The following is a 135,845-nucleotide window of genomic DNA, read 5'->3' on the forward strand; positions in this document are numbered from 1 at the left end:
CAGAGCAGGCACATCTGCAGTAGGGAAGGGGGTTAGGGTTAGGGGAGGAGGTAGGGAGCCACAGCTGATGGAGACTAAGTTTCTTTTTGAGGTGATACAAACTACTTATATATGCAACACCGCGGAGACCTGTCAAATGCAGCATGCTGGGTTTAAGGAGCGGACTCGGACGGCTGCAGGTTGGGTGATCCTATTTTTACGACTTCCTAGGAAAGGCCGAACTGGGAGCCCAGAGCAGCCCCTCGGTTGCAGGGGCTGGTAATGGGGAGAGCAGGCTGACCAGGGGCAGCAGGGGGCTTCCGGGAGGATGGACCTACTTTAAATCTTGATCATGCAAGGACTCAGAATGGTATCTGTTTGTCAGGACTCACGGGATTGTACACCTAAAATGCATGAATTTACTCTTTGTGAATTATACCTCAATAGAACCTGGCTTTAAAAACATAAATATGAGGTGTTTAGAAAAAACACGTGCTCTATGGTAGAGAGACAATAGACCACAGCTTGTTGTTACCTTTGTGGCTGAGTGTATAGGAGTGGCCCCGGATCCCATGAAAGTGAAGATGCCTGGATTTGGAGCTTGGATGCTGGGACACCTACAGCACCCAACACACACACAGACAGACGCTCCAAAAATATGCACATACATACCCACAAGCGTGTGTGAGCACACCCAGAGGTGCAAACACACAAGGCACCCAAGCACACATGTGTACATACATACAAAATACACATGCATAGAAACACACGTGTGCCCATACACATACAGCATTCACACAGCACATGCACACACTTATATATACGTGCAAACACCCGCGTATGTGCACACATACACAACAACATGTCCGCACACACAGAACACACACATCCACCTCGATACACACAGAAATATATGCACGTGCACACAGGCAGGTCGCCTACGCACACGTGCATGCACTCCAAACACACATGGGCACGGGCTTGCACACAGTCACTCACTCTCTTGCAGGCAGGGCAGTGACCCCAGGAACCCCACCTGAAGGCTGGGAAGAGGGCATCCGCGACGGGAAAGAGCCAGCTTGCTTCTGCGCGCACCGGATCGGGCCTCTGTAGCTGTGTGTGTGTTTCAGGGCCTCCTGCCTCTCTGCCTGTCTCCAGGACGCAGACAGCCCCCCCTCGAAGGCCTCCTCCTCCCAGTGCAGTCCCCCACCTTCCTGTCCCCACCCCAGCAGGCAGCCGTGGGAATCTACTGGTTTGGGCTGCAAAAGAATGAGAAGGAAAGTGCCCCCCCTACCCCGCAGAGCATCTGCTTCTCATAGTCTGCCCCTCCCCTCTCCAACTCCACAGGAACACCCCCCCCTTCTCTGGGCCTCAGTTTCCCTGGCTGTAAAATGGAAGGATGGTTTTTGGGAATATCCAGGAGCCACACTGCCAAGTCCCCCAACCTGCATGGCTCTGCCCTTGCCAACTCTGGCTGCATGTTTTCTGGAGCCTTCTGCAGACAACAGCCGAAGCCCTTAGGAGAAGCCCAGATGGTGGAAACTCCAAGCCCTGGGGCCACCTGATAACAGAGATGTTTGGGGAGTGGTGTTCGAGGCTCACTGTGCCCTGAGGAATCTCTCGAAACCAAGCGGTGGACACCCAGTGGCCTCACGAGGGGAGGTCAGGAACCTGGGCGGCTGGGACGGTTAGTGCAGGCAGATTGTAGGGAGAGAAGAGGGATAATCATGTGCTCAAAAATGCATATCCACGAGGGCTGTGTGTGTACACCTGGCTCTGGTTTCTGCGGTGAATGAATTAAAGCGGACTCAATGTTTCCTGATCGAGGCGCATGGTGTCCACAGGTTCGGACAAGTGTGAGCTTATTCTCATCCCTAACTATGGGCCTAGAATGTCTAAGGATCTTTTTGTTGCTCCTGGACGTACAAGCGCCCAGTGCAGCTAGACACTCGGTACATAGTTGCAAAGTGATGCGTCCCTTTATCCATTTGCTCACTCCACAAATATTTACAGAGCGCCAACCAACTGTCAGGTGCTAGAGCAGAGCAGTGAGCAAATCTGACAAGCATCTCTGTCCTGTGGAGCCTAAGGGTGAATATGGATCCCCAGAGCCATTGCTGTGTTCTGTGGCTCTGGTGCAGCCCACAAGTGCAAGCCTGTGAGCGTGCACAACCACACACGTTTGCATACAGGGTGCAGGATTAGCACGGGCATGGCCCACGCAGGCAGGTGTGTGTGCACAGGTCCTCTGGTGGCTCTGTGCGGGCATGTGCAGTCTGGGGCCGGGCTTCTCCTTGGCATTACCTGCCTGCCCCGCCCATCTGCCGAGAGTGCCCGGGGCCAGGTGGGGCCGGGTGGGCCGGAAACCTCTCCCAGCTGCTGTGCCCAGTTTCAGGGAAGCCACCCGCTGGCATCCTGCCACAGAGCCCGCCTGCCCTTGCACCTGCCCCCTGGGCTTCCAGGAAGGTCCCAGGAGGCCCTGCCTCCAACCCTGCATGAGTGAGTCCTCTGCGCAGACCCACACAATGCACGGGGGGGGGGGGGGGGGGGGGGGGGGAGGGGTCCAACCCACTTCCTCCCGCACAGTCAGAGCCCCTCACAACCGGAGCCAGAAGAGAATCAAACAGCAAAGTCTCTCCGGATGGGGTAAACTGAAGCATACACGAAGAACAACTGGAGAGGGTCTCAGCTCTCCGTGGCCGCCCCGAATGCTGCTCCCCCTAAATCCACTGGTGCAGGCGGTCTGCAGAGAGAGCATTTGAACTTGGAACACGTTGCGCTCTCTTGATGACCACACAGGGTGCATCCGGCCGCAGGTGTGCATGCATTAGGATTTTCACTCACATGTGGATACCTGCACAGATGAGAGTAGTTGAAAATAGGGGATTTCTCCACAAATGGACATTTGTGAGCATGTCTATGCCCGTGCACAGTGGGTTCATGCACACACCCCGGTGCCACACACAGTAGGTATTTGCACGCGTGAGGACATCTGTTCGCCGTGGGTGTTTGTATGCAGATGGGGGTCTGCCCACATGGGAATTTTCACATAGGAGAGGGACTGTACACAGGGTCTTGCACACAGTAGGTCCTGCACGTGGCAGAAGTCTGCACATGCGCGTTTGCATGTAGGTGCGGGTCTGCACACCGTAGGCTTTGCATTCAGACAGTGTTCTGCACACAGTCGGCCCCCCACACAGTCAGGGGGCTGCACACAGTAGGCCTTGCTGCACGAGGGTCGGTGGCGGTGCAGCCCGTGCCGCTGAGCACGCACCCGATCCCCGCGCCGCCACTGCCCGGCCTGCCCACGCCCGCGCCCGGCCAGGCAGGTCAGGCGGCTCCGGCGGGGCGTGGGGCGGCCAGCGGGGCAGGGAGGCTATTCCGGGCGCTGGCGCGGTGCCCGGGCCCTGCGCGCCAGGCCGCCCGGGGAAGGCGCCGCTCACAAAAGGAGGGTCTGTGCAGACGCCCCGCCCTCGGCCGGGCCGCCCGCCGCCAGGGGCTGGGGGAGGGAGACGCCGCCGGGACGGCCGCCGGCGCAGAGCCCCCCCACCCCACCCCCGGGGCGGCCGCAGACACCGCGCCTGGCGGGCACCAGCGGGAGGCTGGCACCGCCGGGCGCGGGAGGGGGTCGGCAGCAAGCGCGGGGGCTCCCGCGCGCACGGCAGCGCGCCCAGGGCGCACACGAGGGGGCTCTGGAGAGGGTCGGGGCCCCTGACGTGGGGAAACTAGAGGGACAGGCCCCTGCACTTCGCCCACTCGGGGATTTCTCTGGCTCTCGCACACCCGCCTCTGTCTCCAATTATCCAATTTTAAGTACCGAGGAATTCGGGACTCCTGCCTGCTGGGTCGGGAGGGGCGTCTGGGGCCAGGGTCAGCGCCCCTCTCCACCCCCAGAGTGTCTGGCGGGAGGATGGGGTGGAGGGAAGGCGTGGTCAGGGTTCTCAAGGCCGAGCGTTTTGCAAAGCGCTTCCGTGCATTAAATGGTTTCACCTCGCCACGTGGGAGGGCGATTAGACTTTCCCTTTTATGGAGGGGGAAACTGAGTCACGCTCGCTGCGCGCCGCGCGCGGGTAGATGGTAAGCCGCCGAGAGCCGACTCGAATCCAAAGCTGTGCGGCTGCCCCTCTCCTCCTTCCCCCTTGCAGCCACCCGAGGAATTTATGGCGCTCCTGCTGTGGACGCCGCGGCACAAACGTCGCCCCACGCGTGCACGCACGTGATCGCACGCTCCCGCTCCGACATGTGGGTGCTCACGCATGGGGCGAGAGCAGCCCCGTGTGCACGAGGGTCTTCGGCTGGGCCTCGGCCGCCCGGAGCCGCCCCTCATCCCACCCCACCCCAGCCCCAGAGCCTGGGAACCTCCGGCGCCCGCGCCCGGGAGGAGGGGGGTAGGGTGGGAAAGAGGAGGTACGAACAATGCAGGGAAAGGGCAGGGAGGGGCTTCTCCAGATGGAGCTTCTGTGTGTCTGTAAGTGTGTCTGCCGTGCGTCCTTGGGGGAGGGGGTGGCATTCGGGCTGTGCGTCAAGCTGGGTGGTTCTGGGTCTCCGGAGGCGGTCGCCGGCCACCGTGGGTCCCTGGCACACATGACCTTCACCAGCCCGGGCTGGCGGCACGCAGCTCTCTCCCTCGTCCTACAGCTCCAGGGCTGTCTGTCATTCCCAGACTGTCCCCTTCCAACAGATAAAGCCAAGCTCTTGGATCGCCTCCCCACCTTCACGTGTGCCCAGCCACGAGTTGGGCACCACCGGTACCTTGAAAATCTAGCAGAAACCCACGCCCCCTGCCTGGGGATCAGGGTCAGGAGAGAACAGGAAGGATGAGGCACCAGGCAGGACACCCCAGGCTGGTGAGGACTGTGGGGTTTGGGGAATGCTTGCGGTGGTTCCAGAAGGAAGGGAAAAGGTGAAGGCGGGGGTGGGACAGGCCGGAGTCCCGCCCTGACCCCTGGGAGGAAGGAGGAGAGAAGTATTTTGGAATGGCTTCCTTCTGCTGCTTTCCTAGAAGAGGGCACATCATTTCCGGAAAAACACGCCCCCACCCCTCCCGGAGCCGGCTTACCTACTGGAAGGAGCCAGAGGTGAGCTGGGCCCAGCAGTTGCCCGCGCAACTTGCTATGGGAGAACCCGGCAGGGATGCTACCCGAGTGCCCCTGAGCACCCCACAGCGGTCACCTGCAGTGATTCTCAGCAGCCCCCAGCCTTGCCATAGGGCAGGACCGCTGCAGGACGCCCTCAGGGGAGGCAGGAAGGACTCTGGGACACATTTGGTGGATAAAGAAATAACTCTCCCCCTCCCCTCCCTGGTTCTGGTGTGAAGACCTGGGGGCCCCCCGGATGGGTGTCCTTATTCATTTCCTGGTCATTGAGCCCCGGCTGGGAAAGCCCAGAGAACCAGCTAAAGAGGGGTGTGTGTTGGTGCGTATGCGTGTGTGCACACATCTGTTGAATGGGAGGCCGGCTCTCATGTGTCTACATGTGTGACTGGGAGGATGTGTTTGGGTATTTCTGTGGGGGGGGGGTGACGGGGTGAACTGTGTCCGCGCACAGGAGGTTGAAGCCCTGGTCCCTGGTATGCTTGGATGGGACTTTATCTGCAGGGAGGCTGTTTGCAGACCGTAGAGACGGGTCCATGAAGGCGGGCCTAACCCCATACAGCTGGTGTCCCCCCAAGAAGGCGTCCTTTGGACACAGAGATGCACATGCATGGAAGCCGATGGGAGGACTCAGGGGGACCACACCCAAATCCCACCAAAAGGAGAGAGGCCTGGAAAGATCCTCCCTCCGAGCCACAGAGGGACACTTTCAGCTCACATTCGTGGCCACCAGAACCAGAGGCCAGGCCATTTCTGCTGTGGAGCACCCCCCCCCCGCCCCGTCACTTTGTTACAGGAGCTCCCGGACACTCCTACAGCGGGCACAGCACGAGGTTAAGAACAGTGTGTGTGTGTGTGTGTGTGTGTGTGTGTGTGTGTGTGTGGCCACGCCCATTTGCAAGTCTGAGGGTCTGAGTGTATGCTATTCCCATGCATAAGCACACAGGTGTGCGTGTGCACGTACCTGCGGCCATCCACGGCTACAGCTGAGCACAGTCCTCCGGCCACCAGCCACATCTGCTGCCCCCCCAGAACTTACACCCAGAGCCACCTTCTCAGGCAGAGGCTCCACCATGTTGCAGAATCAGCAGCTCCCAGCCCTGGGGAGGAGGGAGGGGTCTAGGTATAGGTATAACCTATAGGTTATAACTGTGAGGTATAACCGTGAGACCCCAGTTGGTTAGGGGTTCTGGGTGCCCACGACTCACAGGTAGATGGACAGACACCTCGTTCAGGTAGAAAGACTCCTGTAAATAGTCACATACCACCGACTCGTGTAATAATAGCTAAGTCTTCTGGAAGGCTCCCTGCTGTTCTAAATGCCTTACATATTTCAACCAACTAATGCTCACAACAACCCCAAGAGATGGGCACTCCTGATTAGTATCCCCATTGCACAGATAAAGAAACTGAGCCCACAGAGGTGAAGCAACTTGCCTTAGGGCACACAGCCGGCCGCCCCCACAGGGCCGGGTTCCAGCTTCCCTGCCATGGGTGGTGTCACTCAATCTGGTCAGGACCCAGCACCTGGCAGGCCAGCGTGCGTCCCTCAGGGACAAAACAGTCTGTCCTAGAGAAGGAGGTCATCATCAGTGGGTCAATCTCTGTACACAACTCAGAAGTCTCTGTGCCCAAGCATTTCCAAAGTGTCAGGGGGTCACAGGCAGGATAAAATGTGTCCTTACAGGGCGCCTGGGTGGCTCAGTCGTTAAGCGTCTGCCTTCAGCTCAGGTCATGATCCCGGGGTCCTGGGATCCAGCCCCGCATCGGGCTCCCTGCTCTGCGGGAAGCCTGCTTCTCCCCCTCCCACTCCCCCTGCTTGTGTTCCTGCTCTCGCTATGTCTCTCTCTGTCAAATAAATAAACAAAATCTTAAAAAAAAAAAATGTGTCCTTACACACAAGCAGGTGCTGGGAACCTGGAAGGGCGGAGCTGGAGACAGGAGACAGGCTTTCGGAGGTCCTGTGTGGAGACCTTCCCCAAAGAGGGGCACGTCTGACACGAGAACAAAGAAAGCTGAGCCGCAGTTCGCTTGGGGAGGGATCGTATGAGGGGTTCAGAGCAGAGCGGTCCACGTGTGCCCAAGGCAGAGCTTGGACGGCAGGTGTACAAGCAGGGTCTGGGCGTGAGGTGTGGTGCAAAGCCCCACCGGGGTGCTTGCTGATGTCAGCCGCGGGCAACACGGAGTGCCCTCCCGTGTGTCCTTGTCTACACGGAAGGATGCTCGCATGCACACATGGGACAACAGATGCGGGGCAGGCTATCCAAGTTTGACAGTGACACACACACAGCATGGATGAACCTCCAAATATCATGCAAGGATCAGAAGCCAATCGGGGCTGTGATCCCATTTCTGTGAGATGTGCCAAACAAGGCAAAGCCACAGAGATGGGCAATGGATTCATGGGTGCCAGGAGCTGGGGGAGGGGCTGGGGAGTGACTGCTAACAAGGACAGGGCTTCTTCTGGGGTGATGGAATGTTCTGGAACTAGACAGGGGTGGTAACTGCACAAATCTGTGTAGTATGCTAAAAACCCCTAAATAACCCTGTAAAGGGGTACATTTTATGGTTTGTAAATTATATCTCAATTACATAAAAATAAAAATATAAACAGATATAAAAACCTAGCTCTGCATCACACAGGCCTTGGCTTGGTCCCTGATCGTACCACGGTCCCGTTGTGTGACCTTGGGCAAGTTACTGCACTCTCTGAGCCCTTGTGCTCCCTTTCTGTGAAAAGCAGATAATGACAGGAGCTACCTCGTGGAGTTGTTTTGAGGCTGGACGGAGATAACAGGGCAGAAGCTGCCCCAGGCAACGTCGGCTGTTCTGACACTGATCTCCGCCTGGCTGCCATGTTTGGCCATCTTCCTCCTAGGCCCCTGCTTGTCCTCAAGTCCGGGGCTATGTTACGTGTTTCAGGACATGCTCCCAAGGCCAGCCCGCTTCTCTGGGCACAGAGCGTTCAGGAACTAGCTTAAATCCTACACACTGTTAAGACCTGGGGGCAGAGATGACATCTGTATTTACATACTTATCAACATGCACGTAACCCTGTGCCCACGTCCATTTGGGCGGGTGTATGTACACACGCAGACAGACGCTCAAGGGAGGCTATGTGTCTACTGGACCAGCGTGGACAGGGAGCTCAGAGAAGCTAAGCGACTTGCCCAAGGGGGTGGGATGAAGCCGGACTTCCAGCCCTCTGCCCAGGAGCGCCTGGGTGGGCCCGAGTGGGTGACAGTGTGTCTGGGGCCTGGGGAGCTGCGTGCACATGTAGCCGCATGGGGGGGGGGGGTATGCACCTGCATGCGTGCCTGCCTCAGGGCCACGGGTGTAGGCATGGACAGAGGCGAGCTTGGGTACCTGAGGCGAACCTGCACCCCACCACGCGGGTCTGCCTGCACCCTCCTGCTGATGTTGCAGTCTCCTGGCCCCCAGCCCCCAGCCCCCAGCAGTGGAAGTCCAGAGGAGTCACCTGCAGAGGTGACCTGGGGCGGCTTCTCTCTGGCCCTCTCTGGCGTGAACTGTGCGGGAGCGGTGTCCTGGGGACCGTGCCATCTGTCCCCTCACCCCCAGCCTGCATTTTCCCCAGGGGCTGCCTAGCCCCTTGGTGACAATTCAAGATCTTGGCCAGTCTGTGCCTCCTTCATGTTGGGCCTCATCTCCTCTTCTGGAAAATGGACTTCCTACTCCCCGTTAATGCACCACCACCACCACCACCACCGAAGAAGCAACGGAGACAGTATCCGGAGAACCACTGCTGGAAACTAAGAGCCGCGACCCTCTGCGTCTGTGCAGGGGAATGCCCAGAGAGCTGGGGTTTGAATCCCAAGCCTTGGGTTCCTCTCTCTGATCTGGGAGGCCACACCCCTCCCCAGCCTTCGATGTTCACCCGCAAAGTGAAGGAACCAAATATCCGAAGTTTAAATGAGACCCAGGGTCAGGAAAGGAGAGGCTCTGGAGCCTGAGACAGAAGGAGAAATCAGCCACGCCAAACCTACTGTAATCTACGACCCTGTTCACGAGCAAAAGTGTCCTGCCCTTTCCTTGCATTTGAGTTTCTAAAATATTGCTTGAAAATAGTCTTCAGTTTGCTGAGTCTGGGGCACCCGCTTTCTTAAATTTTGCATGGAAGGCTCACCCTAATCTCGGCTCTGCTAACTCACAGGGTGGAGTAAGGAGATGATTCTAGAAATGCACTGGGCATAATAATAGTGCTGGGATAGCAGTGCTAATGGCCAATCCTTCTTCTACTTTCTATGTGGGAAGCCCTAATCTAAAAAATATTAACCCTGTCAACCATCTGTGAGGTAGACAGCATTATTATCCCGATTTCCGGGCAGTGGGGCAGAGGCACAGAGAGGTTGGGGTACCAGCTGAGGATCACACAGCTGGAGTCCCATCCACGCCTTGTATGTCCGTGGGGCCCGGAGGCCTGGGGCCTCGCCCTGCTGGACAGAGGACCTAGGGACGAGAGGGTCAGAGGTCACAGCCCCCTGGGTGGTCGGAATCAAGATGAGAACAGAGAGGCTGCCCGGTGCGGATGAGCTTGCAACACCAAGAGCTGCCCCTTGTCCCCACTAGTCCTTCCCCATCAAGCCCCCTCCCCCTGAGGTGGGGGGGGGAACCCTTCAGCCTCTGCTCCCCTTCCCAGGTTCCCTCCCCTCTGGGCTCTGTCTCAGGAATTCGCCCTCCCCATTCCCCCCCCTCCTTGGAGTCCCCCTCTTCCTTCTCACCTTCCCCCTGGGGCTCCCTTCATCTGCCCCCTTCCCCCTCCTCGGGGCTTGGGCCTCCCCGCTCCCCTCTCCCACCCGGTACAGGGGTCCTTTCTGAGCGCCCCCCAACCCCCAGGTCCCTCCACACCTCCCCCTCAACACCCAACCCTCGTCTCCAGACTCCCCCCTCCATCCCTCAGGGCTCTGGCCCCTCCCTCACTTTGCATCTCGCCTCCCCCTAACCTCTGAAGATTCCTTCCGCCGCTCCCCCCACGGGGGTCCCCACGAGGGCTCCATCTCGGGGCCTCCTTCCCCCCCTCAGGGATCCCATCTCCCCACTTCGGCTCTCTCCTTCCTCCCACACCCAGGAGGAATCCCCGCCCCCCCCTCCTTCCCTCTGGGACTTCCCCCTCCATCGTTCTCTCCCTCCCATCCCCCCGCCGGGGCTCCCCCCAGCCCCGTGACTCCCGCGGGGCCGCTGGGGTTTTCCTCCCGCGCCCACGTAGGGCTCCGGGGAAAGGTCGCGGCCTGCGGCGGGGCCCGCCCCTCCATCCCCCTCCCCGCGGGGCGCAGGGACACGCTGCTGCCCAGGCGCCGGGAGCCCACCCCGCAGACCTGAGGCGGGAAGACTGAGGCGGGGCTCGGGCTCCCAGCCGGCGGCCGGGGAGCCCCCGCGCCTGCAGCTTCGGGAGAACCGGGAGGTGGCCGGCCAGGCCTTACAGTTTCGGTTTAGAGGCAAAGCGCAGCACCGTGCCAAGCCCAGCTGGGCTGAGAGCAGGACTTCCTTGGGTGTTCTTTGCTTGTTGATCTTAGTTTGGGGAAAGAAAAAAATCTTTTTCTAGTGCAATGAAGAAGCCTATCCTGGGAGGGAGAAGGCTTGGGTGCGGTGGAAGGCCCCTCCCTGGGGGTTGCCCAGAGGCGCTCTTCCTGCAAGGCCAGCCCTGCTAGGGCAGCTCTGAGCCCTGAGCACCCCGGGGTCCAGGTGCCCCCCTTGACCCCTCTGGACCTTGAGTTGGTGGCAGCGGGGCAGGCAGGGGCTGCAGCCAGCTCCCCAGGGGTGCGTCTCTATATGCCCGGAGCTTGGAGTTGGCTCCAGCATAGCCAGTAACAGGGGTGGTACAGCGGCCAGGTTTCGTAATAAACCGGTCTTTTAATTGCTATGGGGCAGGAGGAGGGAGGGTAAAAAAAAAAAAAAAAGAGGCAAAGGTTTGTTGGGCTTGGTTGGCGCCGGCTGCAGAGAGAAGAGGCACTGTTTTTGCAAAGGAGCCTGGAGCTGCTAACAGGGACTTAAGTAACACTTCCTGGTGAGCCTGCAGGAGGAGGTTTGGGGGGCAGTGCCGCTGGGGTGTGGGGAGCGGGGCAGAGGTCCTGGCCCCTCTCCGGGGTGACAAAGACACAAGAACCCAAAAGCTTTAGAAGTTTATTACAAGGTCATCGTAGAAGTAAAAATATATGTATCTGTAAGCTTCCCCATCTCTCTCAGTGGTTCAAGTAACAAGTGCAAGTAACAAAATAGATTGTCTATTCCCTCTGCAAACTGGGAGTTCCTGGGTACAGAGAGCAACATGAGCCCCAGCTCCCAAGTCCCAAAGTCTAGTCCTGGCAAGGGTGCAGAACCCCGCTCAAGCGAGGCCCATGCAGATGTCAGCGCCGGTCTCAAGCAGGGTGGGGGGACACAGTAGGTCTCGCTCCACCCCGAGTGTGGAGTCCAGGCCCTCCACTGTGGGGGAGGCCGCAGCTCCCCAACTCCAGCTGCTCTGTTGCAGAGCCTGAGCTCCAGGTTCCCCTCTCCTGCTGGCCCGGGGCCCCCTCTTCTCCTCTCCCAGGGGGCCGCAGCGGGGCGCTGCTCCAGGCTCACCGCCCTGGGGGCAGCCGCACGCTCCCCTCTTCTCCAGTGATTCTGCCCCCATGGTCTCACAGGTTGGGTCGTTTGGGGGGGTTGTTCTGGGGGGGAGGGGTCAAATATTTATTTTATTTTTTTTTTTCGTAGCAACCCAGCAGGTTCTGATGCTGGGAAGAGTCTCAACGCTCCTGGAGGGAGATGTAGGGGACCCACTGGTTGTTCCCTCGGCTCTCTTCGCAGTAACTGGCTACCTCCACCAGGCCGTGGCTTTTCCAGGCGTCTGTGTGAGGGTTCTGTGATGGGGGGAAAGATGGGGTTCAGTGGGAGCCTCAGGAGTGGGCAGGGAGCCTCCCTCTCCCAGGGCCCCTCTGGGGAAAACAGGCCAGCTCAAAATAGCTCCCCCGGGAAGGAGGCCCCGCCGTGCTGCCCACGGAACATGCCGATCATGGCTGAGCGCTGAGCTGGTACGAGAGCGGCCAGCTCAACTTTGTTGACAAACACGGGCCCAGGTGCCCGGGCAGAGGGTGGGGCAAGTCCCAGGCCCAACTCACCGTGACCAGGAGGCAGTGCAGGTCTCGGGGCTCAGTGGTGCCCTGGGTCTCCGCTGGCTCACCCAGCAGCTGGGCCAGGCGCTGCATGCCTGACACCCGGACGATATTAATGTCGTTGTCACAGCAAAAAGACTGGATGAGTGTGAAGTGGATCTGCAGGGCGATGTCATCCTCCTCGTCTTCGTCAATGGCCAGAAGGCACAGGACCACGCTGTCAGGGTCCCTAAGGGAGCCGCAGGAAGGAGACGGGTCAGCTGGGGGCTGAGGAAAGGCCGCTGTACACAGGGGAGTTTCGAAAAGCAAAGAGAAACCAAAGGCGCGGAAGGGATTGAGGGTGCATGCAGCTGGGCGGGGGGAATGCATGCTTCAAAATATTTGGGGGTGGGAAGGCCGGAGCAAATATGGTGGTGGGCACTTGCAAACAAACGCAGCAACGTCAGGATACTGCAACCTTCCCCCCCCGTCCCCCGCCGCCGAAAGCAAGCCTAGAGGCCCTCCGTCCACAGTGGGGACGCTTGGGGAAATCCTAGCCCTGTGCGAGACAGAGGTGCCGCAGGGAGTGTGCAGAGCGGAGGGGGTCCCCACCCGCGCCCAGTCCGGGGACGGGGTGTGACTCACACATTCATCAACTTGGCTGACTCGTACACCCCCACGGTGAGGCGGTCCTGGCGCTGCGCGGCCACCAGGAGCTCCTCTACAGCGGCGCTCACGGTCTGCATCCTGGGGTCAGGAGAGAAGGAGGGAGGGTCAGCGCTCCGCCCGGCCGGGCACCGGTCGCTCAGGTCCCCGCCCGGCCGGGCTGCCCTCAGGCGGCCACAGCCCCGGCTACTTACTTCTGCGCCGCGTTGTCGCACGCCACGAGCTCTTCCAGGGTCATGTTGCAGTTATAATCCACAGTGGAAAGCAGCCCCACGACAGTCCCAAGCGAGAAAATGCAAAATCCGAGGCCGGAAAGCCCAAAACCTTCCCACGGAGCCCGAGCGCTCGTTCAAGACCTTCGGAAGGCAGCGAAATCCTCCCCCAAAAAAGGAAAAAAAGAAAAACGGCAAAAGCCTCAGCAAGAATAATCCGCACGGCTGCAAAGAAGACGATCGCGTCCACGACTTCAGCGATCTGAGCCTGCGGCCGCCGGCGCACACATTTATAGACTCGTAACCAGAGGCGTGGCCTCGGTGGCGCGTCCGCCCCTCCTATTGGCGAGCCAACAAAGGCGAGAGAAAGTCGCGCTACGGTTGGCCGACGTCGGGGAGCGGGCGGAGCGCCGCGCGGGGGGCGCCCACGTGGGGGCGAGAGCCGGGAGGAGGGCGCGGGGGGGGGGTGGCGGGGAGCGTGAGTGCCAGAAAAGAAAAAAAAAGCAGAAGTTTTCCTCCTGATTTCCCGGCAGCTGCACCGCGTTTCGGGGCGCGCGCGGGATTTCCAGCGCGCAAGGCCGGCTCGGACTTTCGGAGCGGGGGGGCCTGGAATCCCCTTCTGGTCCCGGGAGAGTCCCCGGCCCGCGCCTTTCCCAAGTTCTGCTGAGGGCTGCACGAGGGGGGGGCCCCGTTTGCAGCCTGATTCCTCCTCCCCCCCCCCAGGTGGTGGGTGTGCGGGGGGTGGGGTTGGCGGCGGGGACCCCAGACCCTGGGTGACTTAACTTATCTGGGGCCCTGTGTCCCCACCTGTCTAATGGCCATGCAACGGCGGCCGCATTGGTTTGGAGGGAGCGTTAAATAAAATAGAGGGTACATAGTAAGTGTTCAGTAGACGGTGGTGGTTGCGTGAGGCCGCCGGGAGGCCCCTAAAATTGCAAGCTGCGGAGGCGGCCTCTGTGTCGCCACCTGCCCCCTGAGAATGCACACCAGCCTCATGGAGTTGCAGGAAGCATCAAATAAAAGAAGGGGTACACAGTAAGCGTTCAATAAGTGTCACCCGGTGGCAACGGCTAGCCGCCTCGAGGTCCCCAGAAGTAAGGGCTGCACAGCCGTAGGCACTCTAGGGACGAGCCCGGTCGCCCCCTCGTCACCCCCCGCGAGTTTCAGGGTGGGGCGCGCGCGTGGGAGGCGCAGGTGGCTGGGCCCGGCCGGCCCGGCGCCCCCTGGCGGCGCCCCGCGCTTCAGCATCTGACCGCACCTCCGCACCTGGCGGCGCAGAGCTAGCTGTTGGCGGCGGAGGAAGCCAGGGCGGGATGGTTCTCGCTTGCGCTGCACCGGGCCGCTTCGGGTGCGCTGGCAGTGACAGTGGCCACTTTTAGTCCTCCTTCCGGAGTGGACGCTGATATGCATGGAGCGCCTACGGTGTGCCAGGCTCCCGGTATCATGGTTCATTGAATTTTCAAAGACCCAAGAAGCAGGGTCCATACTTATCTGCATTAGACAAAAGGGGAAACTGAGGCTTAGGGAGGCCACGACTCCCGCAAGCCACCGGCCAGTTGGTGTTGGAGCCACACGTGTGCGACAGGCACGGCCGCACTCAAGAGACTGCCGCCAGCCTCACCGTCTCCCCGGGAAGGCAGTTCACGAGCCTGGCGGGCAGGCCAGCGTGGGAGTGCCTCCCACGGTCGATCGGGGGCTCCCGAGTGACTCACAGCTGCGTCCCCTCCCCCGCCAGCCTGGGGTCTGGCCTCAGCCCCGCGCTTCTGTTCCCCTGGCTCCCGGGCCCGCGGTCCCGCTGACGCATCGCGCCGCCTCCGCGCCGCCCACCGTGGGGGCGCGAAATGTCCCGGGCGCTGAGAGGCGTGGCGGTGCCACCTGGTGGCCACACGAGGTCTCTGCGACCGAAGCGCCGGAAGGGAGGGCCGGGGGCGGAGGGGGGGCGGTGAGGCGAGGAGGGTGAGGAGGACCGACACTGGGGTGACAGTTGCAGTATTTTATATACACAATATTTTACATGTGCGACATAGAACCTTAGAGATGCCATGTCTTTTAAAAATCAGAGACAACCTACTGCCCGGGTGTACCTGGTTTGTTTGCTTTTTATATTACGGTAAAATACATTTTGATCATTTGCAAATGTACCATTCAGCGGCATTAAATATATCCTCCGTGCTGTGAAACCATCACCCACTACCTAGATGCAAAACTCCATCCACCACTGTCTAGATCCATCCTCTCCAACATAAACTCGGTACCCATTCAACAGGAACCCAGACCCTGGGACCCACCATTCCACTTTCTGTCTCCGTGGATTTGCCTATTTTAGACACCTCCTGTTATTGGAATCAGACAGTGTTTGTCCTTCTGTGTCTGGCTTATGTCACTGAGCACAATGTCCTCGAGGTTCATCCACGTTGTAGCGGGGGTCAGGATTTCCTTCCTTTTTTCTTCTCCTTCTTTTTTTTCTTTTAAATGTAAGCTCTGGTGCAAGGTGGGGTTGATCTCATGACCCCCAAATCAAGAGTCACATGCTGTATGGACTGAACCAGCCAGGTGCCCCAGGATATCCTTCCTTCTTTTTTTTAAGATTTTATTTATTTACTTATTTATCAGAGAGCATGAGCAGGTCGAGGAGCAGAGGGAGAGGGACAAGCAGACCCCACACTCAGGGAGACCCCCACTCGGGGCTTGATCCAATGACCCTGAGATCATGACCTGAGCCAAAATCAAGAGTTGGCTGCTTAACCAACTGAGCCACCCCAGCACCACTTAAGGCTGAATAATATCCAGTGTTTGGACGGACCATGATTTGCTTGTCTATTACTCCATCGATGGGCACTTGGGTTGCTTCCCCCTTTTGGCTGTTGCGGATGCCTGTTTTCATCAGTAAAATCTTAGTGGAACCAGGGCATGGGATCGGGGTAAGGAGCTGTGGCATTTGCCTCCGGCACAAATTTTAAGGAAATGCCACAAAACTCAGCCATCAAGATCAACAATATTCTAAAGCAGTATTCTTTAAAAATCAAAATTTATGCAAAATAAAACACCCCACCTACGGCGAACAAAATGTCAAGATTTTATTTTATTTTTTAAAAGATTTTATTTATTTCTTTGAGAGAGAGAGAAACAGCATGAGAGGGGACAAGGTCAGAGGGAGAAGCAGACTCCCCGCCGAGCCGGGAGCCCGATGCGGGACTTGATCCCAGGACTCCGGGATCATGACCTGAGCTGAAGGCAGTCGCTTCACCAACTGAGCCACCCAGGCGCCCCAAAATGTCAAGATTTTAATTCAATAGGGCCAGAACTGGGGGTAGGGCAGGGAAGTGAGTTGTGTAGGTACAAGGTCAGACCCTTTCTTTATTTACAATTTTCGTCTTTCGTTCACCATAGATATTTTGGCACTGATTTTGATTTTTTTTAAATATGTATCTTGATGATTGAGTTTTTGGTGCCCCCTTAAATTTTGTTCCTGAGTCACCTTACCCTAAACCCAGCCCTTGAGGATGTCCCTATCTGCACCAAGGAGGGGTGATTGCATCTACTGGGGGTGAGACCCACAGCCCCCCCCATGGGAGAATATGTGAGTCAGGGACTTCCCCAGCAAGGGAACGGGCATATCCATACCCACCTCAAAAATGAGACCCTTTTTTAAAAATGAGACCCTGGGGCGCCTGGGTGGCTCAGTCGTTAAGCGTCTGCCTTCGGCTCAGGTCCTGATCCTAGGGTCCTGGGATCGAGTCCCACATCGGGCTTCCTCCTCAGGGGGAAGCCTGCTTCTCCCTCTCCCACTCCCCCTGCTTGTGTTCCTGCTCTCGCTGTCTCTGTCTCTGTCAAATAAATAAATAAAATCTTAAAAAAAAATAAAAATAAAAATGAGACCCTTTGCCTCAAGAATCGATAAATGGAACCACATCTTATTTATATATTTATTTGTCAGAGAGAGAGCAAGAACAAACAGGGGAAGGGGCAGAGGGAGAAGCAGGCTCCCTGCTGAGCAAGGAGCCCCAGGACTCCGGGATCATGACCTGGGTCCCAGGCAGATGCCCCACCAACTGAGCCAACCACACGCCCCTGGAACCACATTTTTTGTCATGTTGCATTGCACTGAAGGTATGAATAAGACTGAACTTTTATCAGGTGCTTACTACGTGCTGTGCATTTTGTAAGCAGTCTCTCTTCTGGGGGTTCACACCACGTTCACTGCCCACAAAGTGGCACTTGGCGGCTGTGCCACATTCACAGAGGAAGGAATAGAGACTCGGGAAGACAGTATTACTAGTTCAAGGGCACAGAGCTCAGAGTTCCCTGAGGATATCCCCAGATACTCCAGATATCCCAAGGTCCCAGGGGTTAGGACTGGATGTTTGGAGCCAGACTGGGGAGGAGACAAAGCAACATGAGTGCAGAAGGGTGAGTGGGTGTCTTCCTGGTGAAGACGGGAGGAGGCCTGCCAGGCAGAGGACACAGCCTGGCCTTTCAGGAGGAGGCTGATACCCAGGAAAGGTCTGGACACAGATTCTTGGAGGCTCTGCTTTGCTCTGGCTAAGGGGGCAGAGAGCATTAACACTTGGGGTGCAAAATTTAAGGGATCAGCAAAAAACTCAGTCATCAAGATAGCTAATCTTTTTTTCTCTCATTTTTTAAATTGAGACATAATGCACATACCATAAAACTCACCCTCTTACAGTGTCTGGTTCAGTGGGTTTTGTATAGTGACAAGCTCGTGCAACCATGGCTACTGGTCCAGAATGAGGTAAATGTTTTAATGCGATAGTTTAACTCAAACAAATGCCCCCCAAAGTCCATGATGGACGCAATAGTAAAATCTCCCATCAAGACAGGATCAAGGACTGCCACACCAAGCCATCTCGGAGCCCCAGCCAAAAGGAAAAAATCAGTATGACTGATTTGCCCCGATTTAAAATTTTGAAAATATATCCGTGGATTTTTTTTTTTTCCCATTTGCTTTACCTTCTTAAAAGCATCGCATCGAAATAGCATTTCTCATCCTGACTGAGTTTCTGCTTCACCCAAGTCCAGGCCCTGCTTCTTGGGACCCTGCCTTTAAAGCCTCCCTCCCCTCCACCCTCTCCGCACAAACCTGGGAGCCAGGGGGTTGCTCTCAGTGGATGAAGGAAGAAAGCAAGGAGGTTGGAGGGTCGGCCTGCCCAGGAGGGGGGATCCAGCATGGAGGCTGGAATGCCCCGTTGGAGAGGCAGGCCTAGGGGGGATGTGGGAGAGGACAGGGTGCTGCCTGGAGGCCCTCTTCATTACAGGAGGTGCTAGGGACCAGATGTCTGTGTTCTGTAAGCCGAGGCCCAGACCTCCATTGGGGTGGTTCTTGGAGGTGGGGCCTCTGGGAGGTGATTCGGGCTAGGTGAGGTCATGAGGGTGGAGCCCCGTGGTGGATTAGCACCCTTATAAGGAGAGAAAGATAGATCAGCCCTTTCTACACCATGTGAGGGCTCAGTGAGAAGGTGGAGGCTGCAGTGGGGGAGGCCAACCCTGCTGGAGCCCAATCCCCGACTGCCAACCTCCAGGACGGTGAGGAGTCAGGGATCACGGCTCGAGGCCCCCCAGCCTATGGTGTCTTGTTATGGCGTCCTGAGCTCAGCAGGAGGGGGTATGAGGGACAGGGTGAGGAGCATGGGGGGCAGACAGAGCCCCCCCAAATGGCACATGGAAGGGATGAGATGACCAAGGAGACTTCTGATTGCTTGGCTTTGCATTCCCAGCTTTCTTCCCGGCCAGCTGTGTGAACTTGGGCACGCCTTTCCCCGGCTCCACTCCCGTGCCTCAGTTTCCCTCTCTGCTAATGGATATAATAGCATTATCCAGGATTGTTCTGAGCACCGAACGAGTTCCTTCTGGTCCACACTTAGAGGAGGACTCTGTGGGTGCAGCAACTGCCTCTAAATAGGGGTGCTTTCTAACTTTCAGGCATTGATTGGAGGCCCAAGGGATGCTGATACGGTGCTGGGGTTGGGCACTCCACTTCGGGTGGAGTGGTCAGGGGAGATGACACTTGAGCTGAGATCTGAGTGACATAAAGAAGCCAGGCTTGGGAAGCATAAAGCGAGAGTGCTTCCAGCATAGCACGTGCAAAGGCCCTGAGGTGGGACCACACCTGGCACGTTTGAGGAGCCCCCAGGAGGCCCAGGTGGCTGGAGCAGAGTTAGTGAGAGGCGGCGGGGGGCGGAGATGAGATCAGAAAGGTGGGCCTTGGGGGCTGCGGCGAGGGGGGGGAGCGTCTGGGTGTCACTCTGGATGTGCCAGGAAGCCGCTGTCAAATTTGAAGAAGGAGAAGCTGGCCTCTGACATCATGTGTTTTTTTTTTGCAGAGATGAACAAGACGTGATTCCTGTCCCTAAGGAGAGGCTTCCGGGTGGATGTGAGTCATCATCTGAAGTTGGAGATGTTGGTAAGACAGGATGGGCTGGGAGGAGGCGGGGATGATCCTGCAGGTGGTGGAGGTGACAAGGGCAGAGGCCTGGAGGTGAGAAGGACAGGCAAGTTTGGGAACTGCTGAGGAGGAGGGGGGGGGATGGCGAGTAGCAGGTGGCCTGGAGGCCTGCCAACTGCGACATCCTAGCGAGGGGTTGAGGGGGTTCTTTTTTTTTATTTAAAGATTTTATTTATTTATTTGAGAGAGAGAGAATGAGAGATAGAGAGCACGAGAGGGAAGAGCGTCAGAGGGAGACGCAGACTCCCTGCTGAGCAGGGAGCCCGACGCGGGACCCGATCCCGGGACTCCAGGATCATGACCTGAGCCGAGGGCCGTCGCTTAACCGACTGAGCCACCCAGGCGCCCTAGGGTTGAGGGGGTTCTGCTCTGAGGTCACACTCACCTGGCTCAAAACCCACCTGTAGCCCTGTGTGCCCTTGACTTGAGGACTTAATCTCTCTCTAACTCCTTCTTTTCGGGGAAAGATCAGACTAGTGGAAGGCTTGCAAGAAAGGATGACCTAGAAGGTATCTGGCACCTGGGAAGAGCTCCCTGTACCCCTCCCCTGCCTGGGACCTGGCAATCCCCTGGCAGCCACCCTCTCCCTCCCTGGACCCCCACGCTCCCCGGCCCCCTGCTGCTGCACTCAGAGGGTCCCGCCTCTGCTCACCCTCCGCAAACGAAACACCACAAGGAAACCCTCCCTGCTGCCCTTGAATGTGCGGGGCATGATCCTGTACCCGGGCCTTTCCTCTCCCTGGAACCCCGTTCCTGCCCCGGGTCATCTTGCCCCTGCCCCCCTCTCAGCGGGGCTTCCCCTGGCCTCCTGAGATGTTTCACACACACCCCTCGCCCGCCCAGTTCATGCCCCCCCTCCTTCTTGGCGTGTAGCACCGTCGGACACGCTGTGTGTCTTCCTTTTCCAACATAATTATTATCGCGCCCTTTGCTAGAATGTGGGCTTGACCAGAGCAGGCGTTTCCGTGTCTCCCCACGGTGTTCCCAGCACACCGCAGGTGCTCAATAAAGGGGTGTGGGTTGAACGACTGAAGGAGTCCCCTAACTAATGAAGGGACCAGTGAGATGTCACACCTGGCGCAAAGAGCTCAAAGGACCGCACGTTCCTAGGCAACGAGGTGCTGGAGTAAGTGTGATGATCCGAGATCATCTTCAACTTGGCATCCTTCGCTGGAACGTTTATACTTCTCTGGCGCTTAGCCAATCGCTTGGCTAGAGGTCACAGGTCCCTGGAGACCGCCCTCACCTCAGACCCCAGCAGTGAGCTGGGGGTTGGGGGGCGCGACCCCCCAGAACCTCGGGGGCCTCGGAAGAGTGCTGGATTTACACTCCTAGTGTAAATACCGCCCCCCCCCCCCGCCCCGGGCAGCTTCAAATGACAGGGATCTATTTTCTCCCTGTTCTGGAGGGCAGAGGTCCAAGGGCAAGGTGTGCTGGTTCCCTCTGGAAGTTCCGAGCGAGAATTCATTCCTGGCCCCTCTGGCAGCACGGTGCCGCTTGGCTCACAGATGCCTGGCTCCCATCTCTGCCTCCATCTAGACCCGGACTTCTCCCTGGGTGTCTCTGTGTCTTCACAAGGACCCCAGGAGTTGGACTCAGGGCCCACCCGCAAGCCCGCCTCTAACGTTCGTGGGACCCAGAGTAAGAATTCAGGGGGGGCCACGAAACCCACATCTCAGGGTTCAAAAAATTACATACCAAGTAACAAACTGCTACACAAGCGTGTTCTATCCACCCATCCGGACAGATGCCCCGCGGGATTAGAGACCCGCGCATTGGACCGCAAGCCTCACGCCCATGAGGGCGGTTAGGACCGGAAACACAGATAGTAACAAACGCTGGTGAGGATGTGGACACCCTGGAACCCTCACACGCGGTTGGGGGGGAATGTAAAATAGCGCAGCCACTGTGGAAAAGTCTGGCGGCTTCTGCAAAGGGTGAACACGGAGTTACCATCTGACCTGGCAGGTCCACCCGGGAGAGATGAGAGCCGTGTCCGCACAAAAACCTACTCATGAATGTTAATAGCGGCAATGTTTATAATTTCCAAAACGGGGAATCAACCCAAATGTCCATCAGCTGATGACGGATGAAAACGTTGTAGTTCGTCCACACCCTAGAATTCAGTCACCTGCGGACAGGAGCGAGGCGCCCCCACGCACGGCCCCGGGGATGGACCCCGAGCCCACGACGCTCAGGGAGGGAGCCAGACACGGAAGGCCACACGGGGTGTGCGTCCACGTGGGTGACACGTCCGGAACAGGCTCATCCGCGGACGGGAAGGGGGCTCGCGGGGGCCCAGGGGCTGGGGGAGGGGAAGGAACGGGGCTTCTTTTTGGGGGGATGGAAGGTTCGAACGTTGATTGTGGTGGTGGATTCACAAAGCTGTGAATATAGTAAAAAGAAAAAAACCCACCGAACTGTGCACTGTAGGGTGTGAATTGTATGGTATGTGAATTATATCTCAATAAAGTTGTTAGGAAAAAAAAAACCCAGCTGCAGTTCCTGGACATTCCTCCGGTTGGCAGATCCAGTTTCCCCTCTCCTTCAGCACATCTGGGCTGCATCTGTGACTGGCTGACTGATGGGGCGCAAGGGAAGGGACCCTGCCTGCTGCAGTCCTAAATTTCAAAAGGCCTGCAGCTCCTGTCTCGCTCTCAGGGAGTCCTGAGATCCCACCTAAGAAGTCCCACTGTGCTGCAGCCGCGGGGACGTGCGACCACACAGAAGGGGAGAGGGGCTGACCCACCAGCCCCCCTGCAAGTTAGACGCCACCAGTGACCCCTGTCCACCCCACATGGGACAGAAGAACCACCCAGCTGAGCCACATTCCCAGCTCACAAACCTGTGGGCAGTAGTAAAGTTTGGGGGCAGTCTGTTACGCGGAGGTAACCTGAGACTCACACCTTCAAACCTTCCTGGCAAGCCCGCTTCCTGGTCAGAATTCTCGGGCTCCTGGCGGCTCTGCCCTGGAGGTGGCCATGTGGGGAGAGCCAGCCCTAGGTCTACACTGCCTGCCTGTTTCTCTCTCCCTGCGGTTTGTATTCTATGATAAGGGTCCTTGCCTGCACACAGGTGGCATCTCAGCTCACAAATCCACTCCTCCCCCCTCAAAAAAAAAAAAAAAAACCCACCCAGCTGCCCTTTGCTACCTGAGTCCAGGGAGGGTGCTCACGGGGTGATGGAGTGCCTTTGGGACGATGCTCCAGAGGGTGAGATCTGCCCAGGTGTTTGGAAACAGGTGATTCTGAGTCCTGGGTATTGGGGTCAAGTCTAGAAAAGGAGGTGTACGGAGAGGTCCAGAAAGGGGGACAGGCTAGGTCTTAAGTGCAGCACCAACCCCCGCCCAGGCTACTGTAGGCCCTCACCTGGGTGAGTTTCCCAGCATCCTCTTCACCTGTTCTGGCTGGTGGAACAGCTGTGTGCGGCTACTGAGCCTTTAAAATATGGCTGGCATGGGGCACCTGGGTGGCTCAGTCGTTAAGCGTCTGCCTTAGGCTCAGGTCATGGTCCCAGGGTCCTGGGATTGAGCCCCGCGTCAGGTTTCCTGCTCGGCGGGAAGCCTGCTTCTCCCTCTCCCACTCCCCCTGCTTGTGTTCCCTCTTTTGCTGTCTCTCTCCCTGTCAAATAAATAAATAAAATCTTAAAAAATAAAAAAAAAATAAAATATGGCTGGCATGACTGAGAAATCACATTTTTTTTTGTTTTTGTTTTTGTTTTTAAAGTAATCTCTGCACCCAACATGGGGCTCCAAGTCATGACCCTGAGATCAAGAGTCACATGAGGCCAGCCAGCCATCCTGAAACCAAATTTTATTTTATTTTATTTATTTTTAAAAAAGATTTTATTTATTTATTTGAGAGAGAGAGAGAGAGAGAGATAGAGAGAGCGAGCACAGGGGGAGAGGGAGAGGGAGAAGCAGGCTCCCCACTGAGCGGGAAGCCTGACACAGGGCTCAATCCCAGGACCCTGAGATCACAGCCAAAGGCAGATGCTTAACCAACTGAGCCACCCAGGAGCCCCAGGGAAACCACATTTTAAATAAGATTTAATTAAAAAATTATTTTTTTAAGATTTTATTTATTTGACAGAGAGCACAGAGTAAGGGAGGGGCAGAGGGAGAGGGAGAGGCAGACTCCCCACTGAGCAGGGAGCCCGACGTGGGACTCTATCCCAGGACTCTGGGATCATGACCTGAGCTGAAGGCAGACACCTCACTGACTGAGCCACCCAGGTGCCCCTAAAAATTTTTTTTAACGATTTATTTATTTACTTGAGTGGGGGAAGGGAGGAGCAGATGGAGAGAATCTCAAGCTGACTCCCTACTCAAGTGTGGAGCCTGATGCGGGGCTCTATCTCATGACCAATGATATCATGACCTGAGCCAAAATCCAGAGTCCGATGACGCTTAACCGAGCGAGCCACCCAGGCACACCCCTACAATATTCTTTTTTTTTTTTTTTAAGCTTTTATTTATTTGAGAGAGAGTAAGCACGAGTGGTGGGGAGGGGCAGAGGGAGAGGGAGAAGCAGGCTTCCCCTGATGACTGATGTGAGGCTCGATCCTAGGACCCTGAGATCATGACCAGAGCTGAAGGCAGATGCTTAACCTACTGAGCCACCCAGAGCCACTATTCTTTTTTTTTTTTTAATTGAGATATAATTGACATATAACATTGTGTTGTGTAACCGTAAGATGTACAATGTGTATTGATTTGATACATTTATATATTGCAACATAATTACCACAGCAGCTTAGTTAACACCTCTATGAGTCACATGATTACCATTTTTTTTTAAAGATTTTATTTATTTAACAGAGAGAGACACAGCCAGAGAGGGAACACAAGCAGGGGGAGTGGGAGAGGGAGAAGCAGGCTTCTCGCTGAGCAGGGAGCCCGATGCGGGGCTTGATCCCAGGACCCTGGGACCATGACCTGAGCCGAAGGCAGACGCTTAACGAACGACTGAGCCACCCAGGCGCCCCGATTACCATTTCTCTTTTGTGGTAGGATATTCTATTTCTATTGGGACCACATTGTTCTATACAGCAGTCCCAAGGAGGGTTTTTTTTGTTTTGCTTTGTTTTCATTTTTAAAACATGAAATATATCGAACACAGAACAAGCATCTATAACTTATATGTCCAGCGTATAGACTAGAGACTTCACAACCAGTAGGCTTATAAAATCGAATGTGACCACCACATTGAAGCCCCCACCGTCTACCTGTCCTCATGTGCCACCAGACAAAACCACTGTGCCGACTTCTGAGTAATCATGTGTCTGCTTTTCCTTTCAATTCTGTCACATTTGTAGTACCCCCTAAGTGATGGATCGGCTGGGTTAGCCAGGTTTGGAATTTCATAGACGTGGTAGAATAGTGATGGTATTCTTCTGCACTTTGCTTTCTTTCAGGATCTTATGTCTCGGAGGTCATGCTGTGGATGGGCGTCCCCTAGGTGCATTCGTCTTCACCGCTGTATGATATTCCACCGTGTAAATGTACATGGAGCTGTGGGTCCGTTGACGGATATTTGGGTTGTTTTTGTTTTCTGTTTCCCCATTGCAGCAAGCAGTAAGGGTTCAAAACCCAGATCTTCTGTTATGTGATGAGGCCTTGAGACAGCCTTTGGACAACAGCTTGTAAGAACCTGACACTCTCAGGCCTATACCCTGCAAGGACTTGAATCCTTCCATCAAGAGAGCTTGAAGTAAATTTTTCTGAAGCCTCGGCCAGAGGACCCAGCTAAGCCGCACCCGAATTCCTGAGGCATGGAAACTGAGATAAGAAATGAGTTGCTTTAAGCCACTTCATTTGGGGCTATTTGTTACACAGCGACAGATAACTATACACCAATGTCTGATTACATATTTGTTTCCCTCTTTAATATCCGTCTCTGAAACCACTTAAAAGCATAAAGGTGAAAAAAAATAAAATGGCTTCACTAAAGCTTCAGCGAAGCCTGATTTTAAAGTAAGCTTTTCCTCTCTTCTGCAAACCTCCCTTCCTCCCTTCCTATCCTTCTGTCTCAGGAACCCGGTACCACCCTAAAGACATGATGAACAAAGCTGACAGCACAAACACAAAAAACCCCGAAATGGGCTAGATCCTGTATTTCCCTGTAAAACTCCCCAGCACCTTCCTTGGGGAGGACCTGCAGTTTCTGAAGCCTCCTTTGCCGGGCAACGCAATAAAGCTATTGTTCCTCTTTATCCCAAACTCTGTCTTGGCGTTACTATTGTGGCTCCGAAGCTCCCAGGTCGATTTTGGACATCTCCACCCACTGGAAGTTCTCATTCCTTTCTGCTTCCTTCAGGCCTAGAACCAGCGCTGGCTGGTCCCTTTCCATGGGAGGCTCTCTCCCCACCCGTTCACGAGGTTGACCCCCCTCCTCTTTGAGTCCTTGCTCAAGTGTCAGCTTCTCCAAGTCAAGGCCCAGCCTTTTGCAGAGGGACCCACCCTGTTTAAAAATGTACCCCCCTGCCCCACCCGCTCCCAAGCCCCTTCACCTCTTTTACCACCTTGCCTTCCCCCACCCCATGTCATTTGCTTATTTGTGGTGTGTGTCGGTGTCCTGTCTCCCAACTCCTCCCATGCCATCTGCCTCAGAGCAGGGATCTTTGTTGGGGTCACCCTGACGCAGCTCCCGTGCCTGGCTCGGGGGAGAAGTTCAGTCGATATTCGTCCGTGTCTCTAGTGCATTCCACTGCCATCACCAGCGCTGCCTGTCAGCCTCAGCATCCCCCCTCCCTCCCAAATTCCACTTGCGATTATAGGTTCCAGCCCCCCAGGTTCCCGAATTCTGCTCCCAGCTCCTAGCGCTTGGCCCACAGGCTCTGGAATCAGGGGTCCGGGATCTCCACTCCCCTCCGGGCTCGGGAATACGCGGCGCCCCCCATCCAGGGTCCGGAATCCGGCCCTTCCCTAGGCTCCGGAATCCAGGCCCCCCAGATCCAGGCTCCGGAATTCAGGATCCAGGCTCTCGAGCCGGGCCCGGAGCCAGGGGCAGCCGTTGGACTGAGATTTTTTGAAAGATCTGGCGCCAAACCCCGCGCGGGATGAGCGCGGCGGCGCGAGGGGCGTGGAAGGAACGGTCGGGACCGGGCTGGCGGGCTGGACGGTCCCGGGAGCGGACCCTCCTACCCCCTACCCGCCCTCCCTGCCCCCAAAGCAGACAGCCATCAACTCTCCTGTGCCCCGAGGCCAGCGGGTCCTGCCTTTGAATCCCGCCTGCGCCCCGTCCCCGCTGGGGGGCCTCGTGCCTTAGTTTCGCCTGCCGGCCAAGGGCCGGGAGCGTCCCGCCGCTTGCCTGGCGGGGGCAGCCTGCGCAGGGGCGCGGCCCAGCTTCGCGGGGCGGGGGCCCAGACCTCCGGCTCGGCGGGCCGGGGGCGGGGGCCTGGCAGCCGCGGTAGCCGCCCCGTCCGCCCAGCGCCAAAATTTGAAAATTACGGTCGCTTCCCAAACCGCGCGGGGAGGGGGAGCCCCGGGCCCCACCCACGGGAAGCGCAGGGCTTTCTGGGACTTGGAGTCCAGCCCCCGGGGGTCCCGCGTCGGGGGGCCCCGCCCAGCGCCGAGGGGTCGGAGCGGGAGTCGGGGCCAGACTCGTTTCACAGACGGGAAGGCTGAGGCCCAGGGCGGCCCGCGCGACCGGGAGGGGACTGGCGGCATCCTGGCCGGGGAAAGACCAGGAGGCGGAGAGGGGCGAGAGCGCTTAGCGGCGGGTGGGACCCTGCAGGGCCCTGAGTGGGGCCCAGGTCGGCCAGGGCTCGAGGCGGTGGAGGTCAGCGGAGCTCTGACGGGGAGGGGGCTGCAGCTAGGTCTGGGGGTGGGGCGTTGGCAAGGTGACCCCATCTCAATCTCTTTCCTCCGCTCTGGCCCTGCCGCCCGGAGTATCACGGATCCACACTTCGCTTTAATGCCCTCGCATCCTACCGACTGTCTTTTATGTTTGATGAGGGTACAGGCAACAATATCAGGTTTAAAGCACAAGGTAGCTTTTGAGAAAACAGCACAGTGACGGTCTAGCTGGGGATTGTTCCGGCCTGGGTTCTAAGGTGGGGGGGGGGACTTTGCTTCTGGTAAGAGGGGAATATATAGTGAGTTTCAGGCGTTCAAGACAGGTGAGTATCCCGCCTCCTCAGAAGGCTGGAAGGACAATCACGTTCTCCGTGTGACATTTGTGAGTCCCTAAGGGAGGCTGTTTCAGCCCAATTCCCCAAGGTGGGATGTCTGGGAAGGAGGGGTTCTCCCGGCAAATTCCAGGGTGAGGGGAAGGAAGTGGTTCTCAACGGGGGGCAATTTTGCCTCCAGGTGACAGGTGGAAATGTCTAGACATTTTGGTTGTTGGGACTGGAATGGGCTGTGGTGCTGCTGGCATCACGTGGAGGGGTGGGGAGCCCAGAGATGCTCCTCCACATCCTGCCCCACCGCAGAAAACAACGGGGCCCCAATGGCCATGCGCCAAGACACTGCTCTATAGATTCGCCTCTGCTGGATGTTTTATATATAGTGGAATTGGATAGTATGTGGCCTTTTGTGCCTGGCTTCTTTCAATGAGGTGTTTCTCTTTTTGTTTTTTTTTTTTAAATTGAGGTATCATTGACATATAACATTGTAGAAGTTTCAGGTGTATGACCTCATGATTTGATATTTGTGTACCTTGTTGAAATGATCACAGTAGGTGTAGTTGGCATCCATCAATACACATAGTTACAGTTTTTTTGTGTGTGAAGAGAACTTTTAAGGTCTACTCTCTCTGCAACTTTCAGATATACTACAATGTTATTAACTATAGTCACCATGCTGTGCATTACAGCCCCAGAACTTCTTTATTTTATAACTGGAAGATTGTGTGCCTTTTGACCACTTCGCCTATTTTGCCCACCTCCCACCCCTCCACCGGCAACCACCAACAACCTGTGCTCTGTATCTGTGAGCTCAGTTATTTTTTTTTAAGTTAATTAATTTTTTTTAGTAATCGCTTCAACCAAGGTGGGGCTTGAACTCACAATGCCGAGATCAATGGTCGAGTGGTACGCTCTTCCGACTGAGCCAGCCAGGCGCCTGCTGTGAGCTCAGTTATTTATCTTATCTTATCTTATTATTTCATTTTGATTGTACATGTAAGTGACATCACTGAGCATGTTTTTGAGGTTCCTTCACCTTTAATTTTAAAAGGACTCCAAAGAGGTAGGTAGGTTATACAAGTCGGGAAAGTGGGCATTGGAAAGAAACCCGGTGTCACTCGGTGGCGAGCTGGGAGTTTCAGGTCCGGGGGGTTGGCCCTGGACGCTAGCAGTTTCAGGAACAGCAATGTGTCGACAGAGCGAGAACCTGAGCGGGAGGCGAGCAAAGCCTTGCCCGCACAGGAAACTACAGCTCCCGGCTTGCCCCGCGCAGCCAGGACAGACTACAAGTCCCAGGCTGCTCCGCGGCGGCGGGCGCCGGGCGCCATCTTGGTCGGCGGCGCGGATTGAATGAGCCCGCCGCGCCGCGGCCGCCGTCCCGAGCCGCGCGGGCCCCGAGCCGCTGTCGCCGCCGCCGCCACCACCGCCGCCATGGCCACGCCGCTGCCCAGCCGCGCAGGCGGGCCCGCCACGCCGCTGTCGCCCACGCGCCTGTCGCGGCTGCAGGAGAAGGAGGAGCTGCGCGAGCTCAATGACCGCCTGGCGCACTACATCGACCGTGTCCGCGCGCTCGAGCTCGAGAACGACCGGCTCCTGCTCAAGATCTCCGAGAGGGAGGAGGTGACCACGCGCGAGGTGGGCGCGCAGCCGGGGCTTCGACCTCTGAGGGTCCCCGGGGGCTCCCGCGCGCGAGAGGTGACACTGGGCAGGCCCCGCCCACCGGGGGGGTCCCCGGGGTTCGGGGGCCCTAGGGGCGCACGCTGGGGTGGGCCTCGGCCTCTGACTCTACCCGGGGGGTTTCGGGGACCTCCCGTGGGAGAGGTTTGGAAGCCGGGCGGGCCTGCCCACCTAGGGGATCCTCAGGGAGTCTCGAGGGGCTCCAGGAGAGGGGTGCACACGGGGGCAGGCCCCGCCCACCGAGGAGTCCGAGGGATTTTTCGGGCGACCTGTGAGAGAGGGGTGCACACTGGAGCAGGTCCCGCCCACCGAAGGTTCCCCAGAGTTTTTCGGGGGACCTGTGAATGAGGGGTGCACACTGGGACAAGCCCCGCCCGCGAGGGGCCCGCAGGGGATTTCGTGTATCCACTGAGTGAGGAGTGCAGTCTGGGGTACCCCCCTCCTCTGAGGGACCCCAAAGGATCCCGGGGCCCCCTGTGCGAGTGGTGGAGATGGGGCAGGGCCGAGCCCTGAGTAGTTAGAGGCGATCTGGGGATCCCCTGGCTGAGAGGGAATGAGCCAGAGTAAGCCCCGCCCCTAAGCGAGGTGGGGAGTCTCGGGGATGCGTTAGGATGTTCTGGCGTCCTGGGAGGAAATTTGGTGGGGTTCTCGGGTCTCGGAGGAGACCGGGAGTTCAAACTGTGTGGAGGGTCTCATGGTCGGGGGGGGGGGGGCTCGGGGGGGAGTCACGTGCTCTGTTCTCTGTGGAACTCTGCAAAGGCCCTGTGATGAGTTCTGGGGAGTTGAGGGACTGGGGAGGTGGTTTGGCTGTAGGGTCCGTCTCCTACCCGCACCTGGGGTGGGTGGGCATCCGAGGGGAGGGGGTCTGATGCCTCAGGGGTCCCATGGGAAATTTGAGAGGTCCTCAGGTGGGCCTTGGGGCCCCCGTTGGCTGATGGACTGGAGCCTGGTAGGGAATGGGGAGACGTCTGGTCTTGGGGATCCAGTGGGAAGTTTTGGTTTCCACGTGGGTCTCAGGGCTTCACTGCAGACTGAGGGAGAGGGGCTGGGTAAGCCCCACCCTGCAAGGGCAAGTGAGGGCTGGGTGTCCTGGGTGGGTCCTTTCCTTGGTTGGGTACTGTGGCTCCAACCCAACCCTCCCCCAGTCCCCACAGGCCCCTCCCCCAGTCCCCACAGGTCCCAGGCTCTTTTCTTACTTAGCTGGCCCCTGCTGGCCCCTTGAAACCCAAGTGTGGTTTCTCTGAATAAGGGTGGGGGGCTGGGGGAGTGCTCACCCTGTGGTTCCCCCTGAGGGCCCGTAGGAGAGCCAGGCCCTGAAGCCAGAATGTTCTAGAGCCTAGGCTTCCCTAGGCTTCCCTATCCTGACCGTGGACCAAGTGACAGATTTGGAGGAGAGCAGCTAGGGGGTCATTTCAGGGAGCCACTTGCCCTTTGTGTGACTCAGGGCAAGTCACTTAAATTCTCTGGATCTCAGTGCTTCTTTTGTAAAATGGAAATAACAATGCCCCCCTTTTGTGCTAGCTGGTGGGGCGTGTGTGTTAATATGTGTTTTGTAGAATAAAGGACAGGCGCTCCGAGGAAGTATTCCGTGGGTTCTGTCGCCCCTGTTTCCTCGTTGCCAGGACAGGTAATGGCTCAGAAAGTGTCTTGGGTGATGATGGGGAGGAAGTTTCGTTGGTAGGTGGTGCTATGTTGCTCGGGATTGGATTCAAACTCAGATGCAAACTGCTTTTAGTCAGTGTGACCTTGGGCAGGTTTTGTCATTAATACGATGGGGCTAGAATTGTCTGCCCCCGAGGTGGCCCCCTAATGTCTTCAGGATGTGGACCCAGTTCCTGCCTGCTGGGTTGGTTGGTGCGCCACCCATGTGAGTTTCTTGTCTTTCTCCTGGCCTTGCTTGTCCCACCCGCAGGTGGGGTGAATGGCAAGCAGACCTTTGGGGGTGATGGGCCTGCTGGGCCCAGTGGCAGTGACCAGCATGCGCTGGGTGGGTGTTGTACCTAGAGCCCGTGCGGGAGCGCCTGGGGAACCCGGTCCGCCGGCTGTCTGGGGAGCAGCATCATTCCCTTCTCAGCTGGTGAGGCCTCTTGGAAACCAGATGAGCTCAAGGGAACAAAGGCAGTCTTGCTGTGGGTGATAAACCTGCCCCACTGTGAGCTCAGGGGCTGTGTGGGGGCTCTAGGTGTCACCCCGGAGTGAGGGCTGCGCTCCCACCTGGAGCTGGGGAGTTGCCACCAGCTTGTTCTGGAGCTTCTACCTGCCCGTGGGGCCAGGTGATAAATGCCCCTCGGAACTGGGCAGTGGAGGGAGCTGGTGACCTACGGAGGGAGGGGATGCTGGAGCAGTGAGGGCGGGAGTGGTCCCGTGGGCTCTCTAGAGGGAGTGACCTGGAAATGGCCTTGGCTAGGGGCGGGGGCGGGGAGGGTGGGGAGGCTTGCCGGGCTCTGGAGAGGTGGGTGGGCAGAAGCAGGGAGGGGGCCGGGAAGGTGGCTCCAGTAGGAGGGATGTGTGCGCTTTACCTGAACAGCAGCTCCTTGCCACCATGGAGGCTGCCCCCAGGGACATTAGTGGTCATCAGGCTGGGGGTGCTCCTGGCATCAAGTGGTGCTCAGGATGGCCCCACCCCCGAGGATGTTCCAGCCCCAAATGCCATTAGGAGAAGCCACTTCAGGAACCCTTTGAAGATGCCTTTTAAAATGTTATAAGCATACCACACGCTTGTAGTAAAACCTAAACAGTTGAGGTAAAACTGAAGCTTCCAAGCCCTTGCTGTTCTGCCCGTGGGCACGCTCTCACACGTGCCTACCTACAGGTCCCGCTGGGTATTGGTCGGGTGGGCAGTGCTCTCCTGAAGAGCCATGTGCTCATGTCACTGGAGGGTTTCTGGAAGGGCTGGGGCCGGGCCGGATTTCTGTTTGAGAGAGGTCTTGTGTGCTGGCCGGGAGGGAGGGGACCCGGGAGGGGAAGGCAGTTCTCCAAGGAGCCTCCCCACTTGGGTGTTAAGTTCCTCCAGCCTTCGGTTTCTTTTCTCTTACCTGCCAGGGTGTCCTGTTGCTGCTGGGGGGTGGGGGCAGGTAGGGGGCTCCCTCAGGTGGACCCAGGGAGCAGGGGCAGGGTGCGGTGAGCTGGGTGGGAGGAAGTAGCACTTGGGGCTGCCTGTGTCTGGGGATTAGCTGCAGAACTGTGGTTCTTAGCTGGGAAGATTTCATCCCCCAGAGACTCGGGAACAGGAAAAGGCCACCTCGGGTTATCTGGACACCCCCCTCCCCACGCTCCACCTCCCTGGCCAACACATGCTAACACATTTGTTCATTCTTGGCAGTTGCAGAATGCCATTAAAGACCAAACAAAAGGCCCAAGCCATTGGTCTCCCATTGCTGTGGCCCAGGCTTCTGCAGGGACTGTCACAGGTGCAGGGAAGCAAGTCCTGCCAGCAGAGCACCTGTTAGTGGTCTGAAAGAGGCTGTGTGCTTGTGCTCTACAAGCATTTTCTACGTTGTCCCAGGGCCATAGAGTGGGTTTGGCAGATGTTTTCTGAACAGGGCTAGAGTCAGCATTTTCAGCTCTGTGGGCTGGAAGTCTCCATCACAGCTGCTCAACTCAGCCGTCACGGACACTATGTAAAGGAACGGGCCAGGCTGCGTGCCAATAAAACTTTATTTATACACATGGAAACCTAAATTCCTGTAATTTGCCTGTGTCACAAAACTTCTTTTTCTTCCCCCCCACCTTCGCCATTTAAAGATGTAAAAACTGTCCTGGGCTTGCAGGCTGGACAAACACAGGCGTTGGGACGGAATTTGGCTTGTGGGCCTGAGTTTGCAGGCCTGGCTGTAGATAAGTGCCTTATTAAGACAGATGGACATGTGCCCGCATGTCTGCGCGTGCGCGCACGGACGTGAAACACTGCGTGGACTTAGTACTCTTATTTAGTAATCTCTACAACCATGGCGCTTGAACTTCCACCCTGAGATCAAGAATTATGCGTCCCAGACAGCCGGGTGCCCCAGAACTCGGTACTTTAACCAAGGCACTTGAGGGGACTGAGCCTGGGAGCCCAGAGCAGGGTCAGGACGGGTGAAGCCAAAAATCTCGGTCGTGGGGACAAGCAGTATGGAGCCCAGAGCAGGGTCAGGACGGGTGAAGCCAAAAATCTCGGTCGTGGGGACAAGCAGTATGATGTATTTTTACTTACTCAACCTTATTTCTCGGGGGGGGGGGTCTCGACTGTCTGTTAAAACCCCGACTCTTCTGGAAAGTCCCACCTCCCAGAAGCTCCTCTGTCCCTGGCCAGGGGATGGCGGTTACCTGACCACGTCGCAGGTCCTTGGCAGCTCCCTGCAGCCGCCTCTGCTCTGGGGCCTTTCCCATGGAAGGGAGGTGTCCCGGCTGCCCCTGCACCCCCCAGCCCAGACACCTGCTGGTATCTTGTAGTTTCGTGGGAGGTGGTGTAGCTTTCAAAGCTGGCTGCCCTGGGAGTGGTTCTGATTGTCGTCCTCCGTCCACCTTCTCTGTCCGCAGCTTCATTGAGCTTGAATTCTCAGCCCCTATGGCTCGTCCAACAATGCTCTACAGCTCAGTGGTCTTAGCGTGTTTAGATGTGTGCAACCATCGCCTCTGTCCAATTCCGGAACATTCCCATCTTCCCAAAAGAAGCCCTGTCCCCATCAGCCGTCACCCCCCCCAGCCCCCACGAGCCCCCTTTCCATCCATGGATGAGCCTCTTCCGGACGTGTCACCCACGTGGACTCACACCCCGTGTGGCCTTCCGTGTCTGGTTCCCTCCCTGAGCGTCGTGGGCTCGGGTCCGTCCCCGGGGCAACACGTGAGGGCGCCTTGCTCCTGCTTGCGGCCGTGGGACGTGCCCGTGGGTGTGTGGACACACTGTAGGTATCTGCTGGTCCACTGATGGACGTTTGGGTCATTTATACCTTCCGGCTTCTGTGAACTGTGCCATGAACATGCACACAGGTTCATGTGCGTGCACTTGTTACTTCTACCGCGTAGGTAGGTCCCAGCAGTGGAGTCACAGGGCTACAGGGTCAGCTGCCCGACCCCGGCGGCTGGCCCGTTTTCCACTCCCACCGGCTGTGTGTGGAGGTCCCGATTTCTCTGTGTTGCTGCCAGTATCTGTTATCCTTTGTCTTTTTGACTCTGGCTGTCCTAGTGGGGTTGAGGGACTCTCTCACCGTCCTGGTTTGGTTCCAGGTATTTGTAAACGCCTGTGCCTGCCCTCTGCACATAGACATGGGGGGGGATGGGGGAAGGTTGGGGGTAACAAGGCCACGAGAAGCATGAGCTGTGTGCCCATCTGGTGGGTGACCGGGGTGGGGGACAGGGGACCTGGGCAGGTCGGGCCGGCTGGGGTCACCCCAGGGGTAGGGGGGCCGAGCTGGGTGGGGAGGCCTCTGGCATCAGTTGGAGCCGTGTCCAGCCCGGGAGCGCCCGCTGTCGGTGGAAAGGGGTTTCTCCATGACCTGGGCCTTGCTGCACCCCCTCAGGTGAGCGGCATCAAGACGCTGTATGAGTCGGAGCTGGCCGATGCCCGCAGGGTGCTGGACGAGACGGCGCGGGAGCGGGCGCGGCTGCAGATCGAACTGGGGAAGCTGAAGGCTGAGCTGGAGGAGGCGAACAAGAGGTAGGTGTGCAGCTGAGGTGTGGTGCGTCCCCGGCGGCCCTGAGCCACACCCAGACACCCTTGGTGCGGGGTCATGCGGGCTGGCCGCTGGGGAGTGAGGGTGCTCTGTGGCCTGACCCTCTAGCTGGCCCTTCCCGCCACCTTTGGTCCCCAACATAATTCAGCCCAGAACGTCCTAGACTTGGACCCACACGGTGTGTGGCCTTCTCAGCCCGGCTGCTCTTTCTCAGAGCTGTGCTGCTGAGGTGCCTCCGTGGAGGAGGTCTGCCGGAACAGAACAGAGCGCAGAGGTGGCCCCACAGTCTAGGCACCTGGTCTTTGGCCAAGGGGCAAAGGCCATCTGTAGTTTTAAGCGGCCAGGTAGCCTGTATCCCATCAGTTTAGTAGGTTTTTTAATTAAAAAGTGATTTGTGCTTCTTGGGGAAGATTGAGGGAATCCCAGAGTCAGCACTGCCTGAGACCCCAGCTGCTCTGCCTGGGGCCAGTGCAGATTCCAGAAGCCTCCGGGTGCCTGGGATCCTGTGTGCGGCTCCTTGTCTGGGCCCAGGAGTCTTGTTTTTTTCTGCTTAGCAGTCACAGATGCCCACTGGTGAGAAAGTGGAAAATGCAAGATAGTTTAAAGAGAAAAGTAAAAGTCTACAGCAGCCTTGCAGGCTTTCCCCAGACACAGCTGCCATGGCTGGCCTGAGCGCCCGCACGCGCCTCCATAAACTCATGGCAGACGCCGGAGACCATGGGTGGGGGTGAGGTGGGGGGCTTTGGAGGCCACGAGCCTTTCATGAACGTCCCCCTGGGTCATCAGATGTCCTCTGTGCCGGGAGTCTGTCCTCGCCGCCGGGATGTTTCCGGGCCCGGGGCCGGTTCACCAGGGGTGCTGTGGCTGTGTGAGGGAGGACCCGACAAATAGGCCACATCTCCCGCTTAATCCTCCGGTTCTTACTGTTACACAGATGAGGAAGCCGCGTTCGCACCTTGAAGCTCGTGAGACGTGGCCAGTGAGACATAAGCCAGTGGGAGCCACCAGTGCCCCTGCTTTCTGGGCCGTTCTGCGTAGTTCTGCAGAATCCAAATATTGGATAAAGTTGTTTAGAAATTTTCCACATTGAGGTGCCTGGCTGACTCAGTTGGAAGAACATGTGATGCTTAATCTTGGGGTTGTGAGGTCAAGCCCTACATTGGGTGTAGAGATTATTTAAATGAACTTAAAAAAAAGAAAAATTTTACACATCACCTGATGCCTCTGTTCCTGTTCCCCTGGTTTTGTCACTGATCTCAAACTTGCCAGGCACACCTCACCCCAGGGCCTTTGCACTTCTGCTTCCTGTGCCCAAATACTCTTCTCTCAGAAATAATGGATCTGGCTCATTCTTACACTCCCCTCATCCAGGTCTATTTCAAGGGTGACCCCCACCGGGGCTTGTGTGCCTTAAAAGTGCGGTTCCCACCGGCTTGTGCTCATCCCTCACCTCCCGTCCCACTTCCTCTGCCCTCCTAATGCAGATTCGCATCTGACAGGCAGCACGCTTCACTGTCATCTCGTCTCACGAGAAAGTTCTGCATCGGGAGAGCAAGGGTGTTCCCAGGTGTATCTCTGGCACGAGAGTGGCATTCTCCACAAAGTGGGCCCTCAGTGATGGGTGTCAAACGAATGATTCGTTTCCCCAAACCCCTGCAAAACCTGCTCTAGGGGCTCAGGTTGTGCAGCCCCCAGCCCCATATGGGTGGGAGAGCAGGACCGTGCGGCGTAAGCTCAGGGACGAGGACCGCAGGGACCCTGAGACCCTCGTGGAGGGGGGCGGTAAAATGCCTCAGTGGAGCTCCATGTTCCCAGGGCTGTTGTGGAGGACACGAGCAGCTTGGCGGCCGAACTGACTGGTCCCTGCACCACCCCCTTGTGCAAGCTGATGCTGCGTCCCCAGTGGTTCTCACTGGGTGGGGGGGGGGGGCGTGCACCAGGACGCTGTTCGGCCCCCACAGCGCCCTCTTGTGAGCAGCGCTGGGGGGAGACCCTGGGTGTCCCTACTCTTGCTGGGGACGGCTCTGTCGGCGCCCGGGTGGAGAGGTGGTATGCATTCAATTCCAAGAAGACGGAGGATTCCTTTGAGAAATGTTCAAGAGCCTCAGACCCATGCTAGTAATAGCTGGGCGTTAAGGAATCTGTTTGCCTTCTTTAATATTGGGGAAAATTGTCTCCTAGAATATCAGATGAGCCTTAAGTTAGTAAAGTAGCTTAAGTTTACTTAAAGTAGCTTAAGTTTACAAACAAGATCGACTTTTCAAAGGCCAGGATTTTAATATGCAACTTTAATAAATTATACATTAACTTTTTTAAAAATTGTTCTCCCCTAAATGATCCCTCCTGTGTTGAAAAATCACAAAAAAATTACATTAAAGCTCTTTCCTTGAGGCTTTTTTGAGCACTTGTATTTGTTAGCTGGTGGAATCCTGATGTGCAGAGCAGGTCTGAAGAAGGGGCAGCTTTTTGGGCGACAGCCTGGGCCCCGTTACCCCAGAGCAGATGCTCAGAGGCCAGAGTGAGCTGGTCCCTGGGCTTCCTGGCGCTGCCTGAGGGGCCCCCTGTAGCCCCCCACACCCAGCTTGCCCCTCGTGCTCCTGCCTAACGCCTGCTCTTGACTTGCAGCTCCAAGAAGAGGGAGGGTGAGCTCACGGTGGCCCAGGGCCGCGTGAAGGATCTGGAGTCGCTGTTCCACCGGAGCGAGGCAGAGCTGGCTGCCGCCCTCAGCGACAAGCGCGGCCTGGAGAGCGACGTGGCCGAGCTGCGGGCCCAGCTGGCTAAGGCAGGTTTAGGGCGGGTTTCCCCAGTCTGGCGGGGAAGCTGGGGATGCTGGGGGCCGGCGTGAGCGCTGCGGGCGGCCAGTTTCCAAGTCCTGACACTGTCTGTTGGAGTGTGTATGTTTAAGGGGATCCCTGGGCCCCGAGAGGCCATATGGTGCGGCAGACAGTGTCACCTTAGCCTGCTGTCTTGTCTCCCAGGCAGAGGACGGTCACGCGGTGGCCAAAAAGCAGCTGGAGAAGGAGACGCTGATGCGCGTAGATCTGGAGAACCGTTGCCAGAGCCTGCAGGAGGAGCTCGACTTCCGGAAGAACGTCTTTGAGGAGGTGAGTCTCAGGGCTGACCGTACCCCCACACGGGAAAGTTCGTGGTCTCCCACTTCCCGGAGGGCAGAGCCACGATCGGGGTAGGCCGGGGCCATGCTCCCTCTGGAGGCTCCAGGGGAAGGTCCTACTGCCTCTCCCAGCCCCGGGGTGGGGGGCTCTAGGTGTCCCCCAAGCTCGTGGCCGTGTGCCTCCATCTGTGCTTCTGCCTTCACGTGGCCTCTCCCCGTCTCTGCTCTTCTATCTCTTATGAAAAACACTTGTCATTCCACCCGGATGATCCAGAAGGATCTGATTTGGAGATTCATTAATCCCATCCGCAAAGCCCCTTTTCCAAATAAGGTCACACTCCTACTTCTGGGGATTAGAACGTGGACACATCTTTTTTTTTTTTTAAGATTTTATTTATTTAACAGAGAGAGACACAGTGAGAGAGGGAACACAAGCGGGGGGGGGGGGGGCAGAGGGAGAAGCAGGCTCCCCGCCGAGCAGGGAGCCCGATGCGGGGCTTGATCCCAGGACCTGGAATCATGACGTGAGCTGAAGGCAGACGCTTAACGACTGAGCCACCCAAGCGCCCCCAGTTCCTTTTTTCTTAATGTAACTCTTACACTGACATGTCCTAGTTCTGGCTGGGAGATCTACAGTCCTGCTGAAGGGGACCAGAGTGCTGGGTTTTCATGATGTGCATAGAATTCTACTGAACAGGTGACTCTAAACACACGTGTGCATTCTTTCATAAACCACATTTTAGAGATGCCCTCCAAGAGGATTTGAGAGTTCTCATGTATTCTCATTATTAGTAAGTGTATTTGTCATACTGTGAATGTTGAATACTACAAAATGCTCTTTCTCTGCCTACTAAGATAATTTTAGATAGGTTATTTAAAATGTGGCCCTGGATACATCTTTTGGGGCGCCACCATTGAACCCACGGCAGACCCTCTTTGTGAAAGGGAAGCGGCGGGCCCCTCTGCTTCTGTTGCTTCCTGGGTCCCCCCTGCCAAGCTCTGAATCCCTGGGCCTGGGCTCGGGGGTATGGCAGGCCCACCTGGGAGTGAATGACAGTCCTGGCAGTTAGAGCTGGGGTTTCTGTGTCTTCTCGGAATGGATGTGGTGTGGGTCCCCTCCCAGCTCATCATCACAGAGCTCATTGTCCTGTCACGGCCCAGAATGGAACTCCGGGGCCAGCCGGTTCATGCACTCAGTGCCCGGGGGGAGCTGCTGGTAGGAAGCATGCCCGTACAACTGAGGAGCGGCCTCCAGCTGCAGCCAGGCCTGGCCAGGGCTAGGGCCAGGGCAGCTGGGAAGGAGCCCCTGAGGGAACCCCTGAAGGCATCCTCCAGAGCCCTGAAGCCTTCGAGGGGGTCTGTATGGGGCCCTGAACTTATGAGGAAGGATCCCAGGAAGAGAGCCACGCGGGGACCTGTGAGGGGAGCCCGAAGGACACCCTGGAAGGGCTCCTGGCGGGGCTCCCTGAGGCCAGTGGCCAGGAGCTCCTGGCGCGGAGCCATGCAGCGAGCCTTGCGAGCGGCCATAGGGGGCCCCGTGAAGGTGGGTGTGCTGGTCCTGGATTCCCCAAGCTTCATGGCTTCTTTGTAAACAGGGCTGGCTTCCTTGAGAAACGTCACTATTGTTTTTACAAGCTGATGGCACAGGGTGGTAAGCGACTGCTCTCTGCTGGAGTGAGTTTCTTGGAGGAAAGGCACTTGCCTTTCCTTGTAGCCCCGGGCTGGTGAACAGCGCCCTCTGCCCGCACCTGAGCCCACCCTGTGTTTGGGGGGCTGTGCGCTAGGCCCAGACCTCCCACTGGTTTGTTTAGTGTTGCGGCGGCCTCCTTAGGGCCAGGTCTCTGTGCCTCGGACCCCAGGTGCCTGAGACGGGCTCGGCAGGAAGTCTTTTTTTTTTTTTTTAAGATTTTTTTTATTTATTTGAGAGCGAGAAAGAAAAAACATGAGTGTGCAAGCAGGGAGAGGAGCAGAGGGAGAGGGAGTGGGAAAGAATCTCAACAAGCTGACTCCCACTGAGTGCACAGCCCAACTTGGGGCTCAGTCCCGCTACCCTGAGATCATGACATGAACTGAAACCAAGAGTTGGATGCACAACCCAATGAGCCACCCAGGTGCCCCTCGTCAGGAATTCTTTTAACCACAGCTTTATTGAAATATTCCTGTACCATAAAACTTTTAAAGTGTACAAGTTGGTTGGTTTTAGTACATTTACAGAGTTGTGCAACCTTCACCTCTATTTAACTCTAGAACATTCTGTCGGCCCAAAACGAAACCCCGTCCCCATCAGCGGTTACTCCCCGTCCGGCCCCCACGAGCCCCCTTCCCGTCCGCGGAGGAGCCTGCTCCGGACGTGTCACCCACGTGGACTCACACCCCGTGTGGCCTTCCGTGTCTGGTTCCCTCCCTGAGCGTCGTGGGCTCGGGGTCCGTCCCCGGGGCCGCGCGTGTGGGCGCCTGTGCTCGTGGCCGAGGGATGCTCCCGCGCGTGGGGGACACGTTTTATTTACTGCTTGTCAGCTGGGGGCTATCGGGGCCGTGTCCGCTCTGTGACTCTCCGGCGGTTCGTTGTTTTGAGCGCTCACGTGGACTTGGGGCTCGGGTTGCGGACACTGGTGACCCCGAGGCTGGGGGCCCAGGGCGGGGGCGCTGACCGCCGCGCTCTGGCGCAGGAGGTGCGGGAGACGCGGCGGCGGCATGAGCGCCGCCTGGTGGAGGTGGACAGCAGCCGGCAGCAGGAGTACGACTTCAGGATGGCGCAGGCGCTGGAGGAGCTGCGCGGCCAGCACGACGAGCAAGTGCGGCTGTACAAACTGGAGCTGGAGCAGACCTACCAGGCCAAGGTGCTGGCGGGCGGCGGGCGGCGGGCGGCGGGCAGGGCGGGGGGGAAGCTCCCTGCCCGCCGCCCGCCCCCCGCCCCTCACACACCTGTCCGTGTCCCTCCAGCTGGACAGCGCCAAGCTGAGCTCTGACCAGAACGATAAGGCCGCCAGTGCCGCCCGGGAGGAGCTGAAGGAAGCCCGCATGCGGGTCGAGTCCCTCAGCTACCAGCTCTCCGGCCTCCAGAAGCAGGTGACTCCCGAGGGCCTGCCCCCGCCTCGGCCCTGCCACTGCTGCGGGACCCTCCTTCTGGCGTCTCGGGTGTAGACGAGCCACGAACGGCAGTGTGGGTGATGCACCACCCCTCCCCTTCTGGCCCGGGGAGTGGGGTGGCTGTTGGGCCCACCGACCACCAGAGCCCTCGTGCTGCGGGGCCTGGTCTCTGCCCACGCCTCCCCCCGCCCTCCAGGGCCTCCTGCCCGCTGTGGGTGCCCGCGCGCACACGCAGCCCGGTAGGCTTCTCTGCGTGACCCGCAGAGGCCGCCCTGACCTGGCCGCCCGGACTCCCCCCACCGCCCGCCAGGCCAGTGCCGCAGAGGACCGGATTCGCGAGCTGGAGGAGACCATGGCTGGGGAGCGGGACAAGTTCCGCAAGATGCTGGACGCCAAGGAGCAGGAGATGACCGAGATGCGGGACGTGATGCAGCAGCAGCTGGCCGAGTACCAGGAGCTGCTCGATGTCAAGCTGGCCCTGGACATGGAGATCAGCGCCTACCGCAAGCTCCTGGAGGGCGAGGAGGAGAGGTGGGGGTGGTCTCAGGAGAGGGAGGCCAAGGGGGCGAGGCCAGGAGGGAGGGGGTGGGGCTACAAGGCGCGAGGAGGAGAGGGGTGCAGGGGGCGGGGCCGGGCGAGGAGCCGGGGCGGGGGGGGGCGGGGAGAGGCGGGGCCGCAGGGGGGCTGGCGAGCGAGAGGCTTGGGCCCCTCAGGAGCCCCGGTCCGCCCTCGGTCCCGCCCCGCAGGCTGAAGCTGACCCCCAGTCCGGCGTCGCGCGTCACCGTCTCGCGGGCCACGTCGAGCAGCAGCAGCGGCGGCGTGTCCACGGCCGGGCGCCCGGGCCGCAGCAAGCGCAAGCGGCCGGAGGCGGAGGAGTCGCCGGGCCCGGGCTCGAGCGGCATCGGCTCCGGCAGCAGCAGCAGCGGCAGCACCAGCTTCCATCTGACGCAGCGGGCCTCGGCCTCGGGCGGCATCGGCATCGAGGACATCGACCTGGAGGGCAGGTTTGTGCAGCTGAAGAACAGCTCGGACAAGGTGAGGGGCCTGCACCCCGGGGCGCGGGGTGGGGGGCAGCCTCCCCGAGCTGTGCGTCAGGCGCCGTGTCCCCTGTGCCAGGACCAGTCCCTGGGGAACTGGCGAATCAAGAGGCAGGTCATGGAAGGGGAGGAGATTGCCTACAAGTTCACGCCCAAGTACGTGCTGCGCGCCGGCCAGACTGTCACGGTAGGTGGCCGTGGAAGGCCGGGCGGTGGGGAGAGTGGCCCTGGGTGACCGATGTGAGTGGTGGCTGGGGTGTGGGGCGTTCTTGAGAAGCAGGCAATGGCTTGAGGGGGCGGGGGGGGGGCAGTGGTCGAGTGACTTGGCTCTGAGAACAGCTGAGTCCTGTCGCGGGTCACCTGTGTGCCCTTGGACCCTCCCTGGAGCCCTTTGGAGCCCCGTGGTGACGCGAGTCACAGGCGCTGACCCCGGGGGCTGATGGGCTTCCGGTCTCCGCTCAGCCTGCATTTGCTGACATGAGCCCGTGGCCACCAGGCCTCAGTGTCTCCTTTACCCTGGCTGGTGGCATGTGGTACTGGGCCTGGAGCCAGCATTGATGGGGAGGCCCTCCTGTGTCCCCAGGTGTGGGCTGCTGGTGCGGGAGTGGCCCACAGCCCCCCCTCGACGCTCGTGTGGAAGAACCAGAACAGCTGGGGCGTGGGCGAGAGCTTCCGGACCGTCCTGGTCAACGCCGACGGGGAGGTGGGTGCCCAAGGCCTGCCGGGGGCCACCCCCATCCTGGCTCTGGAGTCCCTCCTGGGGTCCCCATCTCACCCTTACCACCCCACAGGCCCAGGGAGCACAACCCTGGGTTCGGAACGTGGCTCTCGGTGTGCTGAGGCTCGGCTGGAGCACCCGGGCCTGACCACCACCGTGACGGGCTGCGCCCCCGCTGCCCAAGGGGTCAAGTGTCTGTGGCCCTTCTCCTGCGCAGGAAGTGGCCATGAGAACCGTGAAGCAGTCCTCGGTGGTGCGGGAGACGGAGAACGGGGAGGAGGGAGAGGAGGAGGCAGCAGAGTTTGGCGAGGAGGATCTTTTCCATCAACAGGTAGAGGCCCCCAGGTGGCGCGTGGGGACGCCCACTGGGACGCGCATGCGTACGCCGCCGGCAGGTTCCCGCGCGGTGCTGCTCCGGCTGCAGCGTCTGGGCGAGGCTGGCCGTGGCTGGCTCTTGGCACCGGCCAGGCCTTGCCCCGCCTGGAGGGCCGCGCGCCCACCGCCGCCAGAGGTGGCCTGTCGGGGGAATACCCTTGTCTCCTGGCTCTTGCTCCTTGGGTGGACCTCAGGGTTCTGGCCCCGGGGCCCCCAGGAGTGGGGTGTTGAACCCCGGGCACCTCCGGGTGGCGCCGGTGTAGCCTTGAGGGTCCTCAGTGAACGGGCTCTGAGGCCACTGCTCCTTCCTGCCAGAGATACCAGGGCTTAAGTAATGGTGTTCGGGCGAAGGGTTCCTGAGGCTCTGGGGCTGAGCTGCAGCCCCTCTGCGTGGTAAGACGCGTGTCTGACCTTTAAGTCCTGATGGCCTGTGTAGCTCGGAACAGAAGGAAGGGAGACGGCGAAGGTTCTGGATCAGGGACAGTTGAGGCTGAAGCTGCGGCCCCATCGACTTGCTGGGGGGGGAGGGGGGCACAGGCCCTGGGCCGGCCCCTCTCCGGCAGGGGTTGGGGGACCTGCCTGGCCAGGTGGGCACGTGCAGGCCTCTTAGGTTGCCGGGCTTTCTTTCTAGGGGGACCCAAGGACCACCTCGAGAGGCTGCCGCGTGATGTGAACGGAACACGCCTCATCAACTGTCTTTACCCCAGAGCCACCGAAAACTATTTTTATATCATTGGCTGTCTTTAGTCCTTGATACATTTCTAGAGAATTTTTAAGCATACTGCCAGAACGTGGGGGCGGGTCTCTGTGATCTTTCCCATGGGTGGGCTTCCTTGGACCCTTCCTTCATCACCACTGGCCAGAGTTCTTTTTGGTGCCCCATTTCACCATTTGGTTGAATCTGCGGCCGAGGAACCTGATGGCTGACGGGGGCCAGGGGCTGCCAGGGCTGGGGCTCTTGTGTCCAGGAGCCGCCCCGTGGGCCTCGAGTGGATGGAGAGCAGGACTGCCTAGGAGTTCAGTTGTTTTATGAAGCTCCTTAAAAACCAAATCCAGAATCCAGGTTCTGACGCGGGGCAGGGGGGTAGGCGCGTCCCCTGTGGAATTTTGGTGGCCCGGCTGCAGGTGCTGGAGTGTGGCGTTTTGGCCGCCCGGCCTGGGCTCCGGGGCTCTGGTGTAAGTCCTTGTGATGGTGTGCGGCCGCGGGCCAGGTTTCTAAGCACATATCGAGGCACTTTGCAGTGGGCCCCCTTTTCCCTTCCTGGCTGTCTGGCCCTCGAGTTTCTGGAGCTTTCTGTAGTCCAGTTCTTAAGCTTGCAGGACCAACAGGGCGGGAGAGAGAGATGGAAACCCAGGGAACAGGGACAGCTCCGTTTGGAGACTGGTCACTAGGTAAATGGCCAGGGGACAGGTGGAAAGGGAAATGGGGTCACCTTGGAAGCAAGTGCCCCTGGTTTCAGAGCCACTGTCCACGGGGAGCAGCCAGTTCCTGCCCGCCGTGAGGAGAGCAGCTTGAGGGTGAGCCACTGGACCACCCACACGGCGTTTTCCCACTCTGTGCCTTGTGCCTGGGGCCGAGTCCCAACGCCCGCCGACCCCTGTATGTGCGTGTCCCGCTGTCCTAGCTTCTGTGGCGACCTCGCTGAAACGCTGTGTCTCCGACATGCCGGTGCTGGCTGATTCCGCAGGATGGCTCCACGGCCCCCAGTCCAGCTCCTGGCTGCCCGGCCCCCTCCGCATTTGCTTCCCATTTGTACCCCCCCCCCACATAGATACACAGAAGTTATTTTTTTAATGGATATTTATTTTTTTACATTGGTCAGTACTCAGATTGCCGGATTCCACTTGAGGCCTCATGCCAGCGTCACTGGGACAGCCCCCCAAGGGGCTGGAGTTGAGGGAGGCTATCTCGGTGACCTCTGAGGCCCCAGACGGCAAATTCCTTCAGAAAGTGCAGCTCGAGTCTTCAAGACGTCATACTGAGCCATGGAGGCACGCTGCCCCCAGAAGGCAGCCCGTTTACAAAGCAGCCAGCCCTTCCCAGCTAGCCCTAGGCCGGGAGCAGCACGCCTGCCTCCCACCTCGGGCCCTACCCCCGCCCCACCCCGCCCTGCCCCGCCCCCCCCCACCCCGCCCCGTCTCACTTCGCTTGGAAACTGCTTGTGGCCGGAGGGTCGGAGGCTTCTGCTGCATCGAGAATCTGCCCGCAGCCCCTTGCTTTAGGTCTAGTTCTTTCCATGGCCACCCGAGTCCCCGGGCCGTGCGCTCGGTTCTCCTCGCGGACGGAAATGTCTAACCACTCCTCCCCGCGTTTCTGGTGCGCCCCGGGGCGCTCGCTCAGCCTGGCGATGCGCCAGCCCCGCCCCACACATGACCTTTCCCAGGAGGGCCGCCGGCTGCGCATCCCCCCACCCCGCGCCCACACCTCGGGGACCACGCGCACAGTGCCGGCCTGGAGTGCAGAGGCTTGAGGCTTTGGGAGGGTGGGGCGGGGGTCCTCCCGACAGTGTGCCCTGGCCTCGGCCACATCCTGCGAGGTGTCTTGGGGGGGGGGTCTCATGTGCAGGGAGTGGGCCCCCCTCGTGTCCGGCAGGTGATTCCTGTCGTCTTCAAGCCGGTTCCCCGCCTTATGCCCGCCCGGTGGCGTCCCTGGCCCGGGGGAGGGGTGCCAGCAAGTGGGGGACGGGCGTTGGTAGGGAAGTGCTGGGAGGTCCAGGGTGGGGTCCAATGTTACAACGTCAGCGTCGGCCTGGGAAACAGTTCGTAGTTGTCAAACATGCTTAGCTTTAAGCCGCTTTAAAGGACGCGAGACGGTTCCCTCGCCCCGGCCAGCGGCGGCTCGGCGGCCCTCGGGGTGCGGTCTGACCCCGCAGCCCCAGGGCGCGCCGCCGCCGCCGAAGCACCAGCACAACCTGCCGGGGGGCCGCCCCGAGCGAGCGCCGGGCGGGGGAGCCGGGGGCGGCGTCCACGAACTTGCATGCCAAACGTGTGGTCTTTTTCTTTCTCCAGTGATTTGTAATATGCATTTTATGACTGGAAACTTTTTGTACAACACTCCAATAAACATTTTGGTTTTAAGTGCTGCCCCGAGTCCGCTCTGACACAGCTGCCCCAGTCCGGCAACAGACCGGCGTCGGAGACCCCAGGGGTTTGGCCGGGCCTCCCGCGCCAGCCGGCGCCCTCGGTCACGTGACGCGCCTGCCGCGGGCGGGGGAGGCCTCGTGCGCATGCGCGACCCGCACGGCGAGCCGGGAACGTCTTCTCAGCTGCCCCCGTGCCTCCCACCCGCCGGCACCATGTCGGAGACACCCGCGGCCGGCGCGGAAGCCGGTTGCAGACCGCGCTTGCGCGCAAAGTGGGGGGGGGAGGGTAGGGGCGCACGGCCTTGTGGTAGTTGTAGTCCGACCTGGCTCCGCTCCCAGCACGCTCGGACTTCATTTCCCGTGGTGCCCCGGGAGGCCGACTTCCGGCGTGGGTACGGGTCGGCGCACGCGGTTTCGGTTCGTTTGGCTTTGCGGAGCCATGGAGGGTGGCTTCGGCTCGGATTTCGGGAGCTCCGGAGGCGGCAAGCTGGACCCGGGGCTCATCATGGAGCAGGTGAAGGTGCAGATCGCCGTGGCTAACGCGCAGGAGCTGCTGCAGGTCTGGGGTCGGGCCGGGGCGGGCGCTGAGGGCGGTGGGGTCCGTGGGGGCGAGTGTCGCGGCTGAGCTCGCGTGTCTCCACAGAGGATGACGGACAAGTGCTTCCGGAAGTGCATCGGGAAGCCGGGGGGCTCCCTGGACAACTCGGAACAGGTGAGACCGGCGGGGCCGCGGGGAGGCCCCTGCGCGTGCGCGGCCCGGCGGGCGTTGCGGTGGGGCCCCTGCGCGTGCGCGGCCGGCTGCCCCGGGGTGGGGGCGCCGGCCGGGGCGGGAGCTGAGCCGCGCGCCCTCCCCGCCTGCAGAAGTGCATCGCCATGTGCATGGACCGCTACATGGACGCCTGGAACACCGTGTCCCGCGCCTACAACTCGCGGCTGCAGCGGGAACGAGCCAACATGTGACCCCGCCGCGCCCGACCCCCACCCTCCGTTTCAGTTCCATAAACGCTCTTTGCGAAGCGGGGGCCCGCTCGTGCGTCCTGCCTGCCCGTGCTTCTGAGGAGACCGGCGACCCTCGGGACGCTGCTCCCCTCCCGCCTGCCAGCGAGCGCGGCGTGGATCGCGGGGGCGGCGAGACTTCGCCAAGTGCCGGCAGCGCGGCGGCACGGCCCCCGGTGTGCACAGGCTCACCGCGTGCCTCGGGCGGAGAACCCGCGGTTGGACCTGGGGGAGCCGTCAGGCCCCACCCGAGCTGTGACCGCCTGACGGTGGGCGGGCAAATAAATGAGGGAGGGGCGGAAAAGCAGCCGGCGCTCTTCCCTCCGGGGGTCCTCTGGGGGAGGTGGCAGCGCGCGTCCCTGGGTGCCCCGCCCGGACTGAGCCGCTTCCCCGCCCCGACCCGCCTCCCCGCCTCCCCGCTTCCCCTCTGCGCGGCTGGGCGTCCGCGATGACCGGGAACAGGTTGCTTGCACGACGGGGACCTTGGAAGAGGAGGCTGGCCAGCCCTCTCCCCAGCTGCTGCGCCGAAGCCTTGGAGGGTGGTCCTCGCCCCCAGGAGGCCTCGCTTCCTCTCCCCCGCACCCTCCCACCCCCAGGCCGGGCTGAGGGGCGGGCAAGTGGTCCTTGCCGTGACACGGAGGTGCTGAGCCGGCAGGCTAGGGACCAGGGGCTGTTTATTGCAACAAAATACGCAGTAAGATTGCTCCCGGTTCCCCGCGCCCCAGACTCCCCTCCTCCGGCAGAGGGGCCAGCCGCTTCCTGCTGCCTTCCCCTCTCTTGTCCCAGGCGTGGGCAGCCACGGGCCGGTCACTCCCGGATGTTCTGCCCGATCCAGCCTCTCACGGCAGCCACGCGAGTGTAGACACCCGGGAAGTGGGGCCGTCCGCAGCCGTAACCCCAGCTGGTGACCCCAGTTAGCACCCACCGGCCAGAGGGCTCCCTGCAGGCTAGGGGTCCCCCAGCGTCACCCTGAGGGGAGGAAAGGAAAGGCCTTAGGAGCAGGCCAGTACCCCCCTCCCCCCCCAGAGGCCCTTGAGCCTGGGCCCCTTCCCCCTGAGCCTCCTAGTTCCTGGGAGATGGGATGTGTTAGGATCACCCGCTCCTTTGGCCAGCAGACATTTATGGGCACTGGGCATCGGTCTCGGGCCAGAATGGGACCTCTCGCTGCCCAGCCCCCATCCCTCCTCTGCAGGGCCCAGAGGCAGGATGCCCAATAAACGGTGGTGGAGTGAGAATTCGAGGCCGGGATCGGTGCTCTACTTGGCGGGCTGGAGAGGTGGGCGTCGGAGTGTGTGGCACCCGGCCGGTAGGCCTCGCAGCGATGAGAACTTCGCCCCGCGACCCCCGCCCTCCGCGGAGCGCCCGCTTCCGCCGCAAAGTGCGCTCACCGAGCAGCTGTCCACGCCGCCCTGCGGGAAGCCGGCGCACAGCATGCGGCCGCTGATCTGTACTGGGTAGAAGCGGCGGCACGTCTGCTCGCTGAGGAGGCGCACGGCCGCCTTCTGCAGCTGCCGCGCCATCGAGCCTACGGGCGAGACGGAGCCGGATGGGCCGGGGGCGCGCTCGACGCCGCCCGGGGCGCGCGCGGGGGGGGGGTGGCCGGCGGCCGCGCCTACCTCCCTCGCGCACCGAGCCCCAGCCGGTGATGACGCAGCGCGCGCCGTCGGGGGGCCGCGGCGTGGGCTCGGGCAGGCAGATGGGCCGCACCAGGCGGCTGCGGCGCACGGAGCCAGCCAGCTCGAGCAGCGCCACGTCGTAGTCGAGCGTGTAGAGGTTGTAGAAGGGGTGCTTGTAGATGCGCGCCACGCGCTCCAGCTGCCCCTCGGCGCCGCTCAGGAACGGCGTGCCCAGGAGGGCCGCCCACTGCTTGGGGTCCCCGTAGCTGCGGGCCGCGCGGGGACAGACGTCGGCCCGAGCGCCCCCGCCCCCGCGCCCGCCCGGTCGCTGTCCCTTCCTCCTAGGACGGCGGGAGGGGGCGGGGGTCCCGCCCGCTCCCACGCACTGACGTGACCCCACGCGCTGTGTCTGGTGGCCGTAAGGGCCCGCCCCCTCCGGCCCTGACCCCTAGCCTGGTCCACCCTACAGAGCACCCTGCCAGGAAGGGGACTGCCACTTTGGGCCTGGTGCCGAGCCCCAGTGGCGTGAGCCAGTAAAGGAAGGGCCCCAGTGCTCCCCGGAGACTCCCCGCCGCCGGCCGGGCCCCGGAGACGGGAGCGGCTGTGGCCGGGGTTTGGTGGCGGTGGTCGGTGAGCGGGGGAGGGCTGTATAAAGGAGGCGACCGCCTGGGGCAGGGGGTGCCGGTGGCTGGGGAAGGGTTCTTCGTGGCCAAGACACGGAGGGGCAACTTAAGAGTTTTCGACCGCGAAGTCGGCCCAGTGAACCCCGCGGGCCGGCGCGTTGGGGCGGCCGGACTCACACATCGAAGCAGTGCGCCGCCGACAGCAGCCACCTCTCGGCCACCAGGACGGCCCCGCAGCGGTGCTCCCGGCGCCGCAGCCACAGGCTCACCTGCCACGGCCACTCCCCGCGGCCCGCGGCGCTGCCGCCCACGATCCTGGTCATCGCTGCCACCGGTGCCAGGCCGCAGTCTGCGGGGGAGTCGGGGGCGGCTCAGCGGACAGACTCCGCCTCGCAGCCCCGCCTGCGTGCCTAGGGTGGGAGTAGCCCGCAGTGGGTTGGGGGACCTGGCTCGGTAAACTCCCCTGGAAAAGACACTGGACCTGGCGCTTGGTTCTGCAAATGAGCCCTCTCTGGGCGCTTCTCAGATTACATTTGGAACCCCTTCCTGGCTGAAGGTCAGGCCAGCACCTCCTCTCACCTCCCTGTCCAGCCCCTGGCATCTCTCAGGGCACTAGGAGCCAAGTTCCCTGCTGCCCCAGGGCCTTTGCACACCCTAGGCTGCCGCCCAGTAGGCCCCTGCCCTGTCCCTGCAGCTCCAGCGCTGCCCGGTCTTCCTGGACGCCCTCCCCGGTTCTCCTTCCCAGGATGCTTCCTCCAGCTCTGACAACCCCCCCCCCGCCCTCCCCACAACAAAATGCACTCTCAGAACACAACTGCAGGATGGACCAATCCGTGGTTTCAACGGGTGCCGCGGGAACCCGTCGCCACCCATGGGGCCGCACGGGGACCCGCCTGGTCCTTCCCACAGGGAACCCTTCCTCCTCCAGAACGGCCCCCCTTCCCCAGCCTGCTTTCCCACCCCCGGGTGACTTCCCTGCCCTCCAGCCCCCTGTCCCAGCCTCAGCTGGAAAGGAAGAAGGGGGAGGCCTTCTTCCCCGTCCCCTCTCAGTCCCGAGGACCCGGACCAGGCGGCCTGGGGAGTCGGATGGAAACTGCTCCTGTCTGGAAATGTTGCCCCGCACGGAACAGCGCGGCAAAGCGTGCCATGCCGCGGGCCTTCCTCACGTCTTCTGCGCCCCAAGCTAAGAACCTGCAGGCTGTAGGGATCAGACTAGGAAGTCCCCAGGGCGGGAGGCCAGACGCAGAGAAGCCAGCTGCAGACTTAAGGAGACACACTCCCCTTCTCCGCACATCGCTGCCGGAAACACTGCGGCCAGACCGGCAGCAGCTACTGCCGGGAGTCAGCGGCACGAAGGGGAGCTGCCCCTTTGGCCAGGGACAGTGGTCTCTCGGAGATTAGCCTTCCAGGGCTCTGGGCCGGACGCTCCGTGCCTGTCTCCACTTTGTGGTTCCCCAGGAAACAGGACCCGGGTCCCCCTCAGAGTCGAGACCTGTGCCCAGATCCTCGGCCTGTGGTCGGCTTTGCTCCTGGCCAATCGGGACGCTTCCTTCCAAGGTCCCCTACACCCCACCATGCGCCCAGACCCCACAGCGACCCGCCTCTTCCTCTGTTTGGTTCTGGTGGCTTGCAGGCTGCCTCGAGGCAAGAGCCCATAAGCCCGACCTTGTGGGGACAGGTCTGTGCCCGGGCGACTCAGGATCGTGGGGCCGACACCATCCACACGTGTGCAAGGGCAGAGGGAAAGAAGAGCCCCGGGGACACGTCCTAAAGGTTGGGATAGGCCAGAGGATTACGAGCCCTTTCCCCCGACCTCTGTGTCACAGGGTTAGACCACACACACCCTGAACACAAAGACAACAGGGACCAGGGGAGGGACACTGACGGAGGAGGGAAGCGGGGAAAGGTCCCTGGATCAGAATCTCTGGAGGGGAGTCGGTGAGGATGCTGGGGGTGGGGACTCAGAGCATCGGAATTCTGGGACACTCATCAGTAAGAGGGAAGGTGGGTGCAGCGACACAGACCAGCAGCCCCTTGTGCTGAGCGCCTGCCTCCTTTGGGGGAAGCCCCCAGAAGCTTGCTTGGTCCCCCGCTGACCTGCCTCCCCACCTGAATGAAGCCAGACCAGACGCTGTCCCTGAGCATCTGGATGTGAGAGCGCAGAGGTCACGTCTGCTGGGGGGTGGGGGGTGCTGTGTGCACAGAGCAGCAGGGCCAAGGGGCTTCTACTGGTGCCTTCCCGCTGCCCCCCAGCCCCTGCTCCCCACCCCACCCCACCTTTCTCTGGAGAGCCCTGTGTCTGTGGCAAAAACACTTCCTTCCCTCTGAGTTCTGCTCGGGTGACCGGCCCACCCCTCAAAACCAAGGCCGCTGGGAGGGGTGGGCCAGTCGCTGAGACGGGGGTCCGCCCCCACAGCCCACATGCGGCAGAAGCCAGGCCTGGTTCTCCCCTCAGAGCCCCGGCGTGACCTACAGGAAACCGGATGTATTTGATGGGGCTTTATTTCGGACCCGCAAATACACGTTTCACACAGTTCTGATTGATAATAAAACGTAACCGAGCGCTTTAGAAGCGCTCAGAGACCCCCCAGGTGCCGTGCCCGTCAGCGTCCTGCAGCCTGTTCTGCCGAGCTGGGCTGCGCCTTAGTCGGGGCGCCCCCCGGGGCCCCGCGCGGGAGCCTGCGGGGTCGGCTGGGTTTCCTCACTCCTGCTTGCCGTCTTACCGTGTCTGGCCCCCCACTGCACCCCAGGCTTAGCACGGGCCTGCACGCAGGAGGCTGAACACTGGCTGCATGGACAGAGCAGTGGGGACCCTCCCGTCAGGGCCGCCCGATCAGAGCCTGTGTCCCCGGCTTTCAGGACCTATCGTGGGCTGCCTCGTGCCCTCTCCGGGAGCTCAGGATGTGTCACTTGGACACAGGTCTTTGAAGAGGTGAAGAAGTTAGAACACGAGGGTACACACACACACACACACAGACGAACCCATGAGGACATGGGGAGAGGACAGCGCGTATGCAGACTTCCGACCTCCAGCACTGGGAGCGAATACATGTCTGCTGTTGTCACGGCGGAGGCAGGACCCCCTGCCACCCACGCGTGCCTCCATCCCTCCTGCTACCTGGTGGCTGGAAGCCCGAGGTGGTGCCAGGGGCGCTTGGAAGCGGTGTCTGTCCCCCCGCAGCGGTGCTCACGGTGCTGGCAGCTTGGCTGGTCGCCCTGCGGGTGGCCGGGAGGGTGGCTCTGCTGGCCAGGACCCCCGGGACCGTGGGGCCAGCCGCCGTCCTGGAGGGAGGCCTGGTGGCGGGCGGGGGTCCCGTGGTGGGCAGGGGGCCCAAGGACATGGTGTCCAGGATCCAGCCCTTCAGCCTGGTGATGCGAGTGTACACGCCGGGCCTCCCGGCCTGAGCACAGCCGACCCCCCAGCTCACGATCCCCGCCAGGTAAAACACGCCGGGGGCCTCCTCGCAGGCCAGGGGTCCCCCAGAGTCGCCCTGCAAGTGAAGGAAGGAGGATGTGAGACCACTGCCATGCTGCCCCTGGTGCGGACACGGGGACGGATGTCAGTTGTTCTCAGTACAACGGGGAAACCAACAGAAGAGCTAGCTGTGACCTCGAGGGCGCCCTCTCCACTCGGGGCCCTGCCAGGCGCTCCCGCGTGCCCGCGTCAGCGCAGCGGGGCCTCAGCAGACCTGGCTTCAGGCCCGTGCCCGGCTGTGTGACCTTGCGTGACCTTGACCGAGTCACTTCTCTGAGCTTCAGTCGTTCTTGCTTTTGTTTTGAAGATGTAAAAAAAAAAAAAAAAAAAAATGCAGAAAACTCTAAATAAAACAATAACCGTCACAGATATTCTCACTGCTCGTTAGCCCCCAGCCTTTTCCCTTAGGTTTCAAAGGAATCACGCCAGCGACCCAGGGCTTTTCCTCAAGAATCTGGAATCTTACAACAAAGCTTAGGCCACATAGTAGATTGTTCTTCCCGAAGATGGTAGGAGTCTCTCTCTCGGCCCACCTGCTCTTGGGACACCGAGACCTTGGCCCTCCTCCCAAGGGTGGGGGGTGCTCTGTCTCTGCCCTGGGACCCGGGCAGACTGCAGGGACAATGATGCCAGGTGACTTCCAAAGCAAGGTCACGCAAGTGCCATTTGCTTCCAGTTTGCTCCACGTTTTGAGGGAGCCGAAGTGAGCCCAGGCAGAGCCCCCGTGGGGAAGGCCACGTGGAGGGGGCGGCTGAGACCCCGGCCCACAGCCGGTGCCAGCCGTGCAAGGAGAAACGCCTTCAGATGCTTCTGGCACACCGGCCTCTGAACCGTCCCAGCTGAGGCCACCACCGTGCGTGGAACACACACACACACCGGCCCCGCTGGGCCCACGGCAGCTTCCAACCCACGGGACCCGGGATGGCAGTGAAACGGCTGTCTCAGGCCCCCAAGCTTTGGGGCGTTCTGTTACGCGGCCACAGGGACTGACACAGCCCTGCCGCTGGTCCCGGTGCCCCACCGCCCCAGGGGCGGACAATTTAGGAGTTTGGGGTGTGTTCCGCTATGCTTTTATGTGAATCTGTAATTTTAGAAAGTATGCAGTGTTATCTGTAAAATTTATAGAAATAGGTTACATGTAACCTTTGCAACTTTGTGGTCAAGTTTCAAGATACCACATTACCTATTACAAATTTATCAGTTATCTACAGAATAACACATAAAATCTATATTATGTGACTTATTTGATATAAAAGTAAACAGAGACGATCCTCCGCAGGGCACTGTGGTTGCCGCCCCCCCCAGAAGACAGGTATGACTATGAGCCCATTTTACAGACAGGCCTCGGAGGCCCAGGGACATGGAGTCGCCTGCCTGGGGTCGCAGAGCTGGGGGCAGCTATTTACCCCACTTCTTCCCGCTGCGGCCCGTGGATGCGCACTCACGCTGTCATCGGTATTCCGATATTAGCGGGGTCTCAGGGGGTTACGACTGAAGTCGGCCGCCACGGGGGCCCCGGCACTTTCTGTGGCTGACTCACTGGGGACGCTGCGGGCATCGCGTGTCTTCCTCGCGGCTCCCGTCAGGCGCTCCCTCCCCGCTGTTTTGCCTCCTCCTTCAGCACCCGAGCGAGCGCCCTCTGTCTGGAAGCTGAGGTCCCCGACTCCGCCGCGGGGGCTCTTGTCTCGTCCTTGGGCATCCGTGCGTGTTTTTGTTCCACTGTCTGGAAGACTTCATCGTCAGCTCCTGAGCGCTCCCCCTCCCACCCCTGGAAAATCCCCTCCGGCGTCCCCCGTCCTCTGGTGGACCAGCACTCCGCGCGTCTCTGAGCTTGGTAACCGCAGACTTGGAGGAAGTTTCTTTGGTTCCGTGTGTTGCTTGTTTCCTGGTCTCCTTTCTTGTTGGTTGTCTGGGTTCTGCTCCTACTGCTGGTTTTATCGCTTTGCAGGACAGAATGCATTTTCCCAAGGCTACGGCCCGCCCACCTCCCGGCTCACGGGACTCTGGTGGTCCTCCCCGTGGATGTGGGCAGGCTGGCGGCCTCGCGGGTGTCACTGGATGTGACTTCCAAGGCGAGGTCACAGGACCCAGCTTCCTCCCGTTCTCTCGGGACGGTCGCGCTTGGAAGCCGGTGCCAGGTCGTGAGGAAGCCCCACTGTGCGAGTGCGCCACCCGGAAGGTGGATCCTCCAGGCCCCACTTGTGCCCCCGAGCTACTGCTGGGAGAGCAGATAATCCGTCCTTGCTGGGCCCTTACAAGTGCAGACTCACGAGCCCAATACACCACTGTTGTTTCAGGTCACTAAGCTTTGGGCTGATTGTTTACGCAAAAATAGGAGTTATTGACACTTTCTATTTTATTTTGGGTTCTTTTATTTTGTTCCTGGGAGTATACACATCCCCCCGATTCTTCATCAGAATTATCCTGCCTTGTCATGTGCCATTACTTTGCTCTTTTGCATGAATTTTAAAACCAGCTTGCCAAGTCATATGGCAAATGCTCCTGGAATTTTGCCTGCAATTGCACTGACTTACAGAAAATAAATGGGTAGAAACGGATCTTGTTAACATTGAGCCCTCCCACCAAACAATACAGTGTATTTTCCCGTTCATTCAGACCTTTTTATTTTCTTCAGAGTTTAATGATTTTCTCCATGAAAACCTTGATCATCTTTTAGAGTTTAGTTCTGGACATCAGTCAGTGGGATCCCTTTCTCGAGGATGTTGACTTCGGCTGGAAAAAGAAACGTTCTTGACCTTGTATGACGCTTTCATGTCAAGTCACTCTGTTGTACTCTTAGGGGTCTTCGTCTCTCCCTTGGTTCCATTTCTAGTTTATTTTCTTCTTCTCTGGTAACCAGTTATGTTACTACAGATTACATTTTTATCTACTTTACAAATCCCATACCTTTCTTTTTTCTTGACTTTCTGTATTAATCTAGACACGCTTGGCAACAGCAGGAAGCCTTGTGTTTGATGGAAAGCTTCTGTTTTGCCACCAAGCATGATGTCTGCTGTAGGTTTCTGTTATCTAGCTCTCCTAGGGCTACAATTTTTTAAAATGTAATTACAAATGGTTGTTAAAAATTATCAAATGCCGAGGCACCTGGGTGGCTCAGTTGGTTGAACCTCCGACCCTTGGTTTTGGCTCAGGTCAGGATCTCAGCACAGAGTCTGCTTGAGATTGTCCCTCTGCATCCCAGCTAAAGTAAATAAACCTTAAAAAAAATGATCAAATGCCTTTTTCTGTGGTTTTGGAGATGATGCCTTCTCCCCTTCGATCCACTGATGTGATGACTGGTGGTACTAGGTTCTCCTGTTTCAGACCAGCCTTCTTAGGAGACCAACCCACTGTGTTGTTTTTTTTTTTTCTTTTAACACATTCCTAGAGTTAATCCGCCAACATTTATTGAGGGTTTTTCATCGATGTTTCTAAGTAAGACTGGTCTATACATCTCTCCACCCGTGGATTTCTCCGGCTCTCACAGCGTGGCTCTGGAGCCAGGTGTCCCCTAAGATGGACCCACGGCTCAGGTGCTTACCAGCCGCCCTGCAGGACGAGGGCCGTCACAGGCGCCACAGCCTGTGACCAGTTTGTCCTCCAGTGAACACAGGGGCACGTCTTTCTAAATCAGTGTGTCTATGCTATGTGTGCGTCCACCACACACTTCTGAGCTGCCCCCTCATCTTCTGCTTGGAAAGAACATTTCTCTAAACCAATATTTAAAGACGCCTGGGCTCTCTCCAGGCTTCCCGGTTCGCTGTGTCGTACTGACGATTCTTCCCCTTCTGTCTCTGCGCACCCGCTGAGCACTTCGGAAACCTAGATCCGAACGAGGAGGAGGGGAGCGGCCATGTGGGAGGATGTGGGCACCTGGTCTGACGCTCACCTGGCAGGAGTCGACCTTGCCCTCCAGGAAGCCGGCGCACAGCATCCGGTCCGTGAGGGAGAAGTTGTAGAGGGCGCTGCAGGCCTTCTGGTCTATGATGCCCACAGACGCTCTCTGTAGAATGTCGGGCTTGGTGGCTGTGAGGAGACCCCCCCCACAACATGGGTTCAGCTGCGCAGCAACCCCGAGACGGAGGCGCCATCCCCAACCCACAGACGAAGAACCTGAGTCCCACAGGGGTTGCAGGGATTCGTACCAAGTCACATAGTGAGGTGACCCCAGGCCCCTACTCAGCCTGAGACTCTCACCACCATCCGCCCGCAGACTCCCTAGAGCCGTGGGTGGCCTGCAGGAGGCCACTCTGAGGCTCGAAGGCTAGCATGAACTCTGGGGGCTCAGAAGGGCACAAGTGTCTCCAAATTTGCTCTACAAAGAGCCACAGAGCACATGCCCTTGCAGCACGAAAGCCCCGGGAACGGGCTGTAAACTGAATGGGCAGGGCCGTGGGCCAGTAAAACTTGAAAACACAGCCACGCTGGGCCCGTGGGCAGGAGTCTGCAAGCCTGGAGGAGCGGACAGGTGAGTGGTTTGCAGGTGGTGGACCAGAGGCCCCGGCTGGGAGCTCACCGTTGCCCTCCTGCGTGTTACCCCATCCAGAGATCATGCACTTGCGGCCCACAGGGAACTTCTGGATGGCCAGGGGCAGGCACACGGGTTGGATGAACGTGTTGAAACCCAGGGGCCTGGCCAGCTCCAGGACAGCCACATCAAAGTCCAGGATGCCGGGGTTGTACTGGGGGTGCAGCACCAGCCTCTTGAGCCCCATCTTCACTGGGTTTCCGCCAACGCCCGTGAGGGACGCGGTGCCCAGGTGGGCCCGCACCAGCTCCACCTTCGTGCTGCTGACAAGGGGCCACTCAGACATCTGCCGGCACCCCTGCAGCCCCCAGGAAGCCGGTTGGAGCTCCCCCCGCTCTGGGGAGGGGTGCCAGGAGGACAGAGGGGCCACAGGGCTGCTCCCCAATAGCGGTCCAGGCTGGGGGGCCGGCGCAAGGCAGGGAGCCCTTTTGGCTTCCTTCCCTTCGTCTGTAACAAGAGTGAGCAGCCCTGGTGTTTTAGGGGTGTCAAACACGATGCTGCCGCTCTTGGAGCCCAGGGGAAGGAGCCCTCGTCCCCTCCTCTAGTTAGGCCCTCTCTGTCCCCAAAGGCCAGTTCCGCAGACTCCTCCTCCCAGGAGCTGCGGCCCAGGCCGGGGCCCCCAGGACCCCTACTTCTCCTGCCTGCTCCCTCCCTGGTTTGTGGCTGGACATTCAGACCCCCATCCTCAAGCCCAGGGGCCACCCCCACGCACAGCGGTGGGATTGCTGGGGACACCTGGTGATGGGGGCGCGGGCCTTACTGGTTGAAGCAGTGGGCAGCCGACAGCAGCCAGCGGTCACCCACCAGGGTCGCGCCACAGAAGTGCCGGGAACCTTCCTTCAGGCTGACCTGCCAGGGCACCTCCCCAGACGCGGCTCCCAGACCGCCCACGACCCGCGTGGGCTTCTCCATGGCGGGCCTGGCCCCACACTCTGTGAGGAGCAAGAGGAGCGTCCTGGCATCGCAGCCCACCCAGAGCGGGAGCACCGCGATCCCTGTTATTCGGATGAAGAAACTGAGGCCGAGCGGCAGCCCGAGGTCTCGCAGCAAGGACGTGGTGCAGCGGGGGCAGGTGGGTTCAAAAGGAGATGGGAGTCCTAGGCTGCCCTGGCTCCACTGGCCCGAGCCCGCCGGACACAGACCCGTGGCCCGTGCGGTCAGGCAGACAGGCTCTCTGCGGGGAGGGGGCGCACACAGGAGGACCTGTGGGAACCGGGGCACTACGGCACGTGGGCACGGGGTGGGGGGCAGCTGACATTTAAATGAAGCAGGGTTCCAACAGGCTCAGCATCGCAGGTCTGGGGGACCATGAAGGAGGACTGGCATCCGATCGGGGTCCTTGGAGACCACAGCAGACAGACAGACAGACATAGACCAGTGTGTCCAGAAAGCCCATCTCTGCGGCTCGGCCCCAGGTTGGAATTAAGGTAGCTTCCTGGGGCCAAAGACACGGAAGTGCCCCGGGCAAGAGTGTGTGTGTGACTGCCACTGGATGCTGCTGGAAGACTTCACAGAAGAGCTTGCAGTGGGGGAGAAAGCGGAGCATCCTCAGGGGAGGGGGTGACCAGCAAACCTTACCGCTGGCTTCGCCCAGGTCTGCTCTCTTTATGGAACAACTCATGGGAGGCAACTCTGTGAGCCGTCTGGCTGCAAACTAGTTGAGAATACAACAGAAATCTCCCGTCTACCCTGACACCGCCACAGTTCACATGGACCGGGCCAGCTCATGCGAGCCAACACCCTATAAAGAGATGCACAAGACGGAGAGACGCATCCCATTCCCGCACGGGAAGATCCACATCGTGGAGATGGGAAGACACAGAGTCTCCCTAAGCCGGGCTGTAACTCTAATTGTGTAAAACCAGGAACACAGAGGAGAAAGCAGCCCATCACAAAAGGACCGACGTGACTCGGCTGCTGGGAGGGAGCGGACAGCTGGTCACAGACTTGGAGGCGGCCGAGGGCTGGGGGGAGGCACGGTGAACTGGTGTGTGGTGGGTACAGAGCCTCAGGTTTACGAGATGGAAAGTTCTGGAGACTCGTCGCACAAGGTGAACATAACACTACTGACCTGGACATGCAAGAAAAGTTTAGGACCACCCATTTTATGTGTTTGACACAGGAATTAAAAATAAAATAAAAATCGGGGCGCCTGGGTGGCTCAGTCGTTAAGCATCTGCCTTCAGCTCAGGTCATGATGCCAGGGTCCTGGGATCGAGCCCCGCGTCGGGCTCCCTGCTCCTCGGGAAGCCTGCTTCTCCCTCTCCCACTCCCCCTGCTTGTGTTCCCTCTCTCGCTGTGTCTCTCTCTGTCAAATAAAATCTTTTAAAATAAAATAAAATAAAAATTAAAAAACAGATAAGCTGATCTTGCTCATCTCATGGAAAAGGAAGCATGCAAGTGTGTGCAGGAAAATTTGAAAAACAAAAAAAGAAGAAATGCGGGTTCTCGGATATAAATCGTCTGTGTATGTGTGTGTGTACGTTTATGTGGGGGGTGTGTCTGGAAGGACCCCTGAGTGGGACAGCTCAAAGTCACCAGCCCCCAGCTGACCCGTGAGGACATTCCATGTAGAGCCCATGCACTGCCTGACCCGGCCGCACAGTCTGACGGATGTCAGTCTGCCTTCGCCGGTGCTCACAGCAGCTATCACTAGCCGATCGCCCATCTGCTCCACAGTACTGATCAATCCAACCCTGCAGGGAGTGGACAGCTATGCCCGCCTGTGCCCCCAGCAAATACCTTGTGGCTTAGAGGCTGTCACTGAGTCAGGAGGTGCCGTGCTGGGGCCCCGTGTGGGTCTGGCGGGGGTGTGGACCACCGGGCTCTTGGGACTGGCGGGCCAGGCAGTGCTGTGGCTGGCGGAGGCAGGAGCCACGGTGGGGGCCAGAGGCTTGCTCACCATGGTGATGGCCTCCAGGATCCAGTCCCGCAGCCTGGTCACGCGGGCATAGACCCCGGGACGCCGGGCTTCCGCACAGCCAATCCCCCAGCTCACGATGCCGGCTAGGAAGAACCTGCCGGAGGGCTCCTCACAGACCAGGGGACCTCCTGAGTCACCCTAGGAGACAAAAGGCCCAGGGCGTCGGGGCTCCAGCCACAGCCAGCCCCAATCCCAGAGCTGCAGAGTCAGAGAAGGAGCCCCACCCGGGACTTCTGAGACCTGTCTGCCCACGAGCTCACGAAGCAGAGGCAGGCCAACAGTCCACATCTCAGAACCTGCTTTCTCTTCTGTAAAAATTCAACACGATGTCTAAGATCGCTTCCAGTTCCACCACGGGCAGTTGAAGACCCACCCCAGAGAAACAGCCCCTCCTCCCCTTTGCCCACGAGATCTGTGGGGATGTCTGCGCTCACCTAGGCGGACAGAACGGCCCCGGCATTTCCCGGAGTGCCTGCTCTGCCTTGCACTCCTGTCTTGCAGTCCTTCCCCTCCTCTGCACACCCGGCTCACCGGGACGCTCACGTTCTCACACGCTCCCCTGCGTCCTTCCCAATGCCTCCTCCAGGCTCCAGTCTGGCTATGGCTCCCTGAGCACCGGCAGCGCTCTCTCCCCACCTTCTCCCCATCCAGCTTTAGAGCTGAGACCAAGGGGATGAACTCAAAGGAAGGAAATCCGCAGCCGCACTGAGCGTCGGGCAGGGGACGTCTGGGTGGTGGGCCGGGAGCTGTGAGGACCCCGTCCCCTGGGGCCTGGGGCAGGCGGGGCAGCTGTGGGCTGCGGGGCTCACCTGGCAGGAGTCCACCTTCCCATCCAGGTAGCCGGCACACACCATCCTGTCGGTGAGCGCGTGGCCGTACAGACCGGCACACAGGCCCTGGTCCAGCAGCTCCACGGTGGCTTTCTGCAGCGTCTCTGGCTTCACCACTGCCCAGGACAGGGAGAGACCAGCAGGATGAGCCCGGAGGCCGCGGGACATGTCTGCTGTGACCCCGCATCCCCCGCCAGGAGGGGCTTGCTCAGCACCCAGCTCAGAACCTGGCAGAGGCCACGCTCTACAAGGGCCCACCTGTAACCTTCTGGCCTGGACAGCAGAGGCACCGGAGTTAACACCTCATCTCCCCCCGAAAACCCCTCTGCCTGAGCCTTCCTCACTAGCCCTCTGCTGCTCTTCTTGTTCTCCTCTGCAGAAAGTGCTCCTTAGCCCGACACCGGCTGATTTACGTGAAATCAGATTATGTGGTCCCTCTCCTCAACCTTCTGGGGTGATCTCCCCCCGACCCCCTGCTCAAACGAAAAAGTCCAAGTCTGACCACTGACCCCAGGGCCTTTGCACGTGCCATTCCGGCTGCCTGGAATGTTGTCTCTACAGAATCTGCCGGTCTTCCTCCCTCATCTCCTTCCTTAAGAAGCCCCTCCTGACCACCTGTTTAAAGCTGCAGCCCCCACCCCATCCCTACCTTACTTTCCTCCACTGTGTCCATCCCCATCTGTCATCTTTACGACCTACTTCCCTCTAGAGCTGTGCTGTCCAGAACTGTAGCTGCTGGCCACACGTGGCTACTTAAATGCAGATCTAAATGCGTTCAAATGAAATAAAGCGCATAATTCAGTTTCTCAGCCACACAGGCCATGCTGCAGGGGGCTAGTGGCTCTTGCAGCAGGTGACACAGACTTAGTAAAGCACGGCCGTCCCAAGGAAAGTGCTCTTGGATGGTGCTGGTCTGGCCTGAGCCCCACGCGGGGAGACTGTTCTGCTTCCCGCCCAGTCCCCTGGACCAGCACTCGGTGAGCTGGGGAGGCTCGAATGTGTCTGGATCGTCTTCTCTCCTAATTCGGTCCATGTGGCCAATACCTTTCCTTTTCAGAAGATGTAAAAATCACCCAGCATTCTTTCTTTCGTGTCAGGTAAAAAAGAGACCTGGGAAAAGCCCAGAACACAGGCAGTGGGCCCTGCGAGGGAGGTCAGCCACGTTGGATCCCCAGGCCCTTTATGCAGGGTAGAGCTGCCCCGGGCCCTAGGGCATTGCCCACTCCCGGCACTGTCCATGAAAACCCACACAGCCGCTGAGCTGGCCTGGGGCTAGTAGCTGTGTTGGACAGTTTGCTCTAGAACGTTCTAGACGGCATCATCCAATAGAACTTTCCGCGACGCTGGGAATTCTCGCTGCAGGACGCCCTCCTGTTCCCTGAGGCTCTGCCTCCTCCAGCAGGTCGGACCTGAGGCGTCCCTGTCCTGGGGCCTTCCCTACAGCTGTCCCCCAGCCCATTTCGGTTTCCCCACGACATCCATCACATGACAGCTCTCATCCGAGGCAGTTCCGTTTTGTGAAGTCACCGCAAACCCCGAATTAGCAAGTAGGAAGCGTGGCTTCCGGAGGATCACGGGACAGGTTTCTACGAGCCTCTGGTCCCAACATTTTCGAGAACCGACAGATATGCAACCTCATGTTATGCGTGCTTCTGTCCAAACGCACCATAGTTAATGCACACCGTTGAGTCCTTCACCTGAATGCAAGCAAACGGCACTGTCACTCACCCCGAAGGCAGCGCACCTAACACACGTTCAACAGACACACCCCAGCCTTCCTGCACTTAGGAACACCGGCTGGCACCCCATCTGTACTCTCGGGGCCCTTTTAGGAATCACCCTCAGAATGCACAAAAAGGCCAAAAAGGACATTGGTTTCTGGTCTGAGCTGAAACAATAAGGTGCCAAGCACGCTCCTCACGTGCACGCCAATGACCACAAGATCACCCCGAGGACCCATCTGGGGCTGTGAACACCTCCCGCTGAGCAGGTGCGCTCGGGACCCAGAAGCAGGACAGCGGAGGTGGGCTGTGTCTGGATCTCCCCACGCTCGCGGCCCAGCTGCCAAGCGCGGCACTTACGGAAGTCCTCCCTGAGGTAGCCCCAGCCGGAGATCAGGCACTTCCTCCGGGGCGGGAAGACGTGCGTGGCTGCAGGGAGGCACACGGGCTGGACGTGCCTGCCGAAGGGCAAGGGGCTGTCCAGCTGCAGCACCGCCACGTCGAAGTCGGCCGTGTCTGGGTTGTACAGCGGGTGCGGGAGGATGCGGGCCACGCGCGCCCGCACCGTGCTGGCCTCGGCCCCGCTAAGGTACGTCGTGCCTGCGTAGGCCACCCACTCTCTCGGATCTTGGAACCTGCAGGACAGACAGACCACAGCTCAGAGGACCACCCACGGGACAGGCAGCAGCGGGAGGCGAGGGAGGCACTCTCCCAGGGGGGCAAGCATTAAGGGGGCGCCCCAAAACCCAGTCATCACAACTGATATTTCCACGCAACACTGTCAAAAGTGAACATAAATGCAAAAGAAATCCATCCTGCACTGAGGACAACACTCTAGCCAAAGACAGATCTAGGTACGAAATGTTAAGGGGGCGTCAAAAACCACAGACCAGGCAGCAAAACACCTCAAAGAACGCAAAAGGCCCATGGTGAACAAAGCAGGGACACCTGACGGAAAGCACGGGGTCGGCCTGCGCTGGCTCCGCTCACCTCCCTCCCCTTCCCCGAGCCCTGGCCTGTCAGGTCTGGTCTCGATTTCGGAGCTGGATATTCCGTTCATTGTTGATTTTTTTCTTTGCACTCGTTTAGATTTTTTTGCAACACAACATGAAGATATTACTCGTCACGATGTCTGTTCCTGGCGACCCCCTACATTTCGCCCCCCACCCCCCGGCGAGTGCCTCGCTCTCCTCACCCTAACCCCGGCCCTGCGAGGTGCCTCATGGGCCCCACAGTCAGTCAACGAACAGCACACTTCCCGGCAAAACACGGGACAAGGCTGCGTTCTGTTTCACAAAGCCCTCCCCCCTTCACCCACCCTCTCCCGGTATCTTTATGAACCCTTCTGCTCAGCTCAAAACTCTTACTGCCTTAAAAATGGTTCAAATGGTAAATTTTACGTTATTTATATTATATCAGAGTAAAAAAGAAAAAAGCAAAGGCAGCTGTAAGAGGCCCTCGGGACAAGTGGGGCAAGCTGGCGGACAGCGTGTGGCCGACCCTTCCCTCGGCGGTGTGGGCATGCGACGGCATCATGGGCGTGCGGGGGACCCTCCCTTGTTTGTGCAGACAGGAGCAGCAGAGTCAGAGGGGATGTCAAACGGTTTGGCAAAGAAAGGTGCGCACACGGATGCACGTAAAGGTCCAGATATGGGGCAGGCAGCAGGAACCAGCCCTGACACGGCAAAACATGATCACTTGCCGAGGTCAGGGAACAGGTACACAGGTGTACTGTTTCTACCCCTTCTATCTGCTTAAATACTGCCCTAATAACATATGGGAGGAATGAAACTTCACGTGGAAAACTCCAAACTCCTGCTGTCCTGAGCTGTCCCTGTTTCTGACATCTGTCCCCCAGACTGTCACCCCGAGGCAGACAGCAGGTTGCACTCAGGCTCACCAGCAACCCACAGGGTAGTCGGTGGGCAGTGGTCTCTCTGAGGAGCCCAGGGTGCTGCTGCCCTGCCCTCTCCCCAGGACTCTGCAGACTGCAGCAACCAAACAGTAAGGCCTGGTGCAAGAGCTTCTAGAACCTTCTCCCACCTTTGACCAGCTCCATTCTGGGATCAGCCACTCTGGTTCATTAAACACACTGACCATCCTCAAAAAGGACAAGCAACAACCTGGTTCAAAAATGGGCGAAGGACATGAACATACGTTTCTCTGAAGACGACCTACAAATGGACGCTCCACATCACTGGTCATCAGGGGATGCGAATCATGACCACAGTGTGACCCCACTAAGACAGCTCAACAATAACAAGTGTTGGTGAGGATGTGGAGAACCTGGAGCCTCCCACACGGCTGGCAGCGGTGGGAAACGGTGCAGGCCCCATGGGAAACTGGAGGGACGAATTACCCGATGACCCGGCAGCCCCTTCTGAGTCTCTACCCAGAAGAACTGAAAGAAGAGTCCTGAAGAGATGTTTGCACACCCCTGTTCGCAGCAGCAGGATTCACAGTAGCCAAGAGGTGGGAACAGCCCATACCTAGCAACGGACGAGCAGATACACGTGGTATATCCATGTAACCCAACGTCATTATTCAGCCTGAAGAAGAAAGGAAGGGACCCCGACACCTGCCACGACGCGGAGGGACCCCGAGGACACCGGGCTCAGTGAGAGGAGCCAGACCCAGAAGGACACATCCCGCAGGAGGACCCCACTCCCAGGAGGTCCCCAGAGGAGTCCCGTCCACACAGACAGAGAGGAGAGGGTGGGAGCCGGGGCTGGGGCAGGGGGTGGGGACAGAGTCTCCGTGGGGGGAGACGGAACGTTCTGGAGACGGCGGGCGGGGTGGCTGCAGGGCCGTGTGAGGGTGCTTCATGACGCTGAATTCTAAGGGTTAAAGTGGTAAATTCATGTTATGTAAATTTTACCATGATTTTAAAAATAAAAATAACAAGAACACATTCAGATTCAACAACAAAAAAGAAAGAAGAAAAAGAAAAGAAAAGAGCTCCACAGGGCTCTGCGGACCCAGGAAAGGTGGTGCTCCCAGAGTGGGAAGGAAGGCGGGACCAAGGGGTGCGGGGCTCACTCGTTGAAGCAGTGGGCTGCAGACACCAGCCACCGGGCCCCGACGATGGCAGCCCCACAGAAGTGTTCGTTGTTTTCTCGAAGGCTGACTTGCCATGGGAACTCCCCAGGGGACGCTTCCACGCCGCCCACGATCCGGCCAGCCGTCTTCCGGCCAGGCTGTAGACCGCAGTCTGCAAGACAGAGGTCACCAACCAGGAGCCCCAGAAGGCAGGGCCGTGACCACGCTCCCAGCATGTCCACGCGGAATCTCTCATCCCCCGGCCCACTTGTTGAAAGATGCTCTAGATCCCTTGCACTTGGCTTTGCTGACTCCTTTGGGGTCTCTTTGTCCCCTCCTGCCCCATCTCCAGCTGCCCGACAAAGGTCAAACACCCAAAGACTGCATGCACCAGGGAGTGGCCAAGAACACCTCCAACCAGGAACCGCTTCTCTGCCTCAAGCCCAGGTGGCCTTCATGAAACTTCATGAAACCGTATTACATCTGTCACGTGGTTCACGGCCAAAGGCGAGGTCCAGGTAGGAACTTCACACTTTTGACTTGATTTGGGGTTGTGCTAACTCATAAACCAAAGGGCCAACACCTTGCTTTCCTGTGTTTCTAGCTGCCTGGTGGGCATTTTCCTCCTTTTCCTCCCCGCAGGGGACCCTCCTTCTGTTGTCTCCACCGCAGCTCACGTTGCCATTCAGTAAACAGTGAACTCAGCAGCCCCAGGCTGTCTAAACATTGCACATTTCAAAGAAGGTCCGCCCTTGACCACCTCCTGGGAGGAACTCTCTAAGCCCCCGGAATGCTGCATGATAGAAGCAGCTTTGTCTACCTGAGGCATTAGGTGGCCCAGAAAGTTTATGCTACAGTGTGACTGATGGTCTTGGGCCACGTGGGATCCGCCTGACCTCTGGAGGGGCCGCAAACTAAGTGTTAGGGGCTGAGTTGCGACCCCCGAAAAGATGTTGAAGTTTTAACCCCCAGTACCTGTGAATGTGATTTATTTGAAAATAGGGTCTTCACAGATGATCCAAGTAAGATGAAGTCATGAGTGAGGGCCCTAAATCCAATTACTGGTGTCCTCCTGAAAAGGGGAAACTTGGACACAGACATGCACGCAAGGAGGCGGCCATGTGAACATGACAGCAGAGATCTGGATGACACTTCCACAAGCCAAGGAATGCCAGGCATCCAACAAACCCCAGAAGCTGGGAGAGAAACAGGAAACAGATTCTCCACCAGCTCAGGAGGAACCAGACCCTCGGACACCTTGACCTCGGGTCTCCAGCCCCGTGCACTGTGACAGGGGACATTTCCACTGTTTCAGCCACTCCGTTTACGGCACTTTGTTCTGGCAGCTCTGGGACTCTCCTACGTAAAGTGAGCTATGCCGGTGTTACATGGCCATGTGACCAACCCCCAGGACAGACCCTGGACACCAAGGCTGCCCTACACTGGAAACACTTTGTGTGTGCTGTGACATGCTGCTGCTGGGTCAGTTAGTTCAGGGCTGGGAGAGGGCAGCAGGAAACTTGGTCACTCCCGGTCTTGCCCACACTCTGCCCTGTGCGCCTTTTCCTTTGATGACCTTTTCACTGGAAGCAGCTGTAAGCGTGCAGAGAACCCGAGTTCTGCGAGTCCTTCCAGTGAATCACTGACCTTGACGGGGGCCTTGTGGACGCCGACCACAGCCGCCAATTTCAATCAGCCTCCACAGATCGTCCTTCACATCCAGGTGCCACGCGCTACAAATGTCTCCTTCACCATGTATTTTGCAAGTTTCAAAATTCTCATACGTACATCTTTTTGTGAAATGTTATGTCTCAATTTAGTCCACTTTTATGTCCTTCAGTGAAGTTTTATAATTCTTTGTAACACTATAGGCTTGACATGTTTATTTTTTGCTGCTCTTGATCACAACTGGGATTTTTTGCCTTTTATCCTCTAATCTGTTTTTACTTGTATAAAACACAACAGCTTTTGCTGATGTTCGTCTTACTCTCGTCTCAGTGTTGGACTGTCTTATTTTCTAACAGCTGGTTAGTCAATTTATAAGTTCATTTATATAGACAATCACATCCACTGCAAATTAGAATTGTTTTCCCTCTTCCTTTCCACACTTAAACTGCTGCTCTTACCCTAGTGTGTGGGCTAGCATTGCTAGAAAATGTTGGCTACTCTTACAGCACTTTAATTGTAAGATTCCCTTGCCCAGATCCCACTGCATATAGGACAGAGCTCCAGTTCCTGGCATTGGAGGCTTCCGAGAGTTTGGTGAGGACCTGTCTGTTCAGCCATATCATGGGTGCCCGCCCACCCCCCACCCCCTGCTTTTCTCAGCCCAGCTACAGTGAATACCGGGCCGGGGTGCCCATATGTGATGTGCACAGTGGGCCAGAGAGCGGAGCCAGCAGCTGACCCTGGAAAGGGATATGGCCCAGAGACCACCAGATAGGAGACTGACCACAGTGGGCCTCATCAGATCCATCGGAGCAATCCACTCGGTCATCACACTCCGGGTTCACTTTGGTCACACACTGGCTGTTTTGGCAGGAAAAGGTGTTCCCTGGACAGTGACCTGAGGGCAAAAAAGAACCAAGTTCCTGATCCCCGCTCCATCTCTCCTGGCTGCAGCAAGATGCCACTGTCTAGTCAGAGCCTCAAGAGCATGGAAAAACATCTTTTTTACTTTTTTAGGCCTGAACATTTCTGAAATAATTTTCTCAGAATTAATATGGAGACATAACCCAAGAATGTCGGTCAGCACGAAGACCAGGGCTATGCAACAAAAATGCAGGCATACCACATGTACTCCCACATTTTCCAGCACCCACAATTTTCTAACGTAAGATACAGGTGAAATTGAACTTTTCAAGTTGTGGTAAAACATGTACAACTTGAAGTTTACCACGCTATAACCATTTTAAGTATACAGTTCACATCTGGGGCTGGACTGTTCTCTGTGGGGGTTGAGCAGGACTCCTGGTCCTACCCACTCGTTGCCAAGAGCCCCCACTCCTTACAACCACAGATGTCCGCGGACACTACCCAGTGTCCCCTGGGGCCTGGATCACCCCTAGTTGAGGACTCTGTGTGGCACTCACTCTTTTTTATTTTTTTCCAAACTGTTTTTGTCTTTTAATAGATTTCCACCACTTTTCAAAAAAAACTGTTAATGTTTTCCCTCACTCATGTTTGGTCATGTGTAATTCAAAGTGTCTCATCTTTAAATCCTTTGCCCACACAGGACTATGCCTCTATCCCCTCCCGGCCCCCTGGAGGAGACTGGTGTGCAAAAGTAGTATTTACTGCATATGAGGGATTCCTTTGTGTACTGGAAAGAAGTCTTGGAGACCTCTCCACACGACTGCAATCAGAGGAACTCGGCAGAGGGCAGGGAGCTCCATGGGAGAGGGTAAGACATACCTGTTTTTAAGTCTCTTTCTGTCAGTGGCCCTTTCTGACTTCCTGTGGTGAAACAGACAAGAGATATAAGCTCCTTCAGTGAGTCCCACAGTTCTTTGAAAACATCGGATTGCAAAGCTGAGAGCTGCACTGTCCACCATGGGAGCCACTTAAATTCTAACTTAAATCAATTTAAGATGAAATCAGATGAAACAATCTCTTGCTCAGTCACTGGCTGCATGACACGTGCTCAAGAGCCACATGGGGCTCGTGGTCACCTTATTGGGCTATGCAGGCAGGAAACAGAATTCAATTAGCACTGATAAAGAGGTTACTTAGAGTCAACTAACATGTCAGGGTAGGTGGGGAAGGACCATAAATGTCCTGCAGGGCAGGGTCAAGGCCATCAGTTTTTAACTTGATGACACACTGAACTCACGCCTGGCTCTCAGATCATGATGCACCACATCATCAGGTTTTATGTGAAGTTTTTGGTACATGATAGGGAATCTGCATCATCAGATTTTAGGGCATAGCATTTACTCTTATTCCTACACGAAGGCTGGCAAACAATGGCTGTGGGCCAAATGCAGCCCACCATTTAATTCTATAAATAAAGTGTTATCAATACACAACTGTGCCCATTTGTTTATGTACTGTCTTTAACCCTCCTGTTATGAGAGCAGAGTGGAGTAGTCCCAACAGAGACCCAATGGGCTGCAAAGACAAAAGCATTTACACTCTGGCTGTGGGCAGGTTGCTGTTACCTGCTCTGTACCCGAGGGTAAAGTATTGTGCACATGTTTACTCTTTATCAGAGACAACTGTGGAAAACCTAAAGTTTACTGCAACTTTCAACTGTCTCCTCTCCCACAGCCGCCTCCCAATTCCTCCAGCATCTGTTGCCTACTTGCCTGTGAGCTCAGCGGACACAATGGTGCCATGGGCAGCCAGGGGGATACCATGCCCCTGCAGCCTTGCTCTGAGTCCCTGCTGCAACAGCTCCTCCTCCAGGCCCAGGCTCAGTGACTGCAGGGCCTGCAGCAAGAAGTGTAGACGGAAATGCACGAAGACACTGGAGTTCCCATCCCTGCAGGTAGGAGAGAAGCCCTTGGAGAGGGAGGGCTCCTGCTAGAATCTTCTGGAATCTCTTGGGTGTCCACCAGCGTTCCTTCACCCAGAGGAGGCCCTGACTCACCTGTAACCTAACACGGTGCAACCCACACAGCTGGCCTCCAACTCTGTCTTCTGAAAGCTGCTTACAAACTGGAACAGAAATAACAGCAGTACATGCTGAGGCCACGGATTAGGCGCCCATCCCACGGGGACCTGCCGTGTACATGCAGAGCTAGAGGACACGGAAAAGCACCCCTTCTCACACTCCGTACACACAGCGGTCAGAACTGTGTAAATGACAGGGAAAGGGCACTTGGAAGTTATTTGGATGAAAATATTGCCCTATCAGCAGATGGATGGATAAAATGTGGTCCAAACACGAATAGGAATGAGGTGCCCACACGCGCTGCCCCAGGGAAAGACCCCGAGCCCACGACACTCAGGGAGGGAACCAGACACAGAAGGCCACACGGGGTGTGAGTCCACGTGGGTGACATGTCCAGAACAGGCTCATCCACGGACAGAAAGGGGGCTCGTGGGGCCAGGGGCTGAGGAGTGATGGCTAATGGGGATGGGGTTGCTTTGGGAGTGATGGAATGTTCTGGAACTAGACAGAGGTAATGGTTGCACAATTTTGTGAATACACTAAATGCCAGAATTGTTCGCTTTAAAAATGGTTAATTTGGGGGCTCCTGGCTGGCTCAGTCGGTAGAGCATCTTTTTAAAAAAAGATTGATTTGAGAGAGAGCAAGCAAGCACAAGCAGGAGCAGCAGAGGGAGAAGCAGGCTCCCCGCTGAGCAAGGAGCCCAACACAGGGCTCGATCCCAGGACCCTGGGATCATGACCTGAGCCGAAGGCAGATGCTTAACGACTGAGCCACCCAGGCACCCCGAGCATTTGACTCTTGATTTTGGGGTTGTGAGTTCGAGCCCCACATTGGGTGATCACTTAATAAAACTTTTTTAAAAATGGTTATTTTACATGAATTTTACATTAAGAAAATCCTGCTTTGCGCAAACAGATGCTACTAGAACTTGCTTATCCTCCTTGTGGTGTTCAAGTGACTACTGTCCACTTCTCTTAGGACCGTCTCAGGTTTAGTACTGAAGGGTTCCTGTCCTGGGAACTGGGATGGGTGTTGTTCCAGGTGCTGTTCCCAGCAGCGCCAAGGCTGGGGGTTGCCGAGTCCCCCTGGCACCTCATGTGACCTATGCCTAGGGTGAAAAGATGTCCCAATTTACCTACTCTCCCAGTGGAGTTACTAACGGACGGTGTTCCTGTTCACGGTCAGTGTTCTGTCACCGTGCCTGCTTCTGAAGCTCACAATACACAGTTCTCCCTCCTAAAATTCCTTCCAACCTGTTTTTCTTATTTCTGCTCTCCAAGTCCATGTCCCTATTGCCCACATTCAGACCTGCTGGCCCACAGAACAGTCCGCAAATTTCAGCAAGTATTCTCCACCTGCCTGCCCCACGTGCCAGCCACTGTCACACACGGCTCCCGAGCTTCTGAAACATGGCTGGTACCACAAAGGAACTGGTTTTTACATTTTAGTTAATTCATGCTTAAATTCTAAAACAGATACTTCAGTTACCAGAAAATTCTTAAGTATATTTGGAGCAACTTACGTATGTAAATGTTATGGAATCTACGTATCAATCAGGTATTCCCAATAAAAACTTAGCATCCATGTTGAGATGTGAGTACAAAATGCACACTGGGTTTTGAAGACTCAATGCAAAACAGAAAAAGAAGAATATGAAAAGTCTCTTCAATACCTGCTTTATGTCGATGACATGAAATGTTAATACTTTGGATGTTCTGGGTTAAATACATTATTAAAATTAAACTTAACTGGTTTTTTTTTTTAGAAGAATTTATTTAATTTTATTCATTTATTTGAGAGAGAGAGACACAGCGAGAGAGGGAACACAAGCAGGGGGAGTGGGAGAGGGAGAAGCAGACTCCCCGCTGAGCAGGGAGCCCGATGCGGGGCTCGATCCCAGGACCCCGGGACCATGACCTGAGCCGAAGGCAGACGCCTAACGACTGAGGCACCCAGACACCCTGCCCACAAATAAAGTTTTATTGGCACAGAGCCACACCCGCTCATTCACCTGTCCTCTGTGGCACCTCTCAAGATGCCTCAGGCCAAGCTGAGCAGTTGGGCCGGAGAGTGTCTGGCCCGAGATGCCAAAGATCTTGCCTGTCTGGCCTTAGAGGAAAAGTGTGCTGACCCCCGTGTGGACGGTGATGACTCAGCAATGCCGCCCTGCTTTTCTCATGTCTTAACATACAGCCTCCCGGCCCCAGGCAGAATGCTCCTTTCAAACCGTGACTTATCACCTAGTGACCCTCCTGCTTCTCTGAGAATGAAATTCAGAATATATTCTTAAGTTGAGATGTAATTCACCTAACTTACAACTTACCTTTTAAGAGCGTAAGACCAGATGGGTTTCAGTGCGTTCACAGAGGTGGGCAGCCATTACCGCGACCGGTTTCCGAACATTCCATCAGCCCAAAAGAAACCGCATCTCCCCTAACAGTCATACCCCGCGAGCCCCCTTCCCGTCCGCGGATGAGCCTGTTCCGGACGTGTCACCCACATGGACTCACACCCGTGTGGCCTTCTGTGTCTGGCTCCCTCCCTGAGCGTCGTGGGCTCGGGGTCCGTCCCCGGGGCCGCGCGTGTAGGCGCCTATGCTCGTGGCCGAGGGACGCTCCCGCGCGTGGATGGACCTCGTTTCATCCATTCACCCATCGATGGGCATTTGGGTATTTCCACCTTTTGGCTCTTACGAGTCCTGCTGCTGTGGATGCGGATGTGAGGGCTTTCTGTGTGGACATGAACTCTCATTTCTCCCGGGTGGACACCTACACACAGAATTGCTGGACCCTATGGAAACCGTTCGACCTGACCAACTGCCTGCCTGCTTCCACAGCAGCTGCCCTCTTTCAGGTTCCCACCAGCCCTGTGTGCGGGTTCTGATCTCGCCAGTGGACTACAACTTATAACCTTCTGACGTACCGACGAGCCCAGCAGGGGTCAGCCCCCACCGACGCCACCCTCCCCTGCGTTCCAGAGCCCGCCAGCGCCGGCCACGGCAGCCGCGTTGCCCCACGTGCCCTCTCCCCTGCCTCAGTGCCTGCCTGGGTGCCCCCCCGGCTCTGCTCGCCCGGGCACAGCCCCTGGCCGCCCTCACCAGCCTTTCCAGAGTGGGCGTCAGCGTGCGGTAGTACTCTGAGGTCTCCTGCTGCAAGCTGCAGGCATAACGGACCCCTTGCAGCGCAGCCGTGTGCTCCACGTCGACACCCTGTGTAGAGAGGGAGGCTGCGGACAAGACCAGAGCCCCGTGAGAGAGCCCCACGTCGGGGTCAGGGTGCAGTTAAGTCAGCCTCAAAGGCCCCCAGCCACCCAGGGCCATCACCCCAACGAACAGCTGGTGGGCCGAATTCCTGGGGGGCCCTGAATGATCATCAGCAGTGCCCCCTTTCACGTCTCACACATGTTCTGGGTTTGATGGCGGACTCTATGATCACCCACCTCAAGGCGCCCTGATGTTCCTGGTTTTTTGAGGACGGGACTGGCTCCTGTTCACCCGTCTCACCAGGTGTGCGTGGCTCAGGGCCTGAAGCTGGCTTCAGCCCTAAGTGGCTGAAATGGCCTCAGAAGACCCTCCCTCCAATTTGGAGCAATTCCCACCAGATGCCACAGGGGCCTCATCACAACCACAACCCCGGGGGCCAGTCTCATGATGCCACCCTGTGAAAGAACACGGGTTTCCAACTGTTGGAAACACGGTGTCAAAGTATGCAACAGCGAAGACTCAGACCCATAAACACAGGTGAGGAGGCGCACAGCAGGTGCAGAGCAGTGGGGGTGCGGCAGGGGACCTGCAGAAGGGCCGTGTGGCGCGGACAGCGGCGAGCCCAGCACAACCTGCGGACTTGTCCAACCACGTGCCGCACACCTGCAGCTGACGTCGTGACCCACGCCTGCTCCACTCCAGTCACAAAAAGTACACGATACCCAAGACTAAGAATCAAAAAAGTTTTAAAATAAAGAATACAATAGCAACCACCGAAAACGTGGGTTTCTGTTGAAAATATGTTAGAACTCACAAAATGACACGCTAGCAAAAAAATGACCATACTTACAGTATTAAAAAAAAAAGAGGGGCACCTGGGTGGCTCAGTCGTTAAGTGTCTGCCTTCGGCTCGGGTCATGATCCCAGGGTCCTGGGATCCAGCCCCGCATCGGGCTCCCTGCTCGGCGGGAAGCCTGCTTCTCCCTCTCCCACTCCCCCTGCTTGTGTTCCCTCTCTCGCTGTGTCTCTGTCACATAAATAAATAAAATCTTTTAAAAAAAAAATGAAAGTAGCTGCCACGTAAATCGTAAAAGCTGGGTCCCAATTCTATGTAATGTGAATGAATATTTGTCTAGGTAGATATTTAGATCTTTGTTTATTCAATATGGTAGAATACACGTTTGGAGCCAATTCTAAACATATTTGATTTCTCATTTGAGAAGCTCACAATAGAAACGAGCACCCTGGGGGCGCCTGGGTGGCTCAGTTGGTTAAGCGACTGCCTTCGGCTCAGGTCATGATCCTGGAGTCCCGGGATCGAGTCCTGCATCGGGCTCCTTGCTCGGCGGGGAGTCTGCTTCTCCCTCTGACCATCCCCCCTCTCATGTGCTCTCTCTCTCTCATTCTCTCTCTCAATAAAAAAAATAAATAAAATAAAATAAAATAAATAAAAAAAAGAAAAAGAAACGAGCACCTGTTGTGGAGACCAAAGTGTCTATGCTCCGTATTCCCAATTAAGTCTTTCTTTTTCTCCCCGCTAAGTAATCACTACACCCAACGTGGGACTTGAACTCACAACCCCAAGATCAAGAATCGCTCGCTCCGTGGACTGAGCCAGCTGGGCTCCCCCCAACTAAGCCTGTTTTCCCTCTGAAATAATGACAGACCCACAGGAAGCTCAGAAATAGCAGGGAGGTCCTGTGTGCCTGATGCCCAGCTTCCCTCAAGGTTAACATCGCCAACTAAAATTCTGAGCTATGTGAAAAGGGGATACATTTTAATTAAACAAAAATTTTAAGACTGTGGAATTGTTCCTTAAAGCCTTCCTTAGTTTCAGGGGTCCTGATGGGGATTGTATTTATGTTGTTCTCAATATGTGTGCGTGCTTCTAGGATGCCCCTGCCTCCCCCTAGGGTGAGGACATTCGCACGTGTGTGTGTGCGTGCACACTCACACATGCGCTCACTCGCATGTGCGCACACCCACAGCACAAACTTTCCTGCATTTGACTCCCACAGCCATCAGGGGGCCTCTGTCAGTCACGCCAGGCTGCGAGATGCTCCAGATGTTCCATAAGTATGTATATAAAGAGGGCACGTACTGCATGGAGCACTGGGTGTTACACGAAAACAATGGATTGTGGATCACCACATCAAAAACTAAGGATGTATTGTATGATGACTAACAGAATAAAATAAAAATTTAAAAAAATACGTAACAAACAGACATACGCACTCTGTATAAAAATCAAAGAAACCCACGCAGAATTGCCAACTTACTGTTTTGCCACAGGAGAACATCTTCTCTCAAACTGCCACTTACTATCATTATTTCATGAATGAAAGGTGACCTTCACATCCCCAAATAAAACTGTAAGAAGCTTATCAGCTCAGAATAGTCCTGTTCCAGAGCAGTGCTGCCCAGAACTTCCTGTGATGACAGAATGTTCTAGATGTGCACTGTCCAGTACGGTGTCCACGAGCTGCCCATGAAGGTGGCTGGTGGGGACGAGGAATTGACTTTTTTTTAAAGTAGGCTCCATGCTGGGCGCGGAGTAACTCACGACCCTGCGCTCAAGACCTGAGCTGAGACTGAGTCTGATGCCCAACTGACTGAGCTACCCAGGCAGCCCTAGGAATTGACTTGTAAATACCATTTAATGTTAACTGCTTTAACTCTAACCAGCTCCCAGGGCTCAGGCCCACCATCCCCAGCAGCAATGAGGCAAACAACACTGGAAGAGCTGCTCTTTGTGGTGGCTAAGAATGAAAACGGCTCATGGTCTCACAGGGGAATCTAGGATTCGCGGTAGAAGGAGAGGGGCAAGTCCCCAAAGGGTATGCAGACCCTGCTGTCACCTCACGAATTCTCACAAGACAGCATGAGACATCATCTCCAGAAACGTGTCCGTGTGTGGAGACCTGCGGGGCTGTAAACCACGGAGACGTCACATGGAAAACCGAGGGAGGCCGCGGCCCTCTGCAGTGATCGGTTTTATCCTTTACAACAAGACAACACTGTGAATGAGTATAACGGGTCCACATGATTCAAAATCCGAAGCCACCCAAGGGCATCTGCTGACAAATCCCCCTCCTGTGATCCACCATATGCTGTCCTCCCCAGAGGTAACCGGTTACTTAGGCTCTGAAAGTCCCTCCAGAAAAACAACTGATGCACACAGGCAGACATGTTTTCTTTCTTTTTTTTTTTTTTTTTTTAAAAATTTTTTTTTTTTATTTAGAATGAGAGAGAGCATGAGAGGGAAGAGGGTCAGAGGGAGAAGCAGACTCCCCGCTGAGCAGGGAGCCCGATGTGGGACTCGATCCCGGGACTCCAGGATCATGACCTGAGCCGAAGGCAGTCGCTTAACCAACTGAGCCACCCAGGCGCCCCCAGACATGTTTTCTTTTCTTGCTGTTTGGCACCTCTCTCTACTTCTTCTAACGTAGGCATCTCTAGATCATTCTACTGAGATATAAAGAGAGCTTCCTCTATTTTCACAACCGCAGGCCCACACTGCATAGAGAGGCCAGTTTTGTATGGTTCACCCTAAAGAGTATGATTATCTACTGTGAACTGTAGGAGCATAAACCACTGTTCGTTTGGGGGGGCAGGGCAGAGGGAGAGACAGAGAATCTCAAGCAGACTCCACACCCAGCGTGGAGCCTGACGTGGGGCTCGATCTCATGACCCTGAGATCATGACCTGAGCAGAAATCAAGAGACAGACGCTTACCCACTGAGCCACCCAAGCACCCCACTGTTCATTTTTCACACTTCAAAAGTGTAAGTACTTTTCAAATTTCTCAATATTTAAAATAATTCATTTCACTGTCTCTATTTGTCTTTTCACCGCACAGTGAAAACTTCCTGGGAAAGCCCAGTCCATGGGAAACGTGGATACCCGGTGCCTGGCCCACCCATGCACCCACCCACCCCAGACGGCCACCCAGTGCACACCAGGCCCAGGCTCCTGGCCTGCCTGCCTTATCTCCTGGTGGCCTGAGGGCCAGCCTTCAATTCCATGCCTGCATGCTCAGCCCTTTGATTCTGGGATCGTAACATGGATAACACCGAGCCACTCCTAAGCATCTTTGTGCAAGTCGCCTGGTGTGTGAACCCGTGCAAGCCGACAGCCACTTACCCATGAGAACTCCCAGGGTGACCATGACAATGCTGGTAGCCACCACAGCGGAGAGGGCCACACGGCAGCACGTGGCATCGGGCGCTGGGACTTCCTTTGTGGCCCCAGGCACAAGCTGTAAGTCACCCGCTGTGGGTTCCATGGCTCCTAGACACGGGGAAGGCCACCTGAACGCCAGCAAGAAAGGACCGAAAAACAAGGTCAGGGCCGGAGGATGCTTCTTGTCCCCTAAGCACGGGTTTCACTTGTGCAGATGTGGCAGCCTTCCAGGTGCCTGTCTCAGTGATAAAACACGAGTTCAGGGACGCCTGGGTGGCTCACTCAGTTAAGCGTCTGCCTTCAGCTCAGGTGGGATCAAGAACCCAGCATCCTGCTCAGCAGGAAGCCTGCTTCTCCCTCCACCTGCCGCTTCCCTTGCTTGTGCTGTCTGACAAATAAATAAAATCTCAAAAAAACAAAGCAAAACAAGAAAAACATGGGCTCAGTGGGACACCGGGCTGGGCCTGTGCATGTGGGCTCCGTGGGCCGCTGTGGTCCACCACCAGGAGGGATGCACGACTTTCCTGCGACGCTGGTAACAAATCACCACGGGCCAGATTTATTACTCAGTAGTTCTGGGCTCAGAAGTTCTAAAACACCAGCGCGGGCCGGGCCGGGCAGGGCAGGGCAGGGCAGGGCAGGGCTGGTCCCCCCGCCCCCCGGGGCCCCCGGGAGACCCGGCTCCGGCCTCTTCCTGGCCCGCGGCCCCGCTCCATCCTCGCCGCCAGCAGCGCGGGGTCTGCCCATCTCGGACTCCCACCCTCTGCCTCCCCCTCGGGAGGGCCTCGTGAGGACGCCGGGCCCCCCGGGAACCCAGGGTCACCCCTCCTCGGGGCCGTGACAAGGTCGCCTCTGCCGCGTGAGGGGACACGTCCCAGGTCCCGGGACCAGGACTGGGGACGGCTCGGACCGCCGTTCGGCCTGACCGCACAGAAAAGGCGGACACAGAGCGAACAAGATGGGGCCCGCTCCGGCGCTAGCTCGGGTGCCCACGGGGTCCTGCGCGGCCCTGGACTCTACGTGACCACCTGCGGCCGCCAGCAGCCCCGCCGGAGGCACAGGCCGCTGCCCTCCTCCGCTGCCAGTACGCCGGGCCCTGATCCCCACTAGGGCCTCAGCTCCTAGAGAACCGGGAGCAGCCACGCGCTCCTCGTGTCCACGTGTCCGGCGCGCCCCTTCGTGGCAGTCTCGCGAGAGACCCGAGACCGGGGGTCCCACGAGGCCGGGCCTTGATCGCAGTCTCGCGAGACCCGAGACCGGGGGTCCCACGAGGCCGGACCTTGATCTCAGTCTCGCGAGAGACCCGAGACCGGGGGTCCCACGAGGCCGGGCCTTGATCGCAGTCTCGCGAGACCCGAGCTGGGGTCCCACGAGGCCGGGCCTTGATCGCAGTCTCGCGAGAGACCCGAGACCCGGGGTCCCATGTGGCCGGGCGCTGCTCGCGGTCCCGCGAGAGGCCCCGCCGAGGCCGCACTACGCCAGACCTTGATCTCAGTCTCGCGAGAGACCCGAGCTGGGGTCCCACGAGGCCGGGCCTTGATCTCAGTCTCGCGAGAGCCCCGAGCTGGGGTCCCACGAGGCCGGGCCTTGATCGCAGTCTCGCGAGACCCGAGACCGGGGGTCCCACGAGGCCGGACCTTGATCGCAGTCTCGCGAGAGACCCGAGACCCGGGGTCCCATGTGGCCGGGCGCTACTCGCGGTCCCGGGGGACGCCCCGCGGAGGCCCCTCGAGGCCGCCTGGCAAGCCCGCGGCCCCGGAGTCGAGGCTGGGTCCGTCAGGCGCAGCTCCTGCTACCCTTCGGTCTCCTGGGAAGGCCGCGGGGCATGAAGAGCAGCGGCGGCCTCTCGGCGCCGCCTCTGGCTTTCGCCTGTCGGGTGCGCGGAGGGCGGCCGCCGCCAGCCCACCTCCCTCCAGGGACGCGCGGTTCTGGGGAAGCAGGCCGGCCGCGAGCCGGACCCGCCCCGCCCCTTCCCGTCCCCCCGTCCGCGGGTCTCCCGCCCCCGCACCCTGTCTGCGCGGGCCGGGCTCTGGCCGTGGGCGCCGCGACGCCGCAGAGAGGGAGCCCGGGGGAGCCCCCCGAGGCGTGCGCGGAGGCGGCCGACGGCTCCCGGGGGTCGCAGAGCCGCTTCGGGGGCCCTGCGGGCACGAATGGCGGGCCGGGGTCTCCGGAAGCAGCCCCGGGTGCGCTCGAATTTCGGACAGAGGAGGCATACTTCTGTGGCATAGATTTGTCCCTGGAATGGTTAGTCTTACGTGTCTAGTGGGCCAGGTTATGGTGCCCGGTTTTCTGGTGAAGCGTTATTCTAGATGTTGCCCTGAAGCTGGTTTTTGGATGTAATTAACTTCTTTTTTTGATTTTGTTGACTTGAGAAAGCGAGAGAGCAAGGGGGAGAGCGCAAGCAGGGGAGAGAAGGAGAAGCAGGTTCCCCGCGGAGCAGGGAGTCTGGTCGCGGGACTTGATCCCAGGACCCGGAGGTCATGACCCGAGGCCAAGGCAGACGCCTCGCCGCCTGAGCCACCCAGGCGCGCCCCGGTGTAATTCACTTTCAGGTGAGTAGAGCAGAGGACCCTCCTTGTTGTGGGCGGGCCACATGCCATCGGTTGAGGGCGTTCAGCGGAGCAGATGTCTGCCTCCAGACGGCCCTGGGGACTGGAGCCGGAGCGTCAGCTCTGTCCTGGGTGTGTCCAGTCTGCGCGGGGACTTCTGACTCGCCAGCCCCTCTGGTCGTGTGAGCCTTAAAATACCGATACCGCTCTCCTCCTTGTTGGTTTTGTTTCTCTAGAGAACCTCACTAATACAGTCCTTCACATGTCTTGTGCCACATTTGGGACATCCTTATACTAAAAAGAAGTATTTGCTGTTTATTTGAAATCCAAATTTACGTGACTGTGCTATATGTTCGTCGTTAAGCCCGGAATCCTATCCCGGGGCCCAGCCAAAATATTCCATCCTCAAGGGAGTGTGTCCCTGTTGGGAATGGCCACTCGATGCCCCACTGGCACCATCGGGAGCCGGTGAGAAAGGGGGCGATGCGCGGGGGTGGTGGGGAGTGAGGCTGTATAACACTCATCCCTTTATTCTTACACTTCAGCTGAATTGCCTTCTGAGGAGCCAAGGGATCTCTAAGCATCACTTGATGAAATGTTTTAGGGACAAAGACACCAAGATTCACCTCTGTGATTAGGGCTGGAAACTCAAGTTTAGTGTATGAGCTCATTGACACTCCCCCGACCAAACACACACACTATATTCATTCAGCCCCAGTTGCCCCTGCTACCCCCCCCATCCCGCCAAGCCTGTGGGTTTTCTAAGGATTCCTGTGTTCTCCGAATTGTCTTGTCATCACTGTCATTAGGGCACAGAAGGGGCCCAATGCTATTTAGCATCGAATATAGAAGCACTATTCATTCGGCTTTCTACCCATCTGATATTTATGACGGGCCAGGCCTGGATGCTCTGTGCTGAGTACCCAGCCCTGAATGAGGTAGATGAGATTCTCTGAGCTCAGAGAGCTTAAATCTTAGTGGCAGAGACCCAAAATAAATTAAAATTACAGCTACAATTAAGCCTTGAAAATAAAGACGTGTCCATGGGGCTTTGAGTCTGTAAAAAGGAGCTTTGATCTAGACGGGGTCAGGAAGGCTTCCTGGGGGTGGGATGTGTTATCTGAGTTCTGAAGGATAAGCAGGAGTTCAGTAAGTGCCCATGGAAGGAACAGGTTTTCACACGGCAAGGACAAAATGCATAAAGCCCTGTAGCAGGAGGAGGGAAAAGTAAGGGCCAGTGCAGAGGAAGTGTGTCCGTCAGCTGCTGCTGGTCAGCACATCACCACAGACATAGCAGCTTAGAACAACACACAGTCATTCTCTTGCTATTTCTGTGGTCAGGATTCTGGCCTGTCTCAGCTGGGTCCTCTGCTCAGGTTCTCACTAGGCTGCGAACTCGGTGTGAACTGGGCTGCATTCTCATCCAGAGGCTCAGCTGGGGAGGGATCCACTTCTGAGCTCCCTATTGTTGCCAGAATTTATCTCCTTGCAGTTGGGTGGCTGAGGCCTCCACTTCCTTGCCGTCTGTTGGCCAGGGGCTGATCTTAGCTCACAGGCCCCTAAATACAGCAGCCACTTTGTCAAGGCCAGTGGAGGAAACTCACTGCATTGTGCTAAGATGGAGTTGGGCAGAATATAAGGCAATAATGGGAGCCACGTCCTGATACCTTGATCATCTAATGTGACCTAATCAAGGAAGCGACCATGGCATCATATTCAGCGGTTCTTCTCACTCAGGGGAAGGGGTTATACAGTGCATATGTGCCGGGGGCAGAAACCTTAGGAACCTCTTAGAATTCTGCCTACCACAGAAATCACGAGGAGGGCCTGTCTGAGATGTGCACGGGGATAGCAGGGTGCATATCTCACTGGAGTTTGAGAAGGAGAGACTAGACAAATGGGAGTCAATCTTAGAAATTAGCTGGGAACTTTCCAGAACTGGTGACAGACCTGAATCCTCAGACTTGAAAGGCAAAATGCCAAGCATGACAGATAAATCCTCAGAGTAAATCTACAGAATAAAAACAAAAGATTATAGAAGTAACTAGAAAGTAAAGACAGGCCACCCACAAAGGAATGCTGGTTAAGAGCACCAGCAGATGTCTCATCAGAACAGAAACCAGAGGTGAGGGAATAATACCTTCAAAGTGCTAGGTGGAAATAGGTGTCCATCAGCAGTCATCCGTCTAAACCCACCTGGTCAAGGAAGAGACCGAAATGCAGACATTTGCAGGAAGACACAAATTCAGCACTAACAGACCTGCCCTGAAAACACTACTAAAGGGTGTACTGAGGAAGAATAAAATCGGATTTGGAAGGAAGAGGTGAAACGCAAGAAGCACTGTGAGCCCAGAGATTGGCAAACATGGAGAAACATCTGAAAAGCACTGTGTCTATAAAATAATAATAATGACCAACTTGGGGTGCACAGATACCAAGGCTGAACCAGCAACAAGATGGAGGGATGAGTACAGTTGAAAGACTAAGGCTTGGAGGAAAAAGGAGAGATGGGTGATTAATTTCAGCCTTCATTAAATGAAGCATGCATGATAAAAGTTTAAGAGCAACTTCAATAATAGAACTGAAATCGATAGCTTCCAAAAAGTAGAGTGAGAAAGATATAAAATGCAGGAGAAAGGAAGGAAAGCAGAGAAAGAAAAAATACAAATTACTAAACTTAAAAGAATTTTTGAGCTTAGATTTTTTTTCTTAAGCCAGCTAGGTGTTTTAAGTGGTCTCTTGTAAACGGCAAAAGACACAAAATGGAAAAGAGAAAAATTCTAAACTCTTAGTACGCAGTACCAAAACTCAACACTAGACAGGTTAACTTAATGGATCTGTATTCCCTATTTTAGGGGATAAACTTACTTTTTTAGGCACACATGAAATACTTATAAAAATTAACCACACACTTAACCACAAAGCAAATATCAACAAAACCCCAAAATTCTACACTCAATCCACATGTCTCACAGCAGTGCAGTTAAGATAACTGGAACTAATGAAATTGTGATTGAAAATCTAAAATTACTTCTAGCAAATTAATGATTCCAAGAAGAAATTATAGCTAATTAAATAAAATATTTAGCTGAGATCAAGAGTCGGACGCTTAACTGACTGAGTCACCCAGGTGCCCCTAAATAAAATATTTAGAACCAAACAATAGTGACTACGCTTCATGTCAAAATACTGGATGCAGCCAAAGCTGTCCTTAGCGGTCACCGTCAGTGTTACATCAAGCCACACAGCTGGACGGACGCCGACTAAAACGCTGTGGTCACCAGAGTCCGACTGATGCTGCCTGGAAAACATGGATTGCTGGCCTCAGCCCACACACAGCATCCACCACACCAGGGTCAGCTGCGGGAGTCCTGGTGTCCTTGGAAGAGAAGGCCACATTTTGGGTTTTACTGTCTCAAGCAAAACCCCTTTTATGTACCAGCGGCCCTCGGAGTACCCATGGGGCCAGTTCTTTCTCTTAATTTTTCCTAAAGAAGCATCTGAGAAGGCCAATCTGGCCAGAAGAGAACAGAGTGGGAATTCAAGGGGATAAAGAGATCTCGTTAAAAAGATGTGTAGGCAAAATTTAGGATTGCTCAAGAAGAAAGGCCAGACTTTGCCCTCAAGTTTCTGGGAGGTGATCTCTTGGGAGGCTGAGATCAGCCATGTGGACAATCAGTGAATCAGTCAGTCATGCCTGTGCAGTGGAGTCCCAGTAAAAACTCCGGACCCCAAAACTGGAAGTCAGTGGGGCCACCCGGATTGGTGATACTCGACGTGTGTCATCACACGTGCCCCGAGAACAACACCCCCTTACTGCATGGGGGGAGGACGCTGGGAGTGCCATGCTTGGTGTTCTCCTGGTGCTGCAGACTAATGTCTGTGTGCCCCCAAATCCATACGCTGAAACCCTACTCCCCAAGATGATGGTATTAGGAGGTGGGGGCTGTGGGAGGGGATTAGGTCACAGGGTGCAGCCCCCATGGATGGGATGAGTGCCCTTATAAGAGAGGCCTCAGAGAGTTCCCTGGCCCCTGCTCCATGTGAGGACACAGAATATGGCCATCTGTGAAGCAGGAAGCAGGTTCTCACCAGACATGGAAGCTGCCGGCGCCTTGAGCTTGGACTTCCAGCGTCCAGAACCCTGAGAAATAAATATGTGGTGTTCATCAGCCACTGGGTGAGTGGTGTCCGGCTAGAGCCACCTGAGCGAACTAAGATAGCTGCCCCTGCCGTGCGGTCCTCTCTCTGGCTGATCTTAATCTGACACGTTAGTCCCTGTGAACCATAACTGCAACTGTAACAGCTTTTAGTGAGTTCTGAGTCATTCTAGGGAATTGTCACACCCAAGAGTGGTGTGGGGGATCTCCCTGTGTGAGTCTCCTGGGGATGCCGTAACGGCGCCACAAACTGAGTAGCTCAAACAGCAGAGATTGATTCTGTCCCGGCTCTGGAGGTCAGAAGTCCAAAATCAAGGAGGCGGCAGGGCTGGTTCTTTCTGGGGTCATGTAGGGGAACTTGCCCCAGGCTCTCCTAGATTCTGCTGGTCACAGCAATTGTGGTGACCCTTGGCCTGTAGAAGCGTCACCTGAACTCTGCCTCTGTCCTCACAGGGTGTTTTCCCTGTGTGCATGTCTGTCCAAGGGTCCCTTTTTATAAGGACACCAGTCATATAGGACTAGGGCCCACCCTCATGACCTCATTTTAATTTGATCACCTCTGTAAAGCCTCTATTTCCAAATAATTATTCTGAGGTATTGGGGGTTTGGACTTCAACATGAAATTTGAGGGGACACAGTTCACTCCAGAACACCCCTGCACTTGCACACGGCATCAGATGTGGAGGCAGTCTTAACCTTTGAATTTATAGTTGGTTGTACACGCCTCACAAAGGAAGAATTAGAGAGATTTCACACCCATTAGGATGGCTATTATCAAAAAACAGACAATAACAAGAGTTGATGAGGATGTGAAATCAGAAGTCTTGTGGGAATGGAAAATGGGGTGATCGCCGGGGAAAACAGTTTGGTGGCTCCTCAAACAATGAAATACAATTACCACGTGAATTACATAGAATTATCACATGGAGTGACCATAGGAACCAGCAATTCCATTCCGAGGTACACACCCAAAGGAACTGGAAGCATGTGAGGCTCTTGCACACCTGTGTGCACGGCAACAGCATCCCCAATGGCCAAGAGGCAGAAACACCCCAAGTGTCCATCTGTGGATGAAGGATACACACGGCGCGGTCCGTCCCCACGCGGGGACACGCTCCAGCCTCAGAAAGGAAGGGACCCCGACACCTGCCACGACTCAGAGGGACCCCAAGGACACCGGGCTCAGTGAGAGGAGCCGGACCCAGAAGGACACATCCCGCAGGACCCCACTCCCAGGAGGTCCCCAGAGGAGTCCCGTCCACACAGAGAGGAGAGGGTGGGAGCCGGGGCTGGGGCAGGGGGTGGGGACAGAGTCTCCGTGTGGGGAGACGGAACGTTCTGGAGATGGAACGTTCTGGAGACGGAGGGTGGGGGTGGTCGCAGGACCATGTGAGTGGGCTTCGTGCCGCGGAGCTGTGCGCTTAGAAATGGTTAAGATGGTGAATTTTATTTTATTTTTATTTTTTTAACGATTTTATTTTTTCACAGACAGAGAGGGATCACAAGCAGGGGGAGCGGGAGAGGGAGAAGCAGGCTTCCTACGGAGCGGGGAGCCCGATGTGGGACTCGATCCCGGGACTCCCAGATCATGACCCGAGCCGAAGGCAGACGCTTAACAACTCAGCCACCCAGGCGCCCCAGGATGGGGAATTTATGCAGTGTGTATTTTACCACAAGAAAGGAAGGAAGGAAAAAAGAAGGAATGGAGGGAGGGAGGGGAGGAAGGAACGAACCACGGGGAACAGTGGGACACATGTGAGCTGTTTCCATGCAGAAACATCCAGAACGTGGAGAGCCAGGAGCCAGCCTCTGAACAAACAAGGAAACCCAGGAGAGGCTGGGCCGCCCGCTGGCTGCACCTCTGAGTCCTGATGAACCCTGGGCTGGACTCGCATCAGTGCATTCGCGCCCCGGCACGACCCCCACGCAGCCTCCTCCAAGGGCAGAGAAACCTCATCCCGCAGTTGGCAGTCATGGTGGAGGGCAGATAAAAATCAGGCTACAAAATCTGCCTTTGAACCAAGGAAGGCTCAGAAAAGGCAGTGACTGTTGGGTCCAAACAGTCTGACAGTGTCTCTGGGCATTTCCACAGAAATGGCATTTTGCTTAGACCCTGTGGCACGTGGAATAACGGCCCCAAAGATGTCCATGTCCTATCCCATGGACCTTGGGTATGTCACTTTGCTCGTTAAAGGGACCTTGCCGGTGGGACCTTGTCAAGGCCCTTGAAGTGGGGATGGCCCTGGGTTTCGGCGGGGAGGGGCTGGCATCCTCATGAGAGAGAGGCCGAGGGTCAGAGTCCCAGAGACGGGCAGACCCTGCCCTGCTGGTGGTGAGGATGGAGGGGGGCCGCGGGCCAGGGATGTGGGGCCTCTAGAAAAGGCAGCAGACGGGTCTCCCTGGGGCCCCAGGGGTTGAGCCCTGCCCACACCTGGGTTTAGCACTAGGATACCTGCACGGTTACAGTGGCAGCAGGAAGCCAATACAGGCTTTTTGTGGGCAGTGCTGACCCAGGAGAGAGGGTTGAGTGTTGATTGAGGACATTGGGCATCTTTGTAGGAAAACACCCTGAAATCAGGACCTGCCCCACCCCAGAGTACTCTCTAGTCAGATGGAAAGAATGCTGGTCATCAGAAGACCAATATGCAGAGGGTGTTATGCTGAGTGAAACAAGGCAATCAGAGAAAGACATGTATCAGATGACCTCACTGATAATGAGGAATTCTTAATCTCAGGAAGCAAACTGAGGGCTGCTGGAGTGGTGGGGGGTGGGAGGGATGGGGTGGCTGGGGGATGGACATTGGGGAGGGTATGTGCTATGGTGAGCGCTGTGAATTGTGTAAGACTGCTGAATCACAGATCTGTACCTCTGAAACAAATACTGCAATATATGTTAAGAAAAAAAAAGAAGAAGAAGAAGATAGCAGGAGGGGAAGAATGAAGGGGGGGAAATCCGAGGGGGAGACGAACCATGGGAGACTTTGGACTCTGAGAAACAAACTGCAGGTTCTAGAGGGGAGGGGGGTGGGGGGATGGGTTAGCCCGGTGATGGGCGTTAAAGAGGGCACGTTCTGCCTGGGGTGATCACCTTTATCCCTCTAGTTCTTGGTTCTAATGGCATGTGGGGCAGCAATATCATTTTTGTTTTCCCAAATCCCTTTCTTCGGAGAAGATTCACCCCAATCATGTTGCCCCACCCACCTGGCCACCGGACCTGCCAGTCATGGCTCTCATGCCCACCCCCATCAGTGCCGGGGCCACACTGAATCCATGCCTGTCAGTCACGGTGCCCACCCCCCTCAGTCCTGTCAGCAATTGGCCCAAAGGGTTGTACGTGACTGAAGCAAGCCAACCAAGTTTCTTCCCCGAGTTTCAGCTTCATGAAATTGCCCTTTTTCTACACCAAAAACAACAGGACGTGATCAATGTCATACCGTTCAACTAATAAAGGTACGGAAGAAGCGTCCTTCTTTACAATGGGGCTCCTAAACTGCCATGGGTAGGCTTGGGGCCACTGGCCACCATCTTGACTGCCAACGGGAAGGAGGATGAGATCAACGCCCCGAAGGAAGAGACCAGGTGGACGTGAGGGGTACAGCCAGGGAATAATTCCAGGGGACAAGACAGAGTGACCCAGGTCTGCCAGAGGCCGGGCCTTCTGGACTGCCCTGGCAAGGGAGCCAATCTTGGCTTGAACTCCTGCAGGATGGAGCTGTCATCCTTATAAGATCAAGATTTATGGCTCACGGACGAACCAAAACAGAGAGCAGTAACTTCTATAAGGACACTAAAGGAAATGCTCTTCACCTACCTCTTCAGCTGTGGTAGAGTAAAACAAAACAACAACAACACTAGCGTCAACACAATGTCAGGATTACTGGCGTTCCAGCTGTTTTCACCTCCCCACACATCAGGATGCCCATTCCCCCAAGGTCTTTGCAGACTCATGGACACGTGGCCTCAACCAACTGGTGGTCAGGAGGGGAAACTCCATTCTAAGCTCCTCTTCCAATCTGATTAGGGGATCCCTGGAGGCAGCAGGAGTAATAGAGGGGCCTCCTGGGAGGTCTTTGTGTTCTCACTCACTGGCTCCTTTGCTGGTCAAATCTTGATGGGACCATGTCAGTAGCCACAAAGCGAAGCATGTGGAACCATTTGTTGTACCCATGCCAGAGTCCATGCAAAAGCCCCTTCTCGTCACTAGCTGTAGGCCCTCTCCCACCCCATTTTGCATGGCTCCTTTCCCTGGTGCTGGCCCTTGGAGAGTCCACAGGACCAATGATCATTTATCCACAAGCAACCCCCACATAGAAGTTTCCAGTTCATGTCTCTTCTGGAGCTTCAGGTGGGAATAGACACCTGGATATCCTTGCCTACACCTCAGCATGTCCCACATGGGATGTGTCTTATCCCAGCAAAGCTGCTCACTCCTCCCTCCCCTGAGTTCTGGGGACCACCGCTCTCAAAGCTGCTCTAGAACAACACCCCACCCCACCCCATCTTCCATCACGTCATCTTCCTTCCCCTCCTTGCTGGTCACCTCCAAATCTGGCCACTCCACCTCCTTCCTCCTCTCCAGGGTCCCCACTTACCCATTCCTGCTCCTGTACCTTTACCCCTTCCCTGGGCTCGTGGCAGGCTCCAGGCCTGCCCCAAACTGCCCATCTTTCATGCAACTAGAGAGATCTACCTAGACCAGGGGATCTCACTGGGGTGATTCTGTCTCCAGGGGACACTGGGCAGATAGATGTTTGGAGATATTTGTGGTTATTACAACTGAGGGTGCTCTTGACATTGAGGGGGTGAAAGTCAGAGACGCTGCTCACCTCATCACCACCCCCCACGGTGCCCAAGATGCCCGCACAGAGAGTGACCTCCCCCAAATGTCTGTAGTGCTCAGGGGAAGAGACGTTGCTCTGTACAAATATGATGGCGCTACTCCCCTGCCTTTCAGTAGCTCCTTACCACCCTCAGCACCAAGTTCAAAATCTTGGCCCTGACTCTCCTCCTCAACTCATCACTCACTACCCCTTGCTCCCACTTCCAACCATTCCATGTGTATTCTGCTCCCAAAGGAATCCTGACACCTGCCATGACGTGGAGGGACCCCGAGGACACCGGGCTCAGTGAGAGGAGCCAGACCCGGAAGGACACATCCTGCAGGAGGACCCCACCCCCAGGAGGTCCCCAGAGGAGTCCCGTCCACACAGACAGAGAGGAGAGGGTGGGAGCCGGGGCTGGGGCAGGGGGTGGGGACAGAGTCTCCGTGGGGGGAGATGGAACGTTCTGGAGACGGAGGGTGGGGTGGCTGCACAATGTGAATGTGCTTAACACCACTGAGCTGTGTGCTTAAGATGGTGAATTTGATGTTGTGTGTACCTTACTGCAATAAAAAAAATTGTCGAGAGAAATCAGCAAAGAGTGGACGGAGCAGGAGTTTGTGCCTTCCTCGTGAGTGTGAGTATTCCAGAAGGAGGGGTGCTCGGTGCTGGCACAGTAACTCCTGGAGGATAAAAGAGTAAAGCCACAGAGGCAACGGGCTCCCTGACTGGGAAGCGATTATGAAGTACTAAATGGACACACCGGCTTAGAGAAACTTCTAGACCCCTGTCAACTCCTCGAGGACAGACGTGCACTTTCCGCACCTTTTCCTTGTCTTCACGTCCCTGTAAAGTCTTTGCAAACAGCCAACACAGACAAGACATTCGTTGCTTGAGTGAAAAGCTGACGATTTTACCAACAAGTAAATTGTCAGTGTGCTTATATTCGCTTTGGAAAAAGCTGGCTGAAGACCTCCATGTAGCAGCCTCTCTGGATTGCTTTGTCTTCCATTTAATGTTGAGAAACAAAAGCCGAAGGCCAGATTGATCACGGGCTAATTATCAGTCTCCAGTCATTAGGTCCAGTCACTTTAAAATCCAACTTTCCCCAAAAACCCATATTTCTAAATTGAAGTAAACTTCCAACCAAGATATAAAGTTCGTTTAGGACTTAAAAAAAAAAAAAAATGTCAGCTCGGGGCGCCTGGGTGGCTCAGTCGTTAAGCATCTGCCTTCGGCTCAGGTCATGCTCCCAGGGTCCTGGGATCGAGCCCCGCATCGGGCTCCCTGCTCGGCGGGAAGCCTGCTTCTCCCTCTCCCACTCCCCCAGCTTGTGTTCCCTCTCTCGCTGTGTCTCTCTCTGTCAGATAAATAAATAAATAAAATCTTTAAAAAAAAAATATCAGCCAAAAACAAATCTGCCTGTTTAGATGTGTCTTTCCCTTTTCACTCAGACATAATGGAGACAACCTGTCTCAGACAAATGGGCAGCTTACTTAAGAGAGAGGGAGAGTAAAGGGATGGAAGGTTCCAGATCCTTCATGCCCTGAATCTCAGACTACAAAATATCTTCTAGAATTTGTTTTATTTTTTTGTTTTTTGCAAAGATCAGGGGTGGGAGAAAATGGATGACAAAAGCTCAGTGCAAAGAGGGAAGATAGCCGATTCGGAGAAAATAAGAGAGAACAGAAGACAGCGAAAATAAGAGAGAACAGAAGACAGCGACTGCGGGCTCGCACGGTGACCTTGAGCTAGGAGAAACCCCTTGACAGGATGAGGCAGAGCTTATTTTTTTGAAAGAAACGTAGGAGGATAAGTTACCACCTACGCTCAAGAGACACATGAGAACACCCCAGACAAATCTAAAGAATGAGTGTGCAGTTATAAAATAAGAGAAGTGAACCGGCAAGAGACTTTCTGTCCCCAGCTACAGGAACGATCGGTAGAAGCTTCCAGGAGAACCGACACTGGCTCTAAGATCTGCAAAATGTGCACCAAGATAGAGGGAAGGAAGAGCAAGGGTCTCTAGAACATAGGACAAAAGCCCAGAGCGTGCAGAACTGAACTGGGAGTTGTGAACGCCAGCATCTCCAGCTTGAGCCTGGGACTTGACCGGCCTCCAGCTTGGAATACACACGCCACTGTCCCGGCATTCTCTGAGCCGGGCCAGAGGCGAAAAGCCTGACAGCCCTCCCAGCTCAGCAGTGATGGGGTGACACTGAGCAAGTCACTCCCGTTTGGGGTGACCAGTCATCTCAGGTCACCTGGGACTGTTATAGTTATAAGCTGAAATCAGGACATCTGGTCACCCTACTCCCCCCCTGTCTTCATCTGCCAGGAAGGGTCTGGAGCCATTCGGGGCCTCCCAAGGGAGTGCTGAGTGAGAAGATGATGTGAGCTGAGCCATACTGGGAACAAGGCAGGAACAATCATTTCCAGCCTCCCAATGATGCCATGGAGAGTCTCGGCTTAGGGCCAACGTGTCCTTAATGCCACTCTAACCCTCGCCAGTGACTGTTTCCAAAAGGAGGGTTTGCTGTGTGATTTATTTCATGAAGAGGGGGCGGCAGGGCCTAGGGTGGAGCAATGGGGACACTGGCCTCAGGGGCAAAGGTTAAGGGGGGGGCACCTAAAACCTCAGTCAAGATAAATACCCTCAGTCAAGATAAATACTATTTTTACACAACATTTTAAAAATATAAACAACACCAAAAAAAAAAAAAATCCACAAACAACCAGATACCGACATTGCATGCAAAGACAGGACCCGGCCTTACACATGCCCAACCATCTCCCCCCACATGATTCCCAGCCCTGTCGTGGGCTGTCTTTGTTAAAACGTTGATATTTTGCTTGTCAGGAATTCCTCTGCATTCACTAGATATTTCCAAGATATTGCACTACAACGTTATTTCCTGCAATCTCTGAGTGTCCTCTGGCCTCACCTCAGTCTGGGTTTGGTTTTCTTCCCCAGCATGTATTTATTTATTGTCGCTCACCTCCTTTTGTTTTCTATTTGTTTGTGGCAGTGACTACATTTTAATTTTTTTTTTAATTTTAAATAGACCATTTAAAGAAGATTTAATGAGTATTTTCATGGCCTACCTGCAGGTATGTGCCCTCCCCTCTGTGATGCCATCCAGTCTTGCGGTTTTAATAACATCCCTGACATCTACCAGCTCCCAGCCACACTCATCTTCTGAATTGCAGACTCAGGTCCAGCTTGTTACTGGGACCTCCTTCTGGGTTACTCAGGGTGACCCCACGGGCCCTCGCCTCCTGGTGTTCACAGCCCGGGGTAGTCTCATCCCCCTGAGTGTGTGTGACTTGCTTCTACCCATTCGAATGCCACAGAGGTGATGGGATGTCCCTGTCATGACTCTATCACATGATGTAAGACTCTGGAGCTAACAACCCCCTCACGGGCTGATGAAGTACATGGCCGTATAGGAGAAGCCCATGTGGCCTGTAGGAGCTGAGGGTGGCCACCAGCTGACAGGCCACCAAACCAGACCCTCCCTCATCGGCCGGTGACCTGAATGAGTTTGGAAGTAGTTCCCCAGTCTGGCCTTCGGTTGAGAACACAGCCCAGCCAGCACTCTGATCGCGGCCTCGTGTGACCCTGAGCATGGGGCCCCAGCTAAGCCATGCCTGGACTCCAGACCCACAGAAACGGGAAGGTGTTAAATGTGAGCTGTTTCAAGCCACTACATTTGTAGTGATTTGTGACCGCAACCCAATGGCTGGCAAGCTGCTCAGATCTGACGCACATCAGACTGACCCCTATAGCTCTCTCAGCCCCTCCATACCTGCTTCTCCCACAGCCTTCCCCACCTCAGGCAGCACCTCTGTGTTTGTGATCACTCGGACCAAAACCCCTGGGGTCCATGTGACCCCTTTCCACAGCTGTCATCAGTCTCCCTGGAAGTGGTGCCAGCCCCACCCCCAGAATAGGTCTAGAATTGGCCCACTTCTGCCATGCCTGCCCTGAGTTAAACCACCCAGGTCTTGTCGCAGAGCTGGCTGCTTCCATCCTCAGCAGCTAAAAGCTGACTCAGGCCCTGACCCACCTCTGCTCAATCCTGCCCATGGCTTTCACTGAGGGCAAAATGCCTGCGAGAACTGATCCCACCCATTCTCTGCTCTCTGTCCTCAGATCCTCCTCCTTCCTCCCTTGCTCAAGCCACAGGGCCTCCTCATTGCTCCTCAAACATGCAAGGCCCAATCCTGCCCCAGGGCCTTTGCATCTGCTGTGCCTGCTGCCTGCCGTGCTTATCTAGATCGTCATGGCAGATGCCTCCACTCCTGCTTCCACGTCCCCACTTCGTCTGTTTTCTCCTGGATTGTGCAAGCTGCGCCCATGGGAATACACCGCAGGATGGTTTCCACCAAGGTGCTGAGCCTGGGCGTCCGTGTGTCCCTCTGGGAGAAGTGGAAGCCAGGGAAAGAACAACTGGCACGTTCTCTGCACTCTTTGACTCCATCCTGCCCGAGACAACAGTCCTCTCACTCCACGCTCTGGCTTCACAGCAACGGCTGGGCTGTAGCTCCTCGCGAGAGTGAGAATCGGCTGGGGAAAATGCCAGGAGAAGGTAAACAGCATTTTCCACACGGCAGGGAGTGCACTAAACAACTGATTCATTACCCCTCCCGATGGGACCGGCTGTGCCTTGATGGAAGAAGTGGGGAACTGGCCCCGGGCCACAGGACGTGGCAGCTCTAACACGTGTCCCCAGTTACTTGCCGCTCCGTTCAGTGGTGGAGCCTGTTCATCTCCCTCTGGCCGTGAACTGGCCCCCACAACTCGCTCCTAACGGGGAGTGTACCAGAGCGATGGACCGAGGCTTCAGAGGCCAGCCATGAGGGCTATGTGGCTGCCGCCAGGCTGTCTGAGGCCGCTTGCCGTGAGGACGCTCACACGGCGCTGTGCAGAGCCTAGAAGCGGCCCCTCCGGCTCCAGTGGGCAGGGGGTGGGGGACGCTTTACATGAGGCCACCCGGCCTGACATCCCCACTGCAGCTTCTCGGGAGACCCCCGAGCCGCGACCACCTGGATGAATCACCCACAGAAACCGTGGTACAACAGACGTGTGTGTCTGCCTGTTTGTTTTTTAAGTAAACCCTGCCCCCAACGTGGAGCTCGAACCCACGACTCTGAGATCGGGAGTCACACGTTCTACCAGCCAGGAGTCCCTAAAAAGTGCTTTAATCTGCTAACTCCTGGAATAACGGGCTACGCTGCATCCGATCAGCACTGTGCAGGCGCCAGGCCTGTCTGGCGTTCTGTTCTCCCCGCAGGCTCCACAGGCTGCTGCTGGCGGCCCTTCCGGCTTCCTTCTCTTCATGCCCCTCGGCCCCTCATCCTCTCCGCAGCGGCCAAGGGCCCGCCGCGAATCTTCCAGCGGCTGCTTGCACCAGCCGGTTGAAGCACTGGTGCAGCCTCCCCAAGGGGCAGGAGAGCGCTGGGGTCCACTGCTTCCCAGCAGGGTCAACTGTGCGCTTCAGTAAACCCCAAGGGGCTCCTCACCTTGGACCCCCCCAGCGCTCTGAGACGCCGCGGCGCTCGGGCCCGTGCATCCCACTCAGCCCGTGGAACAGGCATCCCTTGTCCGCCCTGCAACCTCTCCTGTTCCTGCCCCGCTCCTGGGGCTCGGGCCTCGCCAGGAAACTCCCCCGCCTGCCGCCCCCTCTTCATGAAATAAATCACTCAGCAAGCCTACAGGAAACTTAATAAGCTCGGGCTCTTTTTTTCCCTTTTTGTCTGTGGACTTTTTGTTAGGTTTTCATGGGAAGAGGTGTTCGTGAGAAAACTATCTGCAGTGATGATATCGTGTACTCCCTTAGTCAGTAACACGCACAGAGGCACTGGGAGTCGGGGACCCCGCGGTGTGCCGGGCGGGGGAGCTGATAAACACGGGTGGTACCTGGGAAAGCGGATAAAGACTCGGAGATTAAAAAAAGAAACCTCCAACCACTTAACGACTTGTGTAATTTAAAATTAATACAGGTCCTAAGATGGCATCCGGGGTCTCCGACTGGAGCTTGGAACCCTCAGGGAACCCGGACGAGGCCTCCGAGAGCGTTAGTTCTGTGGGTCCGGAAGGCTTTCCAGGGGAAGCTGGGTGCGGGCTGTGTGGGGACCCTCCGTGCCATCTGTGCAATTAAAGTGATTCCAAAATTGTTGTTTTTAATGAAAAGGGGTGAAGTAGGAAAAACAGAGTTGTACGCAGGCGTGAGCCAACGCCCCAGACTGTGTTAAAATGCACGGCTGGGGACAGCCGTGTCTCCGTCCCCGCTTCTGCAGACGAGGTGGGCTTATGGCAAGAGGGGCCGCCACGCGCAGAAAGGTCCTGCCTGACGCTGGGTGGGGCTCGCAGCCTCCCGTTAGGCAGTTCAGCCCCCTCCCAGGGACCCTGGGGGAGGCCGCCTCCCCTGCTCCTCACACACCGTTCGTTCTTACACTTGCACGTTTCCCCCACTTGGCTGGTGGCTTCTCGATCACGAAATGGGCCGCTGCTGTCCAGGCGAGGCAGGCGAGCTGCAGAGATGGGGCACCAAGGGCTCTACAGGCCCAGCTCCCGGGGCAAGAGCCCCGCGCCTCGGCCTGAACCGCACAGCCGCGTCCGCGCGCACCCCGCCTGCCTCTCCTTCCTGGTCCTGCACAGATGAGGGCGAAGCCCAGACGGGCGCATCCGCTTCCCCTGCCTCTGTTGTCCTTCTCTGGCGTGCGCGGGACACACCTGGCCACGGCCAGTCCACTCTGCCTTCCCCGGGTCCCCCCCAGGGCCTCGGCTCGGCCACCGCGTCAAGCTGTCCACGGACAGCAGTGACCGAGGGAGTACTAGGGTTTTCTCTCTTCAGGCCACTTGACGCAAGGTTGTTCCCAAGAGGGGCCCCCAGCCTGAGCCAAAGGCTGCCCAGCACACCGCCCAAAGCCCCTCACGCTCTACACTGCACACCCTGAACGCTCACTATTCTGCAGACGAGAGAACTTTGCACAACGCACACACCCGTCAAGCACGGGGCGCAGAGCCGGAACGGGCGGGGGCGCACGGCTTCGACCACGCACCGCCGTCGGCTTGGCACCCAAGTCTCGACTCCTGGTTTGGTGGGACAAGGGGGCTGCGTGCGGCAGCGTCTCTCGGGCGACTGCCGCTGTCGAGCTGTCAGATCCGCGTGAGTGACGGCGCACCTCATGTTCCAGACGAGACCAGTGAGTTCAGGCACACGACCGCTGACAACCACGTGCAAAATCATACGATCTCACACACGCGGCCCCACACTCAGCGACACACACAGCCACCCCACCTCACACATGGGGTCACACACACCACCCTGGCCGGGGCCACGGGCAGGCAGGCTGTGTAGGCCCTGGGTCCACGGGGCCCACACCCTCATGGCCATGTCCTGGGTGCAGATGCACACAACACGAGTCCACTTACCTGCCAGGTGCCCAGAGGCTTTCCCTCCAAATCCCAGTAAGTGGACACCAAATGGGGCTGGAGGGCTTGTGTTTGATGTGAACACAGGGCCCCCAAAGCCCCGACCACCGCCAGAGACCACGCCCTGCCCCGTGGGGTCCAAGGAGCCTGGGGTTGGCCCCTGAGATGCGGGATGGAGGAAGAGGGCCCTGCCCAACCATCCTCAGCCCGTTCTTGGGCAAAGCAAGACCGCAGAGCCCCGATGACAGCCTGCCATGGGTGCCAGGCTGGCTTTCCTGCCACACGCCCTACGCCAGTGTCAGGCCTTCTGACCGCACCCCTCCCAGGGTGGCCCCCAGCACCCTTGAGACGGATGCCCCCTGGGCCCGCAGACGCTGAGGGCCAGGCAGGGGACGCAGAGCGGCTCTGACCCCCGGGGCCTGCCGCACCCGGCCCGGCTCCGCCCGGCTTAGCGGGCACAGGGCGGGAAACCGCGCTCGGGGGTGGGAGCGCCTGCGGGTCACCGGGAACGCGACAGCCCGGCCTCACCCGCGCACCCCGGGGCGTCTGCTCCGCCCGTCCAACCGGCTACACGGCGGCTTTGCCCGACCCGGGAGCTGCGGCGCGGAGAGGGGCCGCCCCGGCCCTTTCCCCGAGACCCCAACTCACCGCGCTCCGCCGCCGCCGCCGCCGCCGCCGCCGCCGCCGGAGCCGGAGCCGCGCGCACCGCCAGCGAGCGGGGGGCGGGGGCGGGGGGGGGGCGGGGGGGGGGCCGGCCCCCCCGGGGGGGGGGGGGGGGGGGGGGGAGGGCAAGGCCCCGGCAGGTAAGCCCGCGGGGCAGGTGAGCCCGGACCGGGTCACGACCCTGGGGAGACAGCTTGGGGATGGGGGTGTGTGTGAATATAACTACGATACTTTAAAAAATAAACTTGTGGAACAGCTTGCGATTTACAGTCAAGGTGTGAAGATGGTCCTTTGCACCCAGTTTCCTACCTTACGTTCGCGCCATGACATTGTCACGACCCACGAACCAATACCGACACATTATGAGCCAACATCCACACTTTATTCGGATTCCCGGGTTCCCTAGCACTTGTTCTGTGTTCGTGGCCCCTCCGGTGGGAGGGTTTCTCGGGCCCCTCGATCTTGATGCCGTGGGCCGTCGGGGAAGGGCCAGTAGGGGTCTGCACGATGCCCTTCTATTGGGGTTTGGTGTGTTTCTCACGGCCCGGCTGGGGCAGTGGCTTGGCCTCGGTTTTGATGCACCTGCCACCGCCACGCGGCAGCCCAGCCTTCCCCACCCCCCACTGCCTGCCTCCGCGCTGGCCCAGGAGAACACCCCCTTCATTAGAACCATCATCTTCGCTCAAGACACTTTGGGGATATTTTCTGAACTGCCTTCAGGGACCAGCTGTCTTACCACCAACGGTGGCAACATCTTCAGGCCTAGGCGGGGACGTCCTCTTGTGGGAAGCACTAGAAGCCACGGGGAGCCAAGCACGGTGCTGGAGAGGGAGCAATCCCTCCGGGCCCCAGCCGCCTGCCGTGTGGCCCCATCTCCCGAGGCAGGCCCTGCAGAAGCATCTCTCGTGCCTTTTGGCAAAAGAGGCAGCTCAGCCCCAGAGGGAGGGTAGTGACGCGACCAAGGTCACTCAGCTCCAGCATGCAGCCGGGACTCCAGAGCCAGCGGGCTCTTCCCACTGCTGCACCTGTCCCTGAGCTGGGGCACTGGGGGGGGGACCCTCCTCCGCCCACAGGGCAGCCACCGCTGGGCTCTTTCTAGGGTTCTTGCCTCCCAACCCGCTGGTGACATGGGCCATGCCTTCCCCATGTGGCCAGCGACCCCTGCCCTCCCACCAGCCATGCTCATCTCCCCACCGGAGGCCCCACCTGCCTCCCCCATGTACCTTCCCTGACGCCTGCCTGCCCCCAAAGACAGAGGCACGAGTGGACCTGTGTCCTGTCCCTCCCCAGCTCCCCAGGTTCAGCCACCTGGGGCAGAGCGGGTCTGAGCCTCACTCATGCACCCCCAGGTGGAATCGGGGGCACGCAGCAGGTGCTCAGTAAAGACGGATGGAATGAATAGTTAATAGTTAATGAAAACTACGTAAGCTCTGCAACTCAGTAAAAGAAAATCGCTGTCCTCACAGCACCGTTCCAACTCTGCAGTCCCACGTCCACGCAGAGTTGTGCCCCACCACAGAGCAGGAACTCAGTCTCCCCGGCGCCAACTTGTGCTACCCCTCCCCGTGAAAACAAGCGTGTGGGGCACCCCTCCTGGGCACCCGCTGCGTTCGCCACCCTCGCGAAGGCATGGCCCAGCACCAGTCCAGGGCGAGCAGGGCTGGTGGGCCAAGGGGTGCGCCCACCAGAGCCCCCCAGGCTCTGCGGCCTGGCTGGGGACCCTCGGTGCTCAGTGCTGAGCACCTGGTCTCAGGATGGTCTTGGAGGAGTCGGCCCCACGCAGCCTAGTGGAGTGGCCGTGGAGACACGCCTTCTCTCCCGCAAAGAGCTTGGTGGCCACCACCGGAGCTGGCAGGGCTGGGGGGGGGGGGGGGGGGGCAACCTTCACAGACGCTCACTAAGGGCTGCACCTTTTTGACTAGGTGAAAACTATCCAGGGGAGGCTATTTCATGACCTGGGAAAAGCACGTGGGACTCCGTATCTCCGTGTCCGGCAGCGTCCTGGCCGTGGCCACGCCAGTGTGCCACATGCTGTGTCACGTGGCTGCAGCAGCAGGGCCAACGAGTTGTGGCCGGAAGACCCCAGCCGCCGGCCAGCTAGCTCTTCACACCAAGTCCACGGGCCCGCGACAGGCGGCCAGGCTTCCTTTGACTCTCTCATGCCGCGAATCAGGACCCCAGCCCCACACGGCCGCTGTGGACTCGCTCCGGCACCTCGGCACAGCCGACCCTGCAGGCCGGGGCCACACCGCGGAGAAGATGAGGGCCAAGCGGCGGCTCTCAAAAGCTGCGTTTAATTGTAAGATTCAAACAGAAGCGAGCAGAGACGGAACACAGAAACCTCAGGAACGAACATCCGCCTTCGGATCCCCCGACGCTTGTCAAACACGGAGAACGGAGAGATTCTGGCTCCTACACCAAAACGTACAAAATGGCTTAGGTCAGGGACGTGCAGGTCGGTGTGGGGGCGGTCCGCTCAGACCCTGCACCCCGGTCTGGCCTCCCCGTCGGGCGGCTCTCTGGGGCCGACTGGTCTCCCTCCCGGGTCACCTGTTGTTTTAAGAGACACACAAACAGGTGGGAGACGTTTTTGGTTTTTTTTGGAATAAACATCATTTCTTCTTAGAGCAGCATGGCTAACAAAGGCTGTGTGTGAGTCTGTCTGGCGCTGGTATTTTTTGGAATGGATCATGGTTGATCCCGTGCCTGCTGTCTGCAACTGAGCAGCAGACAGACAGGGGACAGAGCTGGGACCGCGTGGCTGGGGGATCTGTGCCTTCACGTCACGTCGGTGGAAACAGCTTTCTGGGCTTGAGTCTGGAGGCTGCGTGGACCGGCACGTGCCACGGTGTGGGGGCCGCCGCCCCGCGGCCAGTCCTACTGCAGCATTTCCGTCGTGACGTTCGGAGAACCCTGTCAGTGAGGTAGAAGACAAAATGCCAGTTCCAGAATATTCTCCACATTCCAGAAGCTCCCGGGTGGAGCGCAAAAATTGCGCTCGCCTGGCCAGTGTTGTCCCTAGAGGCCGGGCTGGGGTGGGGCTGGGAGCGTGCAGATGTCATGAGGAGGGTGGGGGCACCCCCCCAAATCCCTCTAAGTTGAAAGAACGGAGCCGACGGGAAGGACGCAGCCCCATGGACGGGGCGCCCGGCTGCCCTGACGAGGGCCGTCCCAGAGACTCAGACCCAAGAGGCGACACCACCCGAGTTCAACAAGTCGTGGCCGTTTATTAACAGGCGGCGAAGCTGGAGCACAGATGCGGGCGGCCCAGACGGACGGAAGAGGCTCCTGCGCGGCCCCCGCCGACCCCGAGGCAGGTCTGGCCCCGGCCAGCCAGCGGCACGCACACCAGCCGGGCTGCACTACGGGGCTCTGCCGACCAGTGTCTGGCCCAGCGCGGTGCGGGCAACAACCTGAGGGAAGCGGCAGCGTGGTAAGCACCAAATGTGGGCGATCTGCAGCCGTGGGCGGTCGGAGGGGGAGCTTCCTGCCCTTGCCAAGGAAACACCGAGTTGACAGGCAAGACCGTGGAGCTGGGCGCTCGCATGACGCTGATGGTGACCTCGTGGGCCAGAGTGGGGGCAGGGGCTTGCGGCAGCCACGTGAGCTGGGAGCGGAGCTGGAGAGGGTCTGGGCTGCAGCTGGGCTCGGCTCGAGGAGGAGGAAGAGCAGGGGCATCGGCCAGACCGGAGCACCAAGTTGGGGGGGCCGGGCAGGTCCAGTCTCGGGGTCTCTCAGCGTGGTGGGGCAGCAGCGAGGGCCCGAGAGTCTACGCCACCTCCTAGGCCGAGGCGCCTACCAGGCTTGTGGGCTCGGGGGTGGGGCCTGCGGGGCTCACGGGCTCCTGGGGGGGTGCTCCGGCCCCGGTCTCCTCGGGCGCGGACACTTCTGGGGGCTGCTCCATGGGCGGGGGGCACTTGGCCAGTCCTTCGCCTGGAGGCGGCTGGGGGAGGCCGGTGGCGGAGTCCTTCCGAGGTTGCGGGTCCTCGGCTGCAGATGGCGCCCAAGGAGACTGAGGTAGGTCCTTCTGTAAGAGAGGCTGCAGTCAGGCGTGGGACTGGTCAGCAAAGCCCGGGGGACAGCCTGGGGTGGGAGGGCGGAGGAGTCAGCATCCCCGGAGGGTCCAGCTCCAGGCCCAGGAGCCACCTTCCCTTGGGACCACCTATGACCACCAGCAGGCGGGCCACGGGATGGCCAGCTGCAGCAGAAACCCTGACTCTGACGTGTCTGGCTCGTTCCCCACCTCCTGAACCCTCCAGAACTAAGCTACCTGCTCTGTGGCAAAACCAGCGCTCACTGGGACTGAGACCCTTTGAGGACGGTAGGCAGTGAGGCTGGGGTGCTTCCCCGAGGGTCCGGGGGAGGGCGAAAATTCCCATTACCGGGTTATATCGTCTGGTTAATTAATGGGGTGCCCTGGAGCCCTGCTCCGTTCAGCGTCTCTAGGCCGGAATGGAGATGACGCGTGTTTCAACTTCCACAACAAGCTCAACAGGCTCCACCCTGGGGGCCCCGGGTCACACTCGGGAAATGCCTAGGGCCCTTCGGAGCTCCCATGATTCACTGACACGCAGCGGGAGAAGGTCAGCACCGCCTGGGGCGCGGACACACGAGACCTTGTGCTTTCACACCGAAGGCCTGATGTTACGGTAAGAGAAGCCTCCAGTCCCCTCCTCTTCTGGTGCCAACACCAGCAGCACCAAGACGAGCGCCGTGAGCCCACACTGGAGAGGAGCTCCGGGGCCCCAAGCTCAGCACTGCGTCCCTGACGGTGGGAACAGCCGGAAGCCAAGGTCCAATCCGATGGGGTATTACCGCCCCTTGGGACTGGCACCGTGCTCAAGCCACACCCGGAGGGTCAGAGCCACAGGGACATGACAGCAAAGCAAACCTTGTGGGGACAGGGAAACACTGACCACGGGACACAGGCTGTGGGGTTTAGTCGTGAAACTGGGAGGTTTTACTCAACTGTAATTCTAGTTAGAGCTTATTGGGTTATTACTGCTCGCAGACAGTCATATCAAACTGGTATTCACCGCAAAGCCGCTGCCCGTCCAGAACATGCCCAGCTCCCTGCGCCAGAGCGCCAGGGCGCAGCTTGTCATCAGCGTGCAGGGCACCAGGTAGAGGAGAGCAGGCTGGCCACGCTGCATCAGGGCCAGCGCCATGAACGTCACCAGGAGGCCGATGCCGTAGGCTGCGGAGAGAGACGGGCCGCGTGTCACCCCGGCTGACGGCCCCGCACCCCCGCCGCGGGCACGCCGGAGCAGGACCGAGGAGCACCCGGGACCGGGGAGGTGGGGCGCCGCACAGGGGGCACACGGGGAGGGCTGCACGCGCACGGACCGGCCGGCTTCCTCTGGACGCGCGCTCCCGCCCTGCTGCGCTGGGACGGGCATGAGGCCGGCGGGGGCGACCGTGGGGCAGCAGCGAGGCCCAGGCCCCGGACCCAGGGAGGCCGCTAGAGAAAGGCCTGTGACCGCGCCTGACTGTCCCGGTCTCTAGGCCTTCAAGTAGAAAGACAATTCTGAACGCAAGCAACGTATGCACAAAACCAGGAAATCCAAACTTCGGTAAGTGGCCTGTGGTGGTACAGAAGGGCATTTCCGCTCTCGTCAAACAGCCGGGGAGGCGGCGAGGGCTGAGGGGGTCGGCTCTCTGTCCGGCACGAGCACGGCGTGCTCACTCACACACCACACAGCGGCTCCCCGTCCTGATCGCGACCTGAGGTACCTCAGGAAAGAGCTACGAGAAAACAAACCTTCACGGCTGGTCTCTAGCACCTACTTCCGCCCGCGGCTCCTGTCTGGTCCTCACCTGGCGCTCCGGGGGCAGAGCGCTATTGACACTTACCCCGCGTCCTAAAGAAGTGGTTCAACAGAAGCCAACTACGAAGGAATAAAGGTGTTTGCTGCCGATAAAAGGTGTGCAATTTCAATGACAAGGAACTACAGAAACCACCTGACAAACAGGGTCTCACACAGAACCCCGCAGCGGCACTTCAAGGACCATCGCGAGGATGCAAGGCCCAAGGGGAGGTTCAGGGATGGCGAGTGGAACGAGGGGGCGTGCCCGCGCCTGCAGGAGCCAGGGCGGGAAGGGGCAGACGGTGACGACCCCGAAGTGCACCCGGAAGGTCAGCCTGGGTCGTCCTGGGGCCTCCCCTTTGCCGGGCTTGGCTGCCGGGCCCAGGCATGCTGCCCCCCCGCCCCACGCACGAGGGGGTCAGAGTGCCTCCCGCCTGGTTGGGGGGGAGCACGCGTGCACACCGACAAGCGCCATCGGGTGAGCTCGCGGCTCCTCCTGGAGGGCTGACCAGAGGCAGGCAATCCAGTCGGTTTGCAAAACGTTAAAAGCAATCAGGGCTCCACAGAAAAGGTCACTTCTACGTGAATGACTTTGGTAACCAGAGAAACAAGGACAGAAGAAAGACAAAAGAACACAAGGAAGGACACGCGACCTCGAGAGTCATGGGGACGCAAGAAGGGTGCGAGGCGAGCCCGCTTCCGGGGCCGAGCTCGAGGGTGCTTACCCACGGTGCAGGCCACGAAGTAGACCCTGGACGACTGCACCTGGATGTCGAACCTGTGGCAGTATGCCACGAGCAACCCTGCGGGGAGAAGGGGCGTGGGCCGGGCGCGGGTGAGAGCCTGCGCCGTCCCTGCTCCTGCAGACGGCCGGCCCACCGAGCCAGCGGCCAGGCGCAGACCCCGCAGTGCGCAGGAGGGACCCGCCCCAAGGGCAGCCGCGGGCAGCCCGGGAGCCCGGGGCCCGCCCGCCCCCGCCTGCTCCGTTCCGTCTGCACCCGCCGGCCGCCCTGGCCTGACACTCCCCGGGGACCCACCCCGGCGCGGCGTGCTCCAGTACCTGGCACCAGGATGTCCCCGAAGCCCAGCAGGGAGAAGGGCCGGTCACATAGGGCGAGCGGCGAAGCGTTCAGTCTGGGCACCTTCAGGACCATGGGGAGCTGGGGGGGGGGGCGAGGGGGCAGCAGGCTCCAGGACCGCCCCAACCCCCGCCCCCCACCGGCAGTGCCCCAGCCGCGGGCCCGCTACATACCTTCTCGTGGGTGGCCGAGTCCGAGGGCCCGGTCGCCACCTCCACCATGATGCTGTTCCCGCTCTAACAAAGGGGGGGGCCGCGTCAGGGAGGAGGGTGCGCGGGGCTGGGGCTGGGGCAGCGGGGCACGGGTGGGGGCGCCCACCTTGGTCAGGAAGGGCGTGATGAACACAAAGAAGACGTCGTAGACGAACAGCACCAGCAGCAGCAGCGTGCAGGCCTGGGGAGGCGAGGTCCTGATGGCCGCGCGAGGTGCCGGCAGGCGCACGGACCCCCACGGACCCCGGCACGCGTCCCACCCCTCCCGCCCCCTCACAAGGCTCAGATGTGCCGCTGGGCCAAAGCCACGAGGGGACATCTGTGCAAACCCAGTCCCGTCCCCAGCACCACGAGGTCAGGCTCGCGAAGGTTTCTGGGGGATGGAAAAGCTGGGAGGCGTGGGGCTCGGGCGACACGCTGTGTGACCGGTCGCTGTGGACGTGGGGTGCTGAGCCCGTCACGGCTCCCCGCGTGCTCCTCCTCGGGGATGACGGCCTGGGGCCTTGGCTGGGGGCCGCCGACCGCACCCGCCTGCCCATATGAGCAACATCCCCCCCCCCCCCCTGCAGAGTGGCCGCCCCCGGGCAGGGTTCCGGGCCTCCTCACGGCCTGGTGGTCACTGGCGTGGCTGCCATGCTGAGAGGCAGATCTCAGCGGCTCCTGAAGCCCTGTCACTGGGGAGGCGGCGGGAGAGACCGAGGCACAAAGACCATGCTGCCCACGGAGGGCCAGGGACGCCCAAGCACAAGCAGGTGAGGGCAGGCCTGAGCCACTTGAGGCACGTGACGGACATGGAGGAGGCCCTCAGGACGCCGCCGCCCACGGCCCCACGTCCTCGGGGCGCTCACCTTAAAAGTGGGGAGGCGGATGGTTTTCAACATGTAGAGGCAGAAGGCGACGCCCAGCGCATCCTGAAGGATCCAGGCCCACCTGGAAGGCAGAGTGGTGGCCACCCGCTGGGGCAGGGGCTCCACCGGTCACTCCTTCCTCAGCCGCCTCAGCTGCCAGAGTTTCCCGAGCTGTCCCTGCCCAGCTGAACCCGTCATGCTGTGACGCCCCGGGCGCGGGCCCCGAGGAGGGCGGCAGGGCCCCTCACTGCGCTGGGCACAGGTGGGGCAGCGACTGCCGACCCCGACACCACACACACATCATGGGGCGGGCACGGGGGCGTCGTGCAGCTACTGGACTCAAATCTCTCTTTAAAACTATTTTTTACACGATTTAGAAAAGTCAAACTCTTGCCCAGCCAGGTTCCACACCCCACCTCTCGGCCCGGGAGACAGGGGCTCAGGGACAGACAGGCAGGGGGGACGCAGAGGCAAACGTGTGACCCCAGCACCGCCAGGGAGCCGCCAGCGCAGGGCCACACGCGCCGTGTGCAGTCTCGCCCCTACCCACACCCAGGGCACCCTTGTGGAACCAGGATGAAAGCCTCTCCCGGGCAGGGCGGCCGTGAAGGACAAAGAGAAGGTTCGCGGGCGGCCAGTGGGCGCCCAGACGCGGTGGGAACGGGGCCTGTTCTAATTTTACAGAACGGAGCAAGCCTTCTGGCTTGAGTCTAACTGTGAGAGCTCCCGTTCTCTTTGTGTACAAAGGACTCAAAATATTTTCACGTTTTCCTTCTGCCAATTAAATCTGTCGGGGCTCCAAGCGGCAGCGCAGCCAAGAGTGGCTGACGGCCTCACAAGAAGCTCAGAGGGAGCGCCAGATGGTGTCAGAGGGGCTGGGTGGCGGCGGGGGGGGTGCCCTGCAGCCTCCAGGCCTCCCTGCACTGGGGCACCGGGCCCCGCTGAGGCGCCCTGGAGGACACGTGCTCGGGGCACCCGGGGCCAGGAGGGCTGGCGGCATCTCGTACCCAGATCCCGATCGCCGCCGCTCATGTGGCAGCCAGACAAACACGGTGACACCGGATGCGGGCAGCAGCACCGGGCCCCACACGGCCCACATTCGCAGCCTCGGGGGGGGGGGCGGCGCCGAGGCCCAGGGTGCGTCTGAGGACAGCCCGCAGAGGGGGTGGCACTCACTGGTCCTCGTTCCGGAAGATTCCCCACACCACGCTGACGGCCAGGCAGAGCAGTGCGAGGAGCAGCATGCTGACCCGAGGGCGCTTGCGGAAGTAGGGCAGGCTGTTGTCGGGGACCCTGGGAGCGGGGCGGCCATCAGGGGCAGCCGGCTCCTTGCTGCCGCCAGCACCCGGGGCTCACCTCACCCCTTCCCCACCACCCTGCCTTGCCCCCTCCTCCACTCCACATTCCCTATTAACATCCATCTTCACGCCTTATGGCGTCTCCAGAAGGGAGGTCCCCCAGGGCAGACCAGAGCAGAGCCGGGGTGAGCACTCAGGCGTGGGCAGACCTCAGCTAGCGCCCTGCCCACAGGAGCCCACTGCCCGCCTGCTGCAGTCCCTTGACCTCTGACCCTGGACAGCAGCCTGAAAAGGCCTCACCCCACAAGCCGAGCTTTCTGAGCACCCATCTGTCTTCGTCTAAACTTTTCGGCGGTGGGCCACCGGCCTGTTCAGAACCAGACCAGGCCCCTGGCAGGTTAGCCCCCCGCCCCCGCCCAGGCCTGGACCAGCAGCGCCTGCGCCCACATGGCCCTGCCCTGCCACCCTTGCCTGGGACCGACAAGCACCCACGCTGTCCCCACTGGGCCTGAGCTGGAACGGGATGGGAAGCAGGGAGAGGGAGGCCGGAGAACCCCCGCCCACTTCCCTGCTCTGCCCTGCTCTGCCCTGCTCCTGAGGCCGGGAGCCCCGGGCAGCGCTGAGAGAGCGTGGGATGCCTGCCCACGCCGTGCCAGACCGGGGCCACGGGACAGGCAGGGCGTCCTCGGCACCGTCCAAGCAGAGCTTGCAGCTTCGGGAACCAGGAGACGGGAGGCCAACGGACTTGGGGCGAGCAGAGCCGTGGGTGCCGGGCCGGGCGGGGGCCGCCCACGGGGGCCTACCTGCATCTGCCGAATGGCAGCCTCTGGACCAGTGGTGACAGGCAGCTGTACAGGCCCGTGGAGGAGGACAGGCAGAAGATGGCGATGGTCACATAGACTGCGGGGCGGGGCGGGCGTTGAGGGGCGGGGTCGCCGGGGCCCCGCCCACCCCGCCCCCGGGAAGGGCTCCGCGGGGCTGCGCGCCTGGGCAGGGGGGCCGGCTCCCGGCGAACAGGAGGGCCGGCGGCCCCCATTCACCCCATAAGCAAGCGGCTTCCCCCCGGGGACGCACCGAGCCGGTCGTAGAAGTAGTACAGCAGCACCAGCGCGGAGCAGCACATGGCCACGAAGACGCAGACCAGGACGGGGCTCACGTCCACGGCCTCGGCCTCCTGCTTTGCGGGCCCGTCGTCCCGCTTGTGTTTCACGTACCTTCTGGGAGGCACAGGCGAGGCTGGGGGACACCCTGCCGGCTGGCACAGCGCCCAGGGGCCCCGGGACAGGGTGGGGACAGGCAGCGGCAGGGCCAAGGGGCACCCCCCCCCCACGCCCGCTGCGTGTCCTTGCCCTGTCATCCACAAGAGCGCCAGGCCGACCCCAGGGACCTCACGAGACTGTGCAGTGAGGGGTCGCAAGGTGGGCCCCCGGCCCCCGAGAGCCACAGCCACTTCGATGGAGAGCGACGGGACCCCCTTGTCCAGCGCCGGGGCCGCCCACTGACCCCGTCCAGCACGGGCCCCGCCACAGGCTTCCCTGGGCACTCACTTCCTCACGTCCCGGCTCCCGGCCCAGTAGCCCCCGAGGGCGACAGTGCCAACGGCCATGATGAAGATGATGACCATGTTGTAGTCTAGCATGGGCTCGCTGGGGGCGTAGAGCGCTGCCCTCACTGCTCGGCCAAAACTCTGCCTCAGAAAACGCACCAGAGCTCAAGGTTGGAGCCGCCGTCCCCTGTCCCCAAGCCCACCCCAGAGAGCCATGGCCCAGGGAGAGCCTGTCTCGGGGGGACCCCCAAAGCCCATGCCTTCACCCACCACGCCCACCCCAAGGAAATCAACTCTGGCAGAACAAGCTTCCCACGAGGTCAGGTGAGGGGCCCGTGCACGTGTGGAGACACAAGCCCTAAACCTGGACACGCGTGTGCACACACAGAACAGGGCACATCGCCTGGGAAGCGTCTGGCTGGCTGGGGAGAGCTGTGGAAGCTGCAGTCAGGATGGAAACGTGCAGACGCTCCCACAAAGACTGAACGTTCCCGTTCTGCTTGTGTCTGGAAGCTTGCCGGCTCCTGAATCAACTCCCCAAACCGTGGGTGAACACGGGCCTCTGGTCAGACAGGGCCAGACGTGGGCAGGGTCGGCCGGCCTGGGAGCCAGTGCCCAGTGGCTGCGTGGCAGAGAGGCCCTGGGCGCTCTGACCTCTGGGGCCGGTTCTCCGTTCCCGCTGCTCTGTGGCACCGCCAGGCTTTCCCGGGGAGCTGGTGACGAGTGTGGCAGGAACCACCCACCCACCAGCCCCCAGTGGGCAGCCTCGCTCCTGGGTCCCTGCCCACCTGGTACTTACGGCGCCAGACCAGGTGCAGACTGGAGGGGGCAGGAGGCCCTACCTTGAAGATGTCCAGCATGTCTTTGTGGCTGAGCAGGGCCACGGGAATCCCGATCTCGTCATACTGTGTCTTGTTGCCTCCTGGGGGCACCTGGGGGCCAAGAGGAGGGGGTGCGGGAATGATGGGACGGTTTACCAAGGCCCACCTGGGGTGAGAGACAGGCTGCCCCCCAACCGCAGGGCCCGCAGAGCCAGCCCACTTGTGGGGGGAGCAGAGATGGGGTGTGTGTGTGGCGTGTGTCTGTCTGTCTCTCCCCACTGGGGGAGGAGAAGCTCTCCACTTTTAAGCCTTGGGGTCAGGTCGCTAAGGTGCCAATCTACCCCGGGATGCCACCTGCCCCTCAGGAGGCACCCCCAGAGCTCTGCCCCAAGGCCTTATAGGAGACAACCCTACAGAACCCCCAGGGCTGCTCTGGGACACGGCCCCTCCGAGACGATGCGTCGCCACAGTCAGCCAACTCCTGGGGCCATACCAGCGTCTCCTTGCTGACAATGAGCAGCCCGCGGGCCCCGCCGCCCTGCGCCAGCCGCACTTTCTCATAGAAGGTGCAGTTTCCCCGCGCCACCAGCGGGATCTGGTTGCTGAAGCCTTTGGCGGGGAGGTCGGGTGGAGAGCAGAGCACGGAGGCCGTCCAGTCCCGCACCTGCAGGAGAGACTGGGGAACGTGGCACTTACACCAGCTGATCTAGAAAAGTCAACGGGGGGGAGGGGCACACGCACGCACACACTCACACGCCCCTGCACACACACACACACACGCGCGCGCACACACACACGCCCCTGCACACACACGCGCGCGCACACACGCCCCTGCACCCGCACACACACACGCCCCTGCACCCGCACACACACACATGTACGAGCATATACGTACACACACCCAAGTGCAAGGCAAATAGGAGGGACAGAGGCGGGTGAGTGCTCAGAGGAGGCCCACTGGGAGACCCTCCCTGCCTCCACGGCAGATGGGAGCGGTGGCCTCAGGGTGAGAATCACCCACACACCATGCCACATGCGGCCAGTCCTCACTCCTCAGGACCACTCTGCCAGCCAGCCCTGGTCCAGTGTGTGGGGGCTTGGCAAGTGCCCCTGGTGGGGGCCATTCCTCCACAACACCTGGACATCTTTTGTTTCTGACCAAGGAAACCAAGGCCCAGAGAGGCCATCTGAGACCCCAGCAGCCCCTGGAGTGTGACCCCCACATTGGTTTCGCAGCTGAGGCCCTTCCTCTGTCCTCCAGCAGGCTCCCTGCAAGATGAGATGTCTAGCAGCCCCTCCAGGGACCAGGCTGGGGAGCAGAGGGGTGGCAGTCAGCAGGACAGACCCAACCCCAAGTCCAGAGGGGGCGCCCCAGAGCACCTCCAGGCCTGCCAGGCCCACAAGGAAAGACCCCAGTGGGAAGACCCGCATGAGGAAGGGCCCCAGCGGGCACTCACCGCTTTGCCAAGGTCATGTGGCAGGTGGGCCCACTGTGGGTTGTAGAGAATGCAGTAGTCTTTGCCTTTAGGGCCCCCTGTCTCGGAGACCACGTGCACCATGCCATACTCACAGGCCACCTGGAGTGACAAGGCAGTGGTCAGAGAGCTCGGCAGAAGCAGCAGGGTCTGAGCCAAACGAGGACACCCCCGCCCAGGGTTTAGGCTGGTTTCCTCCCTCCTACAGGACAGATGGGACACCAGCACAGACATCTTACGGTGGAGAAAACAAGGCAGGGCAGCCAGCACGGGAACGGGCTTCCCCAGGGAGACCCCGGTGCTGACTGCACCCTGTGAGGTCCCCTCCCTGTGGCTCCCACGGCTGGGACAGCACCACCTCACAGGGCCCTCGCAGGATTGACAGCACAGGGAGAATGAACACCCCATGGCTCCGTCACGAGGAGGACACGGTGAGCCCGCAGATCCACCCCGAGGACTGGGTGGTGGCTGGAGGCCAGGAACACAGGGCAAGGCCTGCCAGGCCTGGAAACTTCCTTGCCCCTGACCCACAGGCTCCTGGAAAGCCTACCTACTGGGCACTACCTGCTGAGGCCAGCCGGCTCCGGGCCCTCATGCCACACCTCACTTTCCAGGGGAACCTCGGCGCCTTGGTCACATGACTGGCCCCTGCCAGGCACAGACCAGTGGGATCCCAGTGGGGACCGACCGACCGCCAGGTTCGGAGGCGTGGCAGGAAGTAGGCAGTCTGCAGGGCGGGCGGCTCTGGGGCTGGGAACTCTGAGACTTTGCAACGGAGGAAGAGCCATGCAGACACCAACAGGGCACGGACAGCTCGCTCCCCACAACCCCGAGCCAGCGAAGCCTGTCTCCCCACCCAGCCCCAGCTTCCCGGAAGGAGGAAGGGGCAGCTAGAGCGTCATGGTCCCCCACAGGGCAGCTGGCTGCTCGGGAAGGGCCACACCCAGAGGGTCAGGAGGACCCAGCAAGCTTTGTCTGACTTCAAAGCGAGGCACAGGGGCAGGACCCACAGTTCTCGAAACACTGGACAACCCTCAAGGACAGTGGAATGGCTGGGGGCCTGGGACAGAGGGGCTGACTCTCATCTTTTCTGCTGAACACCGGCTTAATCTCCATGAAAAGCCATTGTTTCACACAAAGGCGTCCCCACTCCCTGCTCACCCACATCTCCTGCCTGAACCACTGCACCCCTCCCTAGAGCTGCTGCCTGGCTGGCTGGCGGACCGGAGTGCAGGGGGCCCTCTCCCACCTCCTCCCCTACCCTGGGCTCGGGCTGGGGCAAAGGGCCCCCCCACAAGCACAGCCTCTATCCTTGGATTTCGTCAACAGCAGGTCACACAGCATTTGGGGCCCAGGTCTTGGTGGCTCTGCCCCTAGGCAGGCTCACCCCAAGTCTGAGTAGCCCCCGGGGGCCTGCTGAGGGAGGGGGGGTGTCTCAGGAGAGAAGCCCGGTGCTAGGAGCCGAGGGGGTCAGTCCAGCCACCACTCCCCCAGGGAGCCCTGCACACCTGGCCCGGAAGCCTGCTCTGCGCACCTTGGGCTCCTGGGGCCCACGCTTCTGTAGCCTGTGCTCTCCTTAGGCTGCAAACGCTCAAGACTAAGATGGAAAACCCCCTCCTTGGAACCCCAAGAATCTGCCAAGGAGCCAAACACCTAGAGCCGCTTGCCTGACACAGATGCCTGATGGGATCCGGGCGCAAGACGCACGCCTCGCCGTGGGGGCAGAGCGTGCAGCTGACTGGGCCGAGGCTCCTGATGGACCGCGGCCCCCGACACCAGGCCTGGGCCAGTGACTGGCTTCCGTTCGGCCAGACCATCGGTGGAAGCTCAGCAAGGCCCCGGCCACTCCAGGAGCTTCTCACCCCACCCTGGTCGCGCTGCTGTGGCGGCAGCATGGAGGCCCCAGGGCATCCCAACCCCGCGGCAGGCAGGCGGGCAGGGGCGCGGGGGGGGGGGGGGGCGCGCCCTGGTCCTCCCCAGGGTCCCCGACCACCGCTCCTCCAGCGGGCACCTCCGATCTGACGCCGTGGCCTGTTGCCTCGAGGGAGACATCGAACGCCTCGTGCACTGCTGGGGGTGTGCGGGGAAGCCATGCTTGTGCACTGAGCTCCCAGAACCCAGGTTCAGGAGGGCAAGGCCAGATGCTGCCCGAGGCCAACCAGGGGTCTTAGAGCACCTCACGAAGGCCGCGCCCTTCCTCCACCTGCTCTGGCCAACCTCCAGGCACCTCACGTGTCACCTCACTCCCTCCACCAGAGGCATTAGGAGTCCTCTCTTCCGTTCTCTCCACCAGACTGCCCCCCCAAGGGCACCCCTCAACCTGGCCCTAAGTGCTCTACCTGGCTGTACCCCCCTTCCAAAGGGTCACCCCAAGCTCAGAACCCCTGGCGCCTCCTTACCATGGGCCATGGTGGGGAAGAGAGGACCTCTCAACCCACAGGCCTCATGCAGCCCACCTTCTGTGCTTCTAAATAAAGTTTTATTGGAACACAGCTGCCCCATTCCTGTATGCAGGGCCTCTGGCCGCTCTCAGGACTCCTGCAGGGCTGCGTGGTTGCGACAGAGACCATGTGGCCCACAAAGCCAGAAATACTCACTGTCTGGCCCTTTTCAGGACACTGCTGACCCCTGTTCTGTGGGATCCAGGTTGTGGGGGAAAAGTGTCGTTTGTGTGAAAGGGGAATGCACAGAAGCTGCTTCTCTTTAAAAAGGTCATTTGGGAGCACAGAAGCCCACCTCACGGACCCCTCTCCCCACAGTCTGCACGACCAGCTTCCCATTAGGAAATCAGCCTGTGTTTATGTCAAATGCCAGAGTATGGTTTCCTCCCCCATGGAGTTAAGGGGATCAGAAGTTCTTCAAAAGGACCCAGTGCTACTCAGTCTAGCATGGCCCATCCCAAGCTGGAGAGCCAGAAATCACTGGGACTACCAGACAGGCCACCTTCTGACACATCACAATCACCAAGCGGGTTCAGGAACGTCTAGGGAAACCATGCTTCGGGGAGACCATACAGGCACTCCACAATCAGGCGGTTTAAGAAAAGCTAATGAGTCTAGGCCGGAAGCAGTCGTCTTTCTAAGACTTGGTAAGTTCTAGAAGAGAGCGGAGAAATAAGAACCCAGGAAGCTTGGAAAGAGATGTTGAGGCAGATGAGGGGCAGGGAGAGGTGGAGGAGGGGCAGAGGAGACAGGTGACGGAGTGGAGAAGGGAGGAAAGGGGTGGGAGCGCAGCAACGTGACTTCAGATCTGCTGAGTGACAGCCTCCACCACTGTCTTTATGTGCACATCTTGTAGCCACTGGGGAGACCTGTATATTTGGGGAATCCCTCTCCCAGGGTCACAAAATGGTAGCAAATGAGTTCAGGGCTGCCCACAAGCAGCGTCCCAGGCAGTGGAAGACTAGTCTTATTCTCAGGCGCTGGGACCCAAACTTCCGCAAAGAACCACACCCACCCACCACAATGCCGCCTGTCCTATCTCAGGGCAGACAAACACACAGGCCCGGGCTCTGTTCTGGGAAGAACCAGCTTTAGGGCTCTCATCACATGCTCCGACACCGTCCTCTGCTTGCACACAGGACAAAGTTCAAAACCCTCAGCCTGCCCAGGAGCACCACGAGCCTTCCACCATCTGCCTTTGATCTGCCCAGCCCAGCCCAGGGAGGCCACAGATTGGCCTGCCCTTTACCCTCTTCCGGGGAGCCACTCCTGCTGCCCCCTCCCTGTTCCCTTCAGCTGCAGGGGCAACCCCAGCTCCCTTCAAGTGCACCTGAGGGCCTCCTTTGGGGTGTCCTCTTTCTCAGGGTGTAAGCATTATACCACCCTGCATTACCAGCCAGAGTGGACTCCTCACCTGCTCAAAATAAGTCATCAGCTCTCACACCTTCACCCCTGTTCAAGCTGCTCATCACCTGCAACACCCTCCCTCTGCCTCCGAGACCTGGCAAACTCCTGTTCATCCTTCAGAACACCCCTTAGGTGCCCCTGCTTCCACAAAACCTTCCCAGGCAAACTAGGTCACTCCCTCCATGGTGCGCCCGTTACCCTGTGTCCACTTGTCATTTTGCTCTCATTCAAAATGTCCCTACCCCTGACTTGCTTAGACTGCTGAGGAAAATGAGGGAGTCGGGTTGGGGGAGGTATGGGGGCTCAGCCAAGAGCTGGGGGAGGGGCAGCCCAGGGAACTTCTCCAGGGGTGGGGGAGGGAAAAACTGAGTTGAGACCAGAGAGATGACCAGGGGCATTCCAGGGACACGGGGAAGACCAGAGACCAGGATGCCTTCAGCAAACTAGAGAAGGAGGGGAAGCTTCCCAAGCAGCCAAACCACAGAGGCCTCCCACATGCACTGGATGCCACAGGAAGGCTCTCATCTGGATGCAACAAGACCTGACACACTTTCAAAGACATCGCTCCTGCCGTGTCAGGAATAGACTGGGGATGTGGGAGAGCACCAGCCACCTGAGGCTACAGTAGAGAGGTGGTGGGCTGGGGTGGACAGGTCAAGGTGAATGGCTGCGTTCGCAGGGCTTAACGTTAGGGACACCGTTCCCAGAGCTGCATGACCCAGGGGAGAGGGAGGGAGGGAGGACCTGCAAATAAAAAACGCGCTCACGATAATGTAGGTACATCAGCCGGCTGGTGGCAAGCCCCCCACTAGCCCCGGAGACCCTTAACTTTAAGTGCCCGAGAAGGAGCACGCTGCACATAAACCACCCCATGTGCATCACCTCGCTCAGTCCTCACTGTACTCTATCTTCTGCAGAGGAGCAACTGCCACCCAAAGGGGGGACCTCCCTTGCCCAAGGTCACCGGAGAGAAGATGGGGCGGCGATTCGACCCCACTTCCAGGGATGGGCTCCCGGCCGCTCCCCGAGACTGCCAGGCACTGGGTGCCGTGCTGGACGGCTCACCGCAACCACGCACGTGGGCGCTAACATCGCGCGAAAAGGGGAAACTGAGGCTCGCAGACGGGCAGCCGCCTGGCCAAGACCACGCAGCCAGGCAGGGGTGTCGCCGGCGGCGGTTGGACACCTCGGAACGGAGCAGGGCCTGGGGAGGCAGGGGGGCTCCCAAACTCCAGACCCAGACGCAACTGAGTGACGTTGCCGGTGGGGAGGGCTACAAGGCGGGGAGGAGAGAGTGGCCGGGGACAGGCGCGCAAGGTCACGGCCCGGCTCCCGGCCCCGCGGGCCACCCGCGCGGGGGGCGCGCAAACCCGAGGCTGGCCCCCGGGGCAGAGGGGCCGGGTGCCGCAGCCGGCAGAGCCGGCGGGGCCGGCGGGGCCGACGCAGCCTCACCTGGGCCGCGAGGAGGAGGAAGGCCGCCGCGAGCCGCGCCAACGCCGCCGCCGCCGCCGCCGCCGCCGCCGCCGCCGCCGCCGCCATGTCGGCCGGTCGGAGCCGCAGGCGTCGCCAGATGTTTCCCAGCAACGCCCCGGCGCGCCCGGGCGCGCCTGCGCCCTGTGAGCTCTGCGCCTGCGCGCGGAGGAAGGGTCAAAGGGCGCGCGGCGGCGCCTGCGCAGAGCGGCGCGGTGCGGCAAGATGGCGGTGAGCGCGCGGCAGGGCCGGCAGGGCGGGCGGCGTGGGACCCGGCCGCGCTCTACGCCTCACGCGCTCTGCTTCCCCTGCAGGACAAAGAGAAGAAGAAAAAAGAGAGCATCTTGGACTTGTCTAAGTACATCGACAAGACGATTCGGGTGAAGTTTCAGGGAGGCCGCGAAGGTGAGACCCCGCTGCCCGCACCCCGCAAACGATTTAGGGTGAGCGACGGCGGAGGAAGGATGGTGGCGGATGCCTGGGCACCGCCTTGAGCGCTTTGCTCGGGAAACTCGAGCCGGCCTCCTAACTCCGCCGAGGGGTTCGGAGCTGTGCCTCGCGTTCCGCACGCGGGGAAACCGAGGCACGGGAAGGGGTCCGAACAGCCCAGAGCCACGTTGGTGCCGCCGGGACTGGGAGTCCCGACCTGCCTGGCTTGCCTGCTGCGCGCTCCTCTCTCCGAGTCCTTCCCGGACAGCTGTCCCAGCTGGTCACTGATGCCCCTGCGCCCGGGCTCCTTGGGCTCCGCACTCGTGACTTTGGGGCCGGATTGTTCTCGGTTGCGAGGGCTGTCCGGGGCGCTCCGGGCTGCTGAGCAGCAAACCCTGGATGCCCCTAGATGCCGGGAGCATCCCTGAGTTTTGACAACCCAGCCGGCTCTGTCCTCGGTTGAGACCACTGCCCCTACAGTCAGTCTCTTAAGTGTGGAGCAGACGGACCTGTTAAACACAAACGGACTCTTCTCGTGCGCGGGTCAGCCCCTCCAGGCTCCCCGCAGTGCTATAGGGGAAAGGACAGCCTTGTGTGTCTCTGAGGAGCACGTGGAGCCCTCAGCTACCACAGGGCTGTGAGGTATCTCTGCTGCAGTGCTCCTGCCAGCTCTACCTTGTTACCGGTGTTGAAGTAGAAAACTGCGTGAATTTTACAGATCTTGTTGGCTTTTTCGGCTAATCCTGAGTCATACAGCATCCCATACAGACAGAAGGGAGCTCCTGGAGCTATACGGGATGGGAGGTTTTTGTAGGCGGGAGGCTGCGGGAACAGGCAAGAGTGGATTGTTTCAGGCATGGTCACCCTCCTTGGGGGGACGGTGGAGGTGTATCAGGAGGATTAGCTCAGTGGTGCCTGCCCGGAAATTCCAGGTTGATTGGTTGAGATTGCGTTTCTGGGAGAGCTGAAGCTGCAGTTAGGTTAGGTATTAAGTGTTGGTTTGGTAGCATGGGCTTGGCACAGTTGACTCCGTTTGGGGTCACTTGTCTCTTTTTTAACTCCAGGTTAACTCCAGAGTCCTTTTCCTGCTCTCAGCTCAAGGTTCTTGCTCTGGGAAGCCTTCCCTGACCCGCCACCGTGGGCCGCGCCCCTTTGGTGTAAGCTCCTAGTACCGTCTGTCATGGTTCCCCGTTTTATGCAGGTAAACGGGACACTGAACTCTGCATCTTCCCCTGAAACATGGTGAGGAGAGGGCAGGAACGAGGCCCAGTGTTGCTCATGCTTACAGGCAGTGTGGCCTGGGCATGGCGGCTGCCCTGCAGCCTAGCCTCTGGGGTCAGAGCCCCAGCTCTTTGGCACACTGCCTGTGGGACTTTGGGCAGCTTACCTTCCGTAGGGCTCTGTTTCTTCATTTCTTCACTCTGCCTGCCTCACCGGGCCATGAGGGTTACAGGGCTGGAGGCACGCTTAGCATGGTTCCTGACACCAGCAAGCCCTTGAGCAACATTTCATTTCTTCAGCTGCCTCTTTGACCTTCAGTGTGTTTCCTGAGACGGCGATCCCGAGCTGCAGGTGATTGGCACCAGTGTGGTTAAGAGCGTGGTGCCTGCAAGTGTAGGTAGCTGGCAGCAGTGAGAAGTCAAAGCTGGACGAGTGTTTGCTCTGTCTGCGCCGTGCTGGCCGTCGGACATGTGAACAAGACGCAGCTCTCGTTTCTCAGGGTGCTTGTATGGGCTTTCTATGCCGCATAGCAAGTTGCCACCACTTTAGCAGCTTGAACAACACAAATTTACTGTCTCGTGGCGGCTGTCAGGAAGGAGTCTGGGTGCCTGGGGCTCCAGGTCTCACAGGTTGCAGTAAAGGAGTGTCTAGGAGCCTGTTATCTCAGGCCCAGGGCCTTCGTCCCGCCCTGCTGGTTGTTGGCAGAATTCAATTCCCTGTGGCTGTAGGACTGGGGTCCCCGTGTCTTGCTGCAGGTGTCCAGGGACTCGTGGCTCTTAGAGGCTGCCTGCCAGCCCTTGCCACAGCACTCTGTCCCCACCATGGCAGTCTGCTCCCTCGGGGCCAGCAGGAAAATCCTTCCCACGCTTCCAGTTTCTTCTTTTACAAAATTCCTATTCCCTTAACAGCTTATCTGATCAGGTCAGGCCCACCAAGCATAGCCTCTCTTTAGGGGAGCTGAAAGTGCGCTGGTTCTGGGACCTTAATCACATCTGCAGATTCCTTCATCTTCCTTGTCCTGTAACCCACTTACAGGAGTGACGTCCCATCATATTCACAGGTCCCCTCCCACAGGTGGTCACTGGGGTGGGGGACACTGGCTCGCACCCCACTGGGGAGGACAGACCCACAGGGGCAGGCGCAGTGCCCACTGCTTGTAACCCCATCGGGTGTCCTCGTGACCTTTGTTTTGCGGGGGGGGGGGGACACAAGCAGGGAGAGAGGAAGCCACAGAGCCAGGGGCTCCAACCCAGCAAGTCAGGCTGGCAGACGTTTTCCCAAAGGGCCAGACCGTCTCTGTTGGAGCTGTCACGTCTGCCCCTGGAGCAGGAAAACAGCCACAGACCGCGCGTCAGCAAGTGACCGCGGCTGTGAGCTGGCCAAGCCACTCAGAGAAGCACCGCGGCTGGACTTGGCCCACGGTCCATAGTTTGCAGACCGCACCCTACACCAGCGGGGCTGCCGGTCACGTCCAGCCCCGTTCTCGGTGCAGACTCTACAGCTGCAGTGACTCGGGGGGACGCCCGCTTCCGCCAACTGTGCCTGGGACGGGGAGGCCTGAGCAGGTGGGGGGGTGCCTTCAGGCTGCATCACACGGCAGCGCCGGTTGGTGCTCCGCTCCTTTCCGTGTGGCCGTATGCCATGGCTCGTGAGCTGGGAACGGTTTTTAACAATTCTAAATATTTGAAAAAATGAGACGATTATTGCACGTTTTTGTATCCGTGAGTAAAGTTTTATCGTGGCACAGCCTCACCCGAGTGTCTCCGTGTCCTCTGGCTGCCTCGCCCCAGGAAGGCAGCGCGGAGTGGTTGCTATGGAGACCATGGGGCCCACACGGTTGAAATGTGCACCAGCTGGCCCTTTGCAGGAGACATTTGCCACCGCGTTGTGGTAGGGGTGGTTTGGGGTCATCCTCACGGCTCCCCTCCTGGAGCCCCTCCCTCACTTTCCCCCAGGTGCCTCTTCTCTCCCGTCCCTGCAGAGGCTGCTCCCCACATCTGCACCTTCTGGGGGTGAGCCCGTCTCTGTGCACCTGTCCCCAGAACGACCGCTTATCTAACGCCTTTCTGTTTCTCTCCTCGGTGGTTCCTACAAGCCAGCGGCATCCTGAAAGGGTTCGACCCACTGCTCAATCTCGTGCTTGACGGCACCGTGGAGTACATGAGAGGTGAGCAGAGCTGTGGGACTCGGAAACTCTTTGCTGGGCCTTTTTTACTGCCCCAAAGCCACCGAGCTGCCGCTGTGTGATGGACACGGTGCTTGTGAAGCAAATAGCTGGTCTCCCTCGTCTCCTGCTACCCCCGCGTGGACCCTCTGCTGCTAACGGGGGTCCTGGTTCCTGTCACCCCAAGTCCCCAGAGCCTGTGCAGCAACATACACTGGTCAGGCCGGCACCTGCCCATCTGCCGACACAATCTGCAGCTCAGTCCGTCTGAGGCATTCAGGGGACATCCAGACCTAGGAGGGAGGCAGGGTCCTGGCCCTCGGGGACTCTGTGTTACTCTGGTGACGAATTCACAGGGCCACCAAAGGGGCCTCTTTGTGGGGGAAGCATGGCCACGGCTGAATGGCCGGTGCCGCCAGGCCTCTTGCTTTGCCCTCAGTTTCTTCTCTCCTCCCTGGGTCTGGGTCTGCCCACACGCCCTGCTTGGCCCCCCATGCTGGGATCCCGGCCCGGCCCCCTTGGCCAGATGATTTCTTCCTTTGTGAAAGGACAGCTCCACCACACGGGCCCGTAGGGAAAACCCCAGAAGTGGAAGCAAGCTGGGCGTCTCGGGGCACGCCAGGCCACGTGGCCCCGGGAGCCTGCTCCTCCCAGGGCGGCCTCACCTGTGGTGGGGTCTGTGCCGTCTTGTCTCAGCCCCAGAACAGCCCCCCTCGTGGGTTCCGGGGGGGGCCAGGCCCAGGACAGTGGTTACTCTGCACGATCTGGTGCCCCAGACCTGGTCTCTGGCACGTGGGACCGCCTGGCCTCCCCCCAACGTACTGCAAAAGTGATCAAGGTTTTCAGCCTCTGTCACCTCCGTGGGGGCCTCTCATCCCACCCTTAACCGCCGGTGGACCTGCCCCACAGGGCTTTGAGATTTTTGCAGGAGCTGGGAGTCCCAGACTGATTTTTCCTCCAGCTGCTCATCCTAACGTGGTCTCAGGACCTCCGCTGGCTCAGGTGCCAGGGTCCCCCACGCCGTGTTTTCCTTGTAGAAGGAGGGCACGCGTGGACTGTTGTCACCAGAGCTCCTCCTGGCCCTCGTGGTCCGTGGGTCACCTCAGAGACAAGGGCAGCATGTCTGGGCTTTGGGAGTAGGGCGAGGCCCTTGGCCTGTCACCCAAGCCGGCAGGTTCCCTTTGATTCGGGTCCCTAGAGCCACATCCCCTCCCCACCACGCCTGGCGTGCCGTGTCCCCTCGGGTCTGGAAGCCACCTGGGGGCCGTCTCACTCCCGCCCTTCCCTCTTGCTCCACAGACCCCGACGACCAGTACAAGCTCACGGAGGACACCCGTCAGCTGGGCCTGGTGGTGTGCAGGGGCACCTCTGTGGTGCTCATCTGCCCGCAGGACGGCATGGAGGCCATCCCCAACCCCTTCATCCAGCAGCAGGATGCCTAGCGGCGTGGAGGCTCGGGCCTCGGCCGCCCGAGGACTCGGAGCTGCCCTCCCCCGCATCGCGTGCCGCCGCAGGAACGGAACTCTCCTTTTTATATAGGTTGTTTTTGTTTTCTTAATAAAACTGCAAACCTCAGGTGTCCTAGAGCCCCAGAATCTTGCTTTTAGTCTTGGTTTTCTGGCAGAACCTGCTCCCAGGGACTGGTGGGTTTGGCCCGCCAGAGTTTGTCAAGGGCCGACCACGGCGTGTGCTGGGGCCCGGGGGTGCTCAGAGATGCCTGGGGCCCGGGCCGTCTGCGCCAGGGGGCAGGGAGGGTGAGGCCGGAGCGCCGTGGCAGGTGTGGCCCCCCTGGGCCAGCCTGTGATTCCAGGAGGGTAGACGGGCCACGTGCGTCAGCGGGAAGGCCCCAGTGGCCCGTCCCTGCTTCTGCTTTGTCCTTCCGGTGCCCCCCGACGCTAGCCAGCAGGCTCCCCTAAAACCAGGGCCTCCTGGATCCACACAAGAGCAGAGCAGCCAGGTCCTCATCTGGGCTGGGCTCTGCGGCTTCTCTCCTCCCCTCGGTCCCACCCCAGCGGCCCCCTGAGGGCCCTGCAGACCCCGCCCCCCCCTGGCCGTCCGCAGACCGTCCTCGGGGCGCCTGTCTCCTGTCCTCACTGGTCAGAAAAGGCGTTCCCTGACCTTTGTTCTCCAAACTCCACGTACTTGTTCGGACCCCCACGGGACCGTCCCCAGGGGAGCAGGCTTATCTGCCTGATTTGTCACCCAGGAGGGCGGAGAGGACCTGTGGCCCCTAACCCCTTCACTGCCGGTGGGGGTCGTGCCGGAGGCTGGCAGCAGGCGGGACCCGGGCTCAGAACGGGGGCCAGGTGGGCGCACATGCTGTCTCCTGGGCATTGCCACCAAAGAAACTGAAGCCGGCTGGCTTCCAGCTGATCGGGGGGATCTCGGTTCGTGGCTGTGGGCGGCGTTTGCTGCTGGGGCTGGGAATTCGTCATCCGCCACGTGGCCAACCCCTATGCTCGCCCCTCACTCCTAACCCCTGCCGCCCGGCCCTGCCTCCACCAGCTCCCTTATCAGAGACCTCATCCCGGAGCCAAATCCTCAGCAGCTGGGCGGGTGGGGGGGGGGGGGGGACGGCCGCGGGGCTAGCTGCAGGCGGCAGCCCTCCGGGAAGGCTGTGACCTAGAATCAGCATCCAGTCCCTGGTGCCCATCTGACAGTCGGGGGCCCGGACTCGGCCAAGGAGGCCACGTGGGGGAGGGGCCGAGCCCCCGGGCACTGGGGCGTCCGTTCTCTCACACACCGAGCCTGCCTGGTCTGAGGCCGAGGCACAAGGCCTGATGCCGAGACCTTGGGGTCACCACTGAGTTGGCCCAGAAGCCTTGACCCCAAGGTGGGTGGGGGGGTTGTACAGCAAGACCTTAGAGGCCAATGAGACCTCATCAGAGCCCCGGGGGCAGCCAGGGCCCAGAATAGGGCAGCCTGGCTTCCAGCCCCTAGCTTCTCTCGCAGACCAAGTGAGGCTTGGCCCTGGTAGCCCCCCGCCCCACCGCTGTACGCCCCTGAGCTCCGGACTGCTCCCCGCCCTCCCCGCCCCTTCAGCAAGCGGGTGAGGGCAAAGGCTGCCCTCTGCAGCCACGACGTGCAGGGCTCAAGTCTCCGCTCTCTGGCTGCGTGGCTTAGAGGACGTGTCCCCACCTCTCCGAGGTCCCACTCCTCGAGTTCAAGAGAAAGCATCACATAGTGACTCTGAGGCCAGGCGCTGGGTCACAGCCGTGTGGGGAGTGGGTGAAGAGCCCAGAGCTTCATGTTCACGTCTGAAAATGAGAACAGAATGCTCTGGGGCCCTCAAAAGAGGGAGACCTCGGCCCTGGGGGCTCAGGCAGAACTCCCCAGAAAGGGGGATAAAATGGGCCTATCCCACTTAACCGCATCTGCCCTAGAGAGTCCGCTTCACCTGGTTTGTAAAAGACTGGAGATAACCTAGCTGCCCATTACCAGGAGATCTGCAACACAAACTCCGTTTCCTCCGACCAAGTGGGAAGCGACTTTGTACAGAGGGGAAGCTCTCTCCACGCGGGGGTCGATGAGATGGAGCCACACGTTTTCCGCAGCTGTCCCCAGCAAGAGGGGGAGTCCGCACCCCTCAGATACCGGGCACTTGCTCTGAGGATCAGGATATGGTGGAAGGAGGCTCGCAGCGCCCACCTTCTCCCCACGATGTGCACCACAGTGGAAGGCAGCTGGGCCCGCGGCCGCAGACCGACGGCCAGCACCGCCCGCCGCGGCCCTGTGAGGGTCTCACACTCTCGGCCCAGGCGCTCCTGAGGGGGTGGGAGGCCCCCCGAGTCAGCCCAGGTGACAGCAGCAGCAGAGCTTGCAGCCAACCCCAGAGTCACAGGGAAAAGTAGTTGGATGCCGCTGAGCTCGGGGGCGTTGGTGACGCGGCCACAGGCTTCCGAGACTCGCTGACGGTGACCAGAGCTGGGCACACCGATTCCTGTGCTCTGACCCCATTGACTCAAGATGATGGTGGCTAAGAAGGCCTCGTGTCTCTGTGCTTTTAAATGTGTAGAGAAAGGTCTGGAAGGATCGTGCTGACCTGGAAGCAAAGATGGTGCTTGAGGGGGGTGTTAGCCTCTTGTTCATGTTTTAACGTCTCACAAGGAGAGACTGCATGTTTAATATTATATTGAAGTTTTAATATTTCATGAGGAGACTAAGAAAGAGAAAGCCAGGAACGGAGAGACGCAGGGGGAGGCATGGGGAGACAGCAGAGGCCGAGCGGGGTGGGGGCGGAATGAGGGCAAGACAGCCTGGCAGGCGACACTGGAGCCCGTCCTCCCGCCCTCCTGGCCCGGGTAGAAATCCCCAGCCGCCCGCCCGGCCGGCCGGCCGGCGGTCGTGCCCCAGGGAGCTTTCCCCCTCACCCCTGCCCGGATCCCGCCCTTTGAGCTCCCTGGCCGCAGCAGCCTGCACCGGCCTCGGCACACGGGGCAGGCGCTGCAGCCGCCAGACCAGGGGCTGGTCCTGCTCCACGTGCACACGGTCACCACGGCCCACGGCCTCCAGGTGCTGGCCGAGAGGCCTCGGGTGTTGTCGGCCGAGGCCCCGCTCTGGGGGACAGTGTTGGCGTCCCCAGCCCACGCGGAGGGAGGGCCAGGCCCCAGCGGGAGCCCGGAGCAGCCAGAGATCCCCAGGACACCGCCCCAGGGCAGATTCTGGAGGCTTCCGAAGGTGGACAGGATCCTGACGTTGCTCACGGTCAGCCCGGCCCCAGCTGCCTGGCGCAACAGCTCTGGTAGCGGATGGGCCAACGCACGCCTCCTGGTTGGCGCAGGCCTCCCCCAAACCCTGTCGTTACCCCGCTTCCAGATGAGGACGCTGAGGCCCCGGTGGTGGGAGGCCTCCAGCACCCTCTCCCCGACCCGTTGTGTGCTCTAACACCACCGAGGCCTGTCACGGAGGCCCAAAGCGGGATGGGTGACACTCATGTCGGGGGCCGGGGGGAGCGGGGGGCGCACAGGGAAAGAAGGTAACCACCTGCCCCGCCCGCCCTGGCCGCAGGACTGCGGAGGGAGCTGGTCCCCTCGTTCTCATGCTGCAGGTGCCTTCCTGCTGCCAAGAGCCAAGGGAAGACCTCCCTTCGACCCCCAAGCACCAGCAGAAGGACCCGGATGCTGCCGAGTAGCGTGGGGCCGTCTGCTACAGAGCCTGGAGCCCCCCGGGGCGCCCGATGTGGCTTTGTGCGTGTCCAGGTCTCCCGGCCCGTGAACCCGGAGAGGGCTCATCGAGGACCCGGATGTAAGGGGCTTTTGCACGTGGGGCGAGTTTGCAGGCGGAGGGGGCCGGTCCTCGCATCCTCGGGGTTGCGGTTTGAGCTTGGGGTCGGCCCCCTGGACCGGACGCTACCAGCACCGAACCCACCCAGAGCCACGCCGCCTGCAGGAGCAGTCCCCCCACCGCCTCCCCCGTTAGACTAGGAACCGTGGCCCGGTGCACTGCGGAGACCCCGGGTCCTGAGGCCTCGACCTGGCCCGTCCAAAAGGTGTCGCTGGAGGCTCCTGGTCTCCTTGAGTGAACTATTCAAGGACAAACACAGTGTTCGAGCCAAGCCAGTGGGAGTTTAGGAAAGCGAGCGTGCTCCACAGACGTGAGAGTGGGGGTCTCCAGGGAGAGTGGGGGTGTGGGTCTATGACCGAACCGCGAACGAGGCGGGGGTATTTGTGACTCGGGGAGGGGACTTTTGGGGGCAGGTTTTGCATCTTTTCTCTCTTACTGGGTCAGGGCCTCCTCGGTCTTGGGCTTGTCTGGTTTGACCCGGCTTCCTGTGGCTTTGTTTGTGGGGTGCTGTCAGGACGGTCCAGCCCTGTGGCAGGACCCTTGGCTGGCCTCCGGGCGTCCTCTTAGAAACTACCTGGCCACCTCCTCTGACGCTCCCCCTCAAGGACCGGGCGACGGTCCGTCTTCCTTGACGACCTCCGGCCGAGGTGGGACACTGGCCTGCCTGCGGGTCTGGAGGTCCCCGCCATCCAGGTTTTCGGAGCCCTGGAGGGAGGGACAGTGGCGAGCGGCAGACGTCGTGGGTCTGGGCTGTGTTTCGGGGTGTCCTTCGGGGTTGCCGTCCACCACCAGCTAGAGGTTTACCTGGCTGAGGCGAGAGGAGGTGCGTTTTGTCAGGAACCTGAGGATACGGGGTGCAGACATCAGAACAGGGGGTGTGGCCAGGAAGGGGCCAGGGAGAGGGTGCAGCGTGAAAGGCCTGGGAGCCAGGAGAACACGGTGGGCGCCCCCAGGGGGAGGCGGCAGGGCTGGGTTTAGCGGCCGCCCCAAGGACCTGGAGGCCTCCCTCCACCTCCTCCATGCGCAGCGCCGGGACAATGACGTGTCCCCTACTTCTGTTGGCTCTGCTCGCAGGAGATCGTGGTCTCCGGGGGGTGGGGCAGGGGGAGCTCTTGGCTGTAAAGTCCCCTTTCCTTGCAGATGGCAGCGCCGGAGGACAAGGAGGCCCCTGCTTCAAGTCCGGGACATGTCCGCTCTCCGGCACCTCCTTAGTCCCAAGGCCCGGGTCCGGGGAGGGAGCCCGGCCTCGGGCGCGGAGGGCCTGGTGTGGGGCGCCTGCCGCTAGCGGAGGTCCTTCTTCTATAAACCTGCTTCCGTGGGCCGGCCACACGCCGCCCCCCCCCCCCCCGTCCTCGAGTAAGTACCCTTGAGCCACCCCTTGCCCTTCAGCCCCAAATAAGGCGAAGGGCTTCTCAAGGTCAGGCGTCCCCAGCACAGGGCTGTGGCGGGCAGGCTCTCCATTGTTTGCCCTTCTGTTCAAGCAGGTCGGTGTCTGGGCCTCTTAAAACCTCCTATGGGGCTTTGGCTAGTGACCCGGACCCCGGAATCCAGACCCCGCAAAAGCCTCCCCGCCCTAGAAACCTCCTGAGCTGTGTTTTGTCCGCGGCGGGCCTGGGCCCGATGCGGCTTCCTTGCGCGCCACAGAAAGTGCCCGCCTTCCCAGGGTCAGGACGTGGCCCAGGCGCGACCTTGTTTGGAAATCTGGGCCTGTGTCAGGGCAGCTCACTGCCCTGGGTCTCCCTGGGAGGGGCGACAGAGGAGCAGGTCATCCACAGGCTGCCGGGGCGGGGGCCGGGCGGGGGGGGGGGGGGCTCCCCGCGTTCTCTGGCAAGAGCATCGCCAGGCGGGCGGGGCTGGCGCCCTGTGGCAGGACTGTGCAGGGTCACTGCCGAGTTACACCGCCACGCGGAGCGCCCGAGCCACCGGCAGCCGGATGGAGATTCTGGGTGTGCGGCCGTGAAGAAGAACGCGTCGCAGATGGAGGGCTGGGAGCCAAGCCGCGCCTCCAGGCGTCTGGACTGACAGGGCAGGGATGAGGCATGATGGGGTGGAGGGGATGGTAGCCCCGCCGGCTGCCCCGGGGGGCCTGGGCCACCCGGTACCCTCCGCCCCCTTCCGGAACAGGCAGGGTGGGGGTCCTGCAGGGACACCGGCTCGGCACCAGGAGGCCGTGCTTTAGGAACGTCCTTTAAAGCAGTTTCGGCCGGCCTCACAAAGTTAGAGCCCGTCCTGGGGTCCTCGTCGCACACGGGATCAACCGCAACCCGTCCCCGCGAGGAAAGCGCCCAAGCCCGAGCTCCTCGGCTCATAGGCTGGCCGGGAGGAGGCCCCGAGCCCCCAGGGGGCTCAGAGGGGCCCCCAGGGCGGACAGAATGTCTCTTCCCAAGACCAGGCCTGGACGTTCCGGCGCCGACCCCCAGTTTGGGAGCCGCGAGGTGGTTTCTCCACCAACAAGACAGAGGCTGGGCGAGATATTTCGATTCTGGCTCTGCCTCTCCCCCGACGATGCAGCGGGTCAGGAGTTAGGGGTGCAGAGCGGGAAGTCAGGGAAGGGGGCAGGATTTCCCACCTGTGTCGCAGGTGACATGCTCCTCTGTGTCCTCCCCAAGGGCCAGGCCCTGCTGCCCAGGCTGACGGCCCCGCCCGGGGTCCGTCTGAGGTCCCACGCCGACCCCAGCGGGTGCCCGTGGGGCGGGACCGCATGGAGGGCGCCTGCACAGGTCTGCGCTCCCGCCCAGATGCAGAAGCCCCCCGGGTTCCAGGAGAGGGTGAGGGCAACGACCCAGGGGTCCCTGCGGGTGAGATCAGACGTCTGGGTCAGGCCCGTGAAGTCCTCCGTGAACGCGCCCGGGTCCTCAAAGAAACAACCCAGACGCTCGGGGCATTGGTCTGGCTCAGAAGAGGGGGTGTACTCTGGTTCTTCCTGGAGGCCCCCCCCGCCACATTGCCATGTTGCCACATCGGGAAGCAGGCAGGGGGCTCCTTCTGACTCGGCTCCGGTGACGGGGACGGGCAGTTGGTGGGGCAGGGGACTCGTGGCTCTAGTGGGGCTGGAGGCGTGGGGCATCACCTCGGTCTTGGGTTGCTCCCGAGGGGGCGAGACAGCAATCCCTCTCTGGAGACTTGCATCTGTGGGATTGCCCCAGGGGGTCATGAAGGCCAGGACGTAGGGGGTCTCTGTACGCGGTGTGGGCTTACAGGGAAGACTACCCTCTTCTGGCCGGACCTCCTCACCCTCCAGCTTACACTGGGCCAAGCGGGGTTACAAACGCGGATACGCATCCTCCATTTCAAGCTGCCCAGCAGGAGCTGGCTGCAGTGTTTCCAGGTACGACCCAGGGGCGAGTCTTCGGGGATGGACGTGGAGCCTCCCACGGTCTTCAGGGAAAGGCTAGCTCCGCGCAGCGGAGCGGCTTCCGGATCACCGAGGGTCCCTTTTACCCTCAGGAGGGCCGACCCTGTGCCGGGAGCTTCCCCACCGAGCCTTCGCGGCGGGGACTGGCATGCTGCGCGCCACCCTGGCCGGCCCTGCGTCCCCGGGCACGCACCTCATCCCGGCGCCCAGGACCACCGGCCTCCCTGCAGACCCCGCAGGAACGATGTCAGATGACTCCCGGGGTGGATGTCCTCATGACTCCAAGATCGCGCTAGGATGCCTCCCACCAGTCAGGGACAGGCAGTGGCCCCCCGGGTCGGGGGTGGGGGTGCCCCAGGATCGGTCACGTGGTTCTTGTCTGACAAGCTTCTATCTTGCAGCCAGGCCGCATGGAATTAACCCCCATCTCCCGTTTTCTCCTGGACCCCTGAAATGTTGGGGCCGAACTCAGTTAGGAGGTGGTGGAGGCAAACCCACAGGGGAAGATCTCGTTGGGCGGGGTCCCTCGCTAGGGAGCCCTGCGGTGACCCTCACAGACACAGCTCAAAACTCCCCGGTCCCCTGAGTGCTTTCCGGCGGGAGGGAGCGAGCGTCCCCCTCTTCCTTGGGCCTGGAAACGGGTCTCTTGTAAATGCTCCCGGGCCGGCCGGTTCCCTGGGTAGAGGAGAGAGCGAGCAGGCAGAGGAGGCGCGCTCTCCAGGGAGGCGGCGGGGGTGACCCACCGATGACGGGGTGTCTCCACACGCGGTGACATCAGCCTGCGTGCCACGCACATGCTGTCCGGGGCGCTGGGCGGTCCCAGCCCTGAGCCCTCGACCGACCATGCCTGACCCGACCCAGGATGTCACCAGAGGCTCGGAGTCTCGTTGCGAGGAAGGGTTCGAGGTGGGACGCCACACGGAGGAGGAGCCCTGAGGGCAGGAAAGCTTATTAAGGCGAGAGGATGTGGCCACGTGCAGCCCGAGGGCTCAGGGGAGAGCGGTGCCCGGGCTCGGGGCTCGCGGCCGGTCGTTAACGAGGGGGAGGAGGAGCCCTTCCCGGGGCAGGGGTTTCTGTGTCTTTTCTTCCTCACGTGGTCGGGGTCTCCGGCCTTCCCTGCCTGCCGGCTCGGGCTTGTCTGCGGGCTCCCGCGCTCGTTCCGGAGTGTTTCCGGATCAGGCCTCCGACTTTCCCGACCGCAGGCCTGCAGGCGTCTGGGGGTCGGCGCCGGCTCTCAGGAAAGGGATGCCGTGCAGCCGGAGCCTCTGCCCGCCTGCCCCCGCTGCCAGGACCGGCTCAGCCCTCTGGGGCCCCTTCCGCCACCCGCTGATGCCCGCCCACCCTGTGCTGGCCACTGCCCACCCCGGGGGGCAGGGACCAGGACTCACCCGGGCAGGTAGAGCCGGAGGCAGAAAGCATTCCTGGCGTGCTGGGAGGCCCCCACCCTGTCGCTGAGAAGCTGAGTCCCCTGCCTTCCCCCCAACACCAGGGCCGCACCCACTCGGGGGTCCGCGTGGCCTCCCAAATGCACGCACCCCAAGCTGGCGCTCCAGCTTCTTGCTCCCCTGCCACCTGCCCAGCTGTCCGGGCCCCAGGATCTACCCCCACAATCCTCCCACTTGCTCAGGTCAGGCTGCACACCTCGGGGTCACCTTTGATGCCCCCCTCCCTGAACATCCCATCCATCAGCAAGTGCTGACAAACCTCCGTTCAGAATCTAGCCTGAGGCATTTCAGGAACCAACACCACCAACCCCAGCGCCCAGAAAACAGAGGAGTAGGGAACACTCCCCATCTCCCCTCGGCCATGTTCACTCCACTGCACCCTAGCCACCGTGGCCTCTCTGCTCCAGTGCATTGTTCTCGCTCCTGCCCCGGGACCTTTGCACGTGCTGTTCGAGCTCCTGAGCATGTTTCCTCCCACATGCTCACAAACCTCATCCCCCACTTCCTTCAGGCTGTTGCTCCATGGGAGCCTCTCTGACTGTCCTTCCAAAACAGCCCCCTTGATCCTCAGCCGCCGTTGGCCCCTACATAGTTGGTCCCACTCACCTGGAGGCTCTGCGAGGCAGGGACTGCATCTGTCTCAGTGAACGCTGTGATCCGGGTAAGATGCCAAGTACTCCAGGGCAAGAGCGAGAGCTGGACAAACGGTCAGCAGAATCTGAAGGGACTGGTCTCAACAAATATGTTGCTGGAGGGGAGACAGAAGCAGAGGGGGTCAGACGCGGGGAGACCCTGTTCCTTACGAGAGACGCATCGACCGACGGCGACAAATGGACTGAATTTGGACCCCAACTTGAACAAAGTGAAAGCGTCTTACAAGACAATCAGGGCAATTGGGCACTGGCTGGACATTGGAGAATATTCAGGAATGACTGTTAATTTTTTAAAGGATGACAATGGAATTGTTGGATTTGGTTTGTTTTTTTTAAGTCCTTATATTTTAGACATGGACAGAATTGCACATGTCGGGGATCTGCAGCGACGTCTGTCGGGCAGAGCTGAGAGGTCCTCGTGAAGCCCGAGGGCCCACGGGTGATGGGTCCGTGGGAGATCGCTGTATGACGCCCTCAGCTTTGGCTTGTGTTTGAAAATTTCCGGGCTGGCTCCGTCCGTGGAACATGTGACTTTTGATCTCAGGGTCGTGAGTTCGAGCCCCACGCTGGGTGTAGAGCCTACTTAAACAAGAAAAAATAAATAAAATTTCCATAACAAAAAGTTAACATAAACAAGCAGTTCTCTTGGGATCTGCGTGGGGCTCTTAATTTCCATGTGTATCAGAGCAGAGTGTGTTTTTTTAATGGTGGGGGGTGAATTCCACTCTGAAAGAAGAACTTGCTCTGTGGGGGGTGTCACATGTTCAGAGGACATTTCTTAAAGCTCGTGGCTTCTGTACAAAGACTCCTCCCATGTGGCCACACAAAGCCAAACCTCACGCTCCCTGCCTAGAACCCTCTATGGCTCCCAACTTCCCTTCAGAAAAAGTCTGAATGCCTCTTTTTTTTTTTTAAGATTTTATTGATTTAAGTAATCGCCACACCCAACATGGGGCTCAAACTCACAACCCTGAGATTAAGAATCGCACACTCTACCAACCGACCGAGCCAGCCAGGCACCCCTGAGTGCCTTTTCATGCTCACCTTCTGTTGCAGTCAAACTGTCCCCTTGTTGTGACTTTGTGAAATCGACAATTCCTTTTTTTTTTTAAGATTTATTTATTTATTTTGAGAGAGAGAGAGAGAGAGAGTACATGAGGGGGGGCAGGGTCGGAGGGAGAAGCAGGCTCCCCGCCGAGCAGGGAGCCCGATGCGGGACTCGATCCCGGGACTCCAGGATCATGACCCGAGCCGAAGGCAGTCGCCCAACCAACTGAGCCACCCAGGTGCCCTAAATCAACAATTCTTAAATAGAGCCCCAGGACCCCAGAGGAACTGAAGCAGAGAAGTTTGTTACTCACAGGACCTGTAGGAGGCACAGGGCATGCCTGAGGGGCCCCGGGGGGAGCCGGGCAGGGTGCAGGCAGAGAGCAGTAGGACCAGGCACTGGCCTTAGTAGGGTCCCTGGGTGGAGTGTTTGGTGGAGGGTTGGTCAGCTCCTTGGGGGGCATAGCTAAGGGGAGGCCCCCCGAGGCGGGGAGAGGGCCGATCCCAGGGCTGTCATGGGCGTCATAGCACCCGCTTACACTTGCTGTGCCCCAGATGCTGTTGTCCAGGGAGCGCGCTCCTCGGAGCCGGTTCCAGGCCCCCACAGGCCACGTGGCCAAACGAGGTGGACACCGAGGCAGCAGCGCCTCACGGGGCAGCTTGGCTAAACTCTGGACACCCCTCCCGTGACACCTGCCTCGCAGCCTGGGTTTTCGGCCCCTCTGTCTCCCCAGTCGGACGACGGGGCTGTGTGTGGGGGACTCAGTATCCCAAGTGCACTGCACACGGGGTGAGGAAATGTGGACCCAGTAAACCGTGGCTGATGATCGTTCACGGTTGTTTAGTGTGGATCGGCTGCCGTGCGGCTATGACCTGCCCGTTCCACCCTCGGACAGAGTCCAGAGGGACTCACTGTTATTATCCCCGTGGGCAGACAAGGCTCCTGGGGCCCAGAGAGGTTAGGTCACCAGCTTAAGGTCACACAGCAGGGACCCCAGGCATAGGGCTCTGGAGCCCAAGGCCTCAATCACTGCACATTTGCCCCCCAGGAACGGATGGCCCCAGAGCGCAGCCGTTTGGGGCCACACCTGCGGCTACCGGGCCACCTACCCCCCACAGCCCCCCCCGCTGGCCACGACCGCATGGCACGCTGGAGAGAGGGCAAGAGGAGACGGGCTTTTAATTTTAGAAAGGATTACTGCCACCTAAGGGCTCCTGCTGGCTTTCCCAGGTGCAAGACGGCAGAGCTGTGACCCAGGACAGCCCCACCCAGAGGGGCGCACCAGGGCTCCGGAGCCCCCTGGGCAGGAGGCCACCTCCCCGCCCCCACCCCCTCCCGCGGCTTCCCCATCTGGAGCTGTGCTCTCCTCCTGGGTGGTCCATCTCCATGGCAACATCCCCAGCACAGGTGGTCGTAACCTTGGCAACCAGGTACTACCGCCCCACCACCCAGGGAGGCTCGACCCGGCCCAGCTGCACCCCCTTTCCACGATGCCCTCACACCGCCCCCCCACCCCCCGCTGGGGATGCTGGGCCCACCTCCCTCACCCTGCTGGACGCAAAGGAGCAGTGCCGCCGAGGTGCACACTCCAGCCGCCTGCTGAGCACCCACTCTGTGGCCCGGGGACACGGCGGCACGTGGGGCAGGCGAGACCCTGCTCTCCGCGGGTGCTCCCGTGAGACAGGGAGTGGAAGATGCTGGCCAAGGACAGAAAGAAGAGAAGCAGTGGTTTCGGGGAGGGGCAGATGCCGAGAGGAACATCAGGGTACTGCTTCTCCACTCAGAACCCCCACCCCTGGGAGCAAACACCACCGCCCTCGGCATCACTGGGTCGCTCAGTCATTCACCCAGGATCTACGGACGCCCACTGCACGCGTCCCCGAGCCAGAGCAATAAAGAAGGAAGAGCACATGATAAAGAGGATAAATCAGTAAATTACAGAGTATCTCAACTGGGGAGACAACCAGGAGGAGGGAAGGGGTGGAGGCGGGAGTCGGGAGGGAGGCGAGCCGGGGGAAGGCTGGGGAAGGGCGTTGTGGGCAGAGGGAGCAGGCCCGCACAGGTCCCGAGCTGCATGGGTGCGAGGCCTCCCCCTGCCCTTCAGCCGGGCTGTGGAGCCACGACCACAAGCTGGGCAGAGCGGCCAGTCCCCTGGTGTCCCCTCCGTCACTGGGAGTCTGTGCAGGCCCAGAAGATGGGCAGCAATCGGACCCCCACATTGCAGGTGCGTAAACTGAGGCTGCAGGGAGTGTCCCGCCGCCCTACGGCCAGGAAGCCGTGGCAGCATCTGGATTTGAACCCTGGCCATGGCTCCAGGCTGCCTCTCAGCCTGCGGGACTCGCCTCCAGCGCCCCTCCTCGGGGAAGCGTCCCTGCCCCCCGCCCAGTTAGGCACTGGGTGTCTCTGCTGAGTTCTCCACCCCGCTTCATGATTATTTCATGAATCTGTTTCCCCTGCCAGCCGTGGTGAACCCCCTCATTTCCCTGAGAGTCTCCTCCCTCCAGCGCGTGGCCTGGTACGTAATAGATGCTCAATAACGCTTTCCTCCAAGGGCCCTGAGGAGCAGGTATCAGGAGAGGCCGGTTTTAAAAGGGAGACACAGAAGCTCAGAGAAGGGAAGTGACCACCCCGAGGTCACACCGCAGGTCCGTCGTGACCACTTCTCTGTGCAGTGTTCTAGGCTGGTCACGGCGGTGGGGAGCCATGAGGGAGGGCTGCCCTCATCATCCTTGTGGACCTCTCTGCGGCCAGGAAGGGAGCCGCCCCCCACCCCCCGCCTGTGGGGGGCCTGGCCTACGGCCTCCTGAGATGCAGTTTCTGGGCCTCCAGCCAACGCGACAGTCTGGGAACAGAGCCTGCTTGAGTCACAGGTGGCTGAGCGGACGTCAAGCTGCCATCGAAGCAGCCAGGAAGATGCAGCGGGCAGGGAAGATGGGTGGGGGGGAGAGTACAGGGTTACACGCCAGGGCTGAGGCAGCTGGGCCCTCCGCGTGCCCCTCCCTGGGGACAATGTCAGCTCCCAGCCTCAGTTTGCTCATCTGTGAAATGGGAGTGGGGCCGTGAGTGCAGCAAGCAGCCAAGGGCCCGCGTTTAAAAGGAGCTGAGCACTGGTGTTATTAGCACGATGGGGGAGAGGGCGCCCCCACCCCCGTCCTCTGCCCCCGTGGCCCCCAACTGTAGTAACCTCCACCTGCCCTGCTAGACTCCCTTAATGCGGCCATACTCACCCCTGGCCAGTGCGGCGCAGGCCCTGTCCTGGAGGTTAGAACACCCCACTCCTAGTCCCATGTCTGCCCTGTCTAGTAGCTTCCATGCCGGCACCACCGGTTCCCAGCCTGGGGCTTAGAAGTAGGGACCCTGCAACGGGGCCATTCCGTGATTCTCAGATGAGGAGGCCCCCCTTCCAACTCGAGCTTCCCAAGCAGAGGGACACCCACAAGTCCCCAGACTAGTCACAGTATGTAAAAGGTGGGAAAGCCCAGTTACTCAAACACACACACGAGATTACAAACTGGCCAAGGAAGGATGAAGGCAAAGGCAGCCCGGGCGGAGGGAATAGCAAAGGCAGAGGCCCTGAGGCCAACGGCGGCCCCGAGCGCTGGAGGAAGAGCCCGGGGCCCTCCCTGGGGAAGTGAGGGGGAGGCTGGGAGGCAGGGGGATGCGGCAGAGCCAGGAGCACGCGCTGCCTTTAGACAAGATCCCGAGGGCAATGAGGAGCTAGGGTCGGTTCCGGAGCACAGAGGTTCAGTCTCCTCTGGGGCCCAAGTGGGGAGCGGGCTGGAGGGGAAGGGGCTGTGGGGCAGGCGTCCAAGAGCCAGGTGGTGGAGGCCTGGCCTGAGGACGAGGCAGCGAGGAGGGGGCCGGACCCGGAGCGGCCCAGTCAGGGCGTCCCGGCCTTTCCCGCACCGCAGCCTCCGCAGGCCCACCGAGGCCCTGGCCCCAGGGGTCCTCAGACTGGCGCCGACGCGGGCGGGGTGCGCACAGACGGCACGCGCTCCCGGCCTCCTCCCGTCCCTGCCCGCCGCCGGGGTGCGCGTCCCGGCACCTGCGCGCACGTGGCCCCGCGCGCCCCGCACACCTGCGGCCCG

The 135,845-nt window shown here is 59.2% G+C and overlaps 6 protein-coding genes across 18 annotated transcripts; 3 read left to right on the plus strand and 3 right to left on the minus strand.

Annotated features, from left to right (window-relative positions):
* Positions 1-11,196: 11,196 nt before the first annotated feature.
* On the minus strand, positions 11,197-13,289 carry GADD45B (growth arrest and DNA damage inducible beta). The gene is made up of 4 exons (XM_025861277.2): positions 13,018-13,289; positions 12,803-12,904; positions 12,185-12,407; positions 11,197-11,926 (listed from the first exon to the last, which is right to left on the minus strand). The coding sequence occupies exons 1-4, from the start codon at positions 13,059-13,061 to the stop codon at positions 11,813-11,815; spliced, it is 483 nt and encodes a 160-aa protein (XP_025717062.1). The 5' UTR covers positions 13,062-13,289; the 3' UTR covers positions 11,197-11,812.
* Positions 13,290-28,952: 15,663 nt separating this feature from the next.
* LMNB2 (lamin B2) lies at positions 28,953-46,366 on the plus strand. 2 transcript variants are annotated; one of them, XM_025861174.2, is made up of 12 exons: positions 28,953-29,260; positions 34,804-34,940; positions 37,582-37,742; positions 37,939-38,060; positions 40,738-40,908; positions 41,012-41,137; positions 41,469-41,689; positions 41,905-42,193; positions 42,275-42,382; positions 42,779-42,898; positions 43,131-43,244; positions 43,920-46,366. In XM_025861174.2, exons 1-12 carry the CDS (start codon positions 28,976-28,978, stop codon positions 43,959-43,961), a joined length of 1,896 nt encoding a protein of 631 aa, XP_025716959.1. In that variant the 5' UTR covers positions 28,953-28,975; the 3' UTR covers positions 43,962-46,366. The 2 variants fall into 2 exon arrangements, with proteins under 2 accessions (XP_025716959.1, XP_073743435.1); XM_073887334.1 differs by lacking the exons at positions 28,953-29,260; positions 34,804-34,940; positions 37,582-37,742; positions 37,939-38,060 and adding an exon at positions 38,579-39,611.
* A 302-nt stretch (positions 46,367-46,668) lies between these two features.
* Positions 46,669-47,671, plus strand: TIMM13 (translocase of inner mitochondrial membrane 13). Of its 2 annotated transcripts, none has more exons than XM_073887367.1 (3): positions 46,669-46,885; positions 47,015-47,083; positions 47,233-47,671. In XM_073887367.1, the coding sequence occupies exons 1-3, from the start codon at positions 46,811-46,813 to the stop codon at positions 47,329-47,331; spliced, it is 243 nt and encodes an 80-aa protein (XP_073743468.1). In that variant the 5' UTR covers positions 46,669-46,810; the 3' UTR covers positions 47,332-47,671. The 2 variants fall into 2 exon arrangements, with proteins under 2 accessions (XP_073743468.1, XP_025717069.1); XM_025861284.2 differs by having other exon boundaries at positions 46,729-46,930.
* Positions 47,672-48,078: 407 nt separating this feature from the next.
* TMPRSS9 (transmembrane serine protease 9) lies at positions 48,079-97,777 on the minus strand. Of its 6 annotated transcripts, none has more exons than XM_073887318.1 (19): positions 97,741-97,777; positions 78,084-78,250; positions 73,836-73,946; positions 70,714-70,781; positions 70,430-70,605; positions 69,537-69,578; positions 68,575-68,688; positions 66,123-66,294; positions 63,444-63,718; positions 61,342-61,478; positions 60,352-60,670; positions 58,370-58,541; positions 57,598-57,872; positions 56,971-57,107; positions 52,725-53,097; positions 49,784-49,955; positions 48,984-49,249; positions 48,756-48,892; positions 48,079-48,336 (listed from the first exon to the last, which is right to left on the minus strand). In XM_073887318.1, the coding sequence occupies exons 2-19, from the start codon at positions 78,159-78,161 to the stop codon at positions 48,175-48,177; spliced, it is 3,186 nt and encodes a 1,061-aa protein (XP_073743419.1). In that variant the 5' UTR covers positions 78,162-78,250; positions 97,741-97,777; the 3' UTR covers positions 48,079-48,174. The 6 variants fall into 6 exon arrangements, with proteins under 6 accessions (XP_073743419.1, XP_073743415.1, XP_073743416.1 ...); XM_073887314.1 differs by lacking the exon at positions 97,741-97,777 and adding an exon at positions 79,151-79,295 and having other exon boundaries at positions 70,430-70,625; XM_073887315.1 differs by lacking the exon at positions 97,741-97,777 and adding an exon at positions 79,151-79,295 and having other exon boundaries at positions 73,836-73,963.
* Positions 97,778-100,962: 3,185 nt separating this feature from the next.
* SPPL2B (signal peptide peptidase like 2B) lies at positions 100,963-116,293 on the minus strand. Of its 6 annotated transcripts, none has more exons than XM_073887341.1 (15): positions 116,142-116,293; positions 110,824-110,943; positions 109,860-110,030; positions 109,388-109,477; positions 108,547-108,686; positions 108,074-108,216; positions 107,803-107,899; positions 106,878-106,994; positions 105,702-105,783; positions 104,960-105,034; positions 104,815-104,877; positions 104,623-104,722; positions 104,288-104,365; positions 102,792-102,952; positions 100,963-101,782 (listed from the first exon to the last, which is right to left on the minus strand). In XM_073887341.1, exons 1-15 carry the CDS (start codon positions 116,226-116,228, stop codon positions 101,537-101,539), a joined length of 1,770 nt encoding a protein of 589 aa, XP_073743442.1. In that variant the 5' UTR covers positions 116,229-116,293; the 3' UTR covers positions 100,963-101,536. The 6 variants fall into 6 exon arrangements, with proteins under 6 accessions (XP_073743442.1, XP_073743441.1, XP_073743440.1 ...); XM_073887340.1 differs by having other exon boundaries at positions 108,074-108,213; positions 109,860-110,042; XM_073887339.1 differs by having other exon boundaries at positions 100,963-101,779; positions 109,860-110,042.
* A 25-nt stretch (positions 116,294-116,318) lies between these two features.
* Positions 116,319-121,548, plus strand: LSM7 (LSM7 homolog, U6 small nuclear RNA and mRNA degradation associated). The gene is made up of 4 exons (XM_025861283.2): positions 116,319-116,390; positions 116,474-116,564; positions 119,905-119,976; positions 121,273-121,548. Exons 1-4 carry the CDS (start codon positions 116,385-116,387, stop codon positions 121,413-121,415), a joined length of 312 nt encoding a protein of 103 aa, XP_025717068.1. The 5' UTR covers positions 116,319-116,384; the 3' UTR covers positions 121,416-121,548.
* Positions 121,549-135,845: the final 14,297 nt, after the last annotated feature.

This window comes from Callorhinus ursinus, unplaced genomic scaffold (assembly GCF_003265705.2).
Source record: "Callorhinus ursinus isolate GAN/ISIS: 27379988/994484 unplaced genomic scaffold, GSC_fseal_2.0 scaffold77, whole genome shotgun sequence".
Taxonomy (NCBI): domain Eukaryota; kingdom Metazoa; phylum Chordata; class Mammalia; order Carnivora; family Otariidae; genus Callorhinus; species Callorhinus ursinus.

Excerpts from the sequence above, each read along its gene's own strand:
- SPPL2B (XM_025861185.2), bottom strand. The coding sequence starts at position 116,228 with ATGGCGGCGGCGGCGGCGGCGGCGGCGGCGGCGGCGGCGGCGGCGTTG. Across the intron at positions 110,944-116,141 it reads TCCTCCTCCTCGCGGCCCAG|GTGGCCTGTGAGTATGGCAT; the intron begins GTGAGGCTGCGT and ends TTGTCACTCCAG. Across the intron at positions 109,478-109,859 it reads TTGTCAGCAAGGAGACGCTG|GTGCCCCCAGGAGGCAACAA; the intron begins GTATGGCCCCAG and ends CTTGGCCCCCAG.
- LSM7 (XM_025861283.2), top strand. Across the intron at positions 116,565-119,904 it reads GTTTCAGGGAGGCCGCGAAG|CCAGCGGCATCCTGAAAGGG; the intron begins GTGAGACCCCGC and ends GGTTCCTACAAG. Across the intron at positions 119,977-121,272 it reads CACCGTGGAGTACATGAGAG|ACCCCGACGACCAGTACAAG; the intron begins GTGAGCAGAGCT and ends CTTGCTCCACAG.
- GADD45B (XM_025861277.2), bottom strand. The coding sequence starts at position 13,061 with ATGACCCTGGAAGAGCTCGTGGCGTGCGACAACGCGGCGCAGAA. Across the intron at positions 12,905-13,017 it reads TGCGACAACGCGGCGCAGAA|GATGCAGACCGTGAGCGCCG; the intron begins GTAAGTAGCCGG and ends TCCTGACCCCAG. Across the intron at positions 11,927-12,184 it reads TGCACTGCCTCCTGGTCACG|AACCCTCACACAGACGCCTG; the intron begins GTGAGTTGGGCC and ends CCCCCATCACAG.
- LMNB2 (XM_025861174.2), top strand. The coding sequence starts at position 28,976 with ATGAGCCCGCCGCGCCGCGGCCGCCGTCCCGAGCCGCGCGGGCCCCGA. Across the intron at positions 37,743-37,938 it reads GGCCCAGCTGGCTAAGGCAG|AGGACGGTCACGCGGTGGCC; the intron begins GTTTAGGGCGGG and ends TCTCCCAGGCAG. Across the intron at positions 42,899-43,130 it reads TGGTCAACGCCGACGGGGAG|GAAGTGGCCATGAGAACCGT; the intron begins GTGGGTGCCCAA and ends TCTCCTGCGCAG.
- TMPRSS9 (XM_073887314.1), bottom strand. The coding sequence starts at position 78,225 with ATGGAACCCACAGCGGGTGACTTACAGCTTGTGCCTGGGGCCACAAAG. Across the intron at positions 63,719-66,122 it reads GCAGCCCACTGCTTCAACGA|GTTCCAAGATCCGAGAGAGT; the intron begins GTGAGCCCCGCA and ends TCTGTCCTGCAG. Across the intron at positions 57,108-57,597 it reads TAACACGCAGGAGGGCAACG|CCACCAAGCCCGACATTCTA; the intron begins GTGAGCTCCCAG and ends GTCTCCTCACAG.
- TIMM13 (XM_025861284.2), top strand. The coding sequence starts at position 46,811 with ATGGAGGGTGGCTTCGGCTCGGATTTCGGGAGCTCCGGAGGCGGCAAG. Across the intron at positions 46,931-47,014 it reads ACGCGCAGGAGCTGCTGCAG|AGGATGACGGACAAGTGCTT; the intron begins GTCTGGGGTCGG and ends GTGTCTCCACAG. Across the intron at positions 47,084-47,232 it reads CCCTGGACAACTCGGAACAG|AAGTGCATCGCCATGTGCAT; the intron begins GTGAGACCGGCG and ends CCCCGCCTGCAG.